The 144,179-nt window shown below is 41.2% G+C and overlaps 3 protein-coding genes across 5 annotated transcripts; 1 reads left to right on the forward strand and 2 right to left on the reverse strand.

Moving 5' to 3' along the window:
• The first annotated feature begins 894 nt into the window (after positions 1–894).
• Positions 895–40,265, forward strand: PDZK1 (PDZ domain containing 1). The gene is made up of 9 exons (XM_080802364.1): positions 895–1,101; positions 17,420–17,631; positions 18,311–18,560; positions 20,432–20,568; positions 21,417–21,612; positions 23,950–24,146; positions 30,155–30,385; positions 37,557–37,844; positions 39,367–40,265. Exons 2-9 carry the CDS (start codon positions 17,422–17,424, stop codon positions 39,418–39,420), a joined length of 1,563 nt encoding a protein of 520 aa, XP_080658490.1. The 5' UTR covers positions 895–1,101; positions 17,420–17,421; the 3' UTR covers positions 39,421–40,265.
• Positions 38,789–99,370, reverse strand: GPR89A (G protein-coupled receptor 89A). Of its 3 annotated transcripts, XM_080802366.1 has the most exons (15): positions 99,136–99,370; positions 90,743–90,802; positions 89,464–89,567; positions 85,328–85,434; positions 84,797–84,898; positions 77,982–78,102; positions 77,039–77,119; positions 61,479–61,588; positions 58,679–58,767; positions 57,028–57,120; positions 43,948–44,043; positions 42,231–42,320; positions 41,233–41,298; positions 40,974–41,105; positions 38,789–39,400 (listed from the first exon to the last, which is right to left on the reverse strand). In XM_080802366.1, exons 1-15 carry the CDS (start codon positions 99,175–99,177, stop codon positions 39,338–39,340), a joined length of 1,356 nt encoding a protein of 451 aa, XP_080658492.1. In that variant the 5' UTR covers positions 99,178–99,370; the 3' UTR covers positions 38,789–39,337. The 3 variants fall into 3 exon arrangements, with proteins under 3 accessions (XP_080658492.1, XP_080658491.1, XP_080658493.1); XM_080802365.1 differs by lacking the exon at positions 38,789–39,400 and having other exon boundaries at positions 40,432–41,105; XM_080802367.1 differs by lacking the exon at positions 38,789–39,400 and having other exon boundaries at positions 40,432–41,105; positions 98,689–99,316.
• A 12,501-nt stretch (positions 99,371–111,871) lies between these two features.
• Positions 111,872–113,194, reverse strand: GJA8 (gap junction protein alpha 8; the record flags this gene model as incomplete). The annotated part of the gene is made up of 1 exon (XM_080802430.1): positions 111,872–113,194. The coding sequence occupies one exon, from the start codon at positions 113,192–113,194 to the stop codon at positions 111,872–111,874; it is 1,323 nt and encodes a 440-aa protein (XP_080658556.1).
• Between the last annotated feature and the right edge of the window lie 30,985 nt (positions 113,195–144,179).

Genomic DNA, 144,179 nt, shown 5'->3' on the forward strand with positions numbered 1-144,179 from the left:
TCCAGATGGACATGATCTGATTTGAGTTAGCGGCTCAGATGTTTGTCATTTTTGACCATTTACCCTTTGACTTGGGCCAAGACTTTCTCGGGAAAACCTAAGGCCCATCCAAGGTCAGTAGCCCTTCAGGCATGGGTGGAGGAGGGGGTCTCCCATCCACAGACTGGGGTTAGCTTCGCCTTACTGCCTGGAGCACTTTCTCGCCCTGATTTGCAGTGTGGGCTGCGGATCCAGGTCAGTCAGGAGCCTGGCTCTGGGTCTGCCTGTGTGGGTGCTGCTGGTAGGGCTGAGCTGCTGCTCTGGGCGCCTGGGGCCCTTCCCCACTGGCCAGGTGGTCCTCAGCCTTCCACCTTCCCCCTGCTGGGCTTGCCTGAGAGGGAAGTGGGTGGAGGGGGAAGGCAATTTTCGAGAGGCTGGAGAATAGAGACCGAGCATCCTCAGGTGAGAAAAGGGAGGGAGGAGAGAGCGGGTAAGAGGAGGGGAGTCTGGGAAGTAAGAGCAAGGGTTTTGAGTGTAGGTAAAAACTCCCAGGGGATGGAGGAGGGCGCCTGAGGGGCTTTGCTCCATTTACTGCGGCTTGTCTGCCTCAGGCCTTCTACTAGGTAGGGGGTCGAAGAGGTGCTCCCCGGGGAGGCCTCCGTGCTCGAGGGTGCTCTGGTGGTGGCCCGCAGTGCCCCCACAACCCTGAGATGGGGCATGGTGGAGGGTCCTAATTCACTGAGTGTTGCTCGGCGTGACCAAGGCATTTGCCAAGGGAGAGAAATGAGGAAGGCAGAGGAGCCTCCTCCCCCAATGCCCCTTCTCTTCTCCCCGCCCCCCCCTTCTCTGGGAGGGGCAGGCGAGCAGCAGCGTCCCCTCAGGGCTTAGGTGGGTGGTGGCACTGGGCTTGCTGTGGGTTGTCTCAGGTTTGAGCTGCTCAGGGCCCACCAGCTGGCAGGAAGCAGGACAGAGGTCACTTGAACTCAGACCACAGGTCCCTGTTAAATACATCAGCTTTTAAATCAATCTTTGTTCAAAGTCCAGTGAGTTCCAAGACTAGAGCTCACCAGCAGAGAGAGAATTCCCCGTGAACGGACCAGCTTTTCTTCTTTCCAGATTCAGGTAAGAGCCGTCTCTCGTCCCCCTGACTGAGGGCACCAGAGCTGCCTGGGCTTGAACCGCCTTCTTTCTTTTCCTTTCTCCTTTTCCAAGCAGTGGCTGGCTATCCAGGGCAGAAGGGAGGCCTGCGGGGAAGGAGCCAGGGGCCTTTCGTGGTGGGGGTGGGGGGGGGAATTGTTCACACTCTGAGGTTTTCTCTGCTCGTGATGCCTGACCCTCATAGGTTAGGGTCTGTTTCACAAAGGAATTGGTAAACTGATCCTCAGAAAAAGCTTTCCCACGGTTGCCTAGGGGGTTGGCGTGCAGCCCAAAGGGAGCGTGACAACAGACCTCACAGGTCACCAGGGGGATACTCCTCGGACCTCCCCACTAGGCAAGAGCTTTGTGTTTTAGAGATTTTCTTCTGGAAGCCTCCCTTCAAGGGTAAAACCTAAATTAACTTTCCCACCCAATAATAAAAATAGGCATCTCCTCTTTTCATCACACAACGACACTAAGAAATGAGAAAAAAAAACAGTGAGTTTCTAGGCTGGCTGAGTTTTCAAGCAACCTCCCCAGGCTCTACCCTTTGAAGTTTATAATTCTTTGGGTCTTGTGTGGGTCTGAAAATCTTTGTTTCTTTAACATTCCAGACGATTCTGGTGTGCAGCCAGGTTTGGGAACCACTGGTCTCTTCCTAAGAGGAAGAGACTAAGGGACTTAAAGATGCCTTCATATAAGGGTTTTCCAGCCGAGGAGACCCTTGGTCCAGGCTGGTTCCTTCCTCCTCAGCTGTCCCTGCAGCATTGTTCGATGTGCCTGCTCTCAGTCCTATATCCAGAAGTCATAGGAGCGCGGGTGTCTAGTCACCTGTAGTCACATGTTCTTTCCTGCAGCAAATAACTCAGGGACTTTGAGTTTGTGTGTTATGACTAAGTAAATTGTTCTTATCTTTGACTCTTTTGTATGATCTCTGCACCATAAACTATGAAGTAGCTAGTAATGATGTCTTGTGTTTGTAGACAGCTGCTTCTCCTCCAGGGGAAAGGACACGGGACTGGGGCACAAAGAACCCGTGCTGTTGTTTGGTTGGTGGTGACAGTCCGTTAGACAAGACAGTAGGGGCTTCAGTTTCACCATCTATCAGTGACGGCCTCACTTTCCCCAGGGCTGTACTGAATATAAAATTATAAATGAGACATGTTTGTGGGGATTAAAAGCATAAACATAAGGTGTGTACATTTCCAGTGTGTATACCAAAGGCTCTGTGGGAGGAAACAGTCTTGTGGTCAGTGAAGGCACCTCTTCCTGGTGTTTTCATCTCAACAAGCCTCTCTGGACTCACCTATAAATCGGGAATTGGGACTAGATCACGGCCAATGTCCTCTTCAGCCCACCAAGCCAAGGTGGAGCCCTAAGTATGAGGACTTCATTATCCTGCAGCTCAGAAGGCTGGCTCCTTCTTGTCGTCTGGGTTTGAATCGGAATGTTACCTTCCCAGGAAGGGCTTTCCAAGCCAGCCTCCCCCTCAGTCCCACCACCACATCTCCTCATTCATAGCCTTTGTCACCAGAGGTCCTCTCGTTTACTTTCTACTAATCACCCTTGCCAGACGTCAGGCTTCAGGAGAGCCGAGATCTCGTCTTCTGTGTTACTGCTCTAATCCCAGCTCTTAGGAAGTGACCTGGCGTAGAGTAGATGCTTAGCTATTCAGCTAAATGGGCTGCAAGTTAGTGTGGCAGGGAATGGGCTGCAAGAATGGAATCAGAGTGTTTTGAGAAACCGCTCTCAAGGAGAGGATGCTTAAGCACTCCGATACTCTCGGGGCATCTGAGGGCCTGGCTTTGATCATGTAGGAATGCATATCTCTGGCCACAGCCCGGTTAAATGATTTTCGTATTTGTTGCATATGAGCATAGTAAGTTCAACTTAGATATGTTTCCTCAAGATCGCGGCAACTCCTCTCCTTGGCATTTCATGAGGGGCTGCCTCACGATTTCTTACTCTCATTGGCTAAGTGATGAAGAGTGTGGATGCTGGAAAGCTGCATTGCAAGCAGACATATTCTTCTTTTCTGAGACTCTGTGTCCTCCTCCATCAGACAGGCACAACCACCTTGTTGTGGTGTCTGGAGGATTAGGTGGGAGAACGTACCTTGAAGGGCCTCACACACTGTCTGTGCTACTGTTATGATGATTTTTTTTTAAAGATTTATTTATTCACTTCAGAGAGAGCACAAGTGGCAGGGGGCTGGGGCAGTGGCAGGGGCAGGGAGAGAGAGAGAAGCAGACTCCCTGCTGAGCGGGAATCCTGACCTGGGGCTCGATCCCAGGACCTAGAGATCATGACCTGAGCTGACGGCAGATGCTTAACCATCTGAGCCAGCCAGGCGCCCCTGTTTGATGGTCTTCAGACAGCTCTGTGATGGGCATAGCCCCAGAGAAGGAAGGAGCCCAGGTAGTGGCAAGGAGTTTTGATAAATAGGAACAATAGCCTCTAGGCAGCTTGAGGGTAGCTCTGCAGGGTTTGCTCTTGGTCTTAGGCGGCCTCCAGCTTCTGAGGCTCTAAACCTCATGCAACATGAACACTGGAGATCTCCTGTAAGACTGAGCCTAACGTGCTTCCCAGGCTCACCTGAACTGCTGCTTCTTTCGACATTTACCTCTTCTCCTGGCTTTCTGGACCATTCACACCTGCACTCTTCCTTTTACCTGGGCTGCCTTCCTCCTTCCAGTCTAACTACTTGTGTCCCCTAACACAGCAGATACCTCAGTGGGAGGCTGGGGAGATGGTGAAAGGAGCCCAGACTCAAGTGGGTTTGAATCCAGGCTCTGTGGCTTATCCAAATAGCCATGGGAAACCAACTTAATTCTTCAGAGTCTTTTTTTAAATTTATTTTTTACTTGTGGCATGGACCATTAGGATTTCTTTTTTTCTTTCTCCCCCCCCCCTTTTTTCTTTTTCTCACTTTTATTTATTTATTTATTTATTTTATTTATTTTCAGTGTGGACCATTAGGATTAAATGTAAACCATAATAGGTACTTAGGCTGGTGCCTGGTGCTTAGTAGGACCTCAGTAAACACGTTTAACAATAGCAAGACATTTTCTTTTAGATATTACTGTACCATGCCATTTTTGGGTAATTGTGTTTCTAACTTTCCCCACTGCACTCCTGGGCTCTGTGAGGGCAGGACAGTGTCTAATTTGATTAGGGCCTTGGGATCTGTCTGCCCCGTGGTACGAACCAAATATACCTTGTCGATTGTATAAATGATACTTAGAATTCAGACAATAGAGTGATGCCCTCAGACTGTGGTGCTCAGGAAAGGATTTGTGTTTAACTTAAAATTGACCTGAGCCTTGAAAACGGGTAGGTTTTAGATTCATTCACTTGGAAAGAATGTTTGCTTAGGAGATACTATGTATAACTAATCAGAGTGGGGAAGGTACTCCAGGCATGAGCAAAGGGCAGGCTGGGTGTGGGTGGCCATGAGCAGGCCAGCTGGCTGTCTGTTGAGGCACCTAGAGGAATGAGGTAGGGCGGGATTGTGCCCGAGCAAGGAGTCTGGATTCTGCTTCTTGAGTGATTCTTTTGTTTTTATTTATTTTTATTATTCTTTTTTTTTTTTTTTTTTTTTTTTTTAGAGAGCAAGAGAGCAGGGGAGGGATAGGAGGAGAGAGAGAATCTTAAGCGGAGCATGGAGCCTGATATGGGGTTAGATCTCACAACTCTGAGATCATAACCAGAGCCAAAATCAAGAGTCAGATGGTTAACTGACTGAGCCACCCAGGTGCCCCTTGAATGATTCTTTTAGAACCTGAAAGGATGATGGCAAGATCTCAAGACAGTAGGTGGGAGAGCCTGGGGGCAGGAGGACTCTGGAACACATGAAAACAATGAGGGGGTAGAAATTCAAGGTCAAGAGGTCTTATAGAACAAGATGCCAGTTTGAGGGATAGCCGCTGTTCCAACCAACCCTCAGGGTGATTTGGCTATTCTCAGGTTTTACCAGCTTTACCAGTGGCAAAAGTTATTCTCTGTGAGGGCGTCTTTGTTCCCACATAGTGTTGACTCTGTCCTTCTCCCAGCTTGCAGAACTCTTAGGTAAGCAAGTCAAGTGTGAAAGACCTTGACCTCCAGCCCAGAGTCCTGCCATGTAGGACAAAGTGTCTTTCATGATGCCTGGGGGCTGGGGGTAGTATTTTCTATCAGCTGGCCACGTGAACTTTGAGATAAGCAGATTCATTCCTTATCATAAATGAGGAGTAAGAATTAACTCCCTGGGCCTGGAGTCACTCTTTTCCACATAATGCTCAGTGGAATGCATTTCATTAATTTCCCACATTTGAAATCTCTTGCTGGCTAAGACCAAATGGTAACTGTGACAATGGGAAAGTAAAGTTAGCAAATACATATCTTAGGGTCCCGCTTATCCTTCTGTTTTTGACACTAATTCTTTAAAATGAAGACACTTGAGTGTTTGAACTTCCACAGGTCTTGCTTTTCCAAGGAGGAACCCAGGTGGTCCCAAGTGAATTATCTGCAGTGAAGACCTAGAACCTGCTCCGGGTGAAATGTTTTTGAAGAAAGATGAAATCTTTATCTCTTCCTTGCTGGGGACATCTGTCAATCCCAGCTGGGACACGATAGGATTCCTCTTATGCCGTTGGAAGAAACTGTGTGTCTGAGGCTCTGAGGCTGCCCTTGAAGGAAGGCAGACACCCCAGGGCAGGAGGAGGCCTTGGTCAGGGCCGATGGCTGTTGGGGATTCTTGGCCTGTCCCTGTGCTGACTTACTATCTCATAGTCTCCACCAATGGCATTTTTCTGATAGAACTCTAGTGTTTTGTCTGTCTCACTCACGACACAGATGCACACCAGGGAGGGAGGGACAGTGTTCTCCATGAGGACACAATGTGCCCAGATGCCTGGTCAAGCTTCCTGGGAATGTTGCCTTCTCGCTGAAGTTCTAAGGGTTTTATAGACCAGCAAGTAGTTCAGTGCAAAGTGAAAATCATTCAGGTTGAATGTTACCCTGGGCTCCCACTCTCTCTTCCCCTTATGCCTTGATGAAACAGAAGTGATTTCTCTGTGGTACCTCCTAGTCCTACAAATAGCCATCCACAGTCACAATTACTAGGGTTAAACATTATTCACCTGCTGTGTGGCTCAGTGACTGCTGTGTAGTTTTCCACTGGTGTTGGTTACATAAGTGCCTTTTGAGGAGAGATTGTTTTCTTTGTGGTCTGGTACTCCCTGCACCACTGGTTCCAAAGTATTAGACAAGATAGCACTGGATCCATCGTGACTAGTGGCTGTAGGCACCGTGTTTATAGACCAATCCTGCTGCATCCTAGCCAAAAGAGTCCAACCCCTTCCTTCCTGGTGAAGTCCTTGCACCAGGCTGTGGGTCACAGCTGGCAGTGCTCTTCTCTTTTTCTGCTTCCAAACAGAATGCATTTCTCCCGTGCCCTTTCTTGAATCTTTTGGAAATTCAGAGATGTGGCCTGGCGGGTGAGCCTGCTCACTAGTTACTGCTTGGCTGCCATGGTCCCTACCTGGAGAAGCTTTCCGGGTACAAGGTCCCGCTTCCCTCACGCACCTTCTCCACCCTTGTCTGTTCCTTGGTGCCTGTGCTGGTTACCTCATGTGCACACCTGTTAGAGCTCATCTGCTTCCGGCGGCGCCCCCCACCACCACTTGGTCTGGAAGTTTTGTAAAGCTCCCCAGAAACTTATGCTTCTTTGATATATGGTATTTGGTTCTATTTTTGTAATTCCCTGGCTTTCAGACTTATATGCTCCTTCTGGGATCGGTCGGAGAAATCGGAGTTCATTACATGAGTTTTAGTTCCTGAGCAACAAAATCTTCAGCCCTGTCTTTCCGATGGTTAATGCTAACTTTAAAGAGCTGGGCTGCAGAGAACCCTGGCCTAATGATCAAGGGGCCTGCTTAGCCCCAGCCCAGCCCTTCTTGTCTGCTTTAGAGAGAAAACCGGGAATACTGTTCAAGTGTTCTCGCAGAAAAAGGGATTGGGGCTCCCACCAGAGGACCGGGAAGACAATGTGCATGGCTTGCCTTCTATGTCCCAGATACTGTGCTCAGATGCTTTACCTGGTCGATCTTAAGTCCTCTTCACCATGTCTATATGCATTTCCTATTCCAGGTGTACCTCTGTCTTCAGCTCAAAATTAAAGAAGTCACCCATGTTCTCACAGCTAGAAAGTGGTGATGCTGGGGTTAAAAACTGGGTTATGCCCCAAACTCTAGTTCTTAATAATGTCCTTTACCGAGACTTGAATGATATGGGAAGATAGAAATAAAAATACGAATTCCCTTCACATCAGCTATATACCTAGACATTTTTTTAGACTTTTCATGACTAGAAATTACTCATGACTAGAAATTACTGTTTTATAGATCTTTTAAGATGACCTTTCCTCTGTTGACCCCTTAATTTTCGAAACTACTCCTTCCATTCCCTCCTTCTCCCCATTTGTCTTGCTCAGCCAGTCCCTGACACTCTTCATCTCTCCAGCCCTAGCCTCTGACTTCTCTTACCTGCCAACTCATGTTGGTCTAACATTCCAGCTCTGTGCTCATTGTAAGTATGGAAATCCTCATCTCCAAGCTTTCTGTTTTTTAAACATGTCTAACCCCCAACTTATGGTAAAAGTTACCACTTTCTCCTTCTATTCATGGACCCTGTGGTGAGAAAAAGCCATGAGAAGCCATCCTGATTGGTCTACGGTCAATTAATGAGATTGGCCTATCTATCTAATAGGAAAACATTAACCTAAGTTGTTTCTTAGAAAATCGTATTCAATTTGTTGACTCATTGTAGTGAAGCAATGCTGTAGCTATTGGAAATCCTTTTTGGCCAGTGGTTATAAACTGCCAGCCCAGGGGCTCAATTCTGTTGGGTTTGCATGGAGTTTCTTAAAAATTTCAAATAGCTGTCAGCTTTTTACAGTGGGGAAATTTTGTATAAATCTGGATTTCCAGATTCTCTTGACAAATTGGCAGATCCAGCGTTCCTGGTTCCTATCCCCTCCCAGTAGCTGTCTCAAAGTGCTAAATAGCAGCAAATCCACAGGCCTCTCCTGACCCTAGCGATTTGCCAGTTTGAGCCCACTGGACATTTTGGTCTATATCCTCAGAATTCCTGATTTGTAGTTACTCTGCAGGAGAGATTGGAGCTAAGGTAACTGACATTTTCTTCTTCATCTCATTTTTTTTTTTTAAAGGTTTTATTGATTTGACACAGAGAGAGATCACAAGCAGGCAGAGAGGCAGGCAGAGAGAGAGAGAGGAAGGGAAGCAGGCTCCCTGCTGAGCAGAGAGCCCGATGTGGGGCTCGATCCCAGGACCCTGAGATCATGATCTGAACTGAAGACAGAGGCTTAACCCACTGAGCCACCCAGGCACCCCTCTTTTTTTTTTTTTTTTTTTTTTTTAACTTTGGCCCTAGTGGAAATATTCTGTTCCATCGAGGTAAAACCCATTTCCTGTGCTCCCTGTATCCTTCCTTGATACACCAACACACTGCTAATTTTTTTCACAGAATAAAACCATCAGCCCTGCTTTTCCCCTCAAGCTGCTATCCCTGTTCTGTCCATCATGTGTTTCGAGATGTATCTATATCTGTTGCCTCTGTTACTGTTCACTAGCTTCTCAGGCCCTTCTCCATCCTGGACTCAAGTGTTCTAAGCTTAGTGACATGTTCTGTTTTCATTCTCTTTACCTCTTAACATCATTTTGCATTGTTAATTACAATCTTGAAATGCTTTTCATTTTGACTGCGCTGTAAAATCTCGGCCTTCTGCTTATTCCTTCTCTGCTTCCTCTTCTGATTGCCTGGATATAGGATTACCCCAGGCCTTATCCTGGGTACCTCGTCCTCCATGTTCCCACTCGGAGGCTTTCCTTAACTCTGCGGCACACGCCCAGTCCGTTGTCCTGAGCTCCAGGCCCATACTCCCGTCACTCTTCTGTTAGTCACCAGAGCATGGGCTTCTCTGATACCTTCCCTTGGCAACATCCGACCCAAGTGGAAGACTCATTAGTCTCCCCGCTGCTATAATCAGAGTACCACAGACTGGGCAGTGGAATGTGTGTGTGCTTAAGCAGCAGAGATTTAGTTCTTCACAGTTCTAGAGGCTGGGAGTACAAGATTAAGATGTTGGCAGGGCTGGTTTCTTCTGAGGCCTCTTTCTTTGGCTTGCAGATGGCCACCTTCTGTGGGCTCACATGGCCTTTCTCTGGGTGTGTGCACTTCTCTCCTGTCTCTTCATCATCTCACAAGGATTACTGGATTATTCCCCACCCTGCGACCTTATTTAACCTTCCTTATCTCTTTGTAAAGCCCAATCTCCAAATACAGTCACCTCCACGGTTAAGACTTCAACATCCGAATTTTGGGAGGGACACTTCAGTCCACACAGAAAGGGAGTCTAGGGCTTAATGGAGGAGAGCTCTCAGAGTTGGGTAGCAGGAAAAACGGAGCTAAGGTCATAAATCCAAGTAACACATGGCCTTTATGGAGCAGTAGACGGAATGGGAAGATGACTGCAGAATTCGAGTATCCTCGTAGCTCAGAATGGAGAGGAGCCAAAACACAGCCACGGTCTGTGGCCTCAGTGGCGGCCTCAGAGCGGCCTCAGAAGGCTGTACTGCGCATGTGCCGCTTGGCGCAGCTGAGGCACCTTCCTGGTGATGTGGAACCGCGGGCAAGCTGCATGGAAGTAAGGTCCGCAGAGGCTGCGGAGAGGAACCCTTCCCACACACACACACCACCGGGGGCTGCGGCCCTGTTGTACCTCCTGTTCACTGGTCACAGCGAGTGTAAATAAGTATTTTGGACATCTGTGTTACGGAAACCTCCCTGTCTGTGGCCACCTCTGCATGGAGAAATTGGAGGGAACAGGGTTGAAGAACTGATACACTCTGTCCTCGCTGTAGTTCTTCCACCACCGTCACCAACTCTCTGTTCTCACAGCTGCCATCCTAGGGCAGGGCCTTACTGGGTAGGATTAGGCAACAGCCTCTCACCTGGCCTCCCCACAGCGCATCTTTGCTTCAGTTCATCCCACCTGCGATTCTTGGAGCCCAGCTCTGGTCCAGTCATCCCTCTGCTTATACGCCTTGAGCTCCTTGGGCTGACATTCGAGGCCCTTACAGGCTAATGTGTCACCATGATGGAAGGACACATTGGCTGCTATCCCTCAGTCATGCTGAGTTCTTAACTCTTCCTTGACCGTACCCCAACACGTTCCCACTTCCACAGTGGAGGTTTACATTATTCTCTGTTTAGAATGTTCTCTTCCTACTTTCATATCTGCTGAAATCCTACCTATCTGCTGTCAAGGTCTACATCAAGCCCTACCTAATCCATGGAGCTTTCCTGCGCTTATGTTGTGTTGTAGGTCATATGGCATTTATACTCTGTTCATGGTGATAGCTATTTTTGTATTAAAACTTTTCCTTCACTCCTATTGAACTACAAAGTCCCTTGAGAATAGAGGTGGTTTTTTTAAACTTTATCCCATCAACCACTGAAGAGTGTTTTGCACTTAAGTGTGAGGCAAGCATTGGTGGCATGGACTAATGAAATCAGCTTTAGGGTCCTAGGTCTTCTTGATGTTCAGGAGAAAGTTAAAGGACCTTTGTTCATGATCCTAAATAGACTTCATTCACTCCCATATGCTAACTGAAGAAACTAAGGCAGAGGGATGGGGAAGAGGTTGACAGGGAGCAAGAAACTGTGAGGTAGAGCCGGCAAGCATCACCCCTCCCCAGGGCCTCACAGGATGACTGGTAGAATCACAAGATGACTGGTGGGGTCTCAGAGAAGGATGGAACTTGAGACTCTACCTACAGGGTGATGGAGGAGGCATGGCCTCTGTGATGGTTAGATTTAGGGGTTGGGGAGTGGGCCCACACACTTAATTCATAGAATAAAGAGCACATGGGAGCTGTTCAAGGTTGGTTTCATCTGTTTTGTTCTTTTTTTTTTTTTCATAAACATTTTATTTATGTGACAGGGAGAGAGCAGAAGCAGGGGGAGCAGCAGGCAGAGGGAGAAGCAGACTCCTTGCTGTGCAAGGAGCCTGATGTGGAACTTGATCCCAGGGCTCTGGGATCATGACCTGAGCTGAAGTCAGGTGCTTAACCGATTGAGCCTCCCAGGTGCCCCCCTCTGCTTGATTTTGTTTGGCTCAGAACTGGGACTTGGGGAGGGAGGCACGATGCCCAGACTAAGTTCGTCACACACTCCTATACTGTTGGCCAGGACATTGGCCATGGTCAGAGCTGGATCCCAAGGACCACATAGGGTGGCAATGGCCTCCCCTAACCAAGCTGCCCACTTGGTTTTTCATATTGACTAAAGGTGAGCTTAAGGTGGCTGTTAATAGTTCACCCAACCTTGACATTCTCTCTGACCCATGAGGGTGTTATGCCAAGACCAAGGAGAGAAAACAGGAGTTAGGGAGCAGCAAGGGATGGTTTTAAGCACTAGTTTCTTAAGCTAGTTGGGTGGGGGTGGTTCTCAAAATATGCATGTTCAGGTTCAAGCTGGGAGATTGAATCAGTAGATCTGAGGTGAGGTTTAAGATTTTATAAATCTCTATAGGTGATTCTGGGGGCCAGTGGGGGTTGGAAAATCAAATCTGTAAGGTGATGGGGAGGGTTCGGTGAGATTCTGTACCATGCCTGACACGTAGTGAGTTTTCAAATGGCAGTGAGATTTATTATTGCTGGCCTCACCTGAAGGTCTGTGAATTTATACTGTTTGAGCTAAATATATCTGTTCCCTCTGATGAAACCAGATGGTGCCTTTGGGCATGAGTGGACGACCCCCAGGTCTGAGATGGATGAAGATCCTATAATTCTTGCTTTAATTTTCTAGGAGCTGTCCTTTCTTTTCCTTCCTCAGAAGAATTTGATCTCACCTGACTTGTGTTTTATGTGATCTTTGGCAACCTCAGGATTCCTTTACCAATAATACCTGGAAGCTCCCAGGTGTTAGACAAACTCTGTGTTAGAGTAGGGCAATGTTTCAGAGACTGTTGTATTGGGAAATGCTTTGTGTTCTTATCAGGCTCCCCCTGACCTTCAGACTCTCAAATACGTGTAGATCATGGATTTTTGATGAGCTAAGTGGCTTTAAAATCCCTTCCCTCCCACCCTTGTTTCCTATACTGGGTAGACTTGTGAGCATTCATGCCTATGATAGGTTTTTTTTTTTTTTAAGTAGGCTCCACGTCCACTGTGGAGCCCAACACAGGGCTTGAACTCATGACCCTGGGATCAAGAATCAGACCCTCAAACGACTGATCCACCCCAGGTGCCCCTTTATGATAGCTTTTAATTAGAAATTTCCACATGTAGCCATTGTTAGAACAGAATGTTCTATTTTTTTAATTTTTATTTTTTCTTGAAGTATAGTTGTTGACACAGTGTTACATTTGTTTCAGGTGTACAAATAGTGGGCCCACAACTTTGTTATGATATGCTCAAGGGTAGCTGCCATCTGTCCCCCTACAGTGCTATTCCAACACCACTGACTGTATTCTCTGTGCTGCACCTTTCATCCCTATGACGGCAAGCCTGTCTCTCCCACTCCCCTTCACCTCTTTTTCCCACCCCCCACCCCCTTCCCCCGGCACTGTCTGTTTGTTATCTGCATTTATGGGCCTATTTCTGCTTTGTTTGTTCCTTTTTTTAGATTTCACATATAACTGAAATCCTACCCTATTTGTCTTTCTCTGATTTATATTATTTAGCACAATACCCTCTAGGTCTATTCATGTTGTTGCTAATGGCAAGATCTTATTCTCTTTTATAGCTGAGTGATATATTTACTATATATTTATTTATTTATTTTTGTTACTGGTCATTCTGACAAGTGTAATATGATAACTCTTGTGGTTCTGATTTGCATTTCCCTGATGGTTAGTGATTTGAGCAGCTTTCCATGTGTCCCTTTGCTTATCTAAATGTCTTCTTTCTTTCTTTCTTTTTTTTTTTTGGTAGAGATTTTATTCATTTATTTGGCAAAGAGAGAAACAGTGAGAGAGAGAACACAAGCCAGGGGAGAGGGAGAAGCAGGCTTCCCTCAGAGCAGGGAGCCTGATACGGGGCTCAACCCCAGGACCCCCGGATCACGACCTGAGCCAAAGGCAGACACTTAACAACTGAGCCACCCAGGTGCCCCCTGAATGTCTTCTTTGGGAAAACGTTTATTGAGGTCCTCTGCCCATTTTTAACAATCAGATTATGATTATGATTATTTTGGTAGAACAGAGAACATTTTTTTTTAAAGATTTTATTTATTTATTTGACAGAGACACAGCGAGAGAGGGAACACAAGCAGGGAGAGTGGGGGAGGGAGAAGCAGGCTTCCCGCCGAGCGGAGAGCCCGATGCGGGGCTCGATCCCAGGATCCTGGGATCATGACCTGAGCTGAAGGCACACGCTTAACGACTGAGCCACCCAGGCGCCCAAACAGAGAACTTTTTCATGTGCAAAGTGACAGAGCAGGCACACTTCACTGTAAGTCCCACTGGCACGGGGATCAGTTGAATGGAGTCTCACTGTTGCCCTGGCTAACCCTGCTGAGGGAAGTCCTGTAGCCTCCAGCCCCAAACAGGCGAATGGAGGGCAAAATGAGATGACTTCTTAGCCTTGGCCCACTAAGCCGAACTCTCCTGGCTTTTTGGGTCTTGTTTATGTAGATCATGCTCCCCTCAGGAACACCTCCTGGCTTAGACTTCTGCTCTGTGTGAGGGGGTGTTGACTCGAGGTCAGAGATGGGCCCATGTTGATGGCTGCCTGGGAGCTGAGATGCCTTGGCCTGCCTTGGGCTCAGAAGAGTCCCTAGTTTCCACCAGCTATTTCTTTCCTATGGAAAAAAGCTCAGTAGCTTCAGTTCTTTCTTCTCCGGCCACCTCCAGAGGTCCTGCCTGCCCTCCGCTGTTGTCATTGTCTCACCTGCCCAACTTGTAAAGTGTGCCGAACTTCCCTTCTTGACTATGGGCATATTACGCTCTTTCCTGGTAGCAATAATCTAATTCTTTTGGAAGAAGGGGTGGGTCTAAAGGTATGATTAATAATTAAGAATGATTAAAAAGAACCCTGACTTTCCACCCTGACCACCAGCCAGCACTTTGTTTTCTTTCCCACAGACAAGCAACTTTGTTGCCAAGAGTTGACTTTCTTCCCAGAGCTCAGCAGCGGTTAGAGCTTCCTTTCATTTCCAGTATTTTATTTTGGCTATCTGAACTGGGGGAAAAGGCTGCTGAAGGTTTAACAGACTCCAGCATTCGATGACTGCTGGTACAGTATTATAGAAATCCATATGCCTTCACTAGTTAACTCCCTGTCCACCATAGGGGTTCAGTCTGGATTTTCTCCGGAAACAGAAGATGGGGGCTGGGAGTGAAGAAACAAAAAGTATCCTTAAATAATAATTTAAGTATCCTTAAATACAAAGATCCTTCCAGTTATGCCCTGTGTTCCAGAGTCCCAGGCATCCTCATCACGGAGCAAGGGATAATCTTGCTAAAGTCATGGATCCCAGCTTTGACTTAGGGCCGGGTGTAACACCAGATGGACCCAGGTCTGGAGCTGGACCAGAGCCAGGCTCTTTGGCTTCTAGTTGAAGTGTCACTTGGTGAGATGGCAAAGGAAATCGTTTTAGGGCGCCAAGGGTCCCATGGAAGGCCTGGCTTTTGGGGTATCGATCTGCTTTTCTCTGTTGCTATGGTTGAAGGGGTTAAATATTTCATCAGTGTGGCATGGGCCCCGGCATCAGTGGCTGGATTGCGTGGAGGTGGCAGGAGCCCGAGGTGGCTCAGAGTGGTAGCCATCTCCTGGCCCGCACCGGAGGCTTCAAAGACAAGTGCAGATCTGAGTGATTGCTGTCTGGTTGTTTGAAAACTTTCACCAAATAAATAAACAACTCGGGATTTTGCCAAGAAATAGAGCTTTGTCTTTCCTTGTGGGTCTCCTTGGAAACCTAGGAAAATGATGCCTCTTTCCCCTTCCCTAAACATGGGACTAGTCTGGCTGACAAGGAGTTTCACTTTCTATCCTCGTAGAACTTCAGAGAAGGCGATTACGATACTGTGGCTGACACCCAGGGTGTGAGATCGCTGAATTTTAGGGGCGGGTGCCTTAGGAAGGAGCATGCATGTACTGACCACAGACCATCTCCTCTTTTGGTGAAAACACAGCATTGAATGGCCTCTATTTTGATTATAAGGACATGTTGTGGATTTTGCAGGCTTTGGTTGAAGTTTCTCTATAATTAGCCCCAAATTTCAGAGAGCTTTGGTTTTTTTCAGTTTTTAGTCCCATGAAATTGAAAGTTGAGAGGGATCTAGAGGTGAGTTTGGACATAGACATAGAAGTGGGTTTGAGCTGGAAAATGGAACTGATAACATGCAGGCCAGATGCTCAGCCAAAAGAAAAATAAAGGTTCCGGGAGACCAGGTGCCTGCACGCCAGCCGCTCGGGTGCTGCCCAATTCCCCCCAGTACCCTCCTTCCCCGTCTCCTCCCACAGCAGTGTCTTCCTGGCAGCGGGTCATGCTTCGAGAGCTTGCCAGTGTCCCCCAGGGGTGGCCACTGCCCACATGATTGTGGCTCGACTTTTCTCTTCCTTGGAGATGCTGTGGGGAGGGCTTAGGCCCTGGGCCCTTGGCGAGAGATCACTTGAAACCGTGTCTCTCGGTTTGTTTTCTTGACTGCTTAGTCATTCCTGCCACTAATGGCGTGGCTGCCAGACTCGGCTGAGACGACTCCCTGCAGTGGCCAATCTGTCAGGCAGTGGGAGCCTTTCTGCCCAGTTTGTACTGTGTGTCTCTGTGGGCATGAAGGTCAGAGATGGCTATCTGGAATCACTGTGCTGTGGCTGCTAGGGAGCCTGGAGCACTTTGCTGTCTCTCCTCCACCCCACCCTCCATGCTCATCTGTCCGGGTCCCTCTAGGAGGGAAGGGACAGACGGTTTATTCTCCGATTTACTGGTAGGGAACTGTGATGAGCCAAACGCAGGGCTCGCACTGCGGGCAGTGGCAGCAGCAGAGGCCAGCCTTCTGCTCCCGGGCCTCTGCCTGGCACCAGCCGTTCTGGTCCCCACTCTTATTCACCTGTGAAAGAAAACGCTTCAGCCAGGAGAGATGGATGACACCAGCAGCAGCCTTCCCCACAGGAACTGGGTGCCCAAGCACAAGCTGGTGGTTTTCACGCTTGTCCTTTCTGCTGTGGCCCAGGACCTTGCTCTGGCAGTGGGGCCAAAGGAAGGGCAGGATGGATGGAAGCAGAGGCTGCTTCGGGTGGGAGAAGTCAGACCCGGCCATGGGAGTTCTTTCTCTGCAGGGCATCTCTACTCTGCTTGGGCTAGAGCTTCAGGGTTCTGTCAACTGCTTTTCTATATCTCCTCTCCAATAGATCAGGCCAGCTGTGAGGGCTGCTTTGTTCTTACTTGTTTGAGGTCTTCCTGATCCTGTCCTAGCTCACCTGACTCCTACCCATCCTTCAGGTCTTAGGAAAATCATTTTCCCAGGAGGCCATTCTTTTTTTTTTTTTTTTTTAAATTTATTTATTTGATAGAGATCACAAGTAGGCAGAGAGGCAGGCAGAGAGAGAAGAGGAAGCAGGCTCCCTGCTGAGCAGAGAGCCTGATGTGGGGCTCGATCCCAGGACCCTGAGATCATGACCTGAGCTGAAGGCAGAGGCCTTAACCCACTGAGCCACCCAGGCGCCCCCAAGGAGGCCATTATTAATTCTGCCTGTCCCATTCCCTACTCCCAACGCCCTCTGTTATACTCTGCCTCATCAACTCTGTTCTGTCCTAGCATACAATTCACTATGTGTTGTTGTAAAAATACGTTCTCCCTGATAGGGGGGCAAAGGATAGGTCTGTCTTGCCCACAGATTTATCCTCAAGTCCTAGTCCTTGGGAGGCTTGTCACCTATTTGAATGAGAGTGGGCTTGGATTTTCTTAAAAATTTTTAGGTCAGGTATTTAGACCTACTTTCTTTAGATCAGGGGACAGAGAGGAATTTAGTCTTGGACCTATTGAAACTGAAAAATCTGTGGTCTAGGACGCAGCCAAATACATGGGTCTGAAACTCAAGTAAAGAGATCGCCCTTGGGGAATAGATTTGGAAATCATTAGCAAGTCCCAGAAGGTGGCCTCCTGTGCCCCCAGTGTTGGCTGCAGTCTAGGTTTGGCATGGTTAGAAGAATAGGATTATGGGGGATGGAGGACAAGGGTTCTCTCTCCAAGCAGATTTTATTTCCCATGGGTTTATCCATTTGTTTTTCATCACAGAAATGGCTTCCACCTTCCATCCACGAGAATGTGAACTGTCTAAACAAGAAGGGCAAAGCTATGGCTTCTTCCTGCGAATCGAGAAGGACACTGACGGCCACCTGGTCCGGGTGGTTGAGAAGGGTAGCCCGGCAGAGAAGGCGGGCCTCCAGGATGGAGACCGAGTTCTTAGGATCAATGGTATCTTTGTGGACAAGGAAGAGCATATGCAGGTGAGTAGGCCATCTGGGGTTCTTCCTCTAGGATCTCTTTAGTCTCAACATTTCTGCTGATTAGTTTTTGGGGTCGGTGGAGAGTTCCCAGCTGCCACTGGCAAGGCAGACCCCTTTATGGCCATACCTTCTGCCTGCTACTCAAGTCCCCTCCAATGAACTGGGAACTGTAAAGTTATTCCTAGACTGAATAGTGTCAGAGTCCATAGGCATCATGTTTGCTATATGTCAGGAACTATACTAGGCAATTTCACATTCATGATTTTGTTGAACCCTTATCACAACCCATGAGGTTCCATATCACATGTCACAGAAGAGGGCTCAGAGAACTTCACTTGCTAATGTGTTCATGCAGCGAACCCATGGATGATCTGACCTGCCCCAGTTCTGCCTACCCCCTAGTGGATGCTCCTTCCACAATGCCATGCTGTTTCCATTAGCCCAGCTGGGACTGGGCCACAGTCTAGGTTACAACACTGCTAGAGCCCTGTCCCCTCCAATCTGCCCCTGGATCTTAGGAGGGATGGGGTACAGATAGCTGGAGCCCCATCTGCTGACTCTTTGGGCTTCAGGGGTCAGCATTCTGAATCTCTAGATGCAGAGAATGAGCCAGATGGTGAGGATCCCCTATGGGCGCTGATAGGCTTCTTGGTTAAAGTGATCTTTTTCTTCTTCCTAGGTTGTAGATCTAGTCAGAAAGAGTGGGAATTCAGTGACTTTGCTAGTCCTGGATGGGAATTCCTATGAGAAAGCAATGAAAAAACAGGTAGACTTGAAAGAGTTGGGTCAAAGTCAAAAGGAGCTGAGTTTGAATGATAAGAAACTGCCCTCTGTGGTGAATGAAGGAGCACAGACTTGGACTCAGCCACGGCTCTGCTACCTGGTGAAGGAGGGGAACAGCTATGGCTTCTCTCTGAAAACTGTCCAAGGTGAGCTCGAGGGTGGCCTTTCCTGAAGAAAGATATTATTATTGGTTAATGACTTCTTTGACAGATTTTTCAGATGCTCTGGCTGTCCAACTGCAGCTTCTCCCTCCTACCCTCCCTCCCTCCCTGGCCTTTCCCTTGCTTTGACAATTGCGCAATGGGGGATCAAAACACTGGACCCAGCCCAGGGCAGGGAGGGGTGCTGGGCACTCCTGTCCCCCAGTGTTTGTTGGGCTGAGCCTTGGAGGCCAGAGGGTGAGAGGGCTGATGCTTCTTTGTTATTCTTTCCTGTCTGACTTAGGATGAGGAGGGAGGGGAGAACAGGAAGAAAAGGCAAGAAAAAGGAGATTCTTCATCATAGCTACTTTCAAATAGCTACTTTTTCACTTCTGAGTGCCCAGATGCTCCTTTATTCAGCAAATTCTGGAGCACCTGTTGATGAGGCAGACCCTGGTCTAGTTTCCGAGGAGGCTGTTCTAGTCTCCCCACTCCTGTGACACTGAAGTAGTGCCTAGCCTCCCCTGCTCTGAGGTGCCTCTGTCTGACAGGAAGTACTAGAAGTACTAGAAGATCTGTTTCTAGAATTAATAGAGATGCAGGCTGGCTTTTGCTCAGTTGCCCGTGGTTCTGTGATGGTGTCTCTGGGATGTAGGCGGGAGACACAGAGACTACATAAGCCTTTCGGGTTCGACCTTGAACGTTACTCCTCCCACGTTCTTTCCGCTACCGGAGAAGCACGGGTCATAATTGAGTAAATCATGAAGAGCCGAGCAATAGTAGACATAAATTGTTTCCAAGGCTTATTTAACCTATAGCAAGTGATGTAAAGTAGCTATAAGAGGGGTGCCTGGGTGGCTCAGTGGGTTAAAGCTTCTGTCCTCAGCTCGGGTCATGATCTCAGGGTCCTGGGATCGAGTCCCTCATCGGGCTCTCTGCTCAGCAGGGAGCCTGCTTCCTCCTCTCTCTCTGCCTGCCTCTCTGCCTACTTGTGATCTCTGCCTGTCAAATAAATAAAATCTTTAAAAAAAAAAGGTACTTCTCAAGTTTGTCCACTATTAAACATAATGGTGCAGGTGGTCAAGGGAAGCTGGGCATTTCGTAGAAGTCCATTATCAACAAAATGGTGTAAAAGTTATCATAATTCAGATTCTACTCCTTGGACTCTTGCGCTAGTATACATAATAAATGGTTTCGATTAGCTTTATGAAGAAAATGTTTTCTTCGTAACAAATATATAACAAGGCAACCAGAGAAATTTTAAGGCAGCAGTTTATACTGTTATTCCTTATAAATCACTTATTTTGTCTTTATGAAGCTACCCTTTGACCAGGTTGAAATATTAGTATCTTGAAAGAATTGGCAGCATTTCTATAAGAAGCACCTAAGTCACATCATCTATTAATCCAGACTGACTGTGTGTGCCCACCCTTCTGTGCCTCTGTTCTCTTAAGCTGGAATGAGTGAGATTTCGTGACTTCACTGGTGTGTGATGGTTGGCGATAGTACTAATTAAAGAGGACAGAGTGGAACAGATGCCTTCTAATTCCACAAAGGCGAAGAATGGGAGTAAGGCACAATGAAGCAGCAAGGGCACAGCTTGGTGCTTTCTGCCTCAAGAGGCCACTGCCCTCTGAGATTCCTTCCTTGCATTCAGCTGGGCTCAGAAATTCTACTCAGATTAATAGAAACCAACCGATCAACATCTGTGTCAAGCTTTGTGCCAGGAGCTATAATTTTAATTCCAGATCAGAAGCCCCAGTCTATTTGAGTTAGCCTTAAAATTGGAAGTTGTAATTTTACATTTTTGGGAGAAAACCCTTTATAATTGGGCTTTCCATGAAATGGAGTTGTAATGCTTGTCCATGCCCTTTCAGGTAAAAAGGGAGTGTATATGACCGATATAACGCCTCAAGGTGTGGCTATGAAAGCTGGTGTCCTGGCTGGGGATCACTTGATTGAAGTGAACGGAGAGAATGTCGAAGATGCCAGCCACGAGGAAGTGGTGGCAAAGGTATAGCCCAAAGGGACTTTCCTTACTTTTCACTCTACTCTTACTAGAAGTGACAGGAAGACACGAATGGCAATTTATGATGGGAGGAATATAGTGATGAGAGGTTAACAACCCTTTGCATTAAGAGGGTATGGACTCACTAGTGGTGTCAGCAGTGTTAACATGGGGTTCTGGAATAAGGCCTTTGCTGGTTTCAGGTTTTTGGAGAAAAGCATTCTAAAGTATTGTTAACTTTAGTTTTTGGATCTTATTTGTACCTGATTGGGAGCCCCCCTCCGAATTTATAACAAAGTCAGTGTTCTACGAAAATGTTTTACTACAAGCTGGCAGATAACCAACGTGGTGATGGATAGAGAGCTACACATAGAGAGTATTGGAAGACATGTTACCCCAAATCTTATGTCCCAGCACAGTTCCCTGACACATGGATAGCCCTCTGAGGTTTTCCTTTGTGGTCATATGGAAACTTGAAAACTGACCAACTTGATCTTCTCTTGGTAGAATACTTTTTCGAAGTAGACCTTTTCATGCTTTTCCAAACTCCTTTTCTAGACTTAAGTACCTCGCTTAAGTACCTTTCTGGGTTTTCTGAATTCTAGCTCTCACTTGGATTCAGTTAGCATCTGTGCGGGTGAGGTCATACTTAGCAAAGGCAAACACAGCTATGGACATGGAGATAGTGTTGACGAGTGAGATGGTAGGAAAGAGTATCATAGTTTAAACTTGGGCCTTACATTCCATTATTTTCTATCGAATCCAGAGACTGTGTGCCTCCTGGAAGAAACTTTCCTGCTTCCCACACTGTTCTTGACAATGGCTATCGGTCTTACCTGTGTGTGTTGTTGCAGGTGAAGAACTCTGGAAGTCGTGTCATGTTCCTGCTGGTGGACAAGGAGACTGACAAGCTCCATGCTGAACAGAAGATAAAATTCAAGAGAGAGACAGCCAGTTTGAAATTGCTACCCCACCAGCCCCGGGTTGTGGAGATGAAGAAGGGAAGCAATGGCTATGGTTTCTATCTAAGGGCAGGCCCAGAACAGAAGGGTAAGGTACTAGAAGAACAGAAAACTTGGTGGTATAACCATCTAATTCTTCAGCCACTCTGACTCCGGAGTTCTTTTAGGCCCCTGAGTCCCTACCAGCTGCTGAGGGGACAGCGAGAGACTAGAGAGCATAGCTGGATCATTTTCCATGGGGGCCATGATGGGCATCTCAAGGTTTCCTTAGCAGAATGATGAGGCAGAATTTTGGATCTGGGCAGTAGTATGCTGTAATTTGCTCTTGGGGGAAAAAATGCCCTAATTTGTAGCATTTGTTGATTTTTTTTTTTTTTTGGTTTATATTTTTGTGGTGAAAATACTCCCAGTATAACTGATTTCAAGCCACGAATGTGCTGTCCTAGCATGCAAAGTTGAGAAGTCTTGAGCAGAATTGGTTCTGGATCTGAGTAAGGGGTGTGGGTCGGGGTCTGGGAATCAAATAGTATCCGAAATCTTTCTGATTCCTTCTAACTCAACAGGGAAAGAATTAAGGTCCTTATAAGGAAGCTGACTATATAAAGGAATGCAGGCTCAGGCCATTAGCAAACTGTTGTTCTAGACATTGCTATTTTCTTTTCATCATGTATATTTATATTAATATGAATCAAATGAACATTTGGTGAATTATATAAAAACATCCTCAGGACCTTATAGAATATCAAGTGACTCAAACAGGAATTCTTCAGTCCAGGAGCCCACTATTTAGTAGAGGAGATACAACACGTATGTCCATGACTGAAGGTGGAGGGTGAGGGGCACCATAATATGGGGTAGAGTACTATTGGAATTCAAGGTTGGAGCAAATTTTTCTTACTAAAAAAGTACTGGAAGGCCTCATGGTAGAGATAGCACCTGAGCTCAGGCCTTTGTAGTGTGAATAAAATTTGAACAAGTAGATGGTGTGGGGACAACGAAGGCCATTCCATGAGGATAGGATTGTGTGAACCAAGCAGGGAAACGTGGGTGCAGTTTGATGGCATCTGATGTGTGGCACAGAAAAGCACGTCAGAAAGGCAGGTTGGAAAGAGATGATGAGGGCCTTTAATGCCAGGCTGAAAAGTCTGGACTTGACTCTGTAGTTGATGGGGAATGAAAAGTTTTTTCAACAGTGTGAGAGGCAAAAATTAAGCCTGCAGCATCTTGGGGTCTTTAGACATCTCTGTTACTCCTAATAATTCTGCAAGAAGAATTTCTGAAATTGAGGGCTGGGAAAAGATACAGGAATTATTATAAGGACAAATAGTTGTGGTTTAACTGGGATCAAATTTAGATCTTGTTCTGTTCTAAAGTCCGTGCTTGTGCTGTTGTACCCAGGAAGACTTGGTCAGACATTGCATCAAGATGAATCTGAAGGCAGATCTGCATTGGAGAAGGCAAGGATTAAGGACAGGGAGAGCTGTTGGTAAGGTGCGGTAGTCGTTAGGTATATTTCAGGCAGGAACTAAGATGAAATGTGTTTAGGGAGAAGAAGTGGGACCAGAGAAGAGATGTGTCAAATATTAAGGTAACATCAAATGACCTAGCAGTTGATTGGAATACGGGGAGTGGATACTGTGGAAGAATTGATGCTAAATGTCAGTGACTGGGGAGATGGTGCTGCCATGAACAAGTGACCGAGGGGAGGAGCTTTGGGATGGGGGAGATGGGCAGAGATGACTTTTGGTTTGAACACATTACATTTGAGGGGACTATGGGCTATCTATTTGGAGATGCCCAGCAGCAAGCTGGAAAAGTGAAACGAGCTTGTTAAAATAGTGGGAGGAACAAAAAAAGTGGGAGAGATCTAAAGGCATCTGGTGAAGGCAGTTCAAGTGAGGAGAGGAAGGGTAAAGACACATCCTTGAGGCATGCACACACGAACACATTCATAGTTGAATACACCCAATTGCTACTAAAATGCCAGCATGTGTTTCTTAGGCTCTGAGTTATTTGGTTTTGTTCTTCTTTCTTCTTTCTGCCCCATTTTAATGGCTTAGCATCTATATAAGATGTATGGGTACAAGGATGCTCACTGACTTCCTGGGAACTTGCTCACTCTTAATGCTTAGCATGCAATTTTGTCAAGATTATGTCTCAGATGTGTTTAGTTACAACATGATTCTTTTCTTTAAGATCCTTTCATCGGTAATGGCTGAGTTTGTTCCTGGAGTAAGTTGTGGGCAGGGAATGTGGCTGGATGGTGTGCTTATCATCTTCCTTGGATGCTGGTGGGAGGGGCAGTAGTATTCAGAATGACTTTGAAATTTATCTTTTCTGATAAAATAAATGGGTCCTAGCAGAAATTCTACAGCTTAATTTAGGGGTCTTTCTGATAATTTTATTTCATTTTTGGGGAGCTTAGGTCAAGTCATCAAGGACATAGATTCCGGAAGTCCGGCAGAGGAAGCTGGCTTGAAGAACAATGACGTGTTAGTCGCTGTCAACGGCCAGTCTGTGGAATCCCTGGATCATGACAGTGTGGTGGAAATGATTAGAAAGGGAGGAGATCAGACTTCACTGCTGGTGGTAGACAAAGAGACGGACAACATGTATAGACTGGTAAATAATTTAAGGCTGTATATTCATGCATTAAGGTTGGCGTCCATGCCCTCAAGTCCTCAAACTTTGGCTAAGTTACCACTTTGATTTTCAAATTGGAAGGGCATAACAATCATCATTAAGGCAGCACTGAAGTTCAAACTGGTAGTGATAAGAGAATGCCAAGTAATAGGTACATGAGTTTTAAATTCTTAGATTCAAAATTTTGAAAGAATTTGCAAATGTAACTACGGAATTACTCTTGGTGATCTAAGAAAAATCTATGAACGATAGCCTGGGAAAAGGCAGATGTATCCCTAACTTTCCCAAATAGGAAACAACGGGATTTTAAACCATAGACCAATGAATTTCATTAACCCACATAAAAGACTAGAAAGGATTTCTATTTTTATTTTTTAAAGATTTTATTTATTTGACAGAGAGAGAGAGAAAGACAGTGAGAAAAGGAACACAAGCAGGGAGGGTGGGAGAGGGAGAAGCAGGCCTTCTGCTGAGCAGGGAGCCCAATGCGGGGCTCAATCTCAGGACCCTGGGATCAGGGCCTGAGCCAAAGGCGGATGCTAAACAAATGAGCCACCCAGGCATCCCTAGAAAGGATTTTTAAATAGCTTCTAAGCCCTTAGCAAGGAAATGGATCACATATTCACCAAGACAGACTAACCCTAGTATCAGACTAACCTTATTTGCTCTCAACTTTTATTTTTATTTTTTTTATTTTTTATTTTAATTTTTATTATTATTTTTTAACCATGGAGAACATTTATTAAGACTTTACTAAGGGCCAGGTGCTGTTCTTACCATTTTTTTTTTTAATAAACAGATAATGTATTTTTATCCCTAGGGGTACAGGTCTGTAAATCGCCAGGTTTACACATTTCACAGCACATACCCTCCCCAATGTCCATTTCCCCATTGCTCTCAACTTTTAATCACAACTGGTGTTATCTGCATGTTTTGTTTCTTAATAATCTTTTAATTTTATCACAGGAAGTGAGGTATTCAGTCTAGTTTAACAGACATGTGGGGGCCTTCTACATACCATCTGCCTCGCTAGGTCATGGTCACAAAGATGAACAAAGATGGACTTGTTTCATGAGATACACAATAATGGAAGCATCTGAAGGTGCATAAATGATACAGAGGAGGAATATGGTAGGGTGTGGTATTAGTCCCTTTTTATAGATTAGCAATTTCTTAGTCTCTTTAAACTTCATTTTTTAAAAAAGTCACCCACTTTTTATTTTTTTTTATTTTTACTTTTTTAAAGATTTTATTTATTTATTTGACAGACAGAGATCACGAGTAGGCAGAGAGGCAGGCAGAGAGAGAGGGAGAAGCAGGCTCCCTGCCGAGCAGAGAGCCCGATGTGGGGCTCCATCCCAGGACCCTGGGATCATGACCTGAGCCGAAGGCAGAGGCTTTAACCCACTGAGTCACCCAGGCGCCCCTAAAAGTCACCCACTTTTTAAATTTGAACCCAACCTGAATTTGAATCCAGGTTCTTAATTCATTATACCATATACCCTCTCAGCACATTTTGATGAACTATTTCAAGATACTTGCGTAAAGAAGATTAAAGAGTGAGCTGGACGATAGAACAGTTAATGGGTTTTTAGTTAATGGGTTTTTAAAATGAGTTTTAGCTAGTTGTACAACCTTACCTGAAGAATCCTTGATATTGGAACAGTGTCAGTCTGAATAGATGACTCCAGTGGTAGGCTTCTTATCTTCAACTAGTTTATTACCAAATTTGGATGACAACATGGAAGATACTCAACATACTTAAGTCATATGGATGGCTTAATGTATTGATGGGTAATTAATTTACTAGAGATTATATTCAAAATATCCAGTCAGGATAGAAAGAAGGTAAAAACTAATGAGTTTAAGTTTAAACAGAAATAAATTTCAGGTATTAAACTAACTTAAAACTAAATTGTATGAATACCAAATGGTGAGACCTGATTTGAGGACTACAAAAAAGACCAGAAACCTGATTATACTCTAAGTAGCCACCCCCACCCGACAAAAGGCAATTTAAAGTTACCTTAACTGACACTTGGCTTTTGGAGATGATACTCTTTCTGTCCTGAGTTGTTCAGACCATACTTTAAATGACCCATAATGTGATCTTGGGCAAGTTACCCTCCCTGTGCTTGCCCACTTAGTTGTAAGATGGGGATTGCTACTGTGAAGGGTTATATGAGGTAGTATTTAGAACATTTAGAATGATGCTTGGCACATAGATATGTTATGTTTGTTAAGACAACACTGTGTCCAGTTCTGAGAACATAATTATAAGAAGGCCAGTGTCCAGAAAGGTAATCAGGGCAGAGGTTTTGGAGATCACCATATGAATATTTAGTTTGAATAAGCATAGACTTTGGGAAAGAAAGGAGAACATTTTCTGTTTTTTTAAATTTTTTATTTCTTTTCAGCATAACAGTATTCATTGTTTTTTCACCACACCCAGTGCTCCATGCAATCCGTGCCCTCCCTAATACCCACCACCTGGTTCCTCCGACCTCCCACCCCTCGCCCCTTCAAAACCCTCAGGTTGTTTTTCAGAGTCCATAGTCTCTCATGGTTCACCTCCCCTTCCAATTTCCCTCAACTCCCTTCTCCTCTCCATCTCCCCTTGTCCTCCATGTTATTTGTTATGCTCCACAAATAAGTGAAACCATATGATAATTGACTCTCTCTGCTTGACTTATTTCACTCAGCATAATCTCTTCCAGTCTCGTCCATGTTGCTACAAAAGTTGGGTATTCATCCTTTCTGATGGAGGCATAATACTCCATAGTGTATATGGACCACATCTTCCTTATCCATTCGTCCATTGAAGGGCATCTTGGTTCTTTCCACAGTTTGGTGACTGTGGCCATTGCTGCTATAAACATTGGGGTGCAGATGGCCCTTCTTTTCACTACATTTGTATCTTTGGGGTAAATACCCAGTAGTGGAATTGCAGGGTCATAGGGAAGCTCTATTTTTAATTTCCTGAGGAATCTCCACACTGTTCTCCAAAGTGGCTGCACCAACTTGCATTCCCACCAAGATCAAAAGCTTCTGCACAGCAAAGGAAACAGTCAACAAAACAAAGAGGCAACCCATGGAATGGGAGAAGATATTTGCAAATGACAGTACAGACAAAAGGTTGATATCCAGGATCTATAAAGAACTCCTCAAACTCAACACACACAAAACAGACAATCATATCAAAAAATGGGCAGAAGATACGAACAGACAATTCTCCAATGAAGACATACAAATGGCTACCAGACACATGAAAAAATGTTCATCATCACTAGCCATCAGGGAGATTCAAATTAAAACCACATTGAGATACCACCTTACACCAGTTAGAATGGCCAAAATTAGCAAGACAGGAAACAACATGTGTTGGAGAGGATGTGGAGAAAGGGGAACCCTCTTACACTGTTGGTGGGAAAGGAGAACATTTTCAAGAATTTGAAAGGTTAGGGATGCCTGGGTGGCTTAGTTGGTTGTCTGCCTTTGGCTCAGGTCACGATCCCAGGACTCTGGGATCAAGTCCTGCATCGAGTTCCTTGCTCAGCAGGACCCTGCTTCTCCCTCTGCCTGGCGTTCCTCCTGCTTGGTGTGCTGGCATTCTATCTCTCTCTCTGACAAATGAATAAAAATTAAAAAAAAAAAAATTTAAAAGGCTAAATGGTAACTATGTAAGGCAATAGATATGTTAATTACCTTGATTGTGGTGATCACTTCACAATGTGTATGTGTATCAAATTACACCATACACCTTGAATATATACAATTTGTTAATTACACATTAGTAGAGCTGGAAAAAAAATGAAGCAAACACTGACAAACTTGAAAGTAGAAATAGACAATTCTACTATAATGGTTGGGAGACTTCAATATCCCATTCTCTATCATGGACAGAGCCACCAGTCAGAAGATAAGGAACTCAAGGGCTTGAACGAAAGAAACTAACTAGATCTAACAGAAATACAGAGGACTCTATCCAACAACAGAACACATTCTTCTCAAGGGTACATGGGCCATTGTCCAGGACAGACCATATGTTAGACCACAGATTAAGTCACAATAGCCAAAAGATGGAATCAAACCAAGTGTCCACTGACAGATGAATGGATTTAAAAATGGTGATAAATATAGTGTGTGTATATAAAATTAAAAAAATATATTTAAAAGAATTCAGAAGGTTATTACATGCAAGAAGCCCCTATTTTTGGGGTGTTCTACGGAGCATAGCTTAACTAAATAGAGAATGTATAGGGAGCTAGCTTTTGGCTTAAGGACACATGAAGCTGCCAGGAACAGGGGGAGCCATTTTTGCCAAGTGGTGACCTTCCAGCTTGTGGAAAAGTTTACGCAGAAGTCAGGAGGTCACTGCTCTGGCTGCTGTAAAGGGGATTCTGGCATCAATTCTTTTCCAATCCCTCCTGATTTTATGACAATGATTTCTCTGTAATGTTCTGGTTTAATATAAGAGAGAACTTTGATCTGAAAAGATGCCTGTCCCCATCTTCTCCCTTCCCTCTCCCCAAATGCCCTCTAAAGTAGGTTCTGTACAGGGGTGGGTGGCTGGTGGTGGAGGGGATCTTTGAGATCTATAGGTGAATCAAACAAACCAGTTCTTGGCACATACTAGGCATCCAAATATATGAAAGTGCATAAAACCTCATTAAGTGTTTAATGTTACGGTACTTATCTTCAATGTCAGCTGCTACTATCCCATTCAGCTGATTTGCCTGTTGGGTAGTGATGTCAGAGGTATTTTTGTATGTAATGAGTCACTGGTAACTTTCCACATTGTAAAGACAGAAAGAAATGTGGGACATTTGCAAGCATATCACTGAAAGCTCTGAAATTTAGTTGACCTGGGTAACTTAGGAGTTCTTAGCTGGTGCTACTCTTGTTTAGAAAGGAAGATGTGGTCTGTAGTTAGTGAGAGAAATGATAACCAGAGGACCCTATTCTAATTTTAACCAGGTGGCTGAACAGTACAATCTGGGGCAGAGCACACATTGTACTCACTTGCAATTGCTTGATTTTCTACTCCTTGCCTAACAAATGTCCTGGATACTTGTAAGCAGCGATTTAACTGCTGATCCAGGGTCTTATCATACCCAAATCTACCCTATTAGTTCTCTCAGTTAAAACCCACAGTCTACTAAGCTTTTAATTCTTTAAAAAGAATCAGTCATGTGTTTCCTGTTCTAGGTCTCTTTTGTATTCAAGACTTTCACTCCCTTCTTCACATGGATGGTCTGAGAGAGGAGATGGATTAGAAGTATTTATTTATTTATTTATTTTTAAAGATTTTATTTATTTGACAGACAGAGATCACAAGTAAGCAGAGAGGCAGGCAGAGAGAGAGAAGGAAGCAGGCTCCCTGCTGAGCAGAGAGCCCAATGCGGGGCTCGATCCCAGGACCCTGGGACCATGACCTGAGCCGAAGGCAGAGGCTTTAACCCACTGAGCCACCCAGGCACCCTGGATTAGAAGTATTTAAAGATGGTGAGGAGTTTGGCCTAACAGGAGTGTCAGCTAATTATTACAACAAAAAATAGTAAAATGAGTACAACAAATTACTCTGTGTACTTCAGATGGTGATAAAAATATTGCTCTGTTGCACTTTCTCTGATGTGTTCAAGGAGCTCTGAAGACCATCTTATTGAGGAGGAAAGGGCCCGATGAACCTATTATGCAGGAGCTACAGAGCAAGTCACAAGAAACTAGCATTTTTGTTGCTTATTTTGGGATCTTTGCACGGCATTCTGTACTCTTTTGATTTTTGTGTATTTGTGCATTTGTTTACTCCAGAGCTAAGCTCAATCTTTCTTTATAAGTTTTGTGGATGGGGTGATATAGAAATTTTCCCACCCACAATCAGTTGTATCCACCAGGCTTGTGGAACATGGGTGACACCTTGTGAATGAAGCTAGTACTTTTCGTAAGGTACTTACAATTAATGGTTTTTTCCCCTTTATTTTCAAAAGGCTCATTTTTCGCCATTTCTCTACTATCAAAGTCAAGAACTGCCCAATGGTTCCGTCAAGGAGGCTCCAGCTCCAATGCCGGCTCCCGCTCCTCCAGAAGTGTCAAGTCCCGGTACTACAGAGGAAGTAGGAGATCATAAGCCTAAACTTTGCTGGCTGGTTAAAGGGGAAAGTGGCTGTGGCTTTCACTTAAACGCCATTCAGGGTCAGCCAGGCTCCTTCGTCAAAGAGGTATGGTCCTCTGGTTCTAGCAGCCCAATGAGCACAGCCACAGTTGAGAGAGCTGTAGTTTCTCCCGCTCACTGATGGCTTAGTAAAAAGCTTACATGGAAGGCCTACACTGAGGGTCTCACTTGGGTTTAAACAAATGCTGTCATGGTCCTCTACCCTTTAAGACAGTGACCAGTACACCCTAACCTCACCTCTTTTCTTTTTTTTAAATACCTAATTGTCTTTAGATACTTTCAAATCAAATAGAGTGATTCGGTGTGACTGTAGTTGACAGTCACTGTCAGCTCTGAGTGGGAGTGGTACTTGGTAACTTACATATTTGGCATAATGTCCCTAGCCTGTAGGGACTGACCGTGAGAAGACCATCCTTATGGCTCCTAAGTTGGGAATGCAGAAAGGGAACCTATGAAGGCGAATTAGTGCCTTCAATCCAGAAGACCTATAGTATGACATTCAATCACTGTAATGCTACACATTTTTTTTTTCTGATGCTTTTAATGATTTTTTTAAAAAACTGAAGTATAGTTGACATACAATGTTATATCAGGTGTACAACATAGTGTTTTAATAATTATATACATTACAAAGGCTCATCATTGGTTAAGTGTAGTTACCACTGTGTCATACAGTTATTAAATATTATTGACTATATTCCCTAAGCTGTACTTTTAATTCCTGTGACTTACTTATTTTATGATTGGAAGTTTGTACTTCTTAATCCCCTTTGCCTATTTTGCCCATATTTCCCATCTATCTCTGCTTTGGCAACCCACCAGTTTTTTCTCTGGATTTGAGTCTATTTCTGTTTGTTTTGTTTCTTGGATTCTGTGTACAGGTGAAATCATAAGGCACGTGTCTTTTTCAGTCTGACTTATTTCATTTAGCATAATATTATCTAAGCCCATCCGTATAGTTGTGAATGGCAGGATTTCGTTGTTTTTTTTTTTTAATGGTTGAGTAATATTCTATTGGGAACACATGCACATGCCACATCTTCTTTATCCGTTCATCTATCAGTGGGCACTTAGGTGGCTTCCATACCTTGGCTAGTAGAAATAATGCTACTATAAGCACAGGAGTGCACAGATCTTTTCAAATTGGTGTTTTTGTTTTCTTTGGGAAGATACTCAAAGTGGGATCAATGGGTCTTATGGTATTTCTATTTTTAATTTTTCGAGGAATCTCCATACTGTTTTCCATGGGGGCTGCACTGATTTACAATCCCCACCCACAACACACTGGGGTTCATTCCCTTTTCTGCACATCCTCGCCAGTACTTGTCATTTCTTTTCTTTTTCTTTTTCTTTTTTTTTTAGTACTTGTCATTTCTCATCTTTTTGGTACTAGCCCTTCTGACAGGTGTGAGGTGATACCTCATTGTGGTTTTGATTTGTATTTCCTAATTAATAATGTTGAGCATCTTTTCCTGTCTCTCTCTTGGCCATGTGTATGTCTTCTTTGGGAAAATGCCTATTTAGGTCCTCTGTCCATTTCTTAATTGGATTATTTGTTGTTATTTGTTGTTGTAGGAGTTTTTATGTATTTTGGATTTCAACCCCTCATCAGATATATCATTTGCAAGTATCTTCTCCATTCAGTAGGTTGCCCTTTCATTTTGTTGATGCTTTCCTCTGCTGTGTAAAAGCATTTTAGTTTGGTATAGTCTGAATAGTTTCTTTGCGCTTTTCTTTCCCTTGCCTGAGGAGACAGATCTAGAAAAATGTTGCTGAAGCTGATGTCAGAGTTAATTATTGCCTGTGTTTTCTTCTAGGAGTTTTAGGTCTCATATTTTTAGTTTTAAGGTCCCATATTTAGGTCTTAATCCATTTTGAGTTTTTGTATGTGGTATAAGAAAGTGGTCCAGTTTCATTCTTTTGCATGTACCTTTCCTGTTTTCCCAGCACCATTTATTGAAGACACAGTCCTTTCTGCACCGTATATTCTTGCCTCCTTTGTTGTAGATTAATTGACCATATAAGCATGGGTTTATTTCTGGGCTCTCTATTCTGTTCCATTGATCTATGTGTCTACTTTTGTGCCAGTACTACACAGTTTTGATAACTGTAGATTTGTGGCATACCTTGAAATCTGGAATTATGAGACCCTAGCTTTTTTCTTCTTCTTCTTTTTTTTTTTTAAGATTTTATTTATTTATTTTTACAGACAGAGATCACAAGGAGGCAGAGAGGCAGGCAGAGAGAGAGGAAGGGAAGCAGGCTCCCTGCCAAGCAGAGAGCCCGATGCGGGGCTCGATCCCAGGACCCTGAGATCATGACCAGAGCCGAAGGCAGAGGCTTTAACCCACTGAGCCACCCAGGCGCCCCCCTAGCTTTTTTCTTCTTAAGAGTGCTTTGCCTATGCAGGATCTTTGTGGTTCCACACAAATTTTAGGATCTTTCCTAGTTCTGTGAAAACCACTATTGGAATTTTGATAGGCATTGCATGGAATCTGTAGGTTGTTTTGGGTTGTATGGACATTTTAACACTATTAATTCTCCTAATCTGTGATCATGGAATATCTTTCCATTTATGTGTGTCATCTTCAGTTTCTTTCTTTAATGTCTCACAGTTTTCAGAGTACAGGCCTTTCAGACCTCCTTCTTAGCCTTCATTGAGTTTATTCCTAGGTGTCTTATACTCTTTGATGCAATTTTAAATGGGATTTTCTTCCTTCCTCTATATGTTATGCTAAGCTCAACCACAGCATAGCTACCATCTGTCACCATACATTACAGTATCATTGACCATATTCCCTATGCCATACCTTTTACCTCATGATTTATTCATTCCATATTCCACCATTTTTGTGTGTGAAAAAGTGGTCATTCTCTTAGGTAGCTGTCCAGTTTTCATATGAACATTTATTGAACGGATTCTCTGTTCTCCACTGTATATTCTTCCCTCCTTTGTTGATTCATTCACCATATAAGTGTGGGATCATTTCTGGGTTTCCTATTCTGTTCTATTGATCTATGTATCTATTTTTTGTGCCAGTACTACTGTTTTGATTACTGTAGCTTTGTAGTGTATCTTGAAATCTGGGATTGTGATATACCAAATTTTCTTCTCCCGTCTCAAGATTGCTTTGGCTATTTTGCTTTCTTTTGTGGTTGCCTATGAATCAGCATTATTTGTTCTAGTTCTGTGAAAAATGCTGTTGGTATTCTGATAGGAACTGCACTGAATCTATAGATTGCTTTGGGTAGTTCGAACATTTTAACAATATTCTTCCAATCTATGAACATGAAATGTCTTTCCATTTGTTTTTGTCATCTTCAATTTCTTTCATCAATGTCTTTTAAGTTTCAGAGTACAGGCCTTATACCTTCTTGGTTAAGTTTATTCCTAGGTATTTTACTCTTTTTGGTGCAATTGTAAATAGAATTGTTTCCTAAATTTCTTTTTCTGCTACTTTATTAGTGTATAGTAACACAACTGATTTCTGTGTATTAATTTTATATCTTTTATCTTTACTGAATTCATTTATTCTCATTTTTTGGTGGAGTCTGTAGGGTTTTCTATGTATAGTATGTTATCTGCAAATAATAATAATTTTACTTTTTCCTTATCAATTTGGATGCCTTTATTTCTTGTCTGATTCTTACAGCTAGGTCTTCCAGTGTTATGCTGGGTAAAAGTGGCAAGAGGGAACATTGTCCAATTTATTGTCTTCTAAATTTTCATAATAGTTTCTTATAATCCTTTTTATTTCTATGGTGTTGGTTGTGACTTCTTTCGTTTCTCATTTTGAGTTTTTTTTCTTGATGAATCTGACTAAAGGTATACAGTTTTGTTTATATTTCAGAGAACCAGCTCTTGATTTCATTGACCTTTTCTATTTTTTTTTTTTTTTAAGTCTCTATTTCCACTCAGATCTTTTTCTTCCTTTGACTAACTTTGGACTTTGTTCTTTTTCTAGCTCTTTTGGACATAAGGTTAAAGTGAAATGTTCTTGTTTCTTGAGGTAGGGCAGTATCTCTATAAGCTTCTTAGAACTGCTTTTACTGAATCCCAAAGACTGAATTGTGTTTTGTCTCCATATATTTTTTTTAATTTTTAAAAAAGATTTTATTTTTTTATTTTGACAGAGAGAGAGATCACAAGTAGGCAGAGAGGCAGGCAGCGGGGGGGGGGGGGGGGAAGCAGGCTCCCCGCTGAGCAGAGAGCCCGATGCGGAGCTTGATCCCAGGACCCTGAGACCATGACCTGAGCCGAAGGCAGAGGCTTAACTCATTGAGCCACCCAGATGCCCCATCTCCATGTATTTTTAAATTTTCTCCTTGATTTCTTGGTTGACCCATTGTTTAGTAGTACGTTATTTGTGTTCTTTTTAGATTTTTTCTTGTGATATCTAGTTTCATACTGTTGTGGTTGGAAAAGATGCAGGATATGATTTCAGTCTTAAATTTATTAAGACTTGTTTTGTGGCCTAACACGAGACTCTAGGGAATGTTCAAGGTGTACTTGAAAACGTGTATTTAGCTATTTATTTTTATTTTGTATTTAGCTGTTTTGGATAGAATGTTCTGTATATACTTGTGAAGTCTATCTGGGCTAATGTGTGGTTCAGAGTCACTATTTCCTTTTTAATTTCTGTCTGGATGACATATCCATTGATGTAGGTGAAGGGTTAAAGTCACCTATGATTATTGTATTACTGTCAGTTTCTCGCTTTATGTCTATTAATAATTGCTTTATGTATTCTGGTACTCCTATGTTGGGTGCATAGATATTTACGATTGTTATGTTGGACTGTTCCGTTTATCATTAGGTAGTATCTGTCTCTAGCTACTGTCTTTGTTTTAAAGTCTATTTTATCTAATGTAAGCATTGCTACCTTGGCTTTATTTTTGGCTTCGATTTGCCTGGTGTGTTTTCTGGTCTGTCACTTTTAGCCTGTGTCTTTAGGCCTGAAGTGTGTCTCTTATAGGCAGCCTATAAATCAGTCTTGTATATTAAGTTGATGGTTAGTTAATTTCAAACCTTTTTTTTTTTTTTTTTTTTGAGAGAGAGCAAGCGAGAGCACACAAACAAGCTCAGGGGAAAGAGGGGCAGAGGGAGAGACAGAATCCCAAGCAGGATCCATGCCCTGTGTAGAACCTGATGCAGGGGGCTTGATCTCACAGCCAAGATCATAACCTAAGCCAAAATCAAGAATCAGATGCTTAACCAACTGAGACACCCAGGTTTCCCGAATTCAAATACATTCTAAAAGCCATACATTTTTATTCCTTCCCCTCCACATTTAGTGCATGTCTTATTTTACATCTTTTTATTTTGCAAATCTTATATTTTTTTAAAGATATAATTGGTTTTACTACTTTTGTGTTTCAACCTTCATACTAGCTTTCTACTACCTTTACTATATTTTTGCTTTTATTGGTGAAATTTTTTCCTTTCATAATTTTCTTCTAGTTATGGCCTTTCTTTTCTGCTTGGAGAGGCCCTACATTTCTTGTAAGGCTGATTTAGGGGTTATGACTTCTTTAACTTTTGTCTGGGAAACTCTTGCCTTCGATTTTGAAAATAATCTTGCTGGGTAGAACATTCTTGCATGTAGGTTTTTTCCTTTCAGCCCTTTGCAGGCCAGAGGGGGAGTGGGATTATATATATAATGCCAAAGTTTCTACTGAAAAATCAGTTGACAGCCTTTATGAGATTTCCCTTGTATGTAGCTAGTTGCATTTCTCTTGCTGCTTTTAAGATTCTCTATCTTTAGTATCTTGACATTTAAATTAGGGTTCATCTTGCTTGGGATTCTCCTGGACGTCTGTCTCCTTCCCCAGGTTAGAGAAGTTTTTAGTTATTTCTTCAAATAAGCTTTCTGTCCCTTTCCCTCTTCTCCTTCTAGGGTCCTCATGACGTGAATGTTACCATGCTTGATATTGTCCCAGAGATTCCTTAATCTAATCTCAGTTAGATTTTTTTTCTTTTTGTTGTTCAGCTTGGGTGCTTAAGTGTTTTTCCAGATCACTGATCTGTTCTGTATCATCTGCTGATTCCCTCTAGTGTTTTTAAAATTTCAGTTATTATAAAAACCAATCAGAGATAAAGAATATATTTTCTATTTAAATTCTCACTGAATTCATTTACTCTTAAGTCTGGTGAGCATCTTTATGACCATTACTCTGAACTCTTTCTCAGGTTTGTTGCTTATCTCCATTTTGTTCTGTTCTTAGGTTTTGTCTTATTCTTTCATTTGGAGCATATTTCTCTCTCATTTTGTCTCACTTTCAGTTTGTTTCTATGAACTAGACAAAGCTTTACCTCTCCCTGTCTTAAAGTAATCTTGTGTAAAAATGTCCCTAGTGTAGACTGTGTGTACCTAGTGGCTTTGGGTGGAGCCAGCTCTGGTGGCATGGCTGAAGCAGGCATGGGCTGGGGTGATCTTGGGGTGCCTATGCCATGACTGCTTTGGTGAGACAGCTGAGGGTGTCCTGGTATGTGCTATAATGGGCCCACCTTGAGCTGGTGTGAGCTAGGGTCCAGGGTTTGCTGAGGTGGCAGAATGGCTAGAGCACCTGGACCCTGGGCCTGTCTTACACTGTCAAGGTGCAGAGGGAATGTTAACAGTGGTACTTGCTAGTACCTGTAACCCTGGAGAGCTTCAGCAGTTTCCCTACCATTTGGAGGATGCTCCAGGGTTAGTAAAATGGTTCCCTTCATAGCCTAGTTGCTCTTTAAACTGCTATTTTTTTTCCCTGTGCCCCAGGTCTGGGGAATGTGTGCAGACTCCTCTGTGCTCTCCCTCCCTACTGCAGTTTGTAGTGTCAAGGGTGAGGGTTTCATCATTACTGTCTCCATCTCTCCTGCTGTCCTCTCTGTGATCTATCCTTTTTTTGTGTGTGTATGCCGAAGCTGCTCAATGAGTCCTCAGTTCTTCAGGAGGAATTGCTATTTATGTAGGTGTAGATTTGGTGTCTGTAGGAGGAAGTGAGTTCAGAGTCTCCTTGTGCTGTCATTTTGGAGCCCTCTTCCCATGGTACTCATTTGAGTATGGAAGTTGGAGCTTTCAGAAGCAGAAAAGCATCAGAGCACCTTTCTTCTATATCTCAGGGAGAAATAACATGGTTAAGAATACATTTTCAAGCTCCTTTCTCCTCTGAAGGGAAGCTAATCTAACATTCCTTTAGCCACGTTTGGAAGTAGTAATTGAGAACCTCTTTCACAGGTACAGAAGGGCAGCCCCGCTGAGCTGGCAGGGCTGGAGGATGAGGATATCATCATTGAAGTGAATGGAGTGAACGTGGTGGATGAACCCTATGAGAAAGTGGTAGAAAGAATCCAGAACAGTGGGAAGAATGTCACATTCTTAGTCTGTGGAAAGAAGGCCTATGATTATTTCCAGGCTAAGAAAATCCCTATTGTTTCCTCCATGGCTGATCCACTGGATGTCCCCACTGATTCCAAAGAAACACCGGCAGAAGCAGAGCATGACTCACACATGGCAAAAGAACGAGTGAGTGATGGTAGACTTCTCTCAGTGACGTAAACTATCAGGGAATGATAAAGTCCTTAATAAATATACTTCAGATCTATGTTTACCACAGATTTCCTAGAATACTAGAAAATTACAAAGGTAACAAGCAAGTAAAATTATTTTGGTGGAGAGGAAGTGGTAGGAGGACAAGCTGCTTTTTCATAGCATGGAGTTGACAGTAACTCTCCAGATAAAAATCAATAAATAAAAGTTTATCAAAATTATAATGGAACCACCAGAAGAACCTGAATCAGACTATGTATAAATTCTGGTTCTGCCACTTAACAGCCTTGCAAATGGATTTATTTGCTCTTGTTTCACTTTCCCCACCTGTAAACCAAGGACGACTTGTTGGATTATTATTAGGATTGTATTAACTAAGACTATTTTTAAAAATTACTAATTTTTAATTTTTTAAATTTAAAATCAATTAACATATTGTATTAGTTTCAGAGGCAGAGTTTAGTGATTCATCAGTTGCGTATAACACCCAGTGCTCATTGCATTAAGTGCCTTCCCTAATGCCTGTCACCCAGTTACTCCATCCCCCTACCCACTTCCCCTCCGGCAGCCCTGTTTGTTTCCTATTAACTAAGATTATTAAAGTGCTTCAAACAGTGCCTAGTTAATAATGGTAAGCATAAAATGCATGGTTTTTAAGATAATTGGTAGGTATTTATTTGTGTTTTATTAATAGGGAGGAATAAGCATTACTCTGTATTAAAATCCTTGATAAGTCTATTTTTGTCCACGTTCATAGAAATGTATGGCAAAGTCACAACTCTAAAAATTTTATATCATTCTTCTTTCCATTAAATTCTATTCCATTTACATTAATTTTATGGATTGGTCATAAATTAAATACTATTTATTAATGAATACACACTTAGTTTGGGGTGCTATAATAAAATACCATAGACTGGTGGCTTATAAACAACACACATTTATTTTTCTGAAGGACAAATTTGGTGTTTGGGGAAGGCCCTCTTCCAGGTATAGGCAGCCAATTTCCTGCTATGTCCTCACATAGAGGATAGGGGGCCGGGGGAGGGGGTGGTTCTTTACAAGGCATTAATCCCAATCACAAGGGCTCTGCCCTCATGACCTAATCACCTCCCAAAGGTCTTACCTCTTAATATCATTACCTGACCTTAGGATTAGTATTTCAATATATGAATTTTGGGGAGATACATTCAGACCACAGCACACACCATAGCCACTGACCTTGCATTCTTGATTGCTTAACAAAGAAAGCATTCTATGTGTCTTTAAAAAATTTTCTATTTCCATAGCAAGTCAATTATAGGCCTGTGCTAGCTTTATAGAAAAGATATACAGATATTAAGAAATGTTAGTGTCAAACAGCAAGCTGGAAACAAAGCCAAGTGTAAAATTCAGGTTACCTGGCTTCTAGTGAGTGACTCTACTCCCTGCCTTAAGTCATGCAACTGTTGCCATTCACGCTCTCGCACTTACAGATCTTTTGTTTTCTTTTGCACAGGCGTACAGTACAGCCTCACATTCTTCTTCCAATTCTGAAGATACAGAGATGTGATGAGAGCAAATAAAGGCTTTGACCGACAGCTGTTTCTGGGTATTTAGTAGGAATCCTTTCCCGAAGAATGAGCTGCCACCCATTTACTGTTTCTGTTAGAGAGAAACTCCTCTGGGAACCGGTTCATCATGTGGGACTGTCTTCTGTTGTCATTTGTCTTGGGGGTGACTACTGCAATAGATGGCTTATTTATGGTCAACTTAAGGCAGGGACCAGATTCTTTTCATGTGATCTCTTTTAAGCTTCAGCTTCACTACATTTCTCTGTATGACGATTATCTCTTAATTTTATAGGCTCCCTGAGCACTAAAGCTGATTCACAAATCTGTATATGTGAGAGCTGCTACAAAGTTCTGAGCAGATAAGCCTATTAAAGCTACGCTTTTGTAAGAATGCTGTGGTTGCTAAAATAGATGCCATTAAGAATTCCTTTAGAGTATATTGGAATCTTCCCTGTTAGCTGATAAAACCTTAATAGTGCTTTTGTTTTTGGTAAACTTGCTTTTACGCTTTAACCTTCATTTTGCCTCTAGAAACCCAAAACATAATAAAATTCGGAGTAAGATCTTAGAGACTTCCTGGTAATAAAACTCAGGATTTCTTTAAATTGCATTTCTCAATGTTCTATAAACTTTCCAGCATTTTCCTTTCACAGATGGATAAAGTAGGGGCTAGGATAGGAAAATGACTTATTCCATTTAACAGTCATTCATTGTTTTACCCCACAGCATGAGGGACAGATGGAAAGGAAAAAAAATGAGACATCGTCACCAAATTGAATGTATGGTAATTCACTCTCAAATAATACTAACTTAAAAGGAGATCAATAAAGATAATATACCTGAACGCTCTCAGTAGAATCTATTTCAGTAGCACACTGTCCCATCCCCAGACAAGAACAGAGAACCCGTTGGTTATTTTAAGGGGACAGGGTCTGGCACGGGGATGGCAACCATGTTAGCTTGCACAAGCCCACTACACCAAGCTATCCTTGAGAAAATGAAGCTAAGGCCAAAGGGTTACAATCTGATTTTAATGATAGTCAATCTCAAGGGAAAGCCACGTGAGCCTTGAACAGAAATTCTGGGAGCCTCCTCCCTGTGAGCCTTGAACAGTTATTCTGGGTGTTGGGCCCAACTACCTGAGACTTCCCTTTATCCCAGAGTTCCAGTGTATTCCCCCTACCTAGTTTCTTGGCTCTTTTCCACCCCCTTCCTCCCTGTCTTGCACCAGCCTCAGACCTATGTGGGATGCTCTCAGCTGAGGGCTAGCTTAAGGTTACTTCAGGCTCTCATGTTCTAGCTAATGCTACTCATGATAACAGTATCCACAGAGGAGGAAGGCATAAGCTGAAGGTAGAATATGCTACCTCAGCATTTTGATTGTTTAAGAAACATTAGGCCCTGGTCCCCTCCATTTTTTCTCTTATATCCAAATTCTGACACCACTGGCCTGTAGCAGTCTGTAATAGGCATGAGTTCAAGGTGCCATATGCTTCTCTGGTGCCTGTTTGTGAGCCAAATAGAGGAACAGTATGCTGGAGAGAGCACTGACCAGGAAGATCACATCAAACCAACGGTGATAGAAGTTGAACTGCAGCTCTCCGAGGACTTCGGTGATTATGGTGCGGTATTCCAGAGGCATGCTCATTCGAATCAGTAGCACGGAGGAGACAAAGTACATCCCCTGTAAGTCAATCCAGAAGTCACTCTGAGTGCAGTGAAGGACCGAAGGGAATTGTTAAAATACTGAGAAGTATCAACACTTCCAGTACTTTACAGTTGTGAGGATAAAACTAGGTCATCAAACTTACCATTATCTGTGCTAATAGCAGGACAATGACGTTGGAGGACTTACTGCTAGAGATGGCATAAAAGAACTGTCAAGAAAGGGAGAAGAACTTAGGCAGTGCTGCTAGATTCTTGGGTCAAGAACGTTAAGTAGTAACAGTTAACATTTAATGAGAAGTGTCTCTTCCCCGTAGCAATCCAGTACAGAAAACTGATATGATTAATGCTGTTAAGAGAGACAGATTGAGAGTGAAGGATCCAGCTACGGTGTCCCCAGAGGGAGGGTTGGTGGTTTTAAGAATTACATTATGACCCGGAAGGATTCCAATTGCTATCAAATTTTTCAGAAACTACGTGATACATATGACTGTCAGATCACTATAAAACATTCAAATGTATACTCCAGGCCACCCCAAGCCCTTGTAATTATTACCAGACTCCTGAGCTCTTTCCAAATTTGTGCTAGATACCTGGAGAGCCCTTCTCTTCTCTCCTCTTAACCTCTTCACTCCTTTCATTCAAACAACTCTTGGATCTTGGGCTTCCTCATACCTCTTCTCCAAGAGAAAACTTACCTTCTGCCTCCACAAAGTCTTTCTATGTTGATCAGAAAATAGTCAAACATTCCGTTTCTCCTACTTACATGTCCTCCTTATAAGTGGCTCTCAAAATTACTCTAACATCAAATAACTATCTTGTTCATCCATTCCAAGTATCTCTGGAGCTCCGACCATGTGCCAGTTTCTACTCCTAGATTCTGGTGCCACATCAGTGAACAAAACAGGCTGTGATCTCATTCTATGACATTTGGTACATGTACTCTTCTGACTGCCGTATGATATAAGTCCATCACCATCGGTTTATTGAGCAGTTTCACTTTAAAAAAATTTTATTGTACGTCTTTTAAATATTTGTGACTGTTTCAGTTCTCTGAAGGCAGAAATCTTAATTAGGTAAAATTATCTCATGGTGCCACATGAAATGTCGCAAATAATACTTTAAACTCAGTGCTATAACTTACCTTGGTAAGAGTGATCAGTAAACCTCTGATAGATGTGACGATGATTATTCCAACCAGAATGAAGGAAATGTGCTGAGACCAGAACTTCACCTACCACCACAAAAGAAAGGAAAAGTACGAGTGAAATCTCTGTTGAGAGACACGTGAAGGCTATTCTTCTGACGCATTCTGATCTCTTATGTGACTGAGAGGGAACTTCATTAGGCCCTGCCTGATTTAAAAAAAGGAAGAATGCAGTGGATATCTTCATAAGCAGACTTAATCAAAACTTAGAACGGCAGCAAGCAAGTGCAGTGGTGATGAAAATAACACCAGTCAAAGAAACACAGATGGAACTAATGAAACACTTTGATGTGTTAAGTAAAAAGCACAAATTAAAAGGAAATTAAATAGTAGCTAAAATTTTTTAACATCTGAATGTAGTCCCATGATCACCCAAAACTTAAAGAAAAAAAATTTTTTTATAATAGAAGAATATGTAAATAATCTCAGCTATTGGTCTAGGAAATAGTTGCCCTTCACTTGAATCACATGATGTTACCTTTTTCTCCTCTTGGTTTGCTTCAAAGTAGGAAGGCAGCTTTGGGACCCTGTGCTTGACTTGGGTCTGAAAATTATCTGTGGGGGAACTGCTATTACTAACATCTAAAAGATGTTATTCAGAATTCTGAAGAGTGGCGTATACAGATGGATTACAGATGAAATAGACATCACAGCAACTAGCCTCAGAAAGCTCTGATGAGGAAGAATACTTCTAATAATTGAGCCTAGTAAAAATTTTAAAAGAGGAAAAGAGAACACATATGTGACAATAGAGAAGCCTATGTTATGGTATAATTTATAAACTACTTGGAGGAAAGATACCAGGCTCCCTCACATGAAAAAGTTTACACTATTGATCTATCATCAAAAAATGGGTACTCTGAGTTGTTCGTCAAGGACTGGAGCTCAGTTTGCTCTGGTTTACTTTCATTTTATCCAGCTACTCGGAGCATGTCTAGCTGAGGCGGATGGTTGCGGGGAGCGTGTGGTGTGCCACTAGATTCACAGCATAGCTACATGGCCCTCAGAGGGACTAAGAGGATTCTGGTCTTACTATCACATCAAAGTGCTAATCAGCTGGAATTACTGGCCATTTATACATATATACACACATAGATTTAGAAAATATATTCTATAAATAAAGACATTAAACTTAAATTGGGACAAGAGTGTGTTTAATGATAGTGGTATTATAAAACAGGTAGAAAGAGGATTAAAACTGCACAGGTTTCAGTTACCATCTTTAGCTCAGAGTCCACATTAATTAATTGGTAGTTTTTTTTAACAGCAGACATAATTTCACTTCTAACATGGAACACTAATTGGTAGTTAATTTTCTACTAGAGGAATCAAAGGTGAGTTTTGGATTTGACGATGTCATGTATCGCAGAGAGAAGTATCCAATATTTGGGAGGGAGGACCTGGGGAGGGGTAGTTGGCTACAGAAAAGCAGAGGAGGAACTACAGAAATAATCAGCATCTAAGATAATAATAAGTACCAGCCATCACTTATGGTTTTATGTCCTTCACAAATCTGCCATATGAGTATGTCAAAACACAGGGGAGAGTGGGAAGAACAAAGGCAGAATAAGAAAGGAATTAGAATCTTAACAATTGTAATTTATAGCAGATAAAATTGAAATGTCTCAAACCAGGATCTTGGTACAACTCTTACATCAAACTGAATCCCCAGATAATTCACAGTGATCTCGATGCCTCTTGTGACAGGATCAGTTTTCCCAACTCGGTCAAAAACGATATTAATCGTTGCCTGCAAAGACATGGACCTTTATATTAGAGTATCTCAATAATCACTATTTCAAAAAGTGACACAAAATAATTAATATAACATGCCTTACAGGTGGGTGTTCCTAAAAAATGCAGTACTGGTCTCAATCTAAATCACATATAAGACATTTATTTTGGCTACTCAACAGGCAAAAAAAGTTGTTATCTACCCTATCTTTCTTTTCTGTAAAGAATAAAAGGAAAAAAGGCTATGGCATAGACATCTTAATTTCACAGAAGTTAGAAAGGTAACATTCTGGTTGATAAAGTCTGAGTAAGAGAATCAAGAATTCCATGGTCATTCACTCTGATTATTTTCTGAATGTCCTAAGAGCAATCCCTATAATGAAAAGAGAGTAAGAGCTAACAAACCAACAACAGATTAGACAGAATTGTGAAAAATACCCAATTAATCCAAAAGAAGGCACAAAAAAGAAAAATGAAAAAAAGAACAGATGGGACAAATAAAAAACATGTAACAACACAGTTGTTTTGAATCCAACCATGTTAATAATTGCATTAAATGTAAACAATCTAAACCAGGAGCTGGCAGACTGGCAGACACTGCAATGATAGTAGTCACAGATGATGTGTAGATGAATGGGCCTGGCTGTGTTCAAATAAAACTTTATTTACAATGGCAGGTGTTGGCTGGATTTGGCCTATGAGCTGCAGATGGCTGAATCCTGGTCTAAACATGCCAATTAAATGGCAGAGACTGTAAGACCTGTAAGACTGGTTAAAGAAGTAGAACCAACTACATGTTGCTTATAAAAAACCCACTTTAAATATAAAGATACAAATAGGTTAAAAGTAAAAGAATGGAAAAAGATACATTATGCTAACACTAATCAAGAGAAAACTGTAAGGTCTATGCTAATATAAAAGTAGATTTCATAGTAAAAAATATTGCCAGGGATGAAAACGGTAATTTCAGAATGATAAAAGGATCATTTCAACAAGGAGTATACAATGACCCTAAAGATGCAGGTACCAAATAATAGAGCTTTAAAATACATGAAGCAGGGGTGTCAGAAGATGGTGCAGTAGGAGGATCCTGACCTCATCTTGTCTCACAAGCACATCAAGATAATAGCTACCTCTGTGCAGCTCTGAAAATCACCTGAAAACCGGTAGAAGAGACCTTCCACAGTTAACCGTTGAGAGGAAGCTACACTGAAAAGGGTAGGAGGGGCTGAGACACACCTGGGAACCAAACTCCCTGTGAGACTAACCATAGACAGGAGGGACACCACAAGCCCAGGGAAGCAGAGAGGATCAGACCCCACACAAGGCACCCTAGGTAGTCGGGTGATGAGTTTCCAATAACATCTGGCTTTGAAAACCAGTGGGGATTAACTTTAGGAGCTTTTAAAATCAGCAGGGCTTAAGTCCAGGTACTTTTAAAATTAGCAGGGTTTAATTCTGGGAGAACCAGAGGGCAATCAAAAACCACCTGCTCTTAAAAAGCTAGAATAAATAACGGCCTGAGAGACAGGACAGAAACAGCAGTTTGAAAAGTGCTTGGGTATATAAAAGAGATTCATTTACTAATCTCACCATGTGCTGGAGGGCCAGGGAGTCTTCTCTTCAGGAGACTTCCAGAACAAAAGTGCTGGTGGGCACCATTTCTCTTCTCCTCCCCCAGCCTAGAGAGCCAGACACTTGTGGGAACTAGTACTAATACTCTCTACCTATCCTTCTAGTGCCCTGTCCCAATTTTCACCTGGGGACCTGCCTGCCTCAGCAGGGACCCATACCACTCCAAAAGTGACTGCAACCCTGGAGAGAGAGAGATAACCCTAAATATCAGTGCGTCCACAGTTCCAACAGCCGAGCCTCTCAGTTGGCTATGTAGAGACTAAACCTTGCCCGGTATGTCCACAGTAGGCAAAGCAGGTCACTGTAGCCAACTAAGGCAAATGCAACTCAGCCACAACAGTAGAGTACATGTTGCCCACACAGAGACCCTCTTGGAGCACCTGGTTCTAGTGCTTGGGGCACTGCACTATAGGGCACTACAGGACCTAGACACAAGGTCATTACTTTCAAGACCAGGAATCATTGCTGACCCCCTAATACAGAGAAACAAATAGAGAGCTAGACATAATGAGGAGATAGAGGAATATGTCCTAAATGAAAGAACAGGACAAAATCACAGCAGGAGATCTAATGAAATGGAGATAAGCAATATGTTTGGATAAAGAATTCAAAGTAATGGACATAAAGATACTCAATGGACTTGAGAAAAAAATGGATGAATTTAACGAGAACTTCAATAACAATATAAAAACGAACCAGTCAAAGGTGAAGAATTCAGTAACTAAAATTGAAAAAAACACACTAGAGGCAATCAACAGTAGATTGGAGGATGCAGAATGGATCAGCAATTTGGAAGACAGAGTAATGGAAAGCAACCACGCTGCACAGCAAAAAGAAAAAAGAAAAATAATAAAAGGGAACAGGTTAAGGGAACTCAGCAACACCATCGAGTGTTATAACATCCACACTATAGGCATCCCAGAAGAAGAAAAGAGAGAGAAGAGGGCAAAAAATTTATATGAAGAAATACTAACTGAAAATTTCTCTAATCTGGAGAAGGAAACAGATATCCAAATCCAGGAAGCACAGAGACCCCCTAAAAAGATTAACACAAAGAGGTCCATACCAAGATACGTAATAATTAAAATGGCAGAAAATAATGATAAATAGAGAATTTTAAAGATTTATTTTATTTTTGAGAGACAGCGAGAGCACGCACAAGCAGGGGGAGGGGTCGGGGAGAGGGAGTGAAAACTCAAGCTGAGTTGGGGACCTCAATGTGGGGCTCAATTTCACAACCCTGAGATCACGACCTGAGCCAAAATCAAGAGTTGGATGCTTAGCTGACTAAGCCACCTAGGTGCCTCTAAAGCGAGAATTTTAAAAACAGCAAGAGAAAAAAAACAGTTACCATGAGGGAACCCTATAGATATTAGTTGATTTTATACCATAGCTATTAGTTGAAAGTTATTAGTTGATTTTATACCAGAAACTTTGCAGGCCAGAAGAGGGTGGAAGGATATATTCAAAGTACTGAAAGGAAGACTTGCAACCAAGAATACTCTACAAGGCAGTTATCATTCAGAATAAAAGAGAGACAAAAACTTTCCCAGACAAAAGTTCAAGGATTTAATCACCACTAAACCAGCCCTATAAGAAATGTAGGGGCGCCTGGGTGGCTCAGAGGGTTAGGCCTCTGCCTTAGGCTCAGGTCATGGTCTCAGGGTCCTGGGATCAAGCCCCACATTGGTTTCTCTGCTTGGCGGGGAGCCTGCTTCCCCCCTCTCTCTGCCTGCCTCTCTGCTTACTTGTGATCTCTCTCTCTTTGTCAAATAAATAAATAAAATGTTTAAAAAAAAAAAGAAATGTAAAAGGAAATTATTCGAGTGGAAAGAAAAGACCATAATTATAAGAAAGTTATGAAAGGAAAAAATTTCATAGGTAAAAGTAAACATATAATACATGTAGTAGATTAATCACTTATAAAGCCAGTCTGGAGCAAAAGTAGTAAAATCATTTATTTCTACAAAAACCAGTCAAGAAATACACAAAATAAAAAGATGTAAAATATGACATCATATACATAAAATGGGGAGGGGGAGTAAAAATGTAGTACTTTAAGAATGTTTTTGAATTTCAGCTTGAACTTAAGTTCAACCATCAACCTCTGCTATACACCTAAGATATAATATATAAGCCTAATGGCAACCACAAATCAGAAACTTGTAATAGCTACACAAAAAAGAGAAAGGAATGCAAACATAACACTACCATAAGGGAAGAGAGCAGAAGGAACTCTGTTCGTTCCTAGTGAAGGAACAGAGAAGAACCACAAAAACAACCAGAAAACAATGTACAAGATGGCAATTAATACATAACTCTCAATAATTACTTTAAATATAAATCATCTAAATGTACCAATTGAAAGACAAGGGGTGACTGAATGGATAAAAAAACAAGACCCATCTAAATGCTCCTTTAAGAGACTAACTGCAGACCTAAAGATATATAGAGACTGAATATGAAGGGCTGGAAAAAATACAACATGTGAAAGGCAGGAAAAAAGCTGGGATAGCAATACTTAGTATCAGATAAAGTACATTTTAAGACAAAGACTGTTGCAAGGGACAAAGGAGGGTGATACATAATGATAAAGGGATCAGTTTAACAGGAGGATATAACAACTGTAAATATCTATGCTCCCAACATAGGAGCACCTAAATACATAAAGCAATAATTAACAAGCATAAAGGGAGAAGTTGACAATAATACAGTAATAACAGGTAACTGTAACATTCCACTTACAACAGTGTAGATCATTCAGAGAGAAATCAGTAAGGAACCAGTGGCTTGAACAGCACATTAGAACAGATGGACCTAACAGATACATACTGAACATTCCATCAAAAAACCACTGCATACACATTCTTTTCAAGTCCATGTTGAACATTTCCCAGAACAGATCACAACTTAGGCCACAAAACAAGTCTCAATAAATTTAGTAAGACTGAAATCATATCATGCACCTTTTCTAATCACAATGGTAGGACACTAAAAATCAATCTCAAGGAAAAAAATCTAAAAAGAATACCAATACATGGAAGCTAAATCACATGCTACTAAATAATGAATGGGTCAATCAAGAAATCAAGGAGGAAATAAAAAAATACATGGAGACAAATGAAAATGAAAATATAATGATTCAAAGTCTTTGAGACACAGTAAAAGCCATTCTAAGAGGGAATTCTTTTTTTTTTTTTTAAAGATTTTATTTATTTGATAGAGATCACAAATAGGCAGAGAGGCAGGCAGAGAGAGAGGAGGAAGCAGGCTCTCCGCTGAGCAGAGAGCCCGATGCGGGGCTCGATCCCAGGATCCTGGGATCATGACCTGAGCCGAAGGCAGAGGCTTTAACTCACTGAGCCACCCAGGAGCCCCTAAGAGGGAATTCCATAGCAACAAAAGCCTAACTCAATAAACAAGAAAAATCTCAAGTAAACAACCTAACCGTACACCTAGAAAAGCTAGAGAAAGCCCAAAGCCCAAAGCTAGTAGAGGGAAAGAAGTAATAAAATTAGAGCAGAAATAAATGAAAGAGAGAAAGAGAGAAAAAGGATCAATGAAACTAGAACCTGTTTCTCTGAAAAGATCAGCAAAATTTGTAAATCTGTAGCCAGACTCATTAAGAAAAAGACTCAAATAAAATCAGAAATAAAGGAGAAGTAACAACTGATACCACAGAAATACAAAGGATTATAAGAGACTATTATGAAAAATTGTATGTCAACAAACTGGACAACCTAGGAGAAACAGATTCTTAGAAACATAATCTTCTAAAACTGAATCAGGAAGAAATAGAAAATCTGAACACAGCAATTACCAGTAATGAAAAAAACTTCCCAAAACAGAAGTCCGGATCAGATGACTTCACAGGTAAATTCTAACAAATATTTAACAAAGAGTTAACACCAAAGAGGTGAAAGACCTACACTCTGAAAACTGTAAAACACTGATGAAAGAAACTGAAGCTGAATTAAACAAATGGAAAGACATTCCATGCTTGTACACCTTAAACTAATGTAACATTGTGTATCAAGTCTACCAAAATAAAGAAAGAAGAGTTAATATCTACTCTTCTCAAATGATTAAAAAAATTTTTACTGAGTTATTTTAGAGAGAGGGGGTGGGGAGGAAGGGACAGGAGGAGGGAAAGAATCTCAAGCAGAATTCCACACTGAGCACTGAGCCTGATGCGGGGGTTGATCTCACGACCCATGAGATCATGACCTGGCTGCTCAACCAACTGAGCCACCCAGGCACCCTTCTCCCCAAATGATTAAAAAAAAAAAAAAAAAAGAAGAGGAAAGGAAACTTCCAAATTCTTTCTACAAGGCCAAGATTTCCCTGATACCAAAACCAGACAGACACTACCAAAAAAGAAAACTTTAAGCCAATATTTCTGATGTACATGGATGCAAAATTCCTTAAGAAAATTATCAAACTAAAAAAAAAATTTAGCTAACTGAATTCAATAATACATTAAAAAAATTGTTCACCACGATCAAGCAGAATTTATTCCAGGAATACAGGGTAATTCAATGTTCTCAAATCAAACACAATAAACCACATCAACAAAATAAAGTATAAAAACCATATGCTCATCTCAATAGATGCAGAAAAAGCATTTGACAAAATACAACATCCATTCATGATAAAGTGGATTTAGAGGGAATAAAGTGGATTTAGAGGGAACAAAGTGGGTTTAACAAAACACATGTCAGCATAATAAAGGCCATATATGAAAAATGTTCACTGGTGAAAATAAGCATCACACTCATTGGTGAAAAACTGAGAGCTCTTCCTCTAAGATCAGGAAGAAGACACGGACATTCACTCTTACCACTTTTATTCAACATAATACTGAAAGTCCTAGTTGCAGAAGTCAGACAAGGAAAAAAAAAACGGCATTCAGAATGACAAGGATGTTAAACTTGCTATTTGCAGATAACATGATAATATAGAAAAACCTAGAAACTCCACCAAAAACTGTTAGAACTGATAAATGAATTCAGTAAAGTTGTAGGATACAAAATTAATATACAGAAATCAGTTGCATTTCTATATACTAATAACTAAATACCAGAAATTAAGAAAACAATCCCATTTACAACTGCACCAAAAAGATTATCTAAGAACAAACTTACCCTAGGAGGTGAAAGACCGATTACCCTAAAAACTATAAAATACTGATGAGAGAAATTGAAGGCAACATGAACAAATGGAAAGATACTCTGTTCTCATGGACTGGAAGAATTAATATTGTTAAAAATGTCCATACCACCCAAAGCAATCTACAGATCCCATACAATCCCTACATAACTACCAATAGCATTTTTCACAGAACTAGAATGAATAACCCTAAAATTTGTATGGAGCCACAAAAGACCCCAAATAGCCAAAACAATCTTGAAAAACAACAAAGCTAGAAGTCTCATAGTCCTGGAGTTCAAGATATACTTTAAAGGTGTAGTAACCAAAACAGTTTGGGACTGGCACAAAAGCAGACATATAGATCAATGGAACAGAACAGAAAAATACATGTATTACATGTACATACACTAATTTGAAAAGCTATATGCACCTCTATGTTTACAACAGTATTATTTACAATAGCTGAGATATAGAGGCAACCCAAGTGTCCACTGATAGTTGAATGGACAAAAAGATGAGGTGCATATATGCAACAGAACATTACTCAGCCATAAAAAACAATGTGACCTTGCCATTTTAACAGTCTTAAAGGGTACTATGCTAAGTGAAATAAGCCAGACAAGGAAAGACAACACATGATTTCACTTATTAACAGGATCTTAAAAACAAAACAAATGAACAAAGAAACAAGCTAACAGATTCTTAAATACAGAGAACAAACTGGTCAGAGGGGAAGTGAGTAAAGGGATGGGTGCAATGGATAAAGAGGATTAAGAGGCAAAAACTTTCAGTCATGGAGATGAAATATACAGCACAGAGAATAGTCAATATTAAAATAACACTGTATGGTGACAAATGGTAGTCACCATCTATAGTGAGCCCTCTGTAATGTATATAGTGAGCCCTCTGTAATGTATAGAATTGTTGAATCACTATGCTGTACACCTGAAATTAACATTGTATATTAATTATAGTTGGGTAAAAAAAAAATATATAAAGCAAAAACTGACAGAACTAAAAAGACAAATCCACAACAATGGTTTGAAATTTCATCCCTGATGAAACAACTGATAAATCAGAAAATTAAAAAGGATATAGAAAAATTTAACAATACTATCAACTAATTTGACCTAATTGACATTTATACAACATTCCAGCCAACAGGAGCAGAAAACAAGTCTCAAAAAATTTGAAGAAATTTAAATCATACTAAATCTGTTCTCAGATCACATGGAATTAAATTAGAAATCAATTACAGAGGGAAATTCAGAAGATCCCCAAATATTTAATAACATACTTCTAAATAACCCATGAGTCAAAGAAGAAAAATTAGAATTATTTTGAACTGAATCAAATAAAAATACAACACATCAGAAACGTTATATTTTGTGAGATGCTTAGCAAGAAGTCTATAGCACGAAAACAACTATATTAAAAGTTTTGAATCAATGATCTTAGCTTGTACTTTACAAAATTAGAAAAAGACCCAAAATAGCAGAAGAAGACAAATTATAAGGATCAAAGCAGAAATTGATAAAATAGAACACAGAGAAACCATATAGAAAATCAATTAATCCAAAAGCTGGTTCTTTGAAGCGTTTAATAAAATTGATAAACCTTGATCTAGACTGATCAGAAAAAAAAGACAAGACATAAATTACCGATATCAAGAATTAGATACCACTTCAGCCACCAGGATGACTCTAATAAAAAGATAAATAAGTGCTGATGAGGCTGTGGAGAAATGACAACTGTTACACTGCCAGTGGGAATGTAAACAGGTGCAGCTGCTTGGGAAAAGAGTCTGGCAGACTGGTAGTTTATCAAGAGGTTAAACATACAGGTAGCATATGACCCAGCAATTTTGCTTTCACAGGCATGTACATAAGGGAAATGAAAACATATATCCACACACAAATTTATCAAAAAATGCTCACAACGGCATTATTTATAATGGCCAAAAAGTGGAAGCCACCCAAATGCTTCTCAACTGATGGATGGATAAATAAAATGTGGTATATCTATATAATGGAAAGAATGTTATTCATCTATAGAAAGGAATGAAGTGTTGCTAGAGGCTGCAATATAGATGAACCTTAAAAACATTTACTAAGAAGCCAATCACAAAAGACCACATGTTGTGTGATTCAATGTACATGAAATGTCTAGAATAGAAAATCTATAGAGACATAAAATAGATTAGTGCTTGTCTAAGGCTAGAGAAGAAATAAGGAATAACTGCTAATGAGTATGGAATTTCTTTTGGGGTGACTGTATTATTGTGTGCACAACTCTGTGAATATATTAAAAACCACCAAACTATACATGAAATGGGTTAACTATTTTGTATGTGACTATCTCAATAAAGGTGTTATACAAAAAGGAGAGGAGTGATATCACTACAGATTTTATAGATATTGAAAGGATACTAAGGGAATATTAAGAGCAATTTTATGCAAATAAATCTGACTTCAATAAAAATGGACAAATTCCTTGAAAAACAGAAACTACAAAAGCTCACTTAAGAAATATATAATCTGAATAAACCTTATAGTCTATTAAAGAAACTAAATCTGTAGTTAAACGATTTTCCTGCAAAGAAGACTCTAGGTCTAGATGCCTTCACTGGTGAATTCCACCAAATGTTTAAGAAAGAAATTATAATAATTCCACATAAACTATTCCACTAATTGGAAGAGGAAGGAATCCTTCTCAACCTCTAAGGTTAGCATTATTCTGACACCAAAGCCAAAGACATTACAAAAAAACTATACTCTGATATTTCTCATTAACACTGATGCAAAAATTCTTAAGAAAATATTACTAAGTTAAATCCAACAACGTACACCATGGCCAAGTAAGGTTTATTATAGGAATTCAAGGCCAGTTTAATATTAAAAAATTAACCAATGTAACTCACTATACCAGCTGAATAAAAAGGAAAAGTCATGTGCTCCTCTCAAAAGATGCAGAAATAGCATTTGACAAAAATCAAACACACTTTCATGATTAAAAACATTCAATAAACTATAGTAGGAGTAACTCCCTCAACCTGCTAAATGGAGTCTAGGAAAAGCCAACCGCTAATACCATATTTAACAAGATCAGGATGACTGCTCTTACCACTTCTGTTTAATTTTGTACAGGAGGTTTTGGTCAGCGCAATAAGGCTAAAGGAGGAGAAGAAAGAAGAAAGATGAGATAGGACAGAAAAGGAAGGGAAAGAAAGGGAAGAAATAAAAGGCATCCAGATAGGAAACAAGGAAGCAAAACCCTTCATTTGCAGAGATCTGATTGTCTACGTAGAAAAAATCCTATGAAATCTATGAAAAGCTTTTAGAATAAGGGGATTTAGCAAGGTTGTGGAATATAAGAATCAATTGTGTATCTATATACTAGTAACATTCAGGATCTGAAATTATAAAAACAGTCCTATTTATAATAGCATCAAAAATATTAAATACTTGAGATAAATCTAATGAAAGATATAAAAGATCTGTACACTAAAACCTAAATATTGTTGAGTGAAACTAAAGAAGATCTACATAAGTGAAGAGTTACACTGTGCTCATCAAATGCAAGACTCAATATTAAGATGTCACTTCTCTTCAAATTGATCTGAAGATTCGACATTCTAATACGTATTTCAGCAGGTATTTTGTATTCAGCAGCATTAAAAGCAGCTTCTAAAATTCATATGGAAAAGCAAAGGACACAGAATGGCCAAAGCAAGTTTAAATAAGAAGAAAGAGTACATGAATGATTTGATTTCAAGACTTATTTTGGGGCGCCTGGGTGGCTCACTGGGTTAAAGCCTCTGTCTTTGGCTCAGGTCATGATCCCAGGGTCCTGGGATCGAGCCCCGCATCGGGCTCTCTGCTTGGCAGGGAGCCTGCTTCCCCCTCTCTCTCTGCCTGCCTCTCTGCCTACTTGTAATCTCTGTCAAATAAATAAATAAAATCTTAAAAAAAAAAAACCAGACTTATTTCAAGACAGAGTGGTACTGGCATAAATAAAGGCAGACATACATAACAGTAGGAAAGAACAGAGTACAGACACAGACCCACCCATATGCGGGCAATTAGGTTTTGACAAAATTGCAAAGACAACTGAATGAGAAAGGATAATCTTTTCAGCAAATGGTGCCAGAACAAGTGGATATCTATATGAAAAAAATGAACTCTGATCCACATTCCAACACTGCCTGAGAAAATTAACTAGAGATGGATCATGTGCCGAAATGTAAAAATCTCAAACTATAATATTTGTAGAGTAAAAGATGAAAAAATCCTGGTGACATTGGGTTAGCCAAGATTTCTTAGGCATAACACCAAAAGCATAACCCGTAATAGAAAACAAAAGATAAACTGGACTTCATCAAAATTAAAAACTTCAATTCTTTCAAAGACACTGTGCAGAGAATGACAAGCTAAGCTAGTGACTGGGAGAGAATATTTGAAAATCACATATTTGATAAAGGGTTTCCAGAATATAGTGAAAACCTTGCAAAACCCAATAAAAAGAAATTCTAATTTAAAAACTGGGCAACAAATCTGAATAGCTCTATCTTCCTCCTCCCTCCAAAATATACAGGTGGCAAATCAGCACATGAAAAGTTGTTTAGCACCATTAGGCATTAGGGAAATGCAAATTAAGCAATCAGTATCACCTCGTATCTACTAGAATGTCTAAAATTTAAAATACTGACTACAAAATGTGAGCAAGGATGTGGAGTAAATGAAACTCTCAGACAATGCAGGTGGGGATGTAAAATGGTACAACCTCCTTTGGAAAAGTTTGTCCATTTCTTCAAAGGTTTAACATCCATCTGCCATGTGACCTAGCCATGCTATACCAAAGTGTTTTCTCCTAAGAAGAAAGAGAGCACATGTCCACATAGAAACCTGTACACAAATGTTCATAGCAGCTTTACTTGTAATATCCCCAAACTAGAAACAAATACCCATCAGCAGGTGAAAAGATAAACAAAATGTGGTATAATCATACAACAGAATACTACTCAGCCATGAGAAGGAATAAACTACTGATCGCACGATAACATGAATGAAACATAAGATAATTCTGCTGAGTAGAAGTTGTCAGAAAAAGGGAATCTACTCTAAGATTTCATTTATATAAAGTTCTAGAAAATATAAACTAATGTATAATGAAAGCAGATTGGTGGTTGACTGGGGATGAATGCAAGAGACATTATAAGGGGACACAAGAAACTTTTTGGAAGTGATGGATGGATATGGTCACTACCTTAAGGGTGGTGACAGTTGTTGCAAGAGGTGTACACATCTGTCAAAACTTACCCAACTATACCCTTAAAATATGTGCAGTTTATTAAATGTCAATTAAACTTCAATAAAGCTGTTAAAAAAGGATATACTCCCCTAAAGCCTACAACTCAGGAAAAACTTTTTAGTAGCTTAGCTAACTGAACATACTATCTTCATTTATCTTCTCCTACTGTATGAATTAAGATTTAAAAATTGTTCTCTGAATAGGTATTGACATCAGTTTATTATAATATTAGATCTATTAAAATCCAGAATCTTTCATTCATCTATAGTGGCCAAAATTAACAAGCTGATAAAGCTCCTCTTTATGCAAACACAACCCCAGGAGAGTCACAGAACCAGAAAGTCCTATTATTCTTTTCTGTAATCACACTGACACCCATGAATATCTACAGATGAGTCATAAGAAGAATGTACATAAAATGAACATAAAGAATAGAGCATTAAGAGAGAGCCACAAAAGAATGAGAGCTATAAGCACCTAAAATGAATTTATTTCCAGAAATATAAATGTTTTACTTGTAGTACTTTGGATTGAACTTTTTAAGGTATATATAGATTACTAAAAAGGAGAGGTAATTTCTGTCCTGAGCTGAAGGCAGGGATTGTGTCACATAGATATACTCAAGGGTAATATGGAAAACTGTGTAAAATAAGAAACTTCCGTATTCCCTTCATATAGTTTATAAACTATATCTTATTAATGATTTCTGAATGAAGAAAAATGCAATGTCTAGGTGACCTAAAAAAGAGAGGGGGAGGAGTCAGGCTCAAGGATGTGAAAGACAGCATTCTGTGTTGACTCGATTGGATTTGGAATTTAGTTTAGTGCCTCAGTCAAACCCACTTTTCTCTCTGCCATTAGGGAAAATAACCTCAACCCTGACAGCTAAAACTAATATACTTACCATGAAAATTTTCCAAACACAGTAAATAGAGAAAAAGTAACCCAGAAAATTAAAGTATTTCCCCTTGAAAGTTTTGGAATATTCTATTCTCTCCTGAGGGAAAACAAACAACAGAACACTGTTAGTCTCAGCAAAATGTAAACTTATACTCAACCAAAACATTCCTGCTTCTATGAAATTACTGTTTTGCCAGAGTGAAAAACCCACACATGATATTAATCTTAAAATAATACTAGTAGGCAACATTTATTGAATGCTTACTTTAAGCCTGAAGTTGGGAAAAACCCTTACATACATTATCTACTTTAATTTTTATAGCAACTGTTATATGCTCTATTATCTTAATTGTACACATGAGAAAACTAAGGCTTACAGGGGTTGGATAACTTGCCCAAGGTCACACAGCTAGTGAGTAGAGGAATTTATGCTCAGGTCTGTCTTCAAAGCCTATGTTAATCTCTACCCTATATGGCTATTCCTATGAAGTGATCCTTGAAAAGGATAAAAATAGTCTGAATGAACTTAACTAATAGATTTTGCATATTTAAGTTATATTGCATTTTAGATATAAATAGGAAAGCTACTTCTTATAGTTAGGTCACTTCTTGATCTGGATCCTTTCCTTTTTCTTTCTTTTTTTTTTTTTAAGAGAGAGAAAAAACCCTGGCTGGTGGCGGGAGGAGGGGCAGAGGGAGAGAGAGAATCTTTTTTTTTTTTTTTTTTTTTTTAAAAGATTCCATTTATTTATTTGACAGAGAGAGATCACAAGTAGGCAGAGAGGCAGGCAGAGAGAAGTGGAGGGAGAAGCAGGCTCCCTGCTGAGCAGAGAGCCCGATGCGGGACTCGATCCCAGGACCCTGAGATCATGACCTGAGCCGAAGGCAGCGGCTTAACCCACTGAGCCACCCAGGCGCCCCGAGAGAGAGAATCTTAAGCAGGCTCTACACCCAGTGCAGAGCCTGATGCAGGGCTGAATCTCAAGACACTGAGATCATGACCTGAGCCAAAATCAAGGGTTGGACACTCAACTAACTGAGCCACCCAGGTGCCCCTTAATCTGGATCTTTTAGAACACGGCTAGATCATGGCACTGCTCTTAAAATATCACTAATTTATAAGAAATAAAACGCAATCAGAGGAGCTACCATCTTGACCCTGAATCAGTAGGAAGTGGTGTGTGCCACTTTCTGAAGTTGAAAAACCTCTCGATTATCCTACTAATTTCTATTATTGAGTGTTCCAGTATGAATTTTGCTGGGGGTTGGAGCAATGTGATAAAGGATGCAGATTCCTAATGCTTCATGGCTGATACTGGAGCTATGAGGTCACTCTCACACTGCTTGGCCACAGAGGACACTAAAAAGCTATTTAGTCTTGGGACGCCTGGGTGGCTCAGTTGGTTAAGCCGCTGCCTTTGGCTCAGGTCATGATCCCAGGGTCCTGGGATCGAGTCCCACATCGGGCTCCTTGCTCAGCAGGGAGCCTGCTTCTCTCGCTGCCTCTGCCTGCCTCTCTGCCTGCTTGTGTGTACTCTCTCTCTGACAAATAAATAAATAAAATCTTTAAAAAAAAAAATAAAAAGCTATTTAGTCTTGTTCTTTCTTCTGGTAAAAACTGGTAAAAATCACACTTTTGCTTCTTTGCCTTGTACCTTGGTAGCATATAGATCAGCTGTTTCCAGAAAAAGCTGCCTGCTTAGTTCTTCCAAAGCATCCACTTCCTGTTGAATAAGAGTAAGATCTGGCACAATAGGCATCAAGGGTTAAAACACATAGAAGTTTCAAGAAATAGTAATGAAGAAAGCATATGTTTTTGGTTTTTCCTACAGTAGATCTTAGGAACTGCCTATGTATTCAATTTCCTGCTTCATGGACAACAGTACTCCTTTAGAGCAATTTTCCCAACCTCCAACACAGGTGTGTAAAAGCTTCTCCATTATCAAACAACTACCACTCAGTTTCTCACTAGTTCAAGTGGCTCAGACAGATAGCTTTGTTCACTGTTGCTTTCCTTTGATCAGTTAAAGTCAAATATAATTTTGAAATCTCAAATAGTTACACAGTAAAACACCTATAATACAATATAAATTTCCCCTAAATTATCTGAATAAATATAACATTAGGAAAGGGAACTAATACTACTGAGTTCCATTACAGGCTGGGATTTATAAATATGACTTTTTAGTTCTTTATAGACATTATCTACTATTATACTCCTAACAGTCTCAAGAGATAGGTATTATTACCCATTTTGCAGATAAGGAAAGCAAAGCTCAGAGAGTCAAGTAACTTGCTCAAAGTCATGCAGCTAACAGGTGTGGATGCAAAATCAGATCTGCTCTCCTCCAAGGCCTGTTCTTTCTATTACACTATGCTACTTTCCAAGAACTTACTGAGGTCCTATTAGTTTCTCCATTTAGGAGACAGGGCCTCAGAGAAGTGAAATAATCCTGATACTTTTGCTGACTTAACTTACTGTCATAAAGACAGTTTAAACCTAAACTTTGGCTTTTATGGACTTTAAAGTAATAAAAATAGTGAAGACAGCCCAAGCTGAAGATTCACTTTGATCCAAATCCTCCCTACTCTGATTTTTCTCACTAAAGGCATACCTCATTCTGTTGTACTCCGTAGATTTTTTTTTTTTTTTTTTAAACAAATTGGAGGTTGTGGCAATCCTGCGTTGGGCAAGTCTACTGGTGCCATTTATGTCTCTGTGTCACATTTTGCTAATTCTCACCTTATTTCAAACTTTTTCATCATCATTACTATTATTATTATTATTATATTTTTTAATGGGGATTTGTGATCAGTAATTAGCACTCACTGGAAGTTCAGATGATGGTTAGCCTTTTTTATACACTTTTTTAAAAAGAATGCTCTTACACACTCAATAGGATACAGTATAAATATAAGTTCTATATGTACTGGGAAGCCAAAGTATCCATCTGACTCCCTTCAATGTGATAGCCACTTTTTGTGATGTTCTGGAACCAAAACTGTAACATCTCTGGGGTATGCCTGTAGTACTCAAATTACTGAGTGTCCTTCTGCTCCTTCCTCAATAAGGAAGGCTGCTATTCTCATGGTTCAGGCAGTCAAACAACAGGGTTTAACTAGTTCCATGTCTGCCTCTCCCGTGATTAGACAGTCAGCTTCTTGAGAAAAGAGAGTATACTCTGTTCATTTTATCCCTTAGGACTCTGCCTGGAAATGGGAGATGTGAAATAAATGTTTCTAGGTTAAATGAATTCAATGTAATCCTTTCTTTCCTCTCTCATGGTTATGTCACCCTGCCTTTCTTTGCTCTAAATCTTACCTACATTTGACACCAGACAATTTATAGCAAGAACCGATTACATCCTTTTCCTAGAGTTGAAGCAAAGGGAATTTGTACTTCCACAGGCAGGGGAAGGAAGCAGGAATATGCTATCTCACTCCAGGTGCCCCAAGTTTTGACTTAATAGCCTGGTAGCCACAAAGAGATTTTGTTTCTCAATTTGGGTGTCAGTTTAACCCTGCAACCAGCTGGGCCAAGAACAATCTTTAACCCAATCTCCCTAATTCTTTTTTTTTTTTTTTTAAGATTTTATTTATTTATTTGACAGGCAGAGATCACAAGCAGGCAGAGAAACAGGCAGAGAGAGAGGAGGAAGCAGGCTCCCTGCTGAGCAGAGCCCGATGCAGGGCTCAATCCCAGGACCCTGGGATCATGACCTGAGCCGAAGGCAGAGGCTTTAACCCACTGAGCCACCCAGGCGCCCCTCTCCCTAATTCTTTAAACCTAAAGTCACTGAAGATACAGCGCTGCTTAATGTTTAGAAACACTTACTTCGGGGCACCTGGGTGGCTCAGTGGGTTAAGCCTCTGCCTTCAGCTCAGGTCATGATCTTAGGGTTGTATGATCGAGCCCTGCATCAGGCTCTCTGCTCAGCGGGGAGCCTGCTTCCCCCTCTCTCTCTGCCTGCTCCTCTGCCTACTTCTGATCTCTCTCTGTCAAATAAATAAGATCTTAAAAAAAAAAAAAAAAAGAAATACTGACTGCTTTAGAAATAGGCCCTTACCATCCCATACACATAAAAGCCATCCATTTTACGGAGCCACTGTGTTTTATGCTGCTTGTTCAGACCCGGGAAATAGAAGAGTGTAGTGGAAAGAACTAAGAGGAGGTCCTGTCTTTGCCACAAACTACCGTGTGAGTTAACATCTCTGGGTCTATTTTCTCATCTGTAAAATGCAAAGAGTGACTTTTAGGACTTCAGCTCAAAGACAATGGTTTTATGATCTTTTAGAGGTGTTGGAAAGATGACTCCGTATTTCCTAAGCCTAGCCCTGGCAGCTGGACTCTGATGTAGTCAAGTACCGTAGGAGAGACCATTCTAATACTACTTTTTTCTTCTGGCCTTTGGTTCAGAGTTGAGAAAAAGAATCAAACAGAGTGATAAAGGATACTTTCACTTCCTGGTGCTGAAGTGGTAACACTTTTTATCATTCCCCAGAATCCTGATGGTTTGTTATGCACCTCCCCCTTCTGGAACATAGTTCTCCGTGTCATTGCCATCCTGAAATGAAAGAAAAGATAAAACCTCAGCAAGGGAGCTTGGAGCCTCATGGTCTGTTCTCTCCACCTTCTAGTCTCATAAGTGTCCCTTTCCTTTGCTGAGCTGTTCAGGAAAGAATGCAAACTCTGGAGTCTCGCTTTTCTACTGTTTACAACCGAAGGGCAACTGTACACTCCCAAGAAGCAATGTGGCCTAGGCAAAGGAGCACAGAGTTTGGAGAAGACAGTAAATGTGGAGACTGGCTCTAACTGAGAAGCTGTGAGACTTCAGAGTTTCTATTTATTCATCTCCGATAGGTGTGAAGATTACTGAAATCATATATAAGAATTCTTATTATCAACTACAAGGCACTACACATATATTAATAATTATTACTATTATCATTTAAGGACAAAATAGTCAACACACTTAAAGGACCAGATTCAGGATAGGAACTAAAAAAGTTTTTCCTTCCTTTTCAAAAGCAGACCAAAGAACAACAACAACAAAAAACCCCAGCAAGATCACATAAACCTACCCTCTTCTAAAACATCATTCTCTAACTCTAATCCCCCCCAACTATTGAATAAGTCAACAAGAAACTTACTACTATTCCTTCCTCTTGTCCTCTCAGTTCTATGGAGAACTCACCACCTCAGCAGCAGATGCTGGCATGTTCCAGCCTACCACAATGGTGTTAAGAGCAGGGTCCTTGCAAGGAAAAGGAAGATCACTTGTACATAACGGTTACTTGAAGGGTATAACGGGCCAAGTCCTTCCAGTTTAAAATAAACCAGGTTAGGTGTAACAGAGATAGAGTAGTAGGACTAAAGAAAAGTTGAAAAGAAGATGGAGATTTTTGGGTGACAAGAGACAGAAGTGGTAAGGAGGAAGAAATGGCATTAGTATTTACAGTTGGAACCAACACAAAATGGTACCAGTGGTACCAAACAGTATTTCTATGGACTAATTCTTTTTTTTTTTTTTTTTAAGATTTTACTTATATATTTGACAGAGATCACAAGTAGGCAGAGAGGCAGGTAGAGAGAGGGGGAAGCAGACTCCCTGCTGAGCAGAGAGCCCGATGCGGGGCTCGATCCCGGGACCCTGAGACCATGACCTGAGCCGAAGGCAGAGGCTTAAACCACTGAGCCACCCAGGCGCCCCTCTACAGACTAATTCTTTAAGTCACTGGTTAAAACAATATTAAGAAGAAGAACATTAGGTGTATTGGGCCATGCTGACTTAACTGTTTCCTCCCCTAAATGACCTCTGCCTGAATACTGAGTGAATAAAATATAGCTCCAAGCCTTAGCTCTTCTTTAATTACATATGTTCACTGTAACTCAGCATTATTGGAAGAGGTAATCAGTAACCAAGAAGAGGCTCAGACCTAGGGAGATTTCTGACTTGGCAAGACTCCTAACCCTTAGTTTTTCCATTTTCATTGGTGGAAAAGCTGGAACAAGTATATGAAGAGGGAAGAGGTTCTATCTCACTCATTTAAAAGTTCACTTCAGTTTAGCATGCTGGAATAAAGGACAGGCCTTGGAGAGAGAGGACACACAGAGAACCATTTCTATTATCCTCAGTTTTCATGTCTTGGTACAACAAACACAACAACTGTGGAGTGGAAATGGCTAACTTTCTAAAGGTGACTGACACTTTATCATGGCTCCGTAACAGAGAGAGGGATAACCACAAGAAGAAGTGAAGGTTGTCTGCATACAGCAAGCATGACCTTGTTTTAAACAACTTACTTTCACTTTTTATCACTTAGCTATAAATCAGTTTTGCTCTTATCAAGTTAGTTGCAGATGAACAATAAGTATATATTTTCAAAAGAAATAGTAACAATATCAAACTTCCTGAGATGTGGCAAAAAAGGAAAAAAAACAGTATGAGACACTAGCGAAGTCACTAAGTTTTATCTTGAACTTTTGTCACTATCATCACCAACCCCACTGTGAGCATCACCCCTATTGCTTCTTTATAACAAGGGTAGTCCAGATCAAGAAATTATCTCTTCATTATTAGCTGAACGCCATTAAAAAACCCATAGTCTGGAAAAACACATGCACCCGGCTGAGGTTTAGTGGTAGATTTCAAGTCAAGAGGTTGCAAAAGGTCTACTGTGGTTTAAATATGCCATTCTGTGGTTTTCTGATGGAAACCAGAAAGATGGGAATTCAGCAATCGCTTTTTTAATTAAACATTTGGGGCTAATTGTAGATTCACATGTGGTTATTAAAAAAAAGATCTCAGTTACCCTTTACCCAACTTTTCTCCATGGAAACATCTTGCAAATTTATAGTACAGTATCACAACCAGGGTACTGACACTGATAAGAGTCAAGATACAGAACATTTCCATCACTACAAGAATCCTTCATGTTGCCTTTGTATAGCCCACTTCCCTCCTCTCACCTCCAACTCCTCTTTAATTACCCAGCAACCACAAATTTGTTTTCCATTTCCATTTTATCATTTCAAAAATGTTACACAAATAGAATCAGATAGTATATATCTTTGTGGATTGGCTTTTTTCACTCAGCCTAATTTTCTGGAGAGTCACCCAAGCTGTTCTATTGATAGTTCATTCCTTCTGGTTCCTTAGTAGTATTCTGTGGTATGGATGTACCACACTTTGTTTAACTATTCATTCATTAAAGGATATCTAGCTTATTTCCATTTTTGGTTACTATGAATAACACTGCTACACACATCAGCGTACAAGTTTTGTGTGAACATAAGTCTTTATTTCTTTGGGATAAATGCCAAGAAATGCAATTCACTGGGCTGTGTGGTAGTTGCATGTTTAGTTTTTAAAGAAATGGCTAAAAGTGATCCAGAATTACTATTATGACATTTTAACCAGCAGTGTATGAGTGATCCAGCGTCTCTGCACCCTTACTAGAATTTGGTGTCACTAATTTATTTTAGCCGTTCTAACACATGGTTATCTTGTGGTTTTAACTGCATTTCTCTAATGGCTTATGATATTAAAACATCTTTTCATGTACTAAACTGCCATCCGTATATGCTCTACAATGAAATATCTGCATGTCTTTTGCCAATTTTTTTTTTTTTTTTTAGATTTTATTTATTTATTTGACACACACAGAGAGCGTGGGAGACAGCAAGCATAAGTGGGGGAGTGGCAGGCGGAGGGAGAAGCAGGCTCCCTGCTAAGCAAGGTGCCTAATGCGGGACTCCATCACAGGACCCTGGGATCAGGACCTGAGCTGAAGGCAGATGCAACTGGGCTGAGCCAGCCAGGCTCATTTTTAATTGGGCTTTTTATGTTTTTTAATTCTGTTTTGAAAGTTTACACATTTTAGTAGTTTTTCTTTTTCCCCAGATATGTGGTTTGCAAATTTTTCTCCCAGTCTGTAATTTGTCTTTTCATCCTCTGAGCAATGTCTTTCCCAGAGCGGAATTTTTTAGTTTGGATGATATCCAACTTATTAATTTTTCCTTTTATAAAGTACGCTTTCGGTGTCAAGTCTAAGAACACTGCCTACCCCTAGATCCCTCCTATGATTTCCTACGTTTTTTCCCCCTAAGTTGTAGAGTTTTATAGTTTGAGTTAATTCTTGTGTAAGATGAGAGCTTTATATTGAAATTCATTAAAAAAAAAATCTACAGATGTCAAATTGCTCCAGCATCATTTGTTCAAAAAGTTACCTTATCTTCACTGAAGTTCTCTTGTATCTTTGTAAAAAATTAGTTGGGCATACTTGTGTTGGTCTGAGTTTTCTTTTCTTTTCTTTTTTAAAGATTTTATTTATTTATTTGACAGACAGAGATCACAAGTAGGCAGAGAGGCAGACAGAGAGAGGAGGAAGCAGGCCCCCTGCTGAGCAGAGAGCCAGATGCGGGGTTCGATCCCAGGACCCCAGGATCATGACCTGAGCTGAAGGCAGAGGCTTTAACCCACTGAGCCACCCAGGTGCCCCTGGTCTGAGTTTTCTATTCTGTTCCACTGATATGTCTATACCTTTGTCAATATCACATAGTTTTGATTAGTACAGCAATATAGTAAGTTTTGAAATCAGACTGAGCCTTTCCATTTTATTCTTTTTCAAAATTGTTTTAGTTATTCTAGTACTTTTGTCTTTCTATATATTAGAATAATTTTGTGTAGATCTACAAAAAATCTTGTTGGGACATATGTGAAACCTGAGTGTCAATGTAGAGAGAATCAATATCTCCCCTATTTTGAGCCTTCCAATTGATAAACTTGTTACAACTATTGAGATACTTGGTTTCTTTCATAAAGTTTGCTGCATGTAAGTCCTGTATGTGTTTTGTTAGACTTATATCTTTCATTTTTACAGTGATTGTAACTGGTATGGTATTGCAGTTGATATTGAATCTAATTACCAGTATAAAGAAGTACAGCTTATCTCTGTATGTTTATTTTGTACCTTGCAACATTGTTAAACAACCATTAGCTTGCATGGTTTCCCTGTATGTAACATTCTTCTCTTGCTGCTTTTAAAACTTTTTCTTTGTCTTCCTCTTTTACCAATTTGACCATATGAACTCGGTGTAGTTTTGTGTTTATCCCAGCTGGGGTTCTTTAGGCTTTTTGGATCTGTAAATTAACATTTTCCACCAAATTTGGGAAGTTTCTGGCCATTATTTCTTTAAATACTTTTTTGCTTCCTCCTCACTTTTTAGGACTTCCAACTCCATGTTGAACTGTTTGATACTGTTTTATACTGAGACACTATGCATTTTTTCCAGTCTTTTCTCTGTTCTTCAAACTAATTTCTATTGATCTGTCTTCAACTTGAATCATTTTTTCTGCTATCTCAATTTCTGCTAAACCTACCTAGTAAAATTTTCATTTCAGTTACAGTACTTTTTTTTTTTAAAGATTTTATTTATTTATTTGACAGAGATCCTAAGTAGGCAGAGAGGCAGGCAGAGAGAAAGAGAGAGAGAGGGGAAGCAGGGTCCCTGCTGAGCAGAGAGCCCGATGCCGGGCTCGATCCCAGGACCCTGGGATCATGACCTGAGCCAAAGGCAGAGGCTTTAACTCACTGAGCCACCCAGGCACCCCTCAGTTACCGTACTTTTTAACTTTTGAATTTCTTTTTGTTTTCTTTTAAAAACACAGTTTCCATTTTTCTTTTGGGATCCTTTATCTATTCACTAATATTATGCTTACCTTCATTTCTTAGAATTTATAATAGCTGCTTTTAAGTCTGTTTGCTAAATCTATTATCCGGGCTCACTTTAAGTTAAGTGTCCATTAACTGCTTTTTATCCTGAATATGGATTGCATGCCCCCATTTTTTGGTACGTATAGTAAGTTTTAGCTAAAAACTTAACACTGTGTATATTATGTTGCAGTGCTTTGAAATCTGTTTTGTTTTTCTGAGGATTTTTTTTTTGTTGTTGTTCTATTAAGCAGTTAAATTCTCTGGGTTCAAATTGTGAAACTGTCGTATCTACTATATGCAGCAACTAATGTCTTTGCTTTGTTTTTCAGCATCTAGCTGCTCTCTTTTTGGCCTGACTCTGATGGTCTCTGTTGACCACAGACCTGCATATGCTCAGCAAAGAATCTGAACAGATTTTATAGTCAGATTTTAAGGGTTTATCCTTTCTCTGGTCTCTTTGTTTCTAGCAATCTCTCAAAATTTCTAAATGTTTGCCAGTTCTCAGTTCTACCTTGTGACACCTCAAGCCAGTAAGAATATTACTTTCTGTCATTTGAGCTCTGTGCCATTTTACACATAGTTCAGACAATGCACTCAACCAAAGGCACAACACACTTGCAAATCATAGTAAGAGGCAGTTATGTCTTTCAAGGGTACACCCCCTTCTCGTTTCTCCCTACTTCTCAGGTTCTCTGGTATTTACTTTGCAAATGTATTGTTTAGTGATGAGGGTATTCAGACAGTTTATACTTAAGATTCTATTATCTTAGTACTGCTCCATCTCTTTTGTCTCCAAAACTTCACTTCAAAGTTCAAATCAGAGTAACTGGAAATTCACCAGTCTGAGTGGGTGCTAGGAGAGCCGGCAGTGGTTAAAGAGCAACTCCAGGCAAGAAAGTCACAAACATGAAGTAATCTGATACTCTTCTCAAAATTTTATCTCTCTGTTCATTTTCCAGTGCATTTGAATATTATTATTTATTATTATTTTTTTTTTTACAACTTTTCTAGTTTTTATGGTTTTCTGTCAAAGGAATTAGTTCAACTCTTGGCAGTGCCATACTTTGAGGGCAGTTGTGGCTGGTTCTAAAGTTTTACCAGTGAATGTATTTTTTTTCTTATCCCTATAAATTTTTAAAAGAGAACCTAAAAAAAAAAAAAAAGAAAAAAATAACCAACTATAGAGTAAAGGTTAAGATTTTTTCTTCATAGTAATAGCTTGCATTAAACTTTTACATGCTTCAATACTCTAGTTTTTGTGTAATCCACAAACTGAAAATTTAAATTCAGAATTTATGGGCTGAAAGGAATCCTAGAGACCCTTTAGTTAACCCCATCATTCTATGAGGAAACTAAGACTGTCAAGATGTGCCCAAGATCACTTAACATGCTTATTAAAAAGTGATTGTTTAGGGGCGCCTGGGTGGCTCAGTGGGTTGGGCCTCTGCCTTCAGCTCAGGTCACAATCTCAGTGTCCTGGGATCGAGCCCCATGTCGGGCTCTCTGCTCAGCAGGAAGCCTGCTTCCTCTCTCTGCCTGCCTCTCTGCCTACTTGGGATCTCTTTGTCAAATAAATAGGTAAAATCTTAAAAATTAAAATAAAAAAAATAAAGTGATTGTCTAGTTTAAGTTCTTTTCATTATATAATAGTGTAGTTACATAGCTGTATTTTCTATCTTCCACAGGACCACAATTTCAAAATTGTATTAATATTGTTTGTGAATACAGGCTATATTCCAGCTATATCAAAGATTACCAAAATAAAAGCTTTCATATCTAAGTCAACAGAAAAACAAAACAATGTAACAGATGACTTAACTCTCTCCGCCTGAAAAAAGCTGAAGGTTCTGACCACTAAACCAGCATGTTCATACTAATTGAACTAGGTTTTTGAGGAAAGTTTTTCAAATACTATAAACCTCATCTTCTTTTTAGTGTTTCAAGTGAGAACACAGTGTGACTCTTTCTTGCAATTTTCAACCATTAACTCTTGTACTAACACATGTTACTTTTCTTGCATGCCATCTCACTATGGCCCTCTGCTGTTAAATTAAAAAATGGTTTTCTGGCCACTACTCCCCAACTATCAGTGTTTGTGAAAACAGTTTTTCTAGTATGAATCCCAAGGGCCCCAGTGTTGTCATGTTAGCTGCCTGTCTGTCCTATCAGCTTCACTGCTGTGCTAATTAGGCCAAGTTGGAAGGCTGACTCTTCTGAGAGCCACTCAAATTAATAAGATCTACTAAAGGACCACAAACCATCCCAGATTCCGACTAGACAGAACCTACAGGGATACATGTATGGCTCAAGGTCAATTCCTAACCATGGGAAAGGAATTCCTAACCACTACGATGAAATGGCTTAAAAGAACATATCCAAGGAAAAGGCTGAAGATGGTGATGTAGGAAGACTCTGAATTTACCTCCTCTATAGACACATCAAATCTACACCTATTTATAGAGCAATTCCTCCTGAAGAATAACTGAGGGCTGACTAAACAGCTTCTGTATAACAAAAGATAGACCACATAGAGAACAACAAAACAGACAGAGACTCAATTAAAGGGAACCCCCCCACCCCCAATGCTGTGGAATGTGGGGCTGGGGAGGATGGGCAGGGGGGAAGAATAATACTGAAGGATCATGAGTAGATTTGTCTGCTCTGAGGCACAGAAAAAAGCTGTGGTTTAGAATAGCAAATAGAATTTAAAGGAACCAGCTCTAGAACCCTATCAGACAGCAGAGGAACTGCTGAAACTCCCTTCAGGTGGGAGGGGCTGGCAAGCACCATAGTTTATGTTTCCCCTCCACCTTGACAGTATAGATAGGAGCAGGGGCTGGGCACACTAGTCAGATTACCATTTCAGTGAGCCCCTAGACCACATCATCCCCAGCTGTCCCACCAAGGGAGGCCCAAAACCATTCACACTGGAACACCCTGGTCACTAGAGCTCCACCCATCCTACCAGGTGACACAGGTGCAAAGGTGCAAAGCACTCTGGCCCACACCATGCACACTGGGAGACCCTGGTCACTAGAGCTCCACCCATCTTACCAGGTGACACAGGTGCAAAGGTGCAAAGCACCAGGCCCACACCAGTTCAGTTGCAGATGGCTTGCTGGGGGCCCCCTGATGCAGAGCACTCTGGGACCTCCTGGCTCATGGATGCTTTAGTTCTCGCTCTAGCCACCCTGCCAGAGTACCCACTGTGTGGAGCACCTTGGGAACCCCTGGCCTGTGCCTACTTCAGTGCCAGCTGTCCTGCCAGGGCACTCCCTGAGTGGAGCATTCTGGCCTGTGGCAGCCTTGGCTCCAACCACCCCTTCAGGGTGCTTCCTTTGTGGAATGCCCTAGGACACCCTGGCTTGCACTCATTGCAGCTGCAGCTATTTTGCAGAGCTCTCTGCAAAGAAAGACCCACGACACGTGCCCCCCCCCAACCCCAATTTACCTTCAGCTATCCTACTGAGGCACTCTCTGTACAGAGAGCCCCAGGACCATCCCGAACCACACCCACTTCAGCTCTGAACATCCCAGACCCAGAATGGACTGCTTCAGGACCCCCAGCCCATGCCAGCCATAGCTCCAGTCAGTTAACCAAAATTACCAGTCACACAGTCTACACAGAGGACGACCATACACAGGGGCATTCCCTCAAGTTTAAGAGAAGTAGCTGTTTTACCAAATTCATAGAACAGACACAGAAAGGCAGGCAAAATGAGAGAGAGGAACATGCTCCAAACTAAAGAACAAGATGAAACCTCATAAAAAGAACGGAAGGAGATAAATGAAATGGAGACAAGCAATATGCCTGATAAAAAGTATAAAATCATGATCATAAAGATGTTCACCAGATGGGAGAGAAGGGTGAAAGAACTCAGCGAGAACTTTAACAAAGAGATAGAAACTATAAAAAGAACCAGAGCGGAGGGATATAATAACTGAAATGAAAAATATACTAGAGGGAATTAACCCAGATTAGTGGATGCAGAAGAATGAATTAGTGATCTAGAGGACAAGGTAATGCGAGCCACCTAAGCTGAACAGCAAAAAGAAAGAAGAATTGAAAAAATAAGGGAAGGTCAAGTAAACAAACACTCATATTATAGGGGTCCCAGAAGAAGAGAGAGAGAAAGGGGCAGAAAACTTATTTAAAAAATAGCAGAAAACTTCCCTAACCTGGGGAAGGAAACAGACATCTTGGCCTAGGATGCAAAGAATTCCACGGAGGTCCACACCATGACATATTGTAATTAAAATGTCAACTATTGAAGAGACTCTTAAAAGCGGCAAGAAGCAAATAGTTATACATAGGGAAATCCCACAAGGCTATTGTCTGATTTTTCAGCAGAAACTCTGCAGAACAAAAATAAATGGTATAATATATTCAAAGTGCTGAAAGGGAAAAAACCTACATGCAAGAATACTCTACCTGGCAAGGTTATCATTCAGAATAGAAGGAGAGAGTTACCCAGAGTTAAAGGAGTTCAGGGGCACCTGGCTGGCTCAGTCATTAAGCATTTGCCTTTAGCTCAGGCTGTGATCCCAGGATCCTGGGATTGAGCCCTGCATCAGGCTCCCTGCTTGGTGGGAAGCCTGCTTCTCCCTCTCCCACTTCCTCTGTTTGTGTTCCCTCTCTCGCTGTGTCTCTTTCTATCAAATAAATAAATAAATCTTTAAAAAAAAAAAAGAAGTTAAAGGAGTTCATTACCACTAAATTGGCCTTAGAAGAAATGTTAAAGGGACTTCATTAAATGAAAAGAAAAGACTCTAAGTAGAAGAAAAGGATGATATGAAGACAGATATATATATATATATATATATATATATATATATATATATAAAGATTTATATATATATATAAAAATCTTTATATCTTTATAACTATATATCTTTAAATCTATATAAAAAGATAGAAAACATGACAACATATACATAAAATGGGGGAGCAAAAAAAGTTCTTTTAGAATGTGTTTGAACTTAAGTGACCATCAACTTATAGACTGCTACATACTTGGGATGTTACATATGAACTTCATGGTAACAACAAAACCAAAATGTGTAATAGATAACCAAAAAATAAAGAGAAAGAAAGCCAAGCATACACTAAAGAAAGTCATCAGTCACAAGAGAAAATAGCAAGAGAAGGAACAGAAGAACTACAATAATAGCCAGAAAACAATGGACAAAATGGCAATAAGTACATGCCTATCAATAATTACTTTAAAATGAAAATGGTGTAAATGCTCTAATCAAAAGACAGAATGACTGAATGGGTGAAAAAACAAGATCCATCTGTATGCTACCTACAAGAGGCTCACTTCTGACCCAAAGACACATACAGACTAAGAATGAAGGGTTGGAAAACATATTCCATGCAAATGAAAGTGGGGTGAGGTGTGGTTGGGAGGGGGTCAGTACTTATCAGACAAAGTAGACTCTATAACAAAGAATTTAACAAGAGACACAGAAGGGCATTATGTAATGATAAAGAAATCAATACAACAAGAGGATATAATAACTGTAAACATCTTTGCACACAACATTAGAGTATGTAAGTATGTAATACAAATGTTAACAGACATAAATGGAGAAATTGACAGTAACACAATAATAGTAGAGAACTTTAATACCCCACTTACATCAATAAAGAGAATATCTGGGCCAAAAATCAATAAGGAAACAGCATCTCTGAAGATCAGATGGACTTAATAGATACATACAGAACATTCCACCCCCAAAACAGCTGAATACACATTTTTTTCAAGTGGACATGGAACATTCTCCAGGACAGATCACATGTGGGCCACAAAACAAGTCTCAATAAATTTAAAAAAGACTGAAATCATACCATGCATCTTTTCTGACTGCAATGGTATGAAGCAAGATACCAATTGCAAGAAAGCAACTGGAAAAAACACAAACACATGGAGGCTAAATATGCTACTAACCAACCAATAGGTCAATGAAGAAAGCAGAGAGGAAATAAAAAATATAGAGAGACAAATGAAAGTGGAAAAACAATCATCCAAAATCTTTCAGATGCAACAAAAACAGTTCTAAAGGGGAAATTTAGAGCAATACAGGCCTATCTCAAGAAATAAGAAAAATCTCAAACACTTTAACCTTATAACTAAATGAACTAGAAAAAGAACAAACAAAGCCCAAGCTTAGTAGAAGGAAGGAAATAATAAAGACCAGGCAAAAATAAATGAAATAGACTCTAAAAAAAGAAAATAGAAAGATCAATGAAACCAAGAGTTGGTTCTTTGAAAAGGTAATAAAATTGATAAACCTTTAGTCAGACTCATCACAAAAAAAAGAGAGAGAGAGAGACAGACAGACAGATAGGACCCAAATAAATAAAACCAGAAATAAAAGAGAAGAAACAACAACTGACACCACAGAAATACAAAGAATTATGAGACCACTACAAAAAATTATATGCCAACAAATGGGACAACCTAGAAGAAATGGATAAATTCCTAGAAACATACCAAACACAATATAAGCATACGAAAACCAATCAGGAAGAAATAGAAAATCTGAACAGACCAATTACTAGCAACAAAATTGAATCAGTAATAAAGAAACTCCCAATAAGCAAAAGTCTAAGACCAGACAGAATCACAGGTGAATTCTACCAAATATGCGAAGAAGAGTTAATACTTATTCTCCTCAAATGGTCCAAAAAATAGAAGGGGAAGAAATTCATTCTACGAAACCTGCATTACCCTGATACCAAAATCAACCAAAGACGCTACAGAAAGAGAAAACTATAGGTCAGTACTCCCAATGAACATAGATGCAAAAATCCTCAACAAAATATTAGCAAACTCAAATCAAGACTATATTAAAAGGATCATTTACCACAATGAAATGGGAATTACTCCAGGGATGCAAGGATAGTTTAGTATAAACAAAAACAACATGATACGTCACATCAACAAAACAAAGGATTAAAAATAGGGGTGCCTGGGTGGCTCAGTGGGTTAAGCCTCTGCCTTCAGCTCAGGTCATGATCCCAGGGTCCTGAGATCGAGCCCCGCATTGGGCTCTCTGCTCAGCAGGGAGCCTGCTTCTCCCTCTCTCTCTGCCTGCCTCTCTGCCTACTTGTGATCTCTCTGTCAAATAAATAAATAAAATCTTTAAAAAAAAAAGAGCCCCATATATTCATTCCAGTAGAAAAGCCTTTGACAAAACTCAGTATTTGATCGTAAAAACGCTCAACAAAGTGGGTTCAGAAGGAATATACCTCAACATAAAAAAGGACCTATTTGAAAAACCCAGAGCTAACCTCATACTCAATGGTGAAAAACTGAGAAGGTTTTCCTCTAAGTTCAGGAAGAAAACAAGGATGTCCATTCTTACCGCTTTTATTCAGCACAGTACTCTAAGTCCTAGCTGCAACAATCTGACAAGAAAAAATGAAAGGCATCCAAAATCATAAGAAAGAAATAAACTATTTCCAGAAAGAAAGAAATACAGTCCTATTTATAACTGCACCAAAAATGAACAAAATACCTAGGCAGTAAAAGACCTGTACTCTGAAACCTCTAAAATACTGATAAAACACATTGAAGAAGACAAACAAATGTAAAGATATTCCATGTTCATTGATTGGAAGAATTTATATTATTAAAATGTCCATACTCTCCAAGGCAATGTACAGATTCAATACAGTCCCTGTCAAATATCAACAGCCTTTTTCATAGAACTAGAACAAATTGTACAAAAATTTGTATTGAACCACAGAAGACCCCACATATCCAAGTCAATCTTGAGAAGGAAGAACAAAACTGGAGGTATCACAGTCCTGGAGTTCCAGATGTACTACAAAGCTATAGTAATCAAAAACAATATGGATCAATGGAAAGAAAAAAATCCAAACTTACATACTCAATCCATAACAAAGGAGGCAAGAATATACAAAGGGAAAGGACAGTCTCTTAGATAAATGGTGCTGGGAAAACCTGACAGCTACATGAGAAAGCAGCTGGACCACCTTCTCACACTATATGTAAAAATAAACTCAAAATGGATTAAGGCCTAAATGTGAGACCTGAAACCATAAAACTCCTAGAAGAAAACACCAGTGGTAATCTCTTGGACATTAACTTTAGAAATATTTTTCTGGATATGTCTCCTCTGTTGAGGGAAACAAATGTAAGAATAAACTATTGGGACAGCATCAAAATAGAAAGCTTTTGCACAGCGAAGGAAACCAGTAAAACAAAAAGACAACCTACTGAATGGCAGAAGATATCTGCAAATGATGTATCCAAGAAGGGGTTAATATCCAAAATGTATAAGGAACTTACACAACTCAACACAAAAAAGACAATCTGATTAAAACTAGGCAGAGGACCTGAATAGACATTGTTCTAAAGAAGACATACAGATGCCTAACAGATACATGAGAAGATGCTCAACATCACCAATCAGGTAAATGCAAAACAAAACCACAATGAGATATCACCTCATGCCAGTCACAATGGATACAATAATAAAAAGACAAGAATAACAAGTGTTGGCTAGGATGTGGAAGAAAAGGGAACCCTTGTGCACTATGGGTGGGAATGCAAACTAGTGCACTGACTGTGGAAAACAGTATGGAGGACGCCTGGATGGCTCAGTTGGTTCAGCAAACCTTCAGTTCAGGTCCTGGGATCGAAGCCATGAGGGGCTCCCTGCTCAGCAGGAAACCTGCTTCTCCTCTCCCCCTCCTGCCTGCTCGTGCACTCACACCCTCTCTCTCAAATAAATCTTAAATAAAGTGTACATCCACACTTGACATGGGTAATTATTTTCATCTCTCCATATGAATGAAAGAAGTATAGTATGTGGGAGAACAATCACAGGAACCAAAACAGTATTATTCCTTTATAATCATCTTTCAATATTGAATAATGCTGCTTTTACTGTTATGTTTTTTAAATCTAAATTTACATTTTTATGTAAAATAAACTGTATAGAATCAATGTGAACAAAATGCAAAGAATAAATGTATATACAACATGTGAATCAATACTCTAGGACAGATGTACAGAAATGGAGATCAATAATGAGCTGGTAAATCAGGCCCTCTTTATCATTCTAAAGTCTATGTTATCTCTTATATTAAGCCTTCTTTGACATGACTCTGGGTCTTACTATAGAAAATGCTGAAAGACAAAACATGAAATGCAGAAACACTCATGCAATTTAAAACCTCTATGTCATTGTTTTTATTTGGGTAATAGAACTTTAAAAAAGACAGCAGACTAATGAGCTTCATGAAGTCAGTAACTTATCTTTTTTTAAGAAAGATTTTATTTGTTACAGAGACAGAGAGAAAGGGAGCTCACACAAGAGAGAACACAAGTTGGGGGGTGGGGAAGGGCAGAGGCAGAGGGAGAAGCAGGTTCCCCACCAAGTTGGGAGCCTGATGCCTCAGCGCTTGATCCCAGGACCCTGGGATCATGACCTGAACAGAAGACAGGCGCTTAACCAACTGAGCCACCCAGGCACCCCAGTAACTTATCTTGTTCCTCGTTCTATCTCTATAAGTTCAGCATTTAGTGCAGTACCTAGCATAAACTAGGCTTCCTATAATTATTAAGAGAATGAAAATACATGAATGAATAAATGAAGACAAAACACTAAAACCTAATGACTGTCCTCCAGAGACTATTAGTAAGTTCAATAGTATTCCTCAGCTCTGTGTGGTTCACTGTTCTAAGATTTCTACATGTCAACTCATTATTTCCATTTTACAGATGAGGAAACCAAGACATATTATAACACCTCAAGGCCACACTGAATTGTGGGCCAAGGATTCAGATTCAGACAGTCTGAGTGTACAGCCTAGGCTGTGACTCACTGTGATACAGATTTCTAGAAATGCCACTTTAGGAGCATACATTGTAAAAGTGCTTCTTAAATGATAAAATGACAATAGCTAGAAGACTTGAAGGATTTTTCAAAGTGGTTGGAGAAAAGGAAGTTGAAAAGATTGAAATCAGGCACGCAGAAGTTTATAAAAATGCAGGACAATAGACTTTTAGAGCATCCAACGCAGAATACCTTCAAATGTAAACATTATATTAATAGCTAATCTCAGGAGAATTTATCTAAAGTCAGGAAATAAGTGGAATTTGAAAATTTCTTTCATTCAAGACTGGACACTAAGTCTTTGATGGACCTTAATTTATTACAACAATAAGTAAGATGAAATTCCCTGTTAGCCCCAATTCATAGTCACATTTCTTGTCGAGAAATTCTAGGAGTACAAGTTTTTTAATGTGCTGATATCTTACCTTTTCTTTTTGCTGATGATCATATCCATGGTTTGGAGCAGTCGCCGTTCCAGGGCTAGAATGTCTGCATCAGTCACATTTCTATAATAGGCACAAACTGTTAGCAATGTTTGGGGATCCCATCCTTGGGCATAATAAATACAAGGCAGCTGGAGAAACACATAAACCTTAGTTGTTACCCAGTAATTCAAGGACCTTTTTCTAGAGAATACTAAAATGACTATAAAAAGCAAAAATGCTTTTGCTGTCATTTTTTTAATAGCTAAAAGTTTTGCAGTCTCAGGGCAGTGGAAGGTAACTGGCTCTCTTATAGTCTTTCTTAGCTTTGATCCAATGACATTTATGATGCACATGTAAGCACTCTTACAACTTGGCATTGCCTTCTACCATTCTACTTCTAGGAGAAACTGATTTACTGAAGTGGGGATTAGCTTATATTGCATGAGAAATGTGCCTTTAAAAAGTGTAAGAGGAAGTAAAGAGAATCTGACTGAAATCACCATCTTTAAAAAGATTTATTTATTTTAGAGAGAGAGAGAGTGAATGAGTGCCTATGAGTGGGGGAAAAAGGAGAGGGAGAGGGAGGATCTCAAGCAGACTCTCTGCTGAGTGCAGAGCCCAATGTGGGGCTCAATCTCAGTCTCACAACCCCAAGATCATGACCTGAGCCGAAATTAAGAGGAGGACACTCAACCAACTGAGTTATTCAGGTGCCCCAAAATAACCATTTTAAAAATAAGTGAATGTAGGACAAAGGGCAAATAATATAAGTGACAAGATTATTTTTTGGAGAGATTCCTAGGACAATGCCTTTAAGGACAGAGGGAAAGAATTAAAAAAGCCGTGTCACAGATCTCATATTTAAGTATTAATGATGATGGCATGCTAGGACATATGTATTCATGAAGTAATAGGAAAAAAAAAGAGACAAAGTTCTTTTTACCTGAGGAAATAGGACATGTATGTGTATGGGCAGTTGACAGCACCAAATCCAGAAAGAAGAGCCATGAGAGTCACACCAATCACACCTACCCGGCTGATGAGCTGTTCTATGGACAAAATCCCTAAAACATCAAAGTGATAAAGATAAAATAGCATTGCAAGGGGAAAAATGACAGAAAACCTCAACCATTACATACAACTTAAATAAGCAAAATTTTAATTATCAATATTAAATTTAAAAATTCAATTATCAATATGTAGATCTTCCATAATAAATATATAAAAGTCTATGGATTTTCCTCCTATCCCATATGCTTCCAGAATCATCTCTATTGCTGGGATATGGTAATACTAAAATAATATTTGCAGATAATACTTTTTGACTTAAGGTAGTGTGAACTCTAGCAAAGTGCTTTTAGTAGTAAAAGCTTTGGCAAAATGTTAGGAAAGTAAATCTGCTGAAAAAGTAGAAATACCAGGTAACACTTTCCACTATACTTACCATCAAGATATACACTTCCCCCTTAGGTCATAATAAGCTCTTAAGTCTTATAAGCTTATGTCTTATTCATTTTTGTCCATAAACACATAAGGTATCTCACAGATGAGCTGAATTTATAAATGAGTATCTTAAAGGTAGATACGTGAGTTTTAGATTATCAGTTGTACTCTAATTATCAGTTTTTTCTGATTATTAGAGAATGCCGATAATTAGTAGTTAAAATAAATGCCATGGATTTTTGGGATAAATGAGAGAAAGCAATGCTGAAGAATAAGCCAGGAAGCTTGGAATCACAGAACAAAACTAGTTTTGTTTTCCCTTCCTATTTCAAGGATGGAATCCACTTGAGCATTATTCACTCTGGCCTAACACCAGAGCTGCCATTCAGGAATTTTGTTGGCTTTGAAACTGAAATTCCAATATTCTGGTCCTCCTGCTCCTGTGCTTCCACTACACCATTTTAGAGCTCTTTGTGACCTCTGGTCTCTATAACCTTCTGCTTTTTCCTACCTTACATTTCCTTCTTCACAGAGTCTAAGCTCCAAGCTTGCTTGTTTCAACTTCTCTCATTAGGACACTGTCCTGACTGTCTTTCTTTAGCGCTGATCCTGAAAACTCCCTATCTTGGATCAATCTAACACTCTGTCTTCCCTGTGCCTATGACTGAGCCGCTAAAACAGCTAGAGTGCATTGTGATATTGGTGCCATTACAGATTTATGGTCTCTAGTCTTAACAGAGCTTACGACACTACTGAGGAATTCTTCTCCTGCCCTTGGTCAGCCATTTCTTCCCAATTCCCTCAGCAGACTAAATCTTTAAAAAAAAAAAAAAATTATCTTAGGGGTGCCTTAGTGACTCAGTTAGTTAAGCATCTGCCTACAGCTCAGGTCGTGATCTCAGAATACTGGATCCAGCCCCATGTCGGTTCCCTGCTCAGAGGGGAGTCTTTTCTCCTTCTCCCTCTGTTCTCTCTCTCTCTCAAATAAATAAATTAATTAAATTTAAAAATTTTATTTTAGAGAGAGAGAGAGAGCGTGCACAAGCACATGGTGGGGAGGGGTAGAGGTAGAGGGGGAGGGGGAGACAGAACCTCAAGCAGACTCCCCACTGAGTGCAGAGCCTGATACTGGACTTGATCTCACAAGATCTCACTGAGCTCATGACCTGAGCTGAAACCAAGAGTCAGACATGTATCCGCCTGAGCCACCAGGTGTCGTACCACTCCCATCCAGCAGAAAATCTTGAATTCATTTTCCCAGTCCTTGTTCTCAGTAGCTAATGCCCCTATTATAGCAGTTATTAGATATATACTTCCTTCTACTATATTCACATCTGCAATCATCCTCCCAGCTTGTCCCCCTAAAACAAGACAGTGTGCAAAGCTAAGACTTCTCTACCTGTGCTTTGATCTTATTTCCTTTCTACTGCCTCCAGAATCTTGTTCCATCACCTGTCCTCTCCATCTTCAATATTTCCTTCCTGGCTGGTTCTTTTCCTTCAGTTTCAAGTCTCCTTCTTAAGAAAGTCTGTCCTTAGCCTTGAGTTTATCTCTAGTCACCAATCGTCTATTTCCCCTATAAAAGCCAAACTTTTTGAAAGGAACTCACACTTACTATCACCTCTTCTTCACCTCCATTTATTCTTCAACTGGCTGCCATTCGGCTTCCATTCTATTCTCCTACCTGAAGAAAATTGCTTTCACTAATAATCATAACGGCAATAGTAGAGCAACATTCATCAATGCCTGTTATGTACCAGGAACTGTTTGAAGCAGTATTAACTCATTTACTCCTCATGACAGCCCTATGAGGCAGGTATTATGGAAAACCTCACTTTATAGATGAGGAAACAGAAGCACTGAGAGGGTAAGTAACTTAGTCAAGGCCACACAGCTAGTGGCAGAGTTAGGATTCAAAAATAAGCAGTGTAGCTCTACAACCTATGCTCTTCACCATTACTATAATATGGTTATGAATTTTCTTCTGGTTGTAAAATTCAATGACATTTTCCAATCCATGCTTTATTCGATCTTTCATGACATGAATCATTGTTGTTTAATCTCATGCTCTACTAACTGAGCTAGCCAGGCAACTGAATCATTGTTATTTAAAATTATTTTTCTTTCTTGGCTTTTATACCATTTCTCTCAGTTATCCCTTTAACTTCTCTAGTTATTTTCTTGGGTCTTCTCTGCTCAGAATGGGCCCGATCTTGTCTCATTTCACTCTATATATTTTCCATGGGTGATCTTGGCTATTTTCCCAGGTTTGTCCAATGGCGTTTAGCTGATAGTGCCTATTTTTTTCGATTCCTGGAGTTATTTCCATAAGGACTAATAAATCCATACCTTCCTCCTAAGTTGCCAACTTCTGTATCCAACTGCCTGCTGAATATCACTTGGATGTGCATAGGCAACTCAAATTCAACATATGCCAAGTATTAATTATCTTCCTTCTTCTGCACTACCTATTCTAGAAAATGACATCAACTATCTAGTCACCAAAATAGAGAAGTCTATGCCACTAGTCTCCATTCTGCCTCTTGCTCCCCTTTGAATGTACCAGTCTTTTTATTTTATTTTATTTTAACCTCAGGGCTTTACATGATGTCTCTTGTGCCTTCTTGCTGGGTCTAGCTTTGGTCTTGTCCTTTAAATCTCAGCTTAAATACTTCCTCATAAAGGCTGACTCTAACCACTCGCATCTAATTTGACATCCTTATCTACATTGTTGTTTACCACAGTAACCTGTTTGCTCCTTGATAATAATCACAACTGGCAATTATTTGTTTATATATTTACTGTTCAGTCCTCCCTGCCAGAGGGTAAGTTTCAGGAGGGCAGAAACCAAGTTTGTTTCATTCATGGTTGTATCTCCAGCACTTAAAATAAAACTAGGTATTCAAAAAATATTTGTGGAATGTTATACGAATGACTAAATCCTTATCCAAATTCTGTTGATTCTACTTCCCACATACCTCTTTACATCCTCTTTATAGGAAGGAATCATGTCTTACTGCTCTTTGATTTTCTTACTGCCTGGCACATGGAAGGTGTTCAGCAAATGTTTATTGACTGTAGATATAAAATTATCCAGTAACAAAAAAAAAAATCAAGGGATTAATGTAGGTTATTGAATATAAAAAACTAGAAAAATGCCCCCTCTACTTTTATTCTCTTTAAGGTGGTGTTCCTTTATTAAATATCTTTTCCTGGTCTAAAGTACTTTAAAGATACCATCTACGTAATCTTAGCATTTCTATAAAGTTAAGGTCAATTGTTACTTGTTTTCTAGCTAATAAATGGAAAGTCAGGTGGATGAAGTGGCATGCGGAAAACCATCTCACTGTTGCCATTTGCTCACACAGATTCTTTCTAGCTTCATACACTTTTTATTTATTATTTATTTATTTATTTTTGTGCACTTCATAAACCTTCTTAGCCTCCTTTACTCCTTCCCAGTATGGAATGCCTTCTCATCTTCCTCGGTTCGGGCACTGCACAAGGAGTACTTCCACAGACATCTTTTCATTATAGGTAAGGATGGGGTCCTGCAGTCTTTTTGTGGTCTCTACAGTAATAAATCATACTGGTTGTTGGGATAGTCCTAGAAAAGCTCTAAGATGGCATGATAAGCCTGGCTGCTTCTTATCCATTGCCTAAACTGTTCCTACTTACTTCTTTTAGTCAAATGAATAAGACACTGGACATAAAACCAAAATGCTTATTTCCTGGAGCAAAAAGGAAAACTAAAACAGAAACTATTTCCCTAGCTCTTCCCGCTAGTGTCTTCTTTAGGATATGTCTACAGAATTTTGAAAAAAAGATGAAGATACCAAAGATGTGATGGTCTTCATCTCCCCTCAGGCACAGTCTGGCTATACTGGTCATGCGAACTGACTGCTCACAAGAAGAAAGCTGGAGACAGACACCAGAGTCTTGTCTTTGGGCTGCATGTTAGCTTGTGCTATTATTGGAAGCAGCCTTGGGGTCCTTTTATAATTCTTGTCCCTCATTTCTGATATCACAAATTTCTCTCTCTTGGGCTTACTTGAAATAGTTTATAGGAGAGCTATATTGTCAGGGCCTCTGTACTTCAAATCTTTCCCTATATGGACATGTGCATGCTAATCATATTACCAAATCCTAAAATTCTATCCAGAGTGTTACATTCTTAAACTCATCTAGTACCTTGGAGAGACTAAGATTGCTTTTTTTATTCACTGATTCAATAAACATGCATTAAACATTTATGTGCTAGGTTCCACTCTAGACACTGGGGATAGAAAGATAAGTAAGATGTAGTTTTTGACCCCAGGGTCCTCAGGGGGCTTGTGAGTTGATGAGAAAGTCAGAAAAGGTAACAAGTAATTATAATTGTTATAGGTGATGTAAGTACACTGAGGTGGGAGCAATTTGTATCTTCATGATGGCCAGAAAAATCTAGAATGGACAAGAGTTGAATATTGCAAGAATAGGTATTTTCTAGAAAAACAAAAGGTGAAGGAATGTCCTGACTGAGAATAGCTCTAAAACTTGATCCCAGGACACTGACATCATGACCTGAGCTGAAGGCAGACACTTAACTGACTGAAAGCCACCCAGGCACCCCTGTATATGTTTTTTAAAACTGTGCATTTTCTCTGATCCTCCTGCAGCACAATCTTATAACCTCTTTCCTCCAGATCCCTGCTACAGGCAAGGAGTAGACACAGATGGGTTCATGGTAGGTTCTAGACACTGGTTTACTCAACATTCATTCCAATGCCTTTCAGGCATGTCTTCTTGTATTACAGAATCTGGAAAGCCAAATATTCTTTCCCAGATTTCCTTGAAACTAAGGTTCTGAATGTACCTAGGTCGTATCAAATTCACATGCCCATGTGAGACCTCAGAGGCAGAAGTGAGTAGCATGGGAGTGTGGACAGCACTTGGGACTACGGCAGTCCTACTGTCTGATCCCTGATATCACAGGTCCCCAGTGGTAGTGACAACTTCAGTGGGGTTTTCTTCAGTGACTATTGTGGTATGGTTGAATGTTAATCTTCACTATGCAGCATTTAAGTTTGACATCTTGCTTTCCTAAAAATTCTATTAACTCCCTCATACCCTGAAATAAATCACTTTCTGCTTTAAATTTGTTAGAGTAGATTCTGTTTTCTGTTATAAGAATCCTGACATAGCGGGACAGTGAAATGAACAAATGTGTATTTTTTTTAAACCTCCAGTATCAAAGTGCCAATATATTCATTACAGGTGGCATATAGATCTATACCTATATTCATGTATATATTTCTGAAGTAGTTCTGGAAGGACTATTAGATGACAGATTATTGTTCATGGTTTTTAGCACAGAAATTAGGGCTCTATGATCTGCTCTTGTATTTGAAAATTTCGTTAAGTTTTTGGCACCTGGGTGGCTCAGTGGGTTAAGCCGCTGCCTTTGGCTCAGGTCATGATCTCAGGGTCCTGGGATCGACTCCCACATCGGACTCTCTGCTCAGCAGGGAGCCTGCTCCCCTCTCCCTCTCTCTGCCTACCTCTCTGCCTACTTGTGGTCTCTCTCTGTCAAATAAATAAATAAAATCTTAAAAAAAAAAAAAGAAAAGAAAATTTCGTTAAGTTTTATTTACATAATCTCTACACCCAACAAGGGGCTCGAACTCATGACCCCAAGATCAAGAGTTGCATGCTCTACCAACTGAGCCAGCCAGGTGCTCCTGCTCTTCTATTTAAAATGAACTTTATTGTGTAAGGAGAGACACTGATACCTAGAAAGCTTTTCTTTATCCACTAATTTTGAATGTTTTATGTCACTGCTCTTTCCTAAAATACATATACTCCCTAAAGACAATATTTATCATTACTTGAGCAGTGGTCATTTATCTTTTGGGTCACTGACCCCTTTGGGAATCTAATAAAAGCTTGTGGATACTTCAGCTCCAAATATACATACAAATATTTCCTGATAATTCTACATATAATAACAGGAATTTTAAATATAAAGACAACTTTCCCCACCCCTTACTCTCTTGAAGTTCATTCACTAACTGAAGGTCAAAAACTCCTGCTCTAAAATCATAGAAGTAGTTTCCAAAGCCAGTATTTGATATTTCCTAGGATGAAGGGAAATTCAGTTTAAAATCACACTGTTAAAATAAATAAATAAATAAATAAATAAATAAAACAAACCATACTGTTTTTAGAGAAATAATTTGCTATACTTCTCACAATCAGAAGTTTAAAAATAGTTGTTTTTTAAAATTAGGAAATGATAAGCAATTATTTCCTTCTCCCCACCACATATATACTCACCATGTTTTGGGCTGAGAATGGGAAATGGATCTCCCAGTTTCCAGAAGAAGTACATGAAGGTCAGCCACAGGAGACAGGAGAAGAGCAGACGCTGTTTATGTACTAGGAAAGAGGAGAAGGACAGTAAGGTAAAACAGATCTATGTTAAAGAGCTTGCTCTACTTACAGATATGGAATCATACTAATATTTCGCTGGCTTGTTCACTTGACAAATGAGTGATGGAATAAAAGTTTTTAGAGAAAGCATCCTAATCACTGTAAGAGGAATTTGGCTGAAATTAAGATGTGGGTTAAGGGAGATACTATAGTGGAAATAGAAATACAGCTGTAGCAGCACAAATTGTCTAATCAGTCAACATTGATTTTGTGCCAAACTTCTTAAGGTGCTGCATGTGAGGCATCCCTAAACAACAGTCGCTACTGAAAGTAACGTAGAAATGAAGCTCTCCACAGCCTCAATACCCACAAATCCTCATCTCAATCTATGTGCTGACACGAGAGGGTAAAATACTCATGTTTACAAATACTCACATAGTCGGATGTTGCTCACAATAAAATAGCCAATGTAAAAAGGCACCATGAAAACCAGGATCAGAAGGATTACACACAGGTTCATTTTCCAGTGAAAATAACGGGAACTGAAATAAATATTAAAGAATATCACTAGGAGGGGAAGAAGGCAGCAACTTTCATTCTCTTTAGTCTTAAAGATTTCTTACTCTGAACTCAATACTGAATATATCCCATCCAATTAGTCAAGTAGGCTGTTACTGTCTGCTTCTTTATAGAGGTTAAAGAATATATTATAGAGTCCTGAAAAGTATATATGAACACCGTAACTTTCTAAGAATTTTACTTATTTAAATGAGAATGGAAATGCTCTAGTTATATTCATAAGCAGTGTATAATAACATATCAACATATACTACTACTGGTAGAAAATGACTATTGTTTCATTTATCACTGGGAGTCTCATAATTAAAAGAAAATAACTGTCAATAGTAATCGCTATAAATAGTAATGTGCTATAAAGACTTAAATATTTCTTTTGCATCTTCAATATAAACATTTGATCTGCATGACTACTTTTATTAATGCTTATGAACTGTATTTTGTGAATTGATTAAAATATTTTTAGGACTTTTATTTTTGATGCTATGGCTTTTATTCCCATGACTTATGCATTCCATAACTAGAAGCCATTATCTCCCACTCCCCTTCACCAATTTTGTCCAACCCCTGACCGTGGACTTTTTTTAACAATTTTATTGAGATAGAATCCACCCATTTAAGGCGTACAATTCAATGGTTTTCGTATCTTCACAATACATTTTTCGTATCTTCACAATACATTTTAGGACATTTTTCATCACTCCATAGTGAAACTGTTCCCATTCGCTTCCTTTTCTCCTCACTGCCCCAGCCCTTGGAAACCCCCAATCTACTTTCTGTCTCTATGGATTTGCCTATATGTCATCTTATGTCTGGCTTCTTCCACTTAGCGTAATGTTTTCAAGGTACTTCATTCTTATTTATAGCTAAATAATATTCATTCAATTGTATATATGCCACATTTTGTTTATCCACTCATTAGTTGCCGGACATTTGGACTGTTTCACTTTTAAGCTATTATAAACAGCGATGCTATGAACACTTGGGTATGAACTTTTGTGTGGACATGTTTCATTTCTCTTTAGGTATGTACCCAGGAGTGGAAGTGCTTGGTCATATGATAAATATTTAATTTTTTGAGGACTGCCGCTATTTCCCAGTGGCTGCACCAGTTTACATTCTCCCCAGTAGTATAGGAAGATTCCAAATTCTGCACTGCCTTGCTCACACTTGTTACTGTCTTTGATTACAGCCATCTACATGGGTGTCAAGTGGTATCTCATCATGATTTTGATTGCCATTTCCCTGCAAATGACTGATGATGCTGAGCATCTTTTCATATGCTTATTGGCATACGTGTATCTTATTTGGAGGAATGCCTAGTTAGATCCTTTACCCGTTTTTCAATGTGTTGTCTTTTTACTGTTGAACTAGTAAGAGTTCTTCACATATACTAGATAGACGTCTCTTATCAGGTAAGTAATTTACAAAAATGTTTTCCCATTCTTGGGGAATCTGTTCACTTTCTTGATTGTGTCTTTTGTACTGCTAATTTTAAACTTACACTTGGGCCTTGTTTCAAAAAGTTAAGTGGTTAAGTGGCTTATGAAGATATATAAAATATAGGATAATGAAATAAACTGTAAGAAAGTAGGAAAAGAAAGGAAAAAGAAGGGAAAAGATAGGTATAAAAGAAGGCCAGGGCTGATGACTATTATGAAAATGCACACCACAGAGCTCTAGAAACATGATATCAATGGATCAAAAATTTAGCTTGAAGTTTCTAATGGTTGATGTGAAATAGAAAATTTGATCAGTTAAGTAAATGACAGTGTTATAGGAAACCAACTGCTTCAAGGAAGTATAATTATTACTGATTTACTACTACTGAAGTATTACCAAGACCATAATGAAATTACTCCAAAGATTTCCTAAAGAAGAAATGTGAAGGCAATTAACAAGGTCTTCAACAACATCCTTTCAAGGGAAACATCAAAATAAGTTTCAGAGGGTGGTTTTTTACCGTTTCCCTCCAATACAGGTGGAAGGCATCGTAAAACAAAGAGCTATTCATTAAAAGCTGCGCTATAGAAAGCCAATACCATTTAGTCTAGATCTATTGACAGCTTTTTATTTCTCTGGATTAACCCACTTTAGAGCATCTAGAGAAACAAATAAGCTACACATTTTCTAGGCAACTGTACTTAGTATTTCAGCTAAATTTCTAAAAGATATTGGGAGGCGGTGGGTTTGAAATGACAAGTGTGACCCATATTGCCAATTAAAAATGAACACGTATTTTAACTTTTTTTTTTTTTAAGCTGAAAGTAAATGACATTCTCTTGAGAAAATTAAGGATCCTAACAAGATTATATATCTAAGTAGGAGGCCACAGCATTTCTGCTCAGAGGTGTCCTAACTCTTTGTTAGGACCAAGATTCTTCTTTGAGAACTATTCTGAGTGAAGTCAGTGAACCAAAATAACACATGATCAAGGCCCATACTTCTGTTACATAGTAGGGCCAAGTGTTAGTATAAAAGAAATAGGTGTAACTGAATGTGTCTCAGTCTATACAAACCCAACCCCCCAAAAAGCACCCAAAGAACAACCAGATTTTAGTAATGCAACTTCCTATATTCTTTAAGGTTAACTATTTAAGAAATAAATACCAAAGTAACAGAGCGATGTGTCTTACTCTATGGATTAATTATAAAGGAGTTAAAAGGCGGGGACATCATCTACCAAAAACAATTTTGGTTGTAGAATATTTGAGGCATACTCTTTTCTTTTCATACTTAGAGGATGGCAAACTATGGCTTGCCAGACACCTGCATTCATTCATTCATTCATTCATTCATTTAGACACTTGCTTTTACAAGTGACATTTTATTGGAACATAGCCACACCCATTTGTTTATACATCGCCTATGGCTGGCTTTCACTCTACAACAGCACAGCTGAGTAATTGTGATGGAAACCGTATAATCTACAAAGCCTAAAATGTTTATTATCTGGCCCTTTATGGAATGACTTGTTGACCTCTGGGTAGAGAGCAGTGGAAGTTCCTGGTTGTGATTAATAATTTGTAATTAGTAAGTAAAAGAACACTTGTCTATTCTTGATAGTCATAGGATCCAAAAAAGGTTTGGATTATTCAAGAACTAGTTAAAGTAAGCGTCAGGATACATTCTTGTTTTATCATACTACAAATTCTTGATTTATCAAGAAACATTAATTATCAACTCTGATTCTCAAAGGAATCTGAGAACACCATCTCTCTGTAAGTCTCAAGTATCAGGAGTCTGGAACAAGTTATACAGCTTAGCTCAGCACAGATTCCTGATTACAGAGTCAAGTGCCACTTTATTAAAAAAGATTTTTCCACACAGGGATAAAAAATTACAAAAGTCAACATAGAATAGCTGATGTACTCTACACACAAACAATGGTCTAAAAGAACTCAAGCTTGCAGTTAACAAGCAAGAAATATTTTGGACAGGCTGTCTAATAAACAACAGGCCTGTTATTTGGAGGGGAATAGGAGTTGCTTTTAAAAAATGCTTTAATGATTAAGTTCAATCAGACTCGACCACACCTGTGAAATCAACAAAGGTAACTTAAGTGAGAGCTGGAGTTCAGACTTCAGAGAAGCCCATTCATAACTAACTCTGAGCAATTCTGCTCTTTTCAGGTAGAGATTTTTGTCATTAGCACAATACGAAGGGCCGTTAGCAGGATTCAAAGAGCAGCCTGAGAAGAATAAAACTTCTAGGCATGTAGCCTGGGACCTAGGTTCTCACAGCTTCGTTCTCAATTAGGCCTCTCAATTAGCTCTCATTAGAGCTAAAGGTCAGACTTTTTTTTTTTTCCTCTTATTTCACAATTGGTGTCAAACCAGTTACTAGGTGATTGGGACCCTTACTTGCTATGATTTTTACAGTGACTGAGACTAAACTAACCACACGGTGGATTTTTTCAGCTATGGAATTCAGGTAAGTCTTCCACCTCCTCACACAGTTCTCTCCATGAGAAGGGCTGATTAGTACTCACTCACCTGCTGTTCAATACTTTTAAGATTTCAAAGATGATGAGCTCAAACATGGTACAAGAGAATGCGAAAGTCACAGAGAAGATCACCTGTACCACATACTGACGAACCTATTAAAAGTCAAATAGAGAATACAAGTCATTTCCTTGTGTGAAATATTGAATTAATAATCTGGTCACAAGTCAGAAAACTTTAATGAAAAAATTCTCAAGTCATTGGAAACAGGGCTATAATAGCAACTTGCTTAGAGCTAAAGAAATAGATGGAAGTAGGTAGTATTTCTAAATCATGGGGCATTATTACCATCATCCTCTTGTGGATGGAGAATTTAAAGCACAGCCTGAAGTGACAGGGTGAGAAGCAGCACTTAGAATTCCTGATGCGCACTGACTTAAAAAAGATCACACACACACACACAGGTTAGTGCTAAAAGGGTTTCTTCAACACTCTTCAGACCTTGGACCAGTTCTGGAACCTCCCCTGGGAGGCCTTGAAGTATTGAGCAGAGCAGACTCTCTAGAATCCTAGGCTCTTTCAGACCACAAACCAAACTCCTTGGAAAGGTTTAATGGTGAACATTCTAGAAACGACCTAAAAGTAGTCCACAACCATTGAGCTTATCACTAAATAAGGATTAATTAGGAAATGTCCAGTCTAGGCTGGTGTTTCTATGAACTTCTGGCTTAAGAACCAGATCAGCCTTAAGATTTTGGTATTAATTTAGGATGACTAAGGTTATTAACACTGAAGGTCAGGTACCCAAAGAATGGGAACATTTATAAGACACTGTAAATTAAATTCTCCTCAAAAAAATAACTGTCTGCTGTTGTTTTTTATACTGATATTACTAAGGCATGTCAGTTTTGCTCCTGGGTTACACAGAGCCTGCCTTTATTATTTATTTATTTATTTTTTAAGTCAACTAATCATAGTCTCCAATTTAAGAATTATATAGTACTCATTTGGCTAAAACTTCCTATCTTGGAAGTGAACATGACCTTTCTTGAACAGAGGCATTTTTCTTGTCCATTTTATTTTTATTTTTAAAGATTTATTTCAGAGAGAGCACACTTGCACAAGAGGAGAGAGGGAGAAACAGAATCTCAAGCCGCCTCCATGCTAAGTACAGAGCCCAACAGGGGGCTTGATTTCCTGACCCTAACATCACGACCTCAGCCGACACCAAGAGTCGGATGCTTAATGGACTGAGCCACCCCACTCTTGCCCATTTTAAAACAATCTAGATTCATACAGTAGCAGTATAACCAAAATGATCTCTTCTTACCTCGTAGTCCTTAAACAGTTGGCGCATGAAGAAAAGCCACCCAAATCCAAAGAAAAGTATCTGGAGGAGAAGGAGATCAAATGTCAATATACATAATCTTTTGAGAAATGTCCAACACAGATTATTTTAAGATAAAAGTTCTGTTAACCAGACAATTAACTTATTCCAAAGATTAAAGACAAGATTCACTTACATAAGATCTATTTATTAAAGTTCACAGCACTGGGAGAAGGTGTTAAAATGCTTGTCAATTTTTGAAATTATCCATGTTTTAGAACATTGTTTATGTTAGGCAAAAATAGAAGTATATTTTTTTCCTGCAATTTATGATCATCATTTTAGCTAGGAAGCTAAAAAACAAAAAAGGAGCCAGTGAAACTTGCCTCTTATATTATATCCCTGTTTGCAAATATTTAGAAAAACAAAACTTTATGGGAAAGGAGTTAAAATAAAAAAAAAAAAAGGAAAGAGGAAAGTGGTAGAAAAACTGATTTTTTAATGTATTTTCTTTCATGGAGCTTTCTTAGCTTCACCACAAAATGGATTCCCCAACAATGTAAAGCCAAGAGATTGCAGGATCCCACTTTGTCAGTTTTGGTTCAAGCTGGCATCAGATGATAGGCACATGACAGCACTGTTCAGTGTTCTAAAAGCTGTTTTTTGTTTTGTTTTGTTTTTTTTTTACTGGTGAGCAGAACCTTCTCTGTATACACACACGCACACACTCTGACACAGCTCCTCTTTTTCTCTTTTTTGTTTTAAACAGTTTTGTCTTGTTTTTAAAGTCATCTCTACACCCTTTGAAAGGCTCGAACTCACCACCTGGAGATCAAGAGTCAGATGGTCTATCAACTTTGCCAACTAGGTGCCCCATAACTCCTCTTTTCTTCTGTTAGGAACATAAAGAATAAAATTCTTTAATGCCTCCCATGAACTTTAGGAGGAAGCATAAACTCTTGAGCATGGTTTAGAAGACTCTTCCAGCCTCTTGTTGTGTCCCTCATGTCCACCAAATTTGTATTTTCAGCCACACGGAACTGCCTATGGTTCTTTAGACACAATACTCTTTCTTTCCTATAAAGACTTCTATGGACATTGTCCTTTGACAGGAACTTCTCTCCAGTCCCTACAAGTCTTAACTTAATTATTACTACCTCTGGAAGGCCGCCTTTGACCTCTCAAAGATGTGTTGCTCTTTTTATATAATCCTATTCGAACTTGTATTTCCAAAGCATTTGCCACACAGTTTTGTAATGTCTAATTTAAACACACTTTCTTAGATGTTAGCTCTGCGAGAACAAGCGTGTTTGAATATTAATCTGTATTCTTAGCATCCTGCACAATGCCTGGCATATGGTAAGCTTTCCATTAATGTTTGCTGAATAGGTAAATGGTCCAAGGTGAAAGATGGTTTGTTCTTAAGGAAGAGTCAACCTCAATTTTTTGTTGATAACTTTTATGTGCTGTGCTAACTGCTGGGGATACAAAGATGAGTAAGATAGTCACCACCCTCAAGGAACTTGAAGTGTAATGGTGAAGACACTAAATAATTATAATGTCACAAGGGGCATACAATGGTAGAAATATATACATAATGTAAAATACGGGAAAAGGGAGATCAAACAGGTATGTAGAGAGATAGGATGCATTTTCTGGAGAATACCTTGGTTGAAGGAGGTTTTAATTGCACATGAAGCTTGTATCTTGTGCAAATTTGGGGATTATATGTATTTTTCTAGAGAGAGGCTCTAAGGTATTTATCACACATTCAAAGTTTTCCACCACCCCTAAAATAGTAAAGAACTACTCTCTTCATGGATGAAAGAGCAGTAGGCAGGTAAAAGATAAGGGATGGGGTTAGAAAAACCTGGCTTTCTTTGCAGGTAGGAAAGAAACATGAGTATAAGCACAGAACTAAGAAACTGCATGACATCTACCTGGGAGTATACTGGGAATATACATGGGTATATACAACACATGGTTTGGTGCTGCTGGAAGCTAAAATTTTGAGAAGGAAGTGGTTAAAATGAGGCTTAGAGAGGAGGAGCAGGAGACCAACTCAGAGGACTGAAGACCACTCTAAGGAGCTTGTAGTCTGTAGGTGATGAGTCATATTTTAGTAGGGAAAAGACACAGCCAGATTTGTTCTATATGGACTATGGTGGCATGTAGAAGATGCATTTGAAAGAAACAACACTGCAGAAAGAGAAACCGTACAGGAGGTTACCGTGGCTGTCCAGATGATAGATGCTAAAGGTCTGAACTAAGACACTGGTGGCTGGAGAGGAGACAATAGATTACATACTTAGGTTAAATCAGCAGGGAGGAGTCAAGCTTGACTAGTCTGGAATACATGATGAAGAGTGAGGTCACCCAATTTATACAAAGAATTTTGGATAAAGAAAAGTTCTGGGAACTAGGCTGGGAGATTAAGAGAGGAGTTCAATTTAAGATGTGCTAAGTGCCTAAGGGCCATCCAGGTCAACATAAAAGAGATTATGAAGGCAGAGCTCAGATACACCTTAGAGTTGAAACCACCAAAGTACGAAGTACGTGAGATCACCCAGGAATGGTATGTACAGTGAGAAAAGCAATATGACAAGAAAACAGTGGAGGGTAGGAATGGGAAGAACAGAGCAGGAAGGAGACAGAGAAAGAGTGGACAGAGAATAGACCCAGAAGAGGGTGGTATCCTGAAACCAAGGAAATAGTCTGAAAGAGTGTTAATTGAAGCAGAGGGGCAATAAAACCAGGACTGAAAATTGTTCAAAGGATTTGGTAACTTGGAAGTCAATGCTAACCTTATGGAAACCAGTGAATACTGAAATGGAGGCAGGAAGCAGACTGCAGGTGGGCTGACGGTGAAAGGGTAAGGCAACAGAGACAATAAACACAAATTAACCTAGGGAGAGCCAAGACTGAGAAATAACAACAGCACTTTTCACAAAACAAGAAAAATACTAAAATCTGTATGGAATCACAAAAGACCCTGAATAGCCAAAGCAATCTTGAGAAAGATGAACAAAGCTAGAGGTATCACAATCCCAGTTTTCAAGATACACTACAGAGCTAAAGTAATCTAAACAGTATGGTACTGATACAAAAGTACACACATAGAACAATGGAACAGAAGAGATATTCCAGAAATAAACTCTAGTTTACATGGTCAATTAATCTATGACGCAGGAGGCAAGGATATACAGTGGGGAAAAGCCAGTCTCTTCAATAAATGGTACTGGGAAAACTGGACAGCTATATGCAAAAGAATGAAACTGGATCACTTTCTTACACCCTACACAAAAATTAGCTCAAAATGGATTGAAGACTTAAATTGGAGACCTGAGACTATAAAACCCCTAGAAGAAAATACAGGCAGTAATCTCTTTGACATTGGCCTTAGCAACATTTATCTAGATAGGTCTCTTCAGGCAAGGGAAACAAAAGCAAAAGTAAACAATTGGGGGGCACCTGGGTGGTCCAGTTGGTTGAGTATCCGAATCTTGGTTTCCGCTTAGGTCACAATCTCAGGGTCATAGGATCAAGCCCTGTGTTGGGCTCTGTGCTCAGCATGGAGTCGGCCTGAGATTCTTTCTCTCTCCCTCTGCCCCTCTCCTTACTCTCGCTTCCTCTCTCTCTAAAAATAAATAAATAAAATCTTAAAAACAAAACAAAACAAAAACTACTGGGACCATACCAAAAAAAGCTTTTGCAAGCAAAGGAAAAAGACAACCTACCTAATGGGAGCAGATATTTGCAAATGATATATCCAATTGCTAATATCCAAAATATACAAAGAATTTATTCAACTCAACAACCAAAAGACAAAAATTCCAATTGAAAATGGGCAGAAGACCTGAACGAACATTTTTCCAAAGAAGACATACAGATGGCCAACAGACACATGAAGATGCTCAAGATCACTAATCACCAGGGAAATGCAAATTAAAATCACAATGAGATACCACCACCTTATAAGAATGGCTACTATTAAAAAGACAAGAAATAACAAGTGATGGCAAAGATGTGGAGGAAAAGGAACCCTTGCACAATGCTGGTGGGAATGCAAACTGGTGTAGCTACTGTGGAAAACAGTATCGAGGTTCCTCAAAAAATTAAAAACAAAACACTAATTGGCAAAGATATATGCACCCTTGTGTTTACTGCAGCATATTTGCAAAAGCCAAGGTATAGAAGTAACCCAAGGATCCATATGAGTATGAGAAAGATATGGTGTTTGTGTGCATATGTGCGTGCGCGCGCGCACACACACACACACACACACACACACACACACAGGAATATTATACAGCCATAAAAAAGGATGAGATCTTGACATTTGAAGAACATAGATGGACCTAGAGGGTATTATGCTAAGTTAAATTAAGTCAGATGAGAAAGACAAATAACATGTGGTTTCATTTATATGTGGAATCTAAAAAACAAAACAAATAAACACAAAGCAGAAACAGACCCATAAATGCAGAGAACTTATGGTTGCCAAAGAGGAGGGAGTGGGGGGATGGGCAGAATGGGTGAAGGGGAGTGGGAGATACAGGCTTCCAGTTATGGAGTGAACATTACAGGGATAAAGATACAACCTAGAGAGTATAGCATTTTATGGTGACAGATGGTAGCTACACTAGTGGTGAGCACAGGGTAACTCAGAAGACTGGTGGATGACCAAGTACTATTTGGTACACCTCAAACTAATGTAACTTTGTGTATCAACTATACTTCAACTAAAAAACAAAACAAAAATTGTTTAAAAAATATGAAAAAGAGAAAACATTAGATAGTAGCCTAGAGAAGGAGGTGGGGAAAAGAAAAAGTTTATAGGCCTGGGGGAAGAAAGTAGTAGAGTAAGGGGCAGGTGAACACATGTGAGAAGGAATCTACACTACATATTTTGGATGTATTCAAATATTTTGTATTTCACAACAAAGTCTTTTTAATTTTGTTATTCATTTTTCACATTTCATTATGTCCTTTTAAATCAATGTCCCATTTTATTTTTGGTGAGTTTATATTTTACATAAAATTGCCTTAAGACCAGTTAGTTATGTGGCAAAAATACTTGGGGCAAAGGTGTTTACAAGGAAAGCTAGTTGACAGTGTTAATAATTTACTATGATTAGCAGCAACTAACCTTTATTGACCATTTACTATATTCCAGGAACTCTAAGTACTTAGCACTGTAATCTCATTAAATCCTAAAAACCTGAAGTATGTGTGATTATCCTCACTTCAGAGAAAGCTGAGGTTTATAGAAGTTAATTCATTTATAGTAATTGTCAAAATCAGGATCACATCTGAAGTCTGTATGGCTGATTTCAAAGCCTGTGCTTTTAAGCACTTTATAATAAGCTGCGCTAAGATCAAAGGCACAGGTGGAGAAGATGACCTTAAGAAGGGGTAAGGGGCACTTTATTTTCTGACATGGGAGGAAGGCAGCTGGGATGGTTGTAGACATACATAATGGCTTAGATTAAAACCTGGGACGTAGAAGGAGATTATATCTTTTGTCCTCACTTTTACTGATATAATAGGAGGCAAGGTTACCTGCTAAGAGTTTTAAGAGATGAGGATGGAAAGGGGGGCTTTGAGGACAGTGATAAAGATTCCGAGAAATTATGAGGGGAATGGCACAAACAGCTGACCATTTCAAGAAAAATAAATAAAATAAAGTCTGAAATATTTATTTAGTTAATTTTGTTTCTTTAAGTGGCTCCATGCCTAGCATGGGGCTCAAACTCATGACCCTGAGATCAAGAGATGCATACTCTACAGACTGAGCCAGCCAGGTGCCCCACAGACTTCATTTAAACTAAACCTTTCAGTTCATATAAAACAGGAAAAATGAGGAAGAGGGGTTTCTAACATAACTACATCTCTATTTACTTAATATTTACTAGGCTTCCATGTATCAGCAGCTGATTTAGATACTGGGGAATACTGCAGAGAATAAGAAAGAAAAACCTGGACCTCATGAAGTTTACAAATAGCAGACACAAATAATAGTGATAGAGGCTAAGAAGAAAATAAAACAGGAAAATGGGATTGAAGGTGGCTAGAATGGGTGCTACTGTGATGGGGGTAGGGAGTCAAGACAAACCTCTCTAAAGTTATATTTTTACTGATATCAAAACAATGATGAAGGAGCTACATAAATATATGGTCAGAGAACAGTCCACACAAATGATTCTTTGGGTCTTAGTTCCTCACTTGTAAAAAGCATTAAATATTTAATATTGCATGTGAATTCATGTGTGAAAGTTAAAGTATTATATAATGTAAAAAGATATGAAAGCCACTTTCTTGCTTCAACTTCTTATGTCTGTGTTAAAAATTTTAAGATGCTACAATATAATGCCAATTTCCTCACCCACATTCTTTTTTAAAAATTGAGTAAAAAAAAGCAACTGAAATATTGTCATTTTTCCTAAGTCAGTAGTAGGGCTGAAACCTGAATTGTCACAAAGGGCAATTAGCCTTAGAAAAATTAGAAAAGCTTAAGAAAAGTTAGAAAAATAAGAGAATTATGTGTCCATATTTTTGTGTTAATAAATTTGAATATTATGCAGCCAATAAAAACAATTATGAAAACTATATAAAGGATGTTAAATTTTAAAAGTTATCTTATTAGCATGTTTCTTGTTTCATATTTTCTAAAATGTTGTATTTAAAGTTTTTCAAGAGCCATGGACAGTGTTCTGTTTCAAAGACAGAAGCATTAGGATGAAGGACTATGGAAACTCGATCAAAGATTTAGTTTCATTTAAACCCTCAAAAGGAACTGTTTCTGTCATTTGCCACTAAATATACTCTAAACTATTGGGGAAATGAGGAGGTAAAAATCAATAATTAGATAGTGTGAGCTTCTACAAATATGAACAGCTGGCCAGCCAATACTTGTGTTTAGTATTTGTACTTAAAGGCAGGGGGATAAGACTTGGACAAAACAGGACCTCAAAAAATAAATACATAAATATCAGAGCTACGATAAATGCTATGAAGAAAACAGAGTAGCTGAATGAATGAAAGCTGGTAAAAGCAAGAGGCTTCCACTCTATCGTCCAGCAATGGCACTAGGTAATTACCTAAAGGATACAAACATAGTAATCGGAATGGCACATGCAACCACTGTTTATAGCAGCAATGTCTGCAATAGCCAAACTACGGAAAGAGCCCAGATTCATCAACAGATGAATGGGTAAAGAAGATATGATATGAGATATATATATATATATATATATATATATATATATATATGAATATTACTCAGCCACCAAAAAAAAAGAAATCTTGCTATTTACAATGACCTGGATGGAACTAGAGGGTATTATGCTAAGCAAAATAAGTCATTCGGAGAAGGACAATTATCATATGATTTCACTCATATGTGGAATTTAAGAAAGACAACAGAGGATCATAGGGGAAGGGCAGGCAAAACTAAAGTAAGACGAAATTAGAGAGGGAAACAAACCATAAGAGACTCTTAACTATAGGAAATAAACAAGGTTGCTGGAGGGGAGGTAACTGAGTAATTAGCATTAAGGAGGGCACCTTCGATAAGCAGTTGGGTGTTATATGCTACTGATGAATCACTAAACTCTGAAACTAATACCTATGTGTTAATTAATTGGATTTAAATTTTAAAAAAAGCAAGAGGCTTCCTAGACATAGCTTGTACAGAACAAGGAATTAGTGTTTATTTAGGTTTGTACCCTCAGAGTTTTTATAAAATGGTCGATAAAAGTCTGCTGACTGTGCTAATGAATGAAGGTGCCCAATGGGTAAAAAAGGGAGCGTTAAGAAAAAGATCCGAAGCAGAAAGAGTATTAAAGGATGAGGTATTGGTGCACAAACCAAACCTTAAGTACTTTTAAGGTTTCTGAGCTGACCACGGCAAATTCCTGCAAATGGGGATTCAGGATTTGACAACTAACCAGCAAGGGCCCCACGTGTCACGTGTCCCCAGGAGCCAGCTCCCATTGGCCTGCTGCGTACTCCGCGCGCTGAACCACACTCCTCCCGGATCCATGGGTGAGAGGCGCAGGCCAGAAGCTTCAGGGGCTTTGGGGACCGCTCCTTTCTCGCGGCCCCGGCGCTGAGCCCTGAGGCCGTGTGATTCTCTCCAAAAGTGGACGAGAGAGCGGGGAGATACAGGGTGGGTGGGGGAGCGGAAGGCCGCAGGACGCCCTCCCACTATGAGGGCTGAGGAAATCGGACTCAGCAAATCCCACACTCTCCCCGAGCTCTGGGAACCGAAGAGGCAGGTCCAGACCCAGGACGAGGACAGCGAGACTCTGGGCCAGCCAGCATCACTGAAACTCCGAGAAGACAATTCACAGAAGAGTGGCTGAGGGGTCCCAGGGTGGGAGGCAGTAGCTCACCTGAGAGGTAATCATGATGCTGGAGTCAATCAGGAAACTCATGGTGTAGGGAAGGCTCGTGCCTCCACTTTCCACTCCCTGTGACCGCAGCAAGCTCGGGCTACAGGCCCTTTCACAAAGGCGGCCTTCGCCCGGGGGACACCGCGGGGACCGCGGCTAGCCAGCCCGACGCCATCAAGCTGCGCCCCAGTCAGCCAATCCGCGCCTCTATCCAGTGCTTCCCGCCCTGGGCTAAGAGTGGGCGGGGCGGACGCGAGGCTCTTGGGAGGAGAGTCCCCGGGGGCGGGGCCAAGGAGCGGAAGTTCTGGGGGCGTGGCTCAATTATGGATGTCCTGGCTAAAAGGGGCGGGATACAATTAGGTGGTTTGAAAATCCCAAAGCTGATGTAATGCAAGGTAGCATTTTATTTATGAGGCCAAAGATGGTGGGGCCTGAGCTAATATCTTATTTTAAGTGGTAATTCCATTTTGTAGTGGTCATGGTTAATAAGATGAAGTTAATGATTATAATGAGCAGGATAGACCATAACTGAGGCATTGTGTTTTAAATATTGTTTCTTACACTTGTCTACCCAAACAACTAATTAATTACAGGTAAGGAAGAGTGGAGAGGCAGATGATATTTTTAGCAAATATAGATAAACAAGTAAATTTCTGAGGTGATAACAAAAAAAAAGCACACCATATGTAACAGGAGTGATAATCTCATCGAACTTGGTAACAATCAGCCCACACCTGGAGTACTGCACTTTTTGTACCACACTTTCAGAGGCACAGAGATGTATTGGAGCATGCTCAGAAGTGAGCCACCAGATGAGAACAGATGGAAGGAACTGAAGTAAGGAGACATGATAGGAACATGATAGCTATCTTTGTGTGAAAGAATGGGTAGAATTGATATGGCCCTGGAAATATATGTTAGACAAAGGACTGGAAATTAAACAAAGCTAGATTTAACTCAAAACAAGGAATAATTCTTTAAAGGTCTGAAGATGAATTATTTTAGGAAATAGTCCCCCTCCCTTGGAGTTGCTCAAATATGGACTGAATCACTACTTCATCCATTTGATACTCATTTCATGAAGGCTTAATGCATTGCTGTGAGGCTTATCCTTTTGCCCTCGGGCTCTAGGTAATCCTGTAGTGCCTGTGGTCTCATAGCACTAGAAGGTGGCTTCGTATGAGGGCAATGACCCAGTGTGGGAGCTGCTATAGTCCATACCTGGAAGCACAGCCTTGAGTGCACCTGGCATTGAGGACCTGAGTGTTTAGACTACTGCAATCTGAGTAACTGATTTATTACACACAATTTATTGGAATTGAACTCTGCCATACTAAGCAGTCCAAACTACCTGTCAGATGTCCAATCCTTTATCCAGAAGGCTAGGAAGCCGTGGAGGTAGCCCTACTATGGGAGAGTCAAGTCAAAGAACTTTGTGTCCTTGGCTATGTCTATCAGGGAGTCAGGTAGATGACCACATGGATGCTACTTGATGAATTAGAATTTCATCTAATTCATCTAATTTATCTGAGATTCAAGGCTGTGTGATAATGCAGAATTCTGGGAGAGCATATCAAGGCTAACAGTTCACCTTGGTGGCTTACTGGGAAGCATGGTGGGGATCAGGGTCTCAGTGAACTTGGCAAAGCAGAGAAAGGCATGCCATCCCACTGGCCCCAGCCCTGTGCAAAGCTCTGAATGGCACCATTCAGGATTTTCCCTACTGTAACACCTGTGTCCAGGTCAAGGACAGGTCTTGGTGACCCAAAGAAATACTACCCCTTGCTTTTGATTGCAGAATATGTCTAGAAACCTTCACACTAGATTCATGTCCAATTGACTCACCTCTCAAAGTGCTGGGAGGGGTGGCTGAAACTGAGAGCTATGAGTCCTTGCTTTTTTTGTCCTCACCTTCGCTTCTTTCCCATTAGAGCTATTACCAATCCCCATGACCAACAATGGCCTTTGACAGGAAAGGAGATCTCTCCTCTCAGTCCCTCCAGGCCAAGTGCACAAACCCTTTCCTTAAATCTCTGAATCCCAGCTGAGCCTAAGGTACAGCATTTAACAATAAAACTTTGCCAGTCATATGTCACAAGACTATGGTAGTTATCATATCACATAGAATAATATTTATGATGGTGATAATAGCTAATACGTACCAAGTGCTTACTATGTGCCAGACACTATTCTTAGATCTTGACATGTACTAACTCATTAACTTCCAAATTTAGTCCCTGACTTGCCTCTATATGGCAGACATGGTTGTTTTGTTTCTTTTGGAAGCATATTGAGCACATTGGCACTTGTTGGATTCCAGGCCTAGGAGAATGAGGCTCAGGGAGAGAAAGGAGCTCCTTCTTATTTCTATTTCTTTTCTCATCCAAGAATCTTTCTCTTTTCAAGATTTGACATTGAAATATCCATTTTCTTCACAGGAGCCACCTATGGGGAGTATAGGATCCTATCCTATGTTCATAACTGGACTAGAAGGTGAAAACATAACTTTATTATCAGTACACAAACATTATCAGGGGCTGTTTTCCTGTATTTCTAAATTTGTAGGATTATGTCTGTCTATTTGCAAATCAAGATTTGTCTAGATTTTTTTCACTGGGAAATAATCAATTCCTTCCAATTTATGATTTCAGGTCTTTTATCAGACTTTCTAAGGAAGCTTTGTCCCATTAGATCTTTGATGTTTATGGTTCTCTTGTCCTGACTGTCTTTCAGGAGGATCCATATTTATGTTGGATTTCTATGGCCTTCACTCCATGTCTATTACCTCCTCTGTGATAATTTTCATGCCTTTATTCCTCCTCTTGGCATTCTGGGAGACTTCCTGATATCGTGATTCTTTAAAGTACTGATTTTGCTTTATGTGTTGCTAATTTTGCTCCTTATTCTTAAATTCTGCTGTGACTTTGCTTACTAACTCTGCCAGCTTCTTTTCCAACTCAGTCTACTATCTTATTATCTTCTGTTTCATTTCTTGCTTTACAGAGTTCATGTTTTCTTTTAAATTTTTTGAGCTCACAAAACAGATTTTAAGCTTACTTATTTAAGCTTAAGTAAATATCTTTTGAAATTATGCTATTCTTTTATTTCTGGTGTCCACTGTTTGTTTTCTCCAGGTTGTTAAATGTCTCTTTGTTGTTATTTTCCTTGTCTCTCACTCATCTGTAAAGATGAATGTCTCATCTGTCTCAGTATATGTGTGGAACCCAACTAGACACAGTAGTTAGCTCAACAGGGCTTTTAAAAAGTCAAGAAGGGTCTTTGGCTACTGGATAAGTGAATAGCTAAAAAATATTTAAAGGGAAGACAATTTGTATGCAACTCAAGAATAATACAGAGTTGTCCGAGAAATTATGGTTTCAGTCTGATACAATCATGAAAAAAGAAGTTGGAGAAAGTTGAAGTTCTGATCTGAGATACATTAGAGATGTCCATATTTGTCATAATGCCATAAGAATACCCCTTGTCGGGGCACCTGGGTGGCTCAGTGGGTTAAGGCCTCTGCCTTCAGCTCAGGTCATGATCCCAGTGTCCTGGGATCAAGCCCCGCATCGGGCTCCCTGCTCAGCATGGAGCCTGTTTCCCTTCCTCTCTCTCTCTGCCTACTTGTGATCTCTGTCTGTCAAATAAGTAAATAAAATCTTAAAAAAAAAAATACCCCTTGTCGTTGTGTCTGCCTTAAAGATGTGATTGAGGATTTTTGGGTCACATTATATTCTGTGGGTTTAGCTCACTTGCATTTATTTGATCTCATCCATTTTCTATTGGTTTTATTAATCTAATTAAATTCTGGAGATTCCTTGGTCTTTCTTCCATCTATAATAGGTCCAGCCAGTGTAGAGATGATAACTGTAACAAGTGAAAAAGGTAGAAAAATAGACCTGGAAAAACTTGATGAATTAGAAAAACTGAACATTTTTCAGGAAAGCTGAGTGTTAGAGAAAGAGTAGCTGCAGGGAGGGGAAGCCCCTTGAAACTCTGTTCCTGGCCCAAGGAGTCATGACCAGACATCATCCATGGCTGAGGGCTTTCCTCATGGTTGCAACTGCTCAGCCACCTGGAATTAGCATTATATTTACCATCTGTTCAAATCCTGCCCACTTCTAAGAGCATTTGGAGCAGATTAAAACACATATCCTATATACAATGAAATCATTAAAACAAAGAAAAGGAACCATACTTGATGGCTTTACCTCAAATCCTCCTCCTTGCTAGTTTATTCTTTCCACAGGAGTTGGAACAGTCTGAGGGAAAGTGGCTAATAAAATATGATGGAAGGAATGGTATGTGACTTCTAAGTTTCAGTCATAAAAGACCTGGAAGCGTTTGCTTAATCTCTTGGATCACTTGCTCTAGGGGAAAGCAGCCACCAACTCATGAGACCCTCAAGCAGACCCAAAAGCAACCAACCTGCCCACGCTAACTTGCTAACTTGCTAACTGCCCATGTAACTGTGTGAGTGAGTTGGTCCTACCACTCCAGCTGAAGGCCCTGTCAGTATCTGTCTGCAACCTCATGAGAAGTCCCAAGCTTCTCCAGAATTCCTGACCCATAGAAACTGTGAGAGATGATACATGCTCATTGTTGTTTTAGGCCACTAAGTTCTGGAGTGATTTGTTATTCAGCAACAGAGAGCTAATACATCAATCATCACAGGTGCCATTTTTACTAAATATTTGCATGGCATAGCCTTGTAGCCTTTGATTTTCATTTCTTTTTTTTTTTTTAAGATTTTATTTATTTGACAGAGATCACAAGTAGGCAGAGAGGCAGGCAGAGATAGAGAGAGAGAGAGGAAAGCAGGCTCCCCACTGAGCAGAGAGCCCGATGCGGGGCTCGATCCCAGGACCCTGAGATCATGACCTGGGCTGAAGGCAGCGGCTTAACCCACTGAGCCACCCAGGCGCCCCTGATTTTCATTTCTTCATCATTCACTGTTCAATTGGTAAGCCAAAGCAACAGACTTTAGGTTTTGGTTATAACCACATGTAACCTCAATTTCTATCAATAGATAACGTATTGCTAGATCCTGTGATGGATACATCTTGAGATCTCAGAGGACTAACACAATAGAGTTTATTATTTAATTAGAAGTTCAAAAGCCCAATTAGAAATTGATAGGGATGGGAAGGCCCTCTGATCTACAATCATTCAAAGACTGACTGCCATCTTCAACATATGGCTTCCAAGTTTGGTCTGGGGGATGACATCCAGCAATTCATATACAGCCCCCCCCCCATTCCTTTATTTATGACAAAGAAAAGCCTCTTTGCTTCCAAACCTGGAACCCCTGGGACCTTTAGGGAATCTATTCCTCAAAAATATTCCTATGTAGTGTCAGCCTACAGTACATCCCTTTAGTGATGGGGAGTGCTTGGCCCATTGTCTCCTTCCTGCCTTGGGAGATGTCTCAGTACTCATTCAATGCATTCACCAAACATTACTATGTTCCAGGCACTCTGCTAAGTTCTGAATATTCAGAGTTACATAGGATGAAATCTCTATCCTAAATTTGCTTACAGTCAGATGAGAGAAAAGGGGGAGATAAAACAATGTGATAGACACTTTGGTAGAAGTGTAGATAAGTATTGAGGGATGACAAAGGAGGGAGCAACTAACTCTGTCTTGAGAAGTTTGTGGAATTTCATAAAGAAAGAGACAACAGAGCTGAACGTTTAAGGGTGAGAAGGAACTGACCATGGAGAAAAAGGCAGGCCACGGCAGAGTCTTGAAACTTCATGGAATTCATTTGTCACCATGGGCCAGGCCTGCCTATACTAGGGACAGGCCAATGGCCCCAGAAAGTTGGGGCACATATGGGTGTAGGTAGATGTGGGAGATGAGGCTACAAAGATGGTACAACAGTTGAGACCTTGCAAACAACAGAGATAATTTGGGCTAAGTTAAATAAAACAAACAAGCAAAACTCTGGGATAGTTCAGCAAACTGGAGGAAGGCTAACAACCAGGAACCAAGCATGGCGCAGAATCTAGATAAGCAGGAACTCACTGTAGGTCTGTTCAGGGGCTTCTGTCGAGATCAATGTATTTCAACCACGTTACAGTTTCTCTGTTACTCCACTCAAGATCTGCATTCCAGGGAGAGAAGGTATGATTGGCCCATTTGGGTAAAAAAACAAAACAAAAACAAAAACAAAAAACCCCCCAAAACAAAAACCTGACCCTTGACCTGACCTAGGAGAAGCTCGATAAACATTACTTAGAGTTCTACCAAGCCTGTCTCTAACTGAGGAAGTGTATCTCCCCCAGATAAAATTGAGATGTTATTATAGGAAAAGGGAGAATAGATTCTGGGCAGGTAAAAATAGATGTCCTATCTAGGTGGGTTGAAGGTAGTTATAAAGGCTTTGTATGCTGTGTTGAGGAAATTATAATTTATTGGGTGTGTAATGAGCTGTTGAAGGATTTTTTTTTCATTTTAATAAACATATAATGTATTTTTATCCCCAGGGGTACAGGTCTGTGAATCGCCAGGTTTACACATTTCACAGCACTCATCATAGCACATACCCTCCCCAATGTCCATTTCTCCATGTTGAAGGATTTTAAGCAGAGAAGTGACATGGGAAATCCCAGGCAGAATTTTTTGGCCAATTTTATTTTGAGTTATCTATTTATTTCGATCAGTAATGAATACCTCATCCTATGGTTGTCAGAGACATTGGTGAGAACAAATCCTGTTCTTCTGCTTCTTCTCAAAAGGCCAAGAAAGTATACTTTTTGATTTTTCCTGATGTTTGTGTAGAGAAAAAGAGGGAACAAAGTGATCAAATCTAACTGATAAGGAGAGTTTTCATGTTCTTTCTGAATCTGAGTGCCCTCCATTCTACCCAGTGGTGAGCTGGAACTGGCCTATACTGGCCCATAAGAATCATTTGCTAAGTTTCCTGGAATTTTGTGAGCTAGTTGTTAAACACAGTCATTATTAACAAACTACATAAACTTAAAGAAAATATGAAACACAAGATAATAAATACTCAAAGTGCATTGCTTCTTAATTATTTTATTACCATCTACATTAATGGGTTATTTGTATGTGTTATAAGGTAGAAATATTGTATAATGTTGTGCTACTATACACCTCTCCCCAGCTATATGTTCAGTGACATTAGGCTGGGAAATTAATGGGCAATGGTAGGAGAATTTACACCAAGGAAACTGGCAAACATTATAAACTGGGAAGGATCTCTTTACCCTGCAGAGAGCAGGTTGTGTAATGTTTACCAGAATACCATTGCTTCCTCCCCATAACCCAGGCCTCTTGTTCACCAACCCCTTAATTCCAAGGGAAGAATAACCAGAAATTGGGGCAGTCCTTCACAGTCTAGCTGTGTTGACAAGTCAAAAGAAAAAAACAAAGATGGCGAAAAGTCAAGTTAGTTTTATTTGTTTTGCAACCATCTAACATGTGACTATTAGCTCTAACATAAGGATGTGGAGGGTTGGAGAATTCAGGGCACAATCCCAATAAGGCCTCTCTTCCTTGCCAGAGATCTCCCCAGCATGTTTGTTATGAATATGCTTCTTAGCTGAGTCCTCACTAATTCCATCATAGATGGAAACTTTTGCAGAAAAAGGCAGTGAAGGCATATACTTTTCCCTCCAGGAAATTTCATGTATCTTTCCAGAATTCTCTTTGTCTGCCCTAGAGAAAGAACTTCCAGAAGAAAGTGGGGCTGGAGCTTATAGTATATCCCCCTGCTACCTTTGTGGCTGGCTTTGGGAGCTGCAGTGTCCGGGGCAGCGGAGAGTGACTTGTCTTTTATAAAAACATTTCTCTCATCTTTTTTAAAAAAAGATTTCATTTATTTGTCAGAGATAGAGCGCACACAAGCAGGGGGAGCAGCAGGCAGAGCAGACAGAGGGAGAAGCAGGCTCCCTGCAGAGCAGGGAGCCCGATGCGGGACTCAATCCCAGGACTCTGGGATCATGACCTGAGGTGAAGGCAGATGCCCAACCAACTGAGCCACCCAGGCATCCCTAACCTTTCTTTTATCTTATCTAACTGTTGAACCTACAGTTTTGTTTCCTTTTTCTCCCACCTTCCCGGTTACATATTTAGTTAAAATACGATAGTTACAAGAAGGGAAGGTCTTCTAGGCACATACTTACTTTGTTTTACAGACGGTATTTACACTTAGAGGAGTTTTCCATCCAACCAGGCAAAACATTTTTCATCTAAATTTTGCCATCTTGGATTGTGTGGTCGTTTGCACATGGTATGCATAGAGCGAAAGTTCAGGGTCAGGGGAAGGAGAGAGGAAGAGAGATGTGGAGTGGGATGGGATATGCTGCACGGGTGCTATGTTCCTTTTTCACCCTGAGAATGAGCCCAGGACCCTCCTCAGGAACTCCTAAGAGAAACTGCCCACACTAGCCTTGCCCCAGGCTTTTCCCATGGCTTAAACCCGAAGAGTTCCTGCACGTAGCTCCAGGGGCGCGCTGCTGCTGTGAGTCAGAGACAGTCTCGGGCTGGTGCGTCTCTACATGTGAACTCTGGGAAGCGGACTGTCTGTAGCACCGCCTGGAGCAGTGACTTCTCGCATGATAAAAAATGTTCTTTTTTCATAGTGTCATTCTTAGAAATTCAGGACAACAGAAATATTGACCATTCCCCCTTCTCATTTACTTCCTTCCCTTTACTTATTAGCTCGATTTTTGTCAGGATTTTAGTGAACAATCTGTGCAGTGTTTGAAAGTGGTGGCTGTCATTGTTTCAGTATACATTTGACAGTAAGGACTTCTCACAAATTTGGATAAGGCCTTCCTCCCCTTCCTTTTATTTCCAGATTAGTGAGCTTTTAAAAACACCCACTTATTTCTTCTAGTACGCTCGGTGTTTCCTGGATATCAATTTGCTGTTCTGTCTTGTGAAGGAGGGGCAAAATTTGTTACACCCCATTCACCTAGGGAAGTGACATTGTGGTAAGTGACACTGTGGGGTCCTGAGAGTCAACAAGGGGCAGCCAACGCTTCTGAATTGAGCTTCATTGTTTTTTGTGGGAAAATCTTATCCCCAGGTCACACTGACCTTCAGGAGCATTTGTCTAATTCTGTGTTGGATGTGTCACCTATGTGGCAAGTGGCAAAGTCATGGTGAAGCCTTCTTACAATGCCCCAAATGCTAGGCCTAGGGATTACAGAGCAAGGTTTGACGTTTCTAACTGAACTGCGAGTAACTCTGTCCCTCCTGGTCTCCTGGTCACAGATCTCCTTAACTGCTTTTAAGCGCCTGGCCCTTTGCCTCTGGGAGGAGCTGCACTTTGGCTATCCAGCTGTCCATTGCTTCTTTTTATTGGTAGATCTATGTGCCCTAAGGGTTTTAGTCTAACAAGAGAAGGACCAGGAGTAGGATTTAAAGCCGGACCTAATGGAGCCCAGGTGGGGATTATAATCCTAAATCGGCCATAATTATTTGCCCCACAACATATACTGAGGGATCCAGCTGTATAGGGTAAGGGTCTCAGCGGACACACAGCTACCTGGGAATGGACCCTGGGACATTTCTCCCAAGGATGAAAGCAATTACCAATCTGTCCCCCAGGCATTTCTCAAGGTCAAAGAGCCTCAGGTGCCTACTAAATATGTGGGGTCCAGGTTCTGTTTTGAGTCTTCTCTGAGAAAACTGACCTCCAGAATGTCTATTCCATATTGAAAAACTCTCATTAGGTAACTGCAAGGCAGGTTGAGAGAGTGAGATGGAAACCACCCACCTCCCTTCCTTAGTCTCCCTGTGGCTGGAGGAATCTTTCAGGGAGTGGCAACGATTGGCAGGCTCCAGACTTGGCAGCCCTTATGATACCCTTGGAAGTAGGTTGGTGGTGAATACCATCTCGAGTTTGTAGACAGAAAACCAAGACACAGAGAAGTGAGGGGATGACAATAACATAGCTACTAAATGGCAGAAATAGAAAAAAAAAACCCCGGTCCCTTGATGCCTGTGTCTATTTCTCCCCAGGTAGTCTTCCTCCTTTATTGGGAAGACTAAGAGGGAAAATGGCAACTTCCATGGTTGTGGGGTAGGTATAGACGTGAGGCAGGAGGCTGTTTCATCCAAGGAGATACACTCGCTCCCAGGCTTCTGTCCTCACTGAGACAAGGAGACCAGTTGCCTTCCCCTAGGCCCTTGCCACTGCTTCCAAACAGCACGAAGCAGCTTTCTTCTGGAGCATGGTGCCCTTCTCTTTTCCTTTTTTCTTTTGGATTAGGTCCTAGTTGAGACAGACACTCCATTCTGGTGATGATCAAGCTCTTCTCAGGCTCTGAGTTTATATCTTCTTAAAATGAGTCTTCAGGAGTTAAAACTGTAGAAGCAAGGGTGCAGCCACTGGGATGAGTGTAGTGACCCAGTTTCTCACGTTCTCAGGCCCCAGGACTGTGCTACTTGTCTCCCCAGATGGAAGGTCTGGGTGGAGTAGTGGTGCTGGCAAGGGGCAGATTCAAGCCATAGCCAGAAAGTCACATGTCTTTGAGATAAATATACCTCTTCTATTCAACTATCCGCTGCCTGATATGTTCTTTCATTGAAAGTTTGTCACTTTGGATTGACATAGGTAAAATATATTTTAGGCTATCTTTTTTTTTTTTTTAAGATCTTATTTATTTATTTGAGAGAGAGAGAGAGCATGAGAGGGGAGAAGGTCAGAGGGAGAAACAGACTCTCCATGGAGCTGGGAGCCCCATGTGGGACTTGATCCCGGGACTCTGGGATCATGAACTGAGCGAAGATGGTCACTTAACCAACTGAGCCACCCAGACACCCCTATTTTAGGCTGTCTTTTAAGATGTAAAATTTCCTGGAGGGATGATCAAACAATCATACCTTAGGATGAATTTAATTTTTAGACCACTTTGTTTTAAAATGGGGCACTAAGGAATGGGAATATTGACACCCGGGGAGGAATAGTTTTGGAGGAGGCTTTGCTCTGGAAAAGCATATCTTGAATGAATATTGTAAAAGGAATGTGATAACCAGAGGGTAGCACAGGGGATTTGCATGTTTTGGGATGGTGCTGGTTGGGAAAAAGAATTAAGGCAGTTTTCTGGTTACTTCTTTTGGGTTCCCTGGTGGTCCCCTGCCAGATCTCTGCCATGTCATCTTGGTTTCTATCCCTCCTTCTTTAGCCTTGGCACTGCAGCCCATGATGCTAGCTTTGGTTTAGATAAACCGTCTTGGTTATCACTTTGACCTTCAGCTCTGGGAATTGATTGGCTCCAGGTAAAAATTGCTCCTTGTGTGAAATGTGTACTTGTACTTGAGGATTTCCCTGGACCGGACTCTATGTTTGAGGAGTGTTGGTTGTGAGGGTAAAGGGTAGGAGAACTTCGAGTTCCCTCTTTTTCCCTTTAGTCTCTATGTCCCTTCCAGGGATGACGCCTGGTCTCGGACCAGACTTTGGGATTCTGGCTGTTTGAGCTCCCACTTCATAAGAGACTCTCCCTGGTACCACTGTGATGGTCCTCTCTGTACACATCTCATGTCTCAGCAAGGCCTGAGAGCTGACTTTCCTCAAGACAGGCCAGTGAGCAGGTTATCTCCTGGCTCAGACTGGCTTGCTCCCAGCCCCTGATGAAAGGAGGTGTCGCTTTCAGGGTGAGCACTCACTGATACTGGAAGAGGAGAGAAAAGAAGGGGACCTTCTTTCTTCAAGGAAGAAAACTGCGACCAGCCCTCAAGGCCCTTGCAGTTCAGGGAGAGGGTGAGATTTTTGGTCTTTCCCTAATAGTGCCTAGGGCAGAATCCCCATATTCAAGGGATAATTAAATCAGAACACAGGGGCTACACTGACCCCAAAGGAAGGTCATTGAGAATACTGGGTATCTCCTGGACTGATGATTTTAAACTGAACACTTCAAAATGGTGAACTGAGATTTGGGAGCCATAGACACAAGTTGAGACCATAAACAATATGATCAATTCTACAGGAAAGCTGGGCTCGCTAGTATAGGCGAACTTTGCAAACTGGTACCCCAAAGCTTAAACTTGGCTTGCGCACATTTTTCTTGGTCCACGTGGCATATTTAAAAATTTAGTTGGCAGTGTTAAAAATTTCACTGAGGAGTTTGTACTTCTGGATTCTCTGGAAAAATCAGATGGTCTGGTAACACTGCCTGATAATCAGTGCCTGGTACTGAGTGGCAGCTGCCCTCTGCGCCACCCCCCCCCCCGCCCTAGTCTTCACAACCCTCGACATCCCATGGCATTAGAACAGGCCCACCCCATCGATTGAAAGCCCCTGCCTGCACCCCATAGACATCTGAGCTTGGGCCCCCGATATTGATCATGTGGTGTCTGCTAGGGAAGTGCTGGTGTGATAAAAATCCGGCTGAGCTAGTGAGCTTGAGTCAGGACCGGCAAAAAGCTATGAGGCAACCACAATTCTGATTGGAGGGATTTCTGTGGAGAAATGAGGATGAAAGCAGAGCTTCCCATTGTAGTTGAGCTGGAGGGGCAGGGCAGTCATTCGAGACTGGGAACTTTGACGGGACAGTGACTTTATCTTGGTGGCCCTTTTATTTGGGAAATGTGGTTTCCTAGTTGTACAGCAAGTGCTGTGCCCTCTGCAGCACCTGTCCAACCAGGGGTGGGTGTGAGGGGAGGGACAGAAGACTTGAATCGTGGTGGCGTTTTTAAGTTTCATCTTGCCCTATGTTAACTCTGGTGTTTTCTTTTCTTTCTTTCATTTTTCGGCCCCACTTCATACGGTTAGATCATCTGACCTTGCTCGGCTGCTGGCTTTGCTCAGCCTGCTCAGCGGTCTGGTGTCATCCCTGGTGAGGTCTGGACACAGGGAAGGTGACTTCTCTGCCAGCAGCCCTTGCTTTGATACCTTCTCAGGCTGTAGGTCTTCCTTCTCACCCTCCTTCCCCACCTCGGGAGTCTCCGCTTTCTCCCCCTCCAGCACCGCTGTGGTCTCCAGCCCCTCTGTGCTCCCTGTCTCCCCTTCCTGCCTCTTGTCTCCCACCTCTGGTTCCGCCCCCTCCTCCACAGGCTGCTCCTCCGCCTCCCCCTCCTGTGCCCCCACCTGAGCGTAGGAAGGCAGTGTCTCTTGGTAAGCTCGGGACAGGTCCCCGAGGGGCCCAGCACCCATCTTCTCCTCGAACTGACTAAAAGGCTTGGCCGCAAGTGGGCTGGTCTCCACCATGCCGACCTCAGTCAGTGGGAAATAGTGGGACACGATTTTCTCTTCTTCCAGCAGCTGGTAGCCCTTGGCTTTCTGGATGGAGGAGACGGCAATAGAGTGGAGGGACTTCTCGGGGATCTCCCCCAGGGGCTGCTCCACGGGCCTCTTGAAGGCAGACCGGATTCTCTTCAGGCCCAGGTGGCTCATCTCCAGGATGTTGAGGAAGAGGGACACCGAGGCCACCGACAGCATGAACAGGATGAAGATGGTTTTCTCCGTTGGCCGCGACACGAAGCAGTCCACCACGTTGGGGCAGGGCCACCTGCTGCAGCGATAGAGGGGCAGGATCCGGAAGCCGTACAGGAAGTAGTGGCCCACAATGAAGCCCACCTCGAAGAGAGTCTTGAAGATGATGTGGCAGATGTAGGTCCGTAGCAGGGTCCCCTCCAGCCGGAACTTCTTGGTGCCTTTGCTGCTGTTGCTGCCCTTCTTGACGCTGCCCTGGTCTGCGGCCAGGGGCACCCTCTCGCCGCCGTCGCCGGCCGCCTGCTGGCACAGCTCCTCGGCCTCGCGCTCCTTGCGCTTCTCCTCCATGCGGACGTGGTGCACGGCGTGGCCCACGTACACCAGCGACGGCGTGGACACGAAGATGATCTGCAGCACCCAGAGGCGGATGTGCGAGATGGGGAAGGCCTCGTCGTAGCAGACGTTCTCGCAGCCGGGCTGCTGGGTGTTGCACACGAAGTCGGACTGCTCGTCCCCCCACACGAACTCCGCGGCCGTGCCCAGGATGAGGATCCGGAAGATGAACAGCACGGTGAGCCAGACTCTTCCGATGACCGTCGAGTGCTCGTTCACCTCCTCCAAGATGTTCCCCAGGAAACTCCAGTCACCCATTTCTCACCCACCTGGAGGAGGAAGAAGGCAAGAGCTGAGCGGCCGCGGTGCCATCCCCTGCCAGTCCCTCTCTGCTAACGCTTGCTCGCTGGGGGTGGGGTGGGGTACTTCTCCTTTCTGAGTTTGCTGGAACCATCAGTATGTAAAAGAGCACCTATTGAGTGGAGTGCCTCCTCTTGCGGGCTGGGATGAGGGGACAAGAGCGGTGTGAAGAATCTTCCTCATCTGCAAAATGGGTTTAATGCTAATACCTGCTCTCCGTCACTTGCAAGGGGTGGTCTGAAAGTGTAGATGAGGCGATATGTATATCGTTTCTTGAATTCCACCCCAAATAAGGGCTCGTTGTTGACCATAGATAGAAACCCATGTTTAGTCTACGGCCATACCACCCTGAACGTGCCCGATCTCATCTGATCTCGGAAGCTAAGCAGGGTCGGGCCTGGTTAGTACTTGGATGGGAGAAACCCATGTTTACACGGGTTTAAATCAAGACCACAAGCTAAACTATGCTTTAAGAGGCATCATACTGAAGAAAACCCTATACTGTGGGGGTCTGGGCCCCCAACAGAATTCTTGGATGTGTGAAACTGCCTGTAGCCATTTTACTTGGACTGTGTTGAAATGTATAATGATGTGTTTGGAGGGAAGCGGAAGGAAAGAAACATTTTTTGAACATCTACTTTGTGACAGGCTTTTGACATTACATTATTTCATTTAATTGGATCCTGCTAGACTATAGTCTTCATAAGACTATGGGCCATGCATATTTCATTCACTGCTGCATACTCAGTGCCTGTCACAGAGCCCAGCACCCAATGAAAGCTCAGAAAGTGTTTAACCAATTTGATTTGAACACATGAGATAACCGAAGTTCAGAGAGGTTAAACAAACTGAGATCAGACAGTTAAATAGCAGCCCTTTTGTCTGCCTGGTCCCAAGGGCTGAGTTCTTTCCACTACACCCTGGAGATATACTGCTTAAGATCTGAACTACACAATTCTGCAACTCCTGGACTCTTAATTTATTTTTCTTTCTTCTCTAGGTTGACATCTGCAAACCATTCTTAACAGCTTCACAAATGGAGAGCACTGTCCTTTTTATATGATTATTATTACTCTTTTAAATCCAAAGAATGGGGAGCATGCTTCAGGGAGGAATCATGTTACAGGGTGAGGAAGGTCCACTGAGACACTTTTAGTGTCCCACAGAATGAAAAGGTTTTAGGGTCTGTAATGTGTGCCTACTTTAATAGAGCTAAAAATTTGTCGACCAAAAAAAAAAAATACCATTAAACATGATAGCATATCATGCCCCTAGCAACAACAATGATTAATGCACTGGGGATCGAAGTGACGGGGCTGATGTGTGTAAACTGGGACACTCACCCAGTGCAAACCTGTGCTAACCTAAGAGGGACTATGATCAAAACTTCTACATTGGGGCACCTGGCTGGCTCAATCTGAGGAGCATGGGACCCTTGACCTTGGGGTTGTGGATTCGAGCCCCACGTTGGGTGTAAAGATTACTTAAATAAATAAACAAACTTAAAAACAAAACAAAACCAAACTTCTATCTCAGCCTGTGGCAAATGTTCCTCCAGCCTGAACATTTCTAGCATTGCAGTGTTTTCTCAATGTGGCTCTTAGACGGGGGCAAGAGCGTATGCTGGAGATGTTGCTCTGGGCTTCTTTCAGACTTGTCTCACCCTATAGGATCAGAAGACCACCACTTTAATGAACGTGATACTTGTTAAACACTTGAACAAGCGATGAAAAGTGATATTTAACTAAGGTGTGATTTTTATAGATAGGAGTGGATAAACAAAGTGGCATCTTAAAGCCTCCTTCCAGCTTGTGGTTTGGAGCCTGGCCAGACAGTACGGGAGGCAGACAGTGATTGCAGGCATGAGCAATATGCACCCTGTGCTCTCAGGGTACGCACAGCTGCAGCTGCTTTTTGTTGTAGAGCAGAGGGTGTTGCTCCTCTTGGAGCCCCAGAAACTCCCAACTAGGTAGGGCACCCAAGAGCAACTTCTCTCCTCCTGAGCAGGTAAGAGCATCTGCGGCTCCCCAGTCATGACTCCAGCATTGGGAAGAGTTCCTTGTAGGGATCGGGGGCTGAGAGTGGGAGAGGGTCCTCCACCCAGAACCAGCTGTTCAGAATCCCAACCACATGTGTCTAGCTATACTTCTGCTTTTAATACTCCTCCATGGGCAGTTAAATCTAGTGCTTGCCCTGTAGTGAGGGGCTGCCATTTCCATTGCCTTCCGGGGGGAAAAAGATGGGAAACCTCACAATCAGGTAATCAGCCCAGGCATAAATCCTATTGGTGGCAGAGCCAGGAAAACCCCAGTTTCCTATCACATGGTTCAATCTAACATTCATGTGAAAACAACAGTTTATGTAATTTATTTTTGTAAGATCAAGTCTGGCCTTAAGGTACTCTACCTCTAGTGTTGCTAATGTCTTATCCCCACTGATGTATCAACTCAGATTTGACACTCTTCCTTGTATTGTACTGTATTTGTCCTTTGGGATTTCTGTGTGTTTCACTCAGGTACCTATGTGGACGTGTGCCGTGAGCACACACTTTCAGGATGGCGTGTCTATCAATTTTGTTTCTCCCTTTGAGAATCAAAAGCTCTTGGAGGTCAGGGATCATTTTATCTTCATCTTCTATGAAATGTCATGACACAAAACAAAAACCTTCACAGAGTGGGCGCTCCATAAATAACCAGTACATGGGACCAATGGTAATAATTTGAAATCTGAAATTCTCAATCTCTGAGTGCATATAATATCAGTATTAGTTAAAGTCTAGGAAACTCAGTCTTCTCTGCTACAGTTAGCAGTGGGCAGACAGAGAACTTGCAAAGAAAGCCGAAATACCAAAACAAGGATCGTAGATTGATCCAAAACTAGCTGTTTTGAGGAACTGTTTTGTATAAATAAACTGGAAGGCCAGTGATTTTTGACATGTTGTGACTGTTGTGACATATTCATGAAACATGAAGACCCTCCCGACCACCCCATCAGTAGTTTCCAAATTAAGCCAAACAAGGTTGTGTCCTTCCATACCCTACTCTGCAATGCTAAGATTGAGTGTGTGAATGTGTGTGTGTGTGTGTGTGTGTGTGTGTTTTAATATCTAGTTACAAAGTTTCTCATGATAATGGAAGAAGAGAAACTAACTTAGGAAAAAATCTTCCCAATTCCATGCTGTTGAAACAGACCAACTATTCTTTTAAGAAGAGGAGCTTTAGAGGTGCTAAGAGAAAATGCCTTGGGTCCCTGACTTCTACCAATGAAAATTATATATAAAGGAAGTCAGATAAGAGTATATCCGAACAAACTATTCCACTGGAGCATGGAGTAATTTAAACCAAAGGAAGACTATTTCTCTTCTCTTCTGCAAAAAGAAACAGATCTTTTACAGATAGAAAATAAACCAATGGAGTTCAAGCCTCCACCCCAGGTCATCCAACAGAACATTCCACCAGAGGATTATGATTTTAAATAATGATTAAAATGACACCTTATGTTTGGGTATCCTTTACTATTTATAACTGATACACTTTTCCATATCTTATTTCAGTCCTCATAAGAACCTGTAAACTAGGCCAGCGGTTCTCAAACTTGGACATCACAGACTAGTAAAATACCAGCTGAATAGGGGGACAAACACAGTTACCAGCTCCTAATTTTGCCAAGCAAGGATATAAAAATAAGAAACTTGGGGTGCCTGGGTGGCTCAGTGGGTTAAGCCTCTGCCTTCGGCTCAGGTCATTGTCTCAGGGTCCTGGGATCAAGCCCTGCATCAGGCTCTCTGCTCAGTGGGGAGCCCGCTTCCCCCCCCCTCTCTGCCTGCTGCTCTGCCTACTTGTGATCTCTCTCCCTCTGTCAAATAGATAAATAAAATCTTAAAAAAATACACTTATTAAATCACAATTATGACTACATCATTTCATAAGAGGGGAAATTTCATACCACAAAACCAGAAAAGACATAATTTCAGAATAAAAGTCCTTTAAATGGAACACATTTAAGTTGGTGAAAAATTTACTATGTTGCTTACTACATCATTACTACAGGCTTCTGGAAGGTTCATCTTGGACCAGAACTGACGGGTCCACAGGATGACCATTTAGAACCAGTGAACCAGGCATTTTCAGCCTCGATTAACAGATAGGAAGGCAGACCGGGAGGTTAACTAAGTCTGCCAAGGGGGCTCAACTAGTGAGGGCAGAGGGGGTGGGAGCCCTGGTCTTCTGGCTTCAAGCCCAGGGTAATCTCCAATACAGAGAAGTATCCTCTTCTCTTGGCTTTGAGAAGAGGCAGAATACCACATTTACACCTGTGTTAGCCAGTTCCCCCAAAGGATTACATGGCCACTTACCAGTCTGGTTAGCAAGGGAGTGTAAATGGGTTTCCCTTCATGTCTCTAGAGCAGTCACTGCAAAGAGCAGCTTTCCTGGAGAACCAGCACAGCCTGCCCCCAGGAAGACTGTTGGGCTCTTTAGCTAGACCTGTTCTTATGCACCATTAAATGCTCCGACATTGAAAATGCAGCGCATGAAGCCTCCTCTCCACCCACAGCACTCAGTAGTAATTACTGTTACACCTATCACAGAGGTCAAGGAAAAAATGCAAAACTCTTTCATAAACACCAAATACTTATTTTAGATCTCTCAGGATTCCGGGAGGCATGTTAATTCATTCTGAAAAAATGAGAAAACCTTAAAAAGTCAAATTGTAGTTAGAATTTGGGCATCTCCTCTCTCCTCCCCCTCCCCCATTCCTACAGTCCTTTCCCTTCCAAAACTCTGCCAACTCTCAGGCCAGTCCCAAGAGGGTTTTCAGAATTGGACTCTAAGTCCAGCCATCCCAACCCAAGACCAAACCTTAGTGACAACGTTTTTCCTTTTGTAGAAACCCTGATCTGGCCCTTAGATTAGGCTAGAAAAGAAGCCCAGGTTGCATGGTGGGGAAGGCGACAAACCAATATAACCCAAGGAAAACTTGCCAATAGCAGTAGGGTCCCCCGGAGAAATATGTGCTCTCTTTCTCTCTTGGCGCTCAGCAGCAAAATGGCAACTTTGGCCTCTTTCTTTTGGCGCCTAAAAGCCCACCTCCCACTTCTCTATCCCGCCCCTACTGTGCTGCACGACTGAGCAGATATGACTGGATTGGCCCTGATGGGTAGGTTTTACTGTCCAGCAATATTTTAAGCTCCCAGCCAGACAGCTTTTATGAAGGGAGGGATGTTTGGAAAACAATAGGAGAGAGAGAGAATGGGAGAGCTGTGTTGGGCACAGAGGGGAGGAGGGTGGGGGAAAAGCTGATGTGGGAAAGCTTAGATGGGCTTCTGTAGCCTCCCAAAGTGTCTTTTAGCTGCAGACCTGGTCCTGTACTGCAGAAAACCTTTGGCTTCTCTCCAAAGGGGGTATTTTACCTGGGGGTATTTTCCCAGTGCCTTATCATCAGCTTAGAGAACGCTCGGGGTGTAGGGACAGTAAGAGGTCACTTGCATGCATCCCCTGCCCTCAGTCAGACTGTACCAAAGCACCCCCACCCCCAAAGAAGAGTGGTTGTTTCTTTTCAAGGGTTGATCTATCATTCTCTATTGGGGGTTTGTTCTTATGTCTCCAAGTTTCTTTCTTTGAAAGGAGCCTGCATATGCCAAAGAATTCTGGTGCCATTTGTCAATATAATAACGTTCCCCTCCTTGTTTTACTCATAATTACAAATACTTTTGAGAAACTGCAGAGTCAAGGGGACTATGCAGTGTCAGCTAATAGTTTTAGACTCTCATGCCTCCAACTGCAAAATGGGGGTATGAGGTTTGGGTCACCAAGAAGCTCTGGGTTGAAATACCTGTGCGGCCTAATGAAGAATGATGTTTGGGAAGCTAGCTCGGGGGGCATGAACACATGCCCTCTGCCTCCCCGAGGCCCACCATCTTTCCAATGTCTGGGACTCACCATTACATTGGTATGAAAGATGGTTGTACTGACCACCTTTCCAAACCCCAAACTGGGGCATTTTATTATATAAGTTGATATATGGAAACAATGGAGCAAACATAGTTGAACCTGGGATTGTTTTAGGAAACCTACAATGTATAACTACTGAGCCGAAGGCAACTTTGAGGGTAAACCAGAAAAAAAGAATCTAAGTGCTTGCCTCTTCTCTACCCTCATTTCCTGCCCTTTCTGGTGTCATGGGCATACTGCATTTTGATGGTGGTGGTTTGAAGGGGGATGTTACCAAAGTTGTATGAGTCTCCAATTCCAATCGTATTCTAATGTTCACTAGCCCAAACCTTATTTACTTTAGAATTCTGATTTCTTTCAGACTTCAAATTTGAAGGATGAGTCCAACTGGAACAGAGCCTTCTAGGGAATCTGTCAATTAAAAACAACTGGCCAAGGCTATTCCCCAATATCGAAAAGGCAAGAAGTCAGAGGAAAGAGGGAAGGAAATCTAATCAGTGTTTCTTCTGAGAGCATTTGGTCAATGTTGATTCCTGAAGCTTGAGCTTTCTCAAGAAAGCTGCAGAAACTGCAAACTTCTCTTCAGATGAATTTCTCTCATCCAGGGCTTTCCAGGCCAACTTGGCTTGTGTGGTAGAGCAGTCCCATCTCCTGACATCCTTGTGTGAGAGATGGTCATAGAGGATGTGTTCGTGTCTGGAAAAATAAGGAATGTCATCAGAGCTCAGGTTTGGACAAATCTAGCTTTGTAATTTAGCACTTTCTTTGCTTATTTCCTCCATGGGTGTTGAAGACACTCTGCTAAGAGTGCCCAGCTGATTGAATTATTTCTGTTGTCACATCTTCTGTTTGCAGTCTTTGAAAACATAAACACTCAATCCCTTATCTCTTGAGGAACATTTTGAAGGAGGAGGGACAGGAGCTCATCCCAGGTTCATCTATGGTTAAGAGGTGTCCTAACCAGAAATTAGAGTCAGTTTCTCAGGTCTTTCAGTGGGAAGTCTTCTTGTGGTGGCTCTATTGTTTTATCTGATGTAAACAAAGCTCTAGAACATGGGATATAACCCCATTTGAAGGCAAATCCCACTTTTATGTTCTGTAATATGGATTATTAGATCATTGATGTTTGGATAATTCAACGGTGGCGTTCTTTCACCAGGGTGTGTTTTGGAAGCAGTGAAGCAGTTACATGTGGGAAAATTGCGGGATTTTCAGTGGGAAGACTTGGCTCTTGGTGTGGCCCTTCCTGAGCAGTTTGCTCAGCCTCTCTGGGTTTTGGTTTTCTCAACTATGTAAGAGAGTTGATAATGACCGCCTTTCCTGTTTTGTGAAAAGTCCTTTTAATAATGATGGTGGCGATTGCTCTAGTCCATGCAATGCTGTGAATCCCTGTCCGCTTGTTAGTTATGTTCACTGTGATCCCCTCCCCTTCTGAGTCTGGCTGCGTCCTGTGTCCCCGGGTCCTGGGTTGGCTTGTTTCTAAGTGTGTCTTGATTACAGTCATAATATGCTTTCCTTCCACAGGGAAAATACCAGGACTGGAAAAGACCAGAAGAAACTGTGGGCCTCAATTCCCTCATTTTACAGATGAGAAGCCAGTTCAGGGTGGAAATGACGTCTTGAGGTTGTGGTGCAGCTTAGAGGCCCAGGCATTTTCCATGGCTCTGGATGCCTCCATGTGGGGGTAGAGACTCACTCAGCAGTAAGGCTCTTTAGGGAGAACCAGGTGAGCCCTATCATGGGTAGAAATCCAGGCAGACAGATGTATGGGGCCCTAGGGGACCATTCTCAGTCAATCGAAATGACTGGAATTAGGAGGCAAAAAATCTCTCTCTTCCAGCTGTTTGGGTGTGCAAGGTAGAATGAGTCTCTGAGAAACCCAGGGCCAGGGGCTGTGGGTGAATTGGGTTATTTCCCTGAATATCCAGGCCTGGCTCTGACTTCGTGGGCAATGTTTTTCATGCATTTTCTGAGCTCCCACTCCATGAGGTGTTTGGGACCTACCAGCGGGTAAAACAAAGATCCCTGCCATAGCAGAGCTCACAGTCTTGTGGGGGAGGTGGCTGATCCTCATTAAACGTGATAACTCAGGGAATGACACAGGAGGTTAGGAGGTGATAAGAGCTAGCACCAAATGGAAAAGAATGGGGGGGTAGTGAGAGGGAAGGGATTGGGAGAGCCAGTGGAGGGGAGATGGTTCCCACACAGACCTCACTGAGGTGAGGTGGAGCCCACTTTAAAGAGGGTGAGGGAGGGAGCTGAGAGGGTGTGGGGTGGGCGGTGCGGGGGGGGCGGCACATGGGGGAGTGTAAGCCAGGCCAAGTCCTGCAGGAGCACGTAGCCCAGGGCCGGGCTGGAACAGTAGGTGCAGACAAAAACTGCTGGGAAATGTAATTTTTGTCTCCTGACCGTTCATCCGTGTGTGGTTTGATCACCTTCACATCTTTAAAGCATCGACAACACCAAGAAAGGAGATACCCAGCCTCCAACGTGCAACTTTGCCCTTCTCTTCTGCCACGCGCTTTGGCAAAGTGGTTGGTGTGAGCCTGGCACTGTGCTGGGAGCACAAACTTGGATGAAGCCCGGGGATGCCTAGCCCACAATGTGTGCAGAGAGGCCTCACACCCGTCTGCTCAAGGAGATGGAGGACTGGAGGGGGCTCTGGTCTCCCAGACCCCAGTTCCCGCATTGGGCCTTAGAACAGGGCCTTCGCCTTTCAGAGAAGTGCTGAATGGCCAGGCCTTGGAGTGACTTTGGCTCAGCATCGCCCTGAATTGGCTGCCCAACCTCGCTCATGTGACTTTCCTGGGCTCCTCTTCAAGTTTCTCCTACGAAAAATGGGAACCAGCGTCTCCTCAAAGAATCAGAGTGATTCAGTAAAGTAATATACATAAAACCGAGTTTAGTACTTGACATTGGGCCAGTGCTTGCTAAGTAGTAATGGCCATTACTACCCTTTGGAAGAAGGTTTGGCTACTACCGACCGAAGGAGGTCAAGTGTTCCTTCCTTAATTAACCAGTGGGGGGCTCAATGCTTGCTTTTTCTTGTTTGCACCACCTGGAGAGGCCCAGAGGTGAGCCATGGCCCTCTCTAACCCTCCTCCCTGGCCAGTTTGGGTGTGAGCCAGAGAGTCTTCTGTATGACAACCGTTTGGCTGGGATTCAAGAACTCCTGTGCCCTGAGGGGCAAGGGGTGGGCTGGAGGGGAGGGACAGGGGTCACTTTCACCGGGGACAGGATTTCCCGCACAGACAGTTGTCAGGACAAGGCCGGGCACTCTATTGAACAGAGCAGCTCATGCATGAGAGCAGACTGTGCCAATTCTATAGAGCACGACCCCTCGGCCCTGGGATCTTCTGCTAACAAAGTTATCTTTCCCAATCTGCTTAGGCAGAAGGGGGACACACTTCCCGTCCTTGTGCTGAGCCTGCAGAACAAGTAGGACCCAGACCAGGCTGAGATCTGGCTCTTGGCATGCCCCCCTCATTTCCTCCCCTTTCCCCACTAAAGGTCTTGGGTTCTCTTCAGCAGCCCTATTCGTCACCTTGGGGAGATGAGCGCAGGCTGCAGAAAGCAGCCATTGGCTTGGGCGGGTGAGACCGGGGAGTGTCCTGACATTCTAGCTGCCTGGGGAGGGACAGAGAGAATATCCCAGAAGAGGGGTAGGGAAAGATGCTGATGCAGCCTCAGATTCGCTGGGGTGGGAGCAGTTGTGAATGTTGTAAGCCCATAGGTCTCCGACTGCGGTTCCCTGGGGCCAGCAGTGGCAGCATTGCCTGGGAACAGGTTAGGGGGGCGAGCCCTGCCCTAGACCAACTGAATCAGAAACTTTGAAGGTGGAGACCTGAAAACTGTTTTTAAAAAGCCCTCTGAGAAACAAACTGAGGGTTTTGGAGGGGATGGGGTTGGGAGGATGGGTGAGCCTGGTGGTGGGTATGAAGGAGGGCATGTATTGCATGGAGCACTGGGTGTGGTACATAAACAATGAATCTTGGAACACTGAAAAAATAAAATAAAATAAAATAAAGACAAAGAACAAAAAACAAACAACAACAACAAAACACACACATACACACACACACACACACACACACACACACACAATAAAAGCCTTCTAGGCAATTCTAGTGTATGCTAAAACTTTAGAACCACTGCTCAATGTAACCCTGGCCGCGGTGCCCACAGCCCTCCCCTAGTCCCCACAGCTGGCACTTTCTGATACCTGTGTCCACCATGAGGCCCTAGACACAGGTCTTTGGGTCCATCCAGAAAACAAACCAACAAGTCTTGTGGAGTTCCCTGCAGTCTCTCAGCTGCTGTAGTAGCCCATCCTACATATATAATATCATAAGTCAGAAGGGGAGAAAAATATTTTGCAAATACATGGTGTGGGCAGCTGTACCTATGGTGAGGGGTGGGCCGATTTGTCTCCCTTTTACTGAGGCTCAGCGAGGTTAAGTAATTTGCCCGCGGTCATGGAAAGAAAGGGGCAGGGCGAGGACTGGAACCAGATCTGCTCGACTCCAAAGCCAGTGTTTGCTCTGGCTGTCCGTGCTGTCGCCTTTAATTATGAGATTCAGTTCGACAGTGCTGACCTTTCAGAGCATTTGGGGGTCTCTGGTCTTTGTGCTAATCAGTTAACGTTTGCGTGTTTAGAAAGGTTTTTTTTGGTTTGTTTGTTATTGCTGTTGTTGTTGTTTTTGTCCTGAAAAACCCACATAGCTGCAAACATTTTCTACATAGAGGAATTCACTTTGTACCTATCTGTGTATCTTTTAAAAATGACAAACCTACGGGGTGAATGCTTGCATGATGGAAAGAATCAAAACGGTAGAGGGACATGCAGGATAAAGAGTAAATTCTCTGCTTACCTTCATCTTCCCACCTCCTCGTCACTACAACTGTGCTTAACTGTTTGGTGTGTGTCCTTCCAGATGGTTTTTGCTATTTATTTATTTATTTATTTATTTAAAGATTTTATTTATTTATTTGACAGAGAGACAGATCACAAGTAGGCAGAGAGTCAGGCAGAGAGAGAGGGAAGCAGGTTCCCCGCTAAGCAGAGAGCCCGATGCGGGACTCAATCCCAGGACTCTAGGATCATGACCTGAGCCGAAGGCAGAGGCCCCAAACCACTGAGCCATCCAGGCGTCCCTGGTTTTTGCTTTTTAAAGATGCACTTCATATATACATATTAATATATGCCTAATATATCTTGATATCTTTGCTGTATATGTCTGCATCATTTTAATGTCTGCAATAGTATTCCATCATAAGGACATCCTGTAAGTTTGTTCAGTCTGGTCTCTGTTGAAGGACATTAGGTTGCTTCTACGTTTTTCGCTATGACAAACTTTCAGAAAAGGATAAAAATCTATATGTCCATATTTTAGGGGCAAATGAAGGAATAGTTTTGGAGGATGGACCCCTGGAGGTAGAACAGATTACTCAAAACATAGGAATGAGCTGAAAGTTGGTTAACTGACATCAATTACTTTCAAAACAGACTGTGCCTGACTATACGCTCAGAGAGTGTGGGGGCAGGCATTTTGTGTTCTAGTCTTACTATCACTGGCTATTTTCTCTCTTTACATTTTTTTTTTTTTTTTGACAGTGGTATGAGCAGGAGATAGTCTTTATTTTAATTAGCAGTTTTCTGATTATCAGATGACTCATATATTTACTAGCCATTTGCATTTCTTTTTTTCTGAATCATGCACTCATATCCGTTGTCTGTTTTGGGGGAGTTGTTTTCCTTTTCCTTGTTGGTTTATTGACTCTTTTTATAGACCATAGATAATATTTGTCATAAGGATTGTGAAATTTTTTCATATGATAACTTGTAACTTTGCTCTTAGAGTGTTTTGCTGTAAAAGAGGACTTATATTTTTATCTAATCAAATCTGTCATTAAGAAGTTTGTGGTTTCTCATCTTTGTGCCTGCTTAGAAAGGCTTCTGCAAAAAAAAAAAAGGGGGGGGGCGCCTGGGTGGCTCAGTGGGTTAAAGCCTCTGCCTTCGGCTCAGGTCATGGTCCCAGGGTCCTGGGATCGAGCCCCACATTGGGCTCTCTGCTCAGCAAAGAGCCTGCTTCCCTTCCTCTCCCTCTGCTGGCCTCTCTGCCTACTTGTGATTCCTGTCTCTCTGTCAAATGAATAAATAAAATCTTAAAAAAAAAGAAGAAAAAAAAGAAAATCTATCTTCAAAAAAAAATTTCATTAATGAATTTCTAAATTTCATTAAAATTCAGAAGACCAGTGAGGAAAGAAATTTGCCAGAGTAGATTCTGTTTCAGTTCAGCATTTAAGCCTGGAAAAACTGAATTATCAGAGCAATATGAACCCTGCCTAATTCTCCTCCTAGTTTTGTCTATAGTGGCCTTTTAATTTTAATAATAAAGGAATTATGTAAATTGCATTCATTGTCTTGGTACATTTGACAACAGATTTCATCATCATCATCATCATCATCATCATTTTCCAGGACCCATTTGATTTGCAAATCAGAAAACCAAACCTGTGTCATTTTGCTTCTTATAGGTACTTTTGTTTTGCCTATATGGTTTTGGATGTCTGATCTGTACTTCTATTCAGATATCACGCGTGGGTGGAAGAGAGAGCATGGAACATTATTATTTTCTTTTTCACAGGCTTATTTATGGGGAGGACATTTTTGTCTTTTTCTTTTTGCCTTTGCCTTTTCTTTGTGGTAAATCAAATAGTTGCAGTCTGGGTCAGTTACCCTGAATTCCAAAAAAGCCTGCCTCTTTTTTAATCCTTTACTACTTCGTTTCTTTTTGCCTTAAGTAAGAGACTTTACTCTGACCAGATTCGTTGGGAAGAACATGGTTCTGGTAGCTGGAAAACTTCAGTCTGTGGCTTTATCTAGTTGGTTTCTCCATCACCAAGGACTTGGGTTCCTCTGTCTTTAGTCAATCTTCTGTGTCGTCTACCCTGGTTCCAAGTCCAAAGACTCAAAACAAATATTGTTCTCTGTACACTGTTGGGTCCCCCAATAATGGATCCGTGATCAAAGGAGCGAGATTGATACAAAGCGAAGGTCAAGCAAAGCTTTATTTCGCGCCAAGCATCGAGAATTAAACCGACAGGCCGGGGCCGTCTCTTACAAAGAGGTGACCCCTCCCTGCCTTACAGACTAACTTTTATAGAGCAAAGGCCATGTGGTTGAGCCTGGCCACACACAGGTGGCCAATGAGATTGCAACATACAGAGAAAGCTGCACAGTCATGTTAGGTCCCACACGGGTGGCCAATTGAATTACAATTCACTCCATAGTAGCTATTTGAACTAGCCTATCACCTTGGTCAGAATTGGCGCCCAAAAGGTGCCTAAAAGGTGGGGCCCACACTCATTGGTAGTTAGGGAGACAGTATGCGTGCCCCACTGATTGGATGTCTCCACCTGGCCAGACTCATCCCTGCATTCGGGCTGTTATCTCCACCTGACCTGACCCACCCTTGTATTTGGGCTTTGTTGACTGGGATTGGTTTCCCGGACTTGCTTTTAAGTAAGTTCCCCTGGGGCAGGGGCGGGGTTAGTTTAAGTTTTACTGCATAAACAACAAAATCACTGTTTAACCGGATGGAATCGCTCTGGCTAAATAGGCCCTTACATCCACCTCTCAGTTTCCTGAACCGTAACATGGGTAAACAGTGAGACATACCTGGCTGAGTTGTTTTGAGGGTTAAATAAGAGAATACAGAATTTTATAAACACACGTGACAAAAAGGTGGTTCTTCAGAAGCAAGTTTGATTCCTTTCGGGGGTTATGCTGCGCTCATGCCACTAGATGGCGTTATCAACACAGCCACCTGGCTAAGATGGTTCAGTATGAAGTCCAAGCTGGGGAAAGGGGATCCCCACTTCCTTTTCTTCCCTATGAATGAAATATATTTAGCAGCGATGATTACAGATGTAACAAAGAAGCTTTCATTTTTGCTGTAAATCATTTGTTACTGTCAGAGCTTTTCTTAGGCAACAAACTGCCCTGAGGAATGGTTGCAAGGAGACCCAGAAGCCAGAGTAGTCTTTCGGAAACACAAATTTGATCATGTCCTTCCCATACTTAAAACCCTTCTATAGCTTGCTAATATAAACAGAGGTACTACTTGATAATTTTATTTTAAGTTCAACCTTGCTCTGGAATTGAGGGTATAAAATAAGTCATTCATGTCAAGGGCAACATGCCCCTAGTCCCACCTCTCAGGCACCACAGGAGCCCTGAAGCTCTAGGAAATAAGGCTCAAGAATCGAGACAAAGTGAAGCTTGCAGCCTTGAACATATCGCATAGGGTCCTCTGCTGTCTGCAGCTTGCCTATTACTCCCGCCCATATCTTGCCACTCGTTGCTTTGCTCCTGACCTTCAGCTGCTATAACCTACTGAGTTCCCTATACATAGCACCCTGATTCTTGCCTCTGTGCCTCTGTCCCTGCAGTCCCCTCTACTTTGAACCTCCCTTCTCAACTCTGACTCATCCAACAAGGCTCAGTTTGGGCTTTACCCAAGAATTCCTTCTTCAGGATTTCTTCTCTGACCCCATATAGGTTAGATTTCAAGAGATCATTCATGTGTCTTTCTCCTCTACTAGTCTATGATATTTGTGAGTGCAAGAAATGTGTCTTTCTCGTATCTATTTTAGGAAGGCCAGGCCAATGAGAGAACTCAATGGATTTTTGTGGAAAGAATGAATGAATGAGTGAGGAACAGAGAGAAGGGCTTTCCAGATAGACGAGATGGCAAGAGATAAAGATGTAAAAGTTGGAGAGGGAGGTGACTATTGCAGGGAGTGGATGGTTTGAGTCCAGGAGTAAGGGGATTTCTTCCCACAATCCAGGCTGAGCCACTCACTGGAGACCAGGGTGAGCCTTGTCCTCTCAAAGCACCAACAGTAGTCCTCATGAAGTCATGGGGGGGGGGGGGATGTAAAGTGGGGATTTTATGGCAGCTGTAAGAGAAGCCCCAGAAGTAGCCTGCTTCTGAGAATAATTTTGGCAGTGACCTTCAGTGGCCTGGAATTGAGGGTCTAGAGCTGCTCAGACCCTCTATGGTAAAGGTTAGGACCCCAACACAAATCACACACACACACACACACACGTACACTTTTTTCTCTGTTTTCTTCCTCTTCTGAGACCAGATTGTCTTTTTCTTCTGAGAGTCCCTGAGAAGGGTATAGGACAGGGCTCCTCAGGTTAATGAAGGTGATCTCTCTCAAAGGGGCAAATGTTCAGGAAGCAGCCAACATGGTTCCAGGAGGAAAAGGGACTGGGAAGTGGGAAGGTGGTTCTTGTTCCTTGTAATTGCAGACACAGGAATCACTCCTGAGCCGGCTTTGTGTGTGGGAACCAAGACAGCAGACCACCAAGTTGTCACCCTCTGTCCTTTGGACCTGTGGGGCATGAGGGCTTCAAAAAAAACTAGAAGATTTACTTTCCCCCTAAAAACAGAGATGGTATTATCATACGCCCTCACTGTGGCAGCTTCCTAAGCAGCAGACTCAAGGGCCAAGGTGCTCCAGGGCTTACTTTAGAGGGAGAATGTTGCCTTCCTGTTGTCTCAAATGGTACCTCCAGCCCCTGAAACTGGAGTCTTTATTAGCTTGTACCTGTGAGGTGATACAAAACTGAAGAAGCTTCGGTCTCTGGCCAGTTTTATCCTCCATCTGGGAAGATGCTGCCCATTTCCCAAAGACTTGCTACCCCAGGGCCCTGTACCTGCTTAGGTCCTGTGGCTACTGAGGATAGCTGTCATTTACCTCAACTTCCTCGCTACTGATGTAACTTGCTGAGGCCAGTCTCTTCGCAGACCCCAGGTGGCTTTTCTCCAGATAGTCTGCCAAAATAGGTCGAAGCCAGTTTCCAGTCTCACAGGCAAGAAGGGACTCTGGACATGTAATGGAGAGCGTGGGAGCCCCAGAGGAGAAACATCTAACCCTCCTGGCATTACCACAGTCATAGGGCTTCAAATGTGCCCCCCCCGACACATGTTAGCTACCCCCTCCAAACTATAGAGGGGGGCATGATGGTGACAAGTCCCATTTTACCTGAAGTGTGAGAGCTTGCAAAGGCTCAGGAAGAGTGTTGACAAAGCAGAGAGGGGAATTCTAAATCCTCCGAATTCCTAGGAGTGGGTAAATGAGCTCATAGCCTGCATTACTCAGCCTGTCCAGGACTCCAGGGAGGCGGACACCTTCCTCTCTTCACTCCAAAGGCGAACCTCCCTGGAGGGCAGAGGCGGCTCTTGACCTAAAACTGGGAGAAAAACCACTTGGAATTTTTTTTTTTTTTTAATTGCTTCTTCATTTTCCTTCTGGAGCGGGTCCCCAGGCATCCAAACAATGCCTCTCCAGGCACGGCTGTCATAAAATGCAACTGAAATCCGTATCTATGGAAACAGGCTGGCTCCTTTTGCCTCTCTCCCTCCCTGTGTCTGTGTGGGCCGGGGTGGGTCTAGACTCTAGGCTCTTCGCTTTTGATGTAGGGGGCTGTTCTGGCTGTGCCCTGCCTGCCCTACTGAGCCTGGCCTCCTCCCGCCAGCCAGCGGGAGGAGAGTGAGCTGGGGCTGGGGCAGGGCAGTAAAGCTTCAGATAGGCCCAGAGAGGCAGGGCAGAAGGAAGACAGTGTGTCTGTCTAGGGCTCTGGGGACAGCAGGCAGTGACACTCATCGGGGACAGCATTGACCTGGGCACTCAGAGCTCCATGCTGCTCTCCTGGCTTTTGAGCTCAAGACCCAGACATTTACTCAGTCAACAAAGTTCTTCCCTGCCTTCTTCATGCAACCCAGGCTTGGCTATGATTCTCTGGGCCTTTCTTCCTTTGCCTAAAAAGGCAGTTCATTATTCCTTAGGGGTACATATGTGATGGTGTTTGGCTTAAGAGGTTTTTTTTGGTTTTGTTTTGTTTTTGGTTTTTTTGGATTTAAGACAAATGAAAATCAGTCTGCTTCAACTTGGCAGAATGGACTGAAATGGAAACAAAGACACCAGAGCTCTCTTCTCATCCTCAGCCCTAATCCACTGACTTACCAAACCACACGTTTTCTTGCAGGGGCAACCTGTCTTTAAACCAGGCACTGCAGACAGGTCTAGCTCATGAGTTGGGAAGTTAGCGGGGAGGGTGTGTGTGGGGGGAAGGTGATGGTGTTGGGAGCCCTCACTGCCTGATAAAACGTGTCATGTAACAGAGTTTCGAGGGAGATCATTTCCATTCCAGCATTGTGCCTCTGCCTGGGCAGCCCAGGAAAGCATCCAGAACGCCACCAACACTGTCCTTGCGTCACTAGGGGGCGATGCTGTCTCTCTTTTATTCCATGCAAGGTTTTTGTTTGTTTGTTTGTTTGTTGTTTGTTTTGTTTTGTTTTGCTTTCTGGGGGGCTACTTCTTCAGAGATTGTGGGCTAAGAAAGAAGCCCCTTTCAGATGCGCCTCAGAGTAGAAGAACTCTATTCATCACACCAGAATAGAAGGGCATGGTTCAAGGGTGAGTGGCTGAGAGGATGGGAATGCAAAAGGACAAAGCCTGGCCTTAACTTGGGGGACTGTTGTGGGACCATATTTGCTTGCCTTCCCTCACTCTCTTTAGTGAGCGGGTGCCCTAGAGGGTATCCCCCACTCCACTTCTTTCCCTACTCACTAGCTCCTCTCATCACTGCAACATTTGCCCTATTTCTCATGGTCCCCCTAAACCGTCAAACCTGAGAGTCCTGAAATTCTCTGCTATACCCCCTTCCCTCTCTTAGGCCTGCCCTGTTTCCTCTGTTCCTGAACTATTTGACTGTATCCCTGATTGTACCCCCGGGAAATATTTGATTGTGAAAGGGCAAAAGTATATGGTGTATCGTTGGTTCATGGGATGGCAAAGCAAAGAACCTCAGCAGGTACCTGTCTCTGACCTCAGAGATTAGAGGCCCCGGGGCCAGCAGCACTCTGGGGCCATTCTGGCCAGAGTAAGGGAGAGTTCATTTTAACAGTTATGGCTGAGAGTGTGTGAATTTAGTTCATCCAGCTGCTTGCTACCATTCTGGGAAGCCTCTGTAGCTGGAGGCAGAGTTGGTGGAACTCTTGGAGCTGCAGAAGGTGTTTGGGCTGTGGCCTCCTCGTGAGTGAGCTGCCTACCTTGGACTTGCCCTCCAAGAGCCCGCAGGCTGATCCATAGCCAGTGTGACAGCCTGTACCAACACAGCCTCCAGGCCTCCAGGCTCCCTACCGATTCATGCTCTCCTTGGCCTGTCCGCAAACTTGTGTGGAGACTTCCAAGGAATTCCTCTGCCCACTAGATCCAGTAGGTACATTTTCATGTCCTTTTAAAGGATGAGGGGGCCTTGCGTGGAAGACTCTGTCGTTGGAATTCATCACTGGCCTTCTCAACATGATGTAGTATTTTCTCGGCTCTCAGACTCTATAACTAGACAGCCCGACTCTGAACCTACCACTTCCTGGCTATGTGATATTTGGCAAATTAACTCTTTGAAATCTCAGTTTTATCATCTATAGATGAAGATGATTGTAATGGGGATATAATGAGATACTCTATATAAAGTACTTGGCCCAATGGCTGGCATGTAAATGGTCACTGTCATTATCTTGAAAGGCAGTAGAGTGTAGTAGCTAAGCCAGCTGGCTCAGATTGGGACTCTACCACTTCCTAGCTGTGTGATAGCAAGCAAATCATTTAATCTCTCTGTGCCTTGGTTGCCTTATATATAAAATGCAGTTGATAACGATACCTATTTGTTAGGATTGGGTAGCTAATGCATATGGTGCCCTGAAAACAGTTCCTGGCACATAGTAAGGATCCAAAGAAGGGTAGCCCTCATCGTCTGCAGTGCTGTGGCCTGAATTATCCAAGGATGCCTCTGGAGTATTGTGATGAACGTTTGAGGAGAATTATTTTCTCATTTGACTTAGTTTAACGAAGATGAATCTGTATTTGTTGCTTGTACAGCTGGTAAGTGCTGGGGCTAGGAACTCAGAACATGGTTGAGGGAAGCCTGTTGGGAATGCAAGATATGAAGCAGGGAGTCCAGAAAACGGATCATTTTGAGGCACTTATATGGCACCTTTTGACCAGGGTCCTGGATAGCTTTTCTTTTACTATATATCAATGTGGAAAGATTATATTGTCATAGCAATTTTGCAAGTGGAGAAATGGGTGACCAAGACAGATGATGTACTGTGCACAATGCGTGCAAAGGCGGGATCCATACTGCCACCCACATACCAATTACATTTAAAAATAAAAATTAATCAAAGCAGCTTTTGGCACTGCCAGACAGAGCGGTCACGGACAGTGTGTTTTACATGTCATTCAATTGTGTTGGCAGCCGCAGGCACAGCTACAGTGAATCTGGGGTAATGCCAGGAGTAAAGCACAGCTCAGGGCTTCCATCACACCTCGCTGATTGTTCATTTATTTTTAGAGTCCCCAACAAGAAAATTTTAAAGAAAAAAAAAAAGAAAGATAATTCTGTGGGTGGGAATCAGGAATGAGCAATCTAGAAAAATCTGAAAATTTTCTAGAATTGTCAAAAGATATATTGTAAATTTCAGGATACTTTCTAGGTCCTGGACTGCCGTGATAAGACAATCTCTAAAATGTGTCACTATCTTCTGGGAGGAGAATCTTGAAGGATAGAAAGACCAGAATGAGGGCAATGTGCCATCATTCTTTCTAAAAAAGTGAAAAGAATTAATCTGGAAAAATAACCTATTAGGGCTGACAACTGTTTAAGTAAAACTAATGAAATGGAATTTGGAAGAAAACACTCTCCTGGCTTCTTCATTGGGATGATGATTCATTAGCACCAAGAGTTAGGGTTGTCCACAGTCCTGTGCTGATCATTGGTGAGCAGGTTATACAAAAAGATCTTTGGGAAATGTCATGGTATTTGTTTCGGCAGTAGATTAATTTTTCAACTAAACCTGTTAGCTCAGTTACAAATATTTTGTTAGAGAATGATGGGCTTATGTGTGCTCTAACCTCCTTTTATTCAAGAAATGTTTATCGATGGGGCACTTGGGTGGCTCAGTCATTAAGCTTCTGCCTTCGGCTCAGGTCATGATCCCAGGGTTCTGGGATTGAGCCCCACATTGGGCTCCCTGCTCAGTGGGGAGTCTGCTTCTCCCCTCCCTCTCCCTCGGTTTATGTTCCCTCTCTCCCTCTCTCTGTCAAATAAAGAAATAAAATCTTAAAAAAAATTTTTTATTGAGGACCCACTCTGGGCCAGGTGTTGGCCAAGGAGCTGGCAAGACAATGCTGCCTTCACCAGACACGTCCCCCATTCTCCTGGAGATGGGTATCGGACAAATAACATATGTAATTCTTGAATTAATACTATGTCAGTGAAGCAGACATTCACAGCATGAAATACGCATACAATGAAGAGTTGGCCTTCCCAGAGGGTTAGAAATTTGAAAGCCCTTAGAAAACTATGAGGTGCTAACTAAATGTTGGAGCAACGCCCTACTCTAGGCTTTGTTTGGCTTCATGTTAGTTTCTGAATGGGCACAAGTTTGCTCTTGCCTAAAGCCCAGGCCACTGTTTCTGGTGGAGCTTTCTCTCTTGAAGAATGCTAACTTCCTTCTCTGAACACCACGTGGTTAAGTGGGGAAGGCCCCAGAGGTGGGTGGGAATAGATTGAGAAATGGTTCTGTCAATTACTGGAGCAGAGAAATTGGTCCTGGTCTCTTCATCATCCATTTTGGTTGGAAATCGGACCAAAAAATAAAGAGTACAGGAACTCCTTGATCAAAACTATAAACAAGAAGGTCTGCTACTGTCCATCACTCATGCTCTAAGGGACTGACCTGATGCAGTTCTCATTTACCGATTCTATCCTAGGAGATAAATGTGGATGTGAACGTCAATGTTATTATGAGAAATGAAAACATTACCCACTTAAAACGGAAGAGTCTCTTTTCTAATAGTTAGCCCTTACCAAATGCACATGTAAGAGCCTGTGCTTTTACAAAATACATCGTTTCATTTAATCAGCACGTAAATCCTATCAAGTAGCTATTTTATTCCCATTTTACAGATGGGGGAATGGAGGTTAAATGCATTAGTTCACTTGGCCAAGGTCACAGTGCCAAGAAGTGGCAGAATCCGAATTTATACCCGGGCCCCCAACTGCATGTTAAAGCCTGGGTTTTTTTTTCCCCTTACACTGTGGTACGGGTCCTTTGGAGAATGTAGAGGTAGAGATAGCAGCTGGAGTTTGAGACTCTGGTAACATGATTTGCTTTCTCTTGATAAAGAAACAAGAGTGGGGGTGGGGTGGGGGGACCCTATGACTGAGCTTTAAACGGGGTTGGTGGAAGCCGATCTTGCATCATTTTGTGTTCAGCACATTTTGTTGGGTGGGCCCTGGTGTGAAAGGCTAGGAAATAAGATGTCTGCTCCCAGGTTGGGGGAGAAGATCCTGTACCCTCCTGTGCCCATTAAAATGAGAGATGAATTGTCATCTGTCAGGAGAGGGCTCTGGTAAAAGAAACCGAGAGGCCTAATGGGCAAATAAAAGAGAACGTTAAAAGGACCAAGACCCAGAGGATGACAGACAAAGGCGACATATAGGTCCTTGTCAAGCTGGAGTTATTTTTGTTTCAAGAGACACCAAAGTCCTCCTCTAGCCCTTATCCCTCAGTCTTGGTAACCTAAAGCGAGTCATTCATGCTAACATTGTCCCCTTCATGGCTCCCCGTATAATTAGATCCAACCTTTTAGGGAACAGGGTCCTGGCAGAGATGACTTATGATTTATGTATAACCCAGTTCTTTTCATGTTTCCTGCTGTAAATTTTTGCTTGTAAATTGCTTTTTTGAAACCCCATTGTAACCATTCCTGGGGGTGGGACTTTTTTTTTTTTTTTTGGATAACCAGACCAGTCGGCTGCTGTTTGGCAGACTGCTAAAGTAGATTGGAAGAAGAGGCATAAAAGAACTGTGCAGAGACAGCATGGAAAATACACTGAGAAGACTAGTGTCCAGGGATTTTTGGTCTCTGATCTTCCTTCATCTTGTACTGTCTATAAGAAATCAGCCTTGGACAGCCTTCTCCAGCTGCCTTATAAAACATTACCCTTCCAATTGTGTGATTTTGCCTATTGCCATTTCTTCTATTCTTGGAAATATAAAAGCTTTGGTCCCCAAGGGATCTTTTTTCTCTCTCATGTTAGTTTTATGTTTAATGATTTTTCATAACCTCTTTAAACTGGTCTTTTTTCCACTAGCATAGTCAAATGGAGTTCGTGTTTATTCCTGCCTAGAAGTTAATTAGCTTAGTTTAAGAATGGACTTAATGTGGCTCTAACTTTAACTTAAGAACAAGTGAAATAAGGGCAACTGGGTGGCTCAGTTGGTTAAATGGCCAACTCTTGATCTCAGCTCAGGTCTTGATCTCAGGGTCATGAGTTCGAGCCCCGTGTTGGGCTCCACGCTGGATGTGGAGCCTACCTAAAAAAAAAAAAAAAAAAGAACAACTGAAATTAATCACAGTAATCATAACACTGAATATAATCAATGAAAACAAATCCTACTGCAATAGGGGCTGGTGGTTGATTCATTTGTAGGATTTGTTCGGCACACTTATCTGTTGGGCCAACACAGATCTAAAACTCATTATTCTTGACAACCTGTTCAAAGTCTGAAAGTGTTTACAGTGAAGATGATCACTCTCATTTCCTGAAAAACATGAAAAAATAAAAACAGCTAATTATCTTTTTGTTTAGTTGGGATGATCCCATCCTCTTCATACCTCTGTTACAGAATTTATTAAATTACATGATGATTATTAGTTAACTTGGTTGGCTCCTCCAATAAAATATAAGTCTCTTGAAAGCATATTAATTAAAACTAATTTAAAGAAGATTTTGCTGGGGCGCCTGGGTCGCTCAGTGGGTTAAAGCCTCTGCCTTCAGCTCAGGTCATGGTTTCAGGGTCCTGGGATCGAGCCCCACATTGGGCTCTCTGCTCAGCGGGGAGCCTGCTTCCTCCTCTCTCTGCCTGCCTCTCTGCCTACTTGTGATCTTTGTCTGTCAAAAAAAATTTTTTTAAAAATCTTAAAAAAAAATTAAAAAAAAAAAAAAGAAGAGTTTGCTGATCCTTGATTAAATTGTGTCCAGAAATTCACTAATAAAAAATGAGCAGTCAAATTAATTGGGTGACTGAGATAACTGGGGCCAGCCAGCACAACTAGCCAGCAGGGAGTTCCCATCGAGATTTATCACCACCTGGCTGTGTTTTGGCAACTCCTGGTGGCAGTTCTTCTAGCTTACATGTTGATGGGGATGCTTCTGGATCCTGTTGTTTATTTCCAGGGCAAGAGCAGTGATTCCAGAAATCTCCTGGGTAGTGGTACCCATTTGTAGGCCCAATTTAAGTAGATTGGTGAGGATGTTGGAACATACCACTCCTCTGATTTCAAAGGCAAATTTGCCTATAGTTACACCAATTTCCCCCTGTCCTGCCTTCTCCCTTGCACATTCCCTCTATTTCCCCCCAAATAATAAGAAATTTAGACGGCTTCATTTGAGAATGGGGGTTGGATAGAGGATAAGAGTCAACTTATATGTGTCTTAATTCTAATTCAATGTCACTCCAGGATTTTACTGTATTGGGTGCTCAAAAAGTGTTTGAATCAATATAATTTTTCTCACTCAACATGATTAAACCATGGGATAAACTTTTTTGAAAGACAACAAAATGGGTAAACAACCAATGAAAGGGATCATTACTAAATCCTGGGCACCCAGTGTATAGACTAGCCAATAATGTACTAATGATCTATAAGCAACTGCAGATTTGAAAAACTGAAAGAGCATATGCAACAGACTAGCCTGAATTCCATAATCAAGACTGTGCCTAGTTCCAGCCTGAAGAAAGGCTTGCATTTAAGTGAAGCCAACAATGGCTGTGGTTCTTACTCAGGATTGTACAACTCAGCTGGAGATGAAGAAGAGCAGAGTGTACCAGAGCATCCACCAGAGTTGATGGCAGGAGCAGACAACACATGGTGATGAAAGAGACAGAAGACTTTTCATTTTTAAATACATATCATTAGATTCTGGGACCACAGAATTCTTTGAGCTATGCTAGCAAAGATTGTACAGCCTTATATACAGTATGTTGGAGAAAGAACGTTCGGATGTATTGGAATAGAGTCATCATAATCAACAAATCTTGGTCAAAGACAAACTAATTTAACAAATAATAATAACACTTAGTATTGATGGTTAGAGGGTAAATCCATCTGTGGCTTAAGATGAGAAGAGAGCACAGGGGTCCCTGGGTGGCTCAGTTAGGTAAGTGTTTGCCTTGGGCTCAGGTCATGATCTCAGGATCTTGGGATCAAGCCCCATGGCTGGCTCCCTACTCAGCGGGGAGTCTGCTTCTCTTGCTTCCTCTGCCCCTCCCCCAGCGTACACACACACACACATACACACACACACACACACTCTCTCTCTCAAATAAATAAATAAATAAATAAATCTTAAAAAAAAAAAAAAAAGAAGAGAAGATGGCACAAATGTGATGGTTGAGAAATGTGGAAGTGTTTCCAAATGTGGAAGTGTTTGCCTCCATGAGGCGTGCAGCTTTGGGAGCTGGGGTTTCTTTACATGATGCTATCAATTTAGACACTACTTCTTTAGAATCACCAACGTATTTACCATTTCTGTTGCCTGTTTTCCTTTCTGTGTCTTCAACCTACCATCTGGGATGATTTTGTTTCTTCCTAAGGAAATAACTTCAGTGTTTCCCTTAGTGCTAGCCTACTTTTGATGAATTTCCTGTTTTTGTTTAAAAATGAATTAAATTAAACTTCATTTCTGATGACAGATTTTTTTCTGATGGGTTATAGAATTCTAGACTAGCAGTTTTTTGTTTTTTTTTTTCAACAGTTTAAATAGGTCATGGCCTCCTGGTTGGTTTCTTTTCTTTTCTTTTCTTTCTCTCTCTCTTTCTTTCTTTCTTTCTTTCTTTCTTTCTTTACTTTCTTTTCTTTTTAATTTCTTTTCAGTGTGACAGTATCCATTGTTTTTGCACCACATCCAGTGCTCCATGCAATACGTGCCCTCCCCAATACCCACCACCTGGTTCCCCCAACCTCCCACCCCCCACCCCTTCAAAACCCTCAGGTTGTTTTTCAGTGTCCATAGTCTCTCATGGTTCTTCTCCCCTTCCAATTTCCCTCAACTCCCTTCTCCTCTCCATCTCCCCATGTCCTCCATGTTATTTGTTATGCTCCACAAATAAGTGAAACCATATGATAGTCGACTCTCTCTGCTTGACTTATTTCACTCAGCATAATCTCTTCCAGTCCCTCCATGTTGCTACAAAAGTTGGGTATTCGTCCTTTCTGATGGAGGCATAATACTTCATAGTGTATATGGACCACATCTTCCTTATCCATTCGTCCGTTGAAGGGCATCTTGGTTCTTTCCACAGTTTGGCGACCATGGCCATTGCTGCTCTAAACATTGGGGTACAGATGGCCCTTCTTTTCACTACATCTGTATCTTTGGGGTAAATACCCAGTAGTGCAATTGCAGGGTCATAGGGAAGCTCTATTTTTAATTTCTTGAGGAATCTCCACATTGTTCTCCAAAGTGGCTGCACCAACTTGCATTCCCACCAACAGTGTAAGAGGGTTCCCCTTTCTCCACATCCTCTCCAACACACGTTGTTTCCTGTCTTGCTAATTTTGGCCATTCTAACTGGTGTAAGGTGGTATCTCAATGTGGTTTTAATTTGAATCTCCCTGGTGGCTAGTGATGATGATCATGTGTGTGGTAGCCATTTGTATGTCTTCATTGGAGAATTGTCTGTTCATATCTTCTGACCACTTTTTGATATGATTATCTGTTTTGTGTGTGTTGAGTTTGAGGAGATCTTTATAGATCCTGGATATCAATCTTTTGTCTGTACTGTCATTTGCAAATATCTTCTCCCATTCTGTGGGTTGCCTCTTTGTTTTGTTGACTGTTTCCTTTGTTGTGCAGAAGCTTTTGATCTTGATGAAGTCCCAAAAGTTCATTTTCACTTTTGTTTCCTTTGCCTTTGGAGACATATCTTGAAAGAAGTTGCTGTGGCTGATATTGAAGAGGTTACTGCCTATGTTCTCCTCTAGGATTCTGATGGATTCCTCTCTCACGTTGAGGTCTTTAATCCATTGCGAGTTTATCTTTGTGTACAGTGTAAGAGAATGGTCGAGTTTCATTCTTCTACATATAGCTGTCCAGTTTTCCCAGCACCATTTATTGAAGACACTGGCCTCCTGGTTTCTACAGCTTCTGTTGGAAAGTCATCTGCTAGTGCTGTTTTGTTCCTTTGTAGGTAATGTGATTTCACTCCCCTTCCCTCACCCATGGCCCCAGATGCTTTTGAATTTTTTTTCTTGGTCTTGATTTTCAGCAGTTTTGCTATAATGTGCCTAGTTGTGGGTTGGTTATGTATGTATGCATGCTGCTTGTGTTCATTGAGATTCCGATATGTGGCTTGATGCCTTTAATCAGTTTTGGAAAATTCTCACCTGTTATCTCTTCTAATATTGCTTCTTCCCCATTCACTCTCTTGCTTTTTCCAGACCTAAATTACATATCTTTTAGACCTTTCACCATGTCCTGCAGGTCTCTTATGCTCTTCTATTTCCCCCTCTTTCCCTCTTGGTACTTTCTATTGACCTATTTTTTCCAGTTCACTAACACACTTTTCAGCTGTGTCTAATCTACTTTCGAAGTTCTCCACTGAATTCCTAATTTAAATTATTGTATTTCTTTCAGTGTTAGAATTTCCATCTGATTTTTTTTGAAATAGATTCCAGTTCTCTGGATGGAGAAAGTTTCTCATCTATTTTTGAACATGTTAGTCATAGTTACTACAATTTGAATTTTTCCCTCTTGTTGTTCAGACATTTGGTCTTGTCTTCTGATACATTGTAACATTTGTTTGAATCTTAGACATGGTGTATAAAACATTGTAGAGATATTTTGAGACTCTTAATGATGTTATTTTACTTTAGAGGATATATACTTTTGCTTCTAAAAGTAACCAGCCTAGGGGCAATTTATCTCAATCCAATCTATAACTGAGTTCATTGAAAACAGATTTATTATGATTTTTTAAATTAACATATAATGTATTACTTGTTTCCATATACAATTACTTGTTTTAAGTTTACTATATAATGTGTTACTTGTTTCAGTATACAATTAAGTGTAACACAGAGCACAACCTGGATTAGTTCTTGAGGGACACAGCAGTGCTTTAGTATCTGACTTTTGAGGGATTTCTCCTCTGCCTTCTCCAGTCACATGTGTCTTCCAAGATATTTGAAACATGTTATAAATGTAATCATGTCAGTGGTTTCCTATAGAATTGGTCAGACAGATAACCCCTTAATATCCAATTAGCAAGTGAAAAAACATCTTCTTCAGCAAACCACAGGGCGATCCTGGGATCAGAAGGCAAGATGGTTTCACCCTAGTTTGGGGTTAACTTTCTGCTTTCTAGCCCTGGGAGGAGGCTATATCCAGCCAGAATGAATACTGCTATTGGCAGTGTGTCCATCTCCTCATCTAGAAGCACTGCAGCTATCCTTTGGAGACATGGTGCTTGGCCTTGAAGGCCCAGAGTCCTGCCATTACCTTCTCTAACCTGCATACCTAATACCCTTCATATTCTGGGTCAAGATGAGTCTTTACTGAGAGAACATGCCATGGATGTTTCTTGGCTAGCAGAGCCTAGGGAATCATTTACAAACCCAGTTTGCTATATATACATTGTGTATGATCATACTATAGTATAGTGGTTAAAAGCAGAGGCTTTAGAGTCAGACAGATCTGGGTTTGAATACTGATCTTGCTGCTTACCAGTAAAATATTTTTACTCTCTGGGTTTCTGTTTTCTAATTTCAAAGTATGAATAATAATATGTACCCCTGGGATGACTGGATGGCTTAGTCATTAAGCATCTGCCTTTGGCTCAGGGTTCTGGGATTTAGCCCACATTGGGCTCCCTGCTCAGCAGGAACCCTGCTCCTTCCTCTCCTACTCCCCCTGTTTGTATTCCCTCTCTCCCTGTCTCTCGCTGTCAAATAAATAAATAAAAATCTTAAAAAAAATAATATGTACCCCTAGTGTTGCTGGAAGGAATAAATAATATATTTAAGGTAGCTAGGTCAGTGCATACATAGCTCATAGTAGATATTTAGTCACTATCAATGGTAAGAAAATATACTCTTTTCTAAGTTTAGCTTTAGTTCTGGGCAATCATTTCATTAGGTATGCCTCAGTTTTCCTTCTAATTAGAGGGGAAAAGAGACTCATTCATCTCCTAAACTTTGCTTAATTAAGATTAGGAAATGCACATGAAGACTTTGAATGAAATATTCTAAGTTTTGACATAACATATTCCCAGATGTGTTCAGACGACAATTGGTTCATCAGACTGGAAAATATTTCCTAGACTATCCAAGTTCATTCCTCTGTCTATAAGCATTACTTGATTATATTTTAAAGATAGACAAGGATTTTTTCTATTTTAAAAAATTTATAAGAAAGAAACATAACTCACAAAATTCCTGTGTTTAATAACTAAGCAAGACCTTCCCTAGAGCAAATCTAAATGCTTTGTGCTACAGCTCAGATTATTTCTTCTCATACCTTTGCTTGATGGGTAAATTCCTCCAGAATGGGTAAATTGCTCCTGCTCACTATGGTATCCCCAGCACTTGGCATATAATAAGCTTTCAGTATTTGTTGAATGAATGAATGAATAAATGAATGAATGAAAAAGAACCCCAAAATTCTGAAAGTGAGGTATAGAACACTAGAATTTGAGGAAAACATGTATGTTGACTATCCCATCCTTATGCCAAAGATAGGACCATCTTCCCCAGCTTCCTGATAAGGGATCCCTACTGATCCTTTTTGAATACATCAGTAACAGGTAACTTACTTCTTTGAGACAGCCTGTTTCATTATTGAACAACTTTGGTTATTAAAAAATGAATTTTATTTAGGTAGAGCTCAAAGATTGATTAAAAATTTTTTTATTGTAGTATTTTATGTGTCAGGCCTGAGGATAGCACGTGTGGCTTTCATTTATAGGCATGTGTCTCCAACCTAATAAGGGGGCCAGTTTCGCCAATTTTGTAGGAGAAAAATAAAATGGTCTTGGTGAACACACAGCACCGCCTATCATATAAGTCAGGAAGGTAATTTTTAGTTTTTTTCCCTCCTAGAAACAAAATATACACATATTTTAAAATTCAATTTGTACTGTAGGATTAGATCGAAAAACAGATACCCGATCTCTAAGTTACATTTTCCGGGGGCAATTAGACATTTCTTTTGGTATTTATCTCATTATTTCATAATAGAAGATAAGCATGCAGCTTTCTTAATATCATTCCTTTTCTCAAACATTTTCCCCCTTTCCTCACAATTTTGATTGTGTGTATTACATTTTTCCAGACAACATCTTTGGGAGATTCCCAGATACCAGGAGACTGGCATGTTTAAATATATCTTTTTCTGTCTCATGCTCAAGCAACAGCTCACTTGGAAATGCCATTCTAGGTTGGAATCATTTCTCTTCAAAATTTTGAGGACATTTGTCCATTATCCTCTGATATCTAATTTTGTTTTTGAGAAGTCCAACACTATTCTGATTTCTGAACTTAAAAAAAAAAAATCTTGTATCTTTTTCTTTTTTTTCTTCTTTCTTCCAGGGAAATCCTGGGATCTGATCTTTATCACCACCATTCTTAAATTGCACAGTGATGATGTAAGTCCATTCATTACATAGATTTTTGGTGGGTCCTTTCAATTGTGAAATTTATGTCCTTCAATTTGGGGAACTTTTCTGGTATTATTTCTTTGGTGATTTCCTTCTCCATGTTTTTTCTTTCCAAAACTTAATTTATCAGGAGTTGAACATCCTGAATTTTATCTTCTAATTTTGTCTTCTATTTTTATGTGTTTCCTTGTTATACTTTCTGAGAGATTTCTTCAATTATATCTTTAAATATTTTTATTGAATTATTTTGCTCCTGCTTTTATATTTTAATTTCTAAGAACTCTTTTTCTTTCTCCTCCTTCTTTTTTGAGTCCCTGCTTTCATATCATTTGGTTACATAGGTAGGAGTGGATTTACTCAATCATAAGGTAATTTAAAAAAATCTTTTAAATGTTTTTTAAAAATTTATTCAATTTACTTAAACTAAAAAAAGTTCACTCATTTTCCCCACCACCCTCTCCCTGCCTCTGGCAACTACCAACCTGTTCTATATATTTATGAGCGTGTGTGTGTGTGTGTGTGTGTTTCCAGATCCCACATGTAAGAACGATCATAGGAATTTTTCTTTCTCTGTCTGACTTCTTTCACTTAGCAAAATGTCCCCAAGTCTCAACCATATTGTTGCAAATGGCAAGATTTCATAATTTTTTGTGGCTGAACAACATTCCATAGTATATATACCACAATTTATTAATTTACCTATTCATCCATCAATGGACACTTAGGTTGTTTGCATATCTTGGCTATTATAAACAATGAAGCAATGAACATGGGGGTGAACATACCTTTTTGAAGATCAATTTAACTATTGTTAGCTATCTGTGCATTTTCTCTTCATGATTCCTCCCAGATTTCTTATATAGTATTTCTTTAATCTTTTCTCATGGCTTTTTTCCCCCACCTCTTTATTCTAAATATATAATCTCAACACTGCCAAGGCCTTCATTGACTTCTTTATTTGGGAAAATATGAGGTCAAACAGAGTATATAAAAAAAGAAATGATTCAAGAGATTTAATCTGCAATCTGAACATACTGGTCCAATTTTCAATGTTCATCAATTCAATTCCTATTCAGGAAATTATAGGCAAACTGTTGAAAATAAAAAATAAGGAGAAAATCTGGAAATAAGCCCATACTTATATTGTCACTTAATCTATAACAAAGGAGGCAAGAATATATAATG

Source organism: Martes martes (assembly GCF_963455335.1).
Source record: "Martes martes genome assembly, chromosome: 4".
Classification (NCBI taxonomy): Eukaryota; Metazoa; Chordata; class Mammalia; order Carnivora; family Mustelidae; genus Martes; species Martes martes.

Bases quoted from the DNA above. Each gene is read 5' to 3' on its own strand.
- PDZK1 (XM_080802364.1), top strand. From the start codon at position 17,422: ATGGCTTCCACCTTCCATCCACGAGAATGTGAACTGTCTAAACAAGAA. The intron at 20,569-21,416 runs GTATAGCCCAAA...GTGTTGTTGCAG, and splicing joins ACGAGGAAGTGGTGGCAAAG to GTGAAGAACTCTGGAAGTCG. The intron at 21,613-23,949 runs GTAAGGTACTAG...TGGGGAGCTTAG, and splicing joins GGCAGGCCCAGAACAGAAGG to GTCAAGTCATCAAGGACATA.
- GPR89A (XM_080802365.1), bottom strand. From the start codon at position 99,177: ATGAGTTTCCTGATTGACTCCAGCATCATGATTACCTCTCAG. The intron at 89,568-90,742 runs GTAAGAAGAGAT...GACTTTTAATAG, and splicing joins AACTGTTTAAGGACTACGAG to GTTCGTCAGTATGTGGTACA. The intron at 41,299-42,230 runs GTAAGTTATAGC...CTTTCTTGACAG, and splicing joins TACTGATCACTCTTACCAAG to TTCTTTTATGCCATCTCTAG.